At 35.3% G+C, this 144,179-nt stretch overlaps 3 protein-coding genes across 3 annotated transcripts; 1 reads left to right on the top strand and 2 right to left on the bottom strand.

The window, feature by feature from the left end:
• The first annotated feature begins 28,570 nt into the window (after positions 1-28,570).
• On the top strand, positions 28,571-133,952 carry LOC116166381. The gene is made up of 6 exons (XM_031481336.1): positions 28,571-28,652; positions 93,504-94,036; positions 102,527-102,706; positions 102,916-103,048; positions 132,977-133,121; positions 133,844-133,952. Exons 1-6 carry the CDS (start codon positions 28,601-28,603, stop codon positions 133,950-133,952), a joined length of 1,152 nt encoding a protein of 383 aa, XP_031337196.1. The 5' UTR covers positions 28,571-28,600.
• Positions 62,586-65,239, bottom strand: LOC116167109 (15-hydroxyprostaglandin dehydrogenase [NAD(+)]-like). The gene is made up of 5 exons (XM_031482350.1): positions 65,042-65,239; positions 64,870-64,996; positions 64,715-64,818; positions 62,865-63,199; positions 62,586-62,812 (listed from the first exon to the last, which is right to left on the bottom strand). The coding sequence occupies exons 1-5, from the start codon at positions 65,135-65,137 to the stop codon at positions 62,692-62,694; spliced, it is 783 nt and encodes a 260-aa protein (XP_031338210.1). The 5' UTR covers positions 65,138-65,239; the 3' UTR covers positions 62,586-62,691.
• Positions 70,509-72,139, bottom strand: LOC116167108 (15-hydroxyprostaglandin dehydrogenase [NAD(+)]-like). Its single transcript, XM_031482349.1, has 5 exons — positions 71,981-72,139; positions 71,808-71,934; positions 71,653-71,756; positions 70,859-71,193; positions 70,509-70,806 (listed from the first exon to the last, which is right to left on the bottom strand). The coding sequence occupies exons 1-5, from the start codon at positions 72,077-72,079 to the stop codon at positions 70,686-70,688; spliced, it is 786 nt and encodes a 261-aa protein (XP_031338209.1). The 5' UTR covers positions 72,080-72,139; the 3' UTR covers positions 70,509-70,685.
• Positions 133,953-144,179: the final 10,227 nt, after the last annotated feature.

Below are 144,179 nucleotides of genomic sequence, written 5' to 3'. Positions count from 1 at the left end.
ACAATGGTAACCATCTTTGTGCCAGGGTCATCAGTTAATATCTGTTTATATAAGTTGAGTATGCACTGCTTTTCTGAGATCGATAAATGCCCCAAATTAATACGCGTACGCTTTTTTTACAGGTGAAATGTTCGCTTTACTTGTACTTTGCGTGGAATCCATATTTCGAAGTATTTGCACCAACAAAATCAAGTACAGGTACCCGGTTTAGTTCTAATAAGAACTGATTTGTATAATTGAAATTTGAACAAGACTTAAAACACACGAAAAAGGCAAAATTAAATACAATACGTACAACACAATGCAAATGACACAGCGAATAAAGACGTCAACTGAAATTGTCAAGATCCTCAAATTGCGTCTGTGTAAAAACGCCGCCGTATAAGCCAATCACAATTCAGATTTTTCGCGGGCGCTATTTAAATCGCTCCTCTTAGTTTAAAAACGGACTATAGAAGAAATCCTCCCCGATGAATTCGAGCCCCTATTGAATTGGTTCATCACGACGTATATTGGAAGGCTGCGGAACAAGAGCAGCGCCACTGTTCCCCAACGCAGTTTGGAGCGTTTACCAGCGCACTCTCAACGGACAAGACCGCACCAACAATTACGCGGAGGCCTGCCATAAGAAGGTTCAACTAAAGCTCCCAGGCAGACAGTACGGGCAGAAATCAGCGGCTTAGGGAGGTCAGATCCAACGAAGGCAACATCATCACCATCCAGCTACGACCACGTCACTCATGCACGTTCGCATTAACGACGAGCATAGTAGTTTTGAAGAGCATCACGGCGGAGCTTCCGAGCAAACCCTTCCAATTCGACACCAGTGGATGGATCAACCAAGTGTTGGCTGATCCCACTCTCAACAAACCAGGTCCCATAGACGTTCTTCTGGGGGCAGAAGATTACGCCAACATCATATTGGATGGCGTAGCGAAATGTGACAAATACTTAGATCAGAATTCAGAATTGGGATGGATCCTATTAGGTCAAATACACACCCCAAAGGGATATAATGTGACACTCATGAGCATGGTGTCACGAGTAACCAAGGACACACAGTTAGAAACGTTCTGAGAGCTAGGTCCAGCAGAGCCGTCTAAGCGAGATACAAAGTGTGAGCAGCACTACCAGCAAACCACCGTAAGAAACGATGATGGATCTTATACAGTAAGAATTCCGTTCAAAGAAGACCATTCGATATTGGGAAACGCCAAGCCAGTAGCGGTTGCAAGATTAGTACAATTGGAAAGGAAGTTCATCACCAATACCAAGTTGGAGAAAGAGTACAAAGCGTTCATGCAAGAATACTTGAAGCGGGGGGCATAGCTTAATAGTAAGTAAGCTGTGGCTGGGGCACATGGAAGTAGCCCCCAATCCACAGGAGAACCGAATTCACAGTCCGTGAGCCCAAGACTACTAGTCAGATGGAGGAAACATCGTAGTTAAGGCTTCGGACAGACGGAGGGACAAAAAAGTGGCTGCAATAGCGCACCCAACTTCGTTAAAAATGCGCTAAAAATATGAAAATATGGTCCAAAAAGTCAAAACGCGGCTACAGTATATCCAATTCTTTTTAATTATTAATAGGACCTACTTTTGGTGAGATTCTTGTTATAACGACCCTGGATTTTCAGAAACGCGTTTTGAATTCAACCATATTTTCCCATTTTTGCATCTGAAACGGAAAGAAACGGGAATCACCATTTTAGAACAAGCAAAAACTTTTATGAGGAATGCAGTTTTCTCAAAAAGTAAATAACAAAAATTTTCGGCATTTTGTAAAATCGATCCGGGACATACGGTAGATTTTGGCTTGTCATAGGACGAGAATGCATTTTTGTTTTTTCAAATGTGGATTAGTTATCAAAGTTATCATGTATTTCTTATAGCAATCATTCCGGGAATGGCCGATGGTGTTTAAACCAAATTCATTCGTTTATTGTTTCGCATCGTCACCACCATATAATATAATTTTTAATTTAATCGCTAAACAAACTATATAAACTAACCACAACAGCACTTCCCTCATGGCGAAAACAGTACCTAGGTACGGTCTACAATCATAGACATTCTTATTCTCATATGTCAATGTCGACAATGGGGAATGAATATTGGAACAAGAAATTGTTACTCACTCTTTCGATTTATTTGAACAGAAAATTTGACAATCACATTGTTATTTGAACGACACATTAAACAGGGAAAAATATTTCGTTGGCGAGTTGTCACAGTGACGAGTCGTCCGTTGGCGAGTTAGTCGGTGGCGAGTCGCCCTTGGCGAGTTGACGCGTACCGTACCAAGAACCAATCCTGAAAATGCATAAACTAGATCCACATGAATGCATGCTGTATATAATTTTAAAAATAATGAGCGTTCATCTCTTTACTTTTTCAATATTTGATTTTTAATTTTCTTCCTGGGAAGATAGCTAATACATAAGCTATATTTACAAATATTTGATTACATTCGAAGGGATATACAGGTATATGAAGGGACTACCAATATACCTACATAATAGACAAGGCGATAATGCGGAAATCTTCTGAAAGTAACTAACATACCTGCCACCTATCTAAGTCTACTTTAATTGTTTATGAATAGTTTCTAGAGCCAAAAAAATTCTAAATAATTGGCGAGAGTTAAAAATTATAATCGCAGTAAAGAAAATGTTTTAACGGTTTAAGGGGTTGCTTTTTGCCATAATTAAAATAGTAGTTTTGTGCATATATAATAACATTCCAACTGTAGACATATCAAACAATAATAATCGTAAGTTTTGTAGTCCGCGGAACATGTAAGTTTGAAACTAATATTGTGCCTCTGGGGTAAAATGTAAACAAGATGAATATAAGACTTAAAACTTGAATCCGCCGTACGTCTCCCTTGGGTTTCAATTTGCCACGATGTCTTTCTGCTACACTATGCAGCTGAAACTGTCTTCCATCTGTAAAAACTTTACCGTTTCAGAACGATTGTAAACATGTAAGGAATTTTACTGCGCATACCTGGGGAATGTTTTCTGTATATTATTTATGTCGACAAGCTAGCCTGAAAAGCGGCTTTGATTCTCGCAAGAGATTTTGATCAATACCTTATTTCTATTTGCAAAGCGTTTTGTGTGCACTACCTTCTTCCTATGTCGCGATGGTTTACCGTGTCAAATTTTCATAGCGTTTTATCATTATTGCATACTGTCAGCTCCGAGCACAATTCTTTTACATAGACAGCCCCCTTGAGAGTCGAATAAAACTAGATAAATATGATCGTTTTGAGATTAAAAAGGAAGTGTTTTATTTACGGCACTCATTCAAGTTTCAACTTGGAATATTTCGATAAGACACGCTCTCGCGTTTCGTCTAATAACACTATCTTTAACAATAAAATTGCAAGTTTGCCATTGTGTTCACTATAAATAATTATGAGGCAGCTTTAAATGTGACAGCCATGCTACGCAGTTACACAAATAGCTTGATATGTAAACTAATAGAGATTGCCCTAGACTAGAATGTTTGTGTATCCAGATCCCCAGCTTGATTTATTAATGTAACGTCAATATATGCACGAGGAAAAGGAAACAGTAACCATATAACTTTGGCATGTCAGTTATTCACTTTTCAAAGGTATTTCTAGATGTAAATTTAACTATTTGGTCCTTTTAGATTAACGAATTTTTCTCTTCTTATTTTTTTTAGCTTTTGCAATTATTGAGCGGCAGAACATGGCGTTGAAAGCTTTATAGGGGAGTCGATGGTGTCCGTCTGTCTGTAAACACGATGAGTAGCAAACGCTTAACCCGATTCGGTTTAAACTTTGCCCATCTGAAGTATATACCACGTGTAACAACCCTTCAACATATTTATTCGCGATCTGCCAGAACCACCTAACCAATGAAACTGTGACAGACGATACTGCTTTACTTTATGAACACTCGGGGATCCTAACGGCCACCCAGCAGTTTCAAAACAGCATGAACGTAATGAGCACCTGTTTAACAAATGGTGTAGGTATTACACTTAACGCTACGAAATGTGATGGAAAATTTTCTCTATACGCCCGCCGATCACTGGACCCAATATTATTGTAGAAAATCATCATATATAATGGAACCAGCTGATAGCGCCATCAAATACCTAGGCGTCTACCACTGAACCATAAAGCCTAATATTTAACACCCTCTAGCTGGGCTTGTATGGTTCAGCAGGAAATATCCGGAGAAAGGAAAACCCCCTCTCTAAAGATCGTCCATAAAACCGCCGTATTAAAATCCCAAATGCAAATACCTCTTAAGATAATGAGAGGGCGTAGAAACCAATTCATACGAATAAAGATGGTAACAATTATTAAGTTACGTCTGCTCAACCGTCAGATATCGGATATCTAAAAGAAAATGCACCAAGGTCACAAAGCGTCAAACTCGAATTTCGAAATACCTATGAAAGGTGAATCGGCTTCTTATTTAAGAGTTCAATCCACGTTAAGGGAATTAACACTACATTACCTTTCGACCAACGTGCCGAATGAATAGGTTAACAGAAAAGAAGGAAAAATTCAAATGCGGCATTTTTACGCCAAAAAATTGCGTGGTTAAATTCCATCAATAGATGGGGCCATCATCAAATCGCTTCATATGCTATGGAGGTGGTATGTGACGAATCCCAACCTCCATAGAGATCTAAAGATACCGTTTATAACAGAAAAGATCTAACGATTCGCCGCAAAACACAAAGAATAATAAATACACGTCAATGTGTTGATACCGTCCGATGTTTCCCGGGAAAAATTCGTGTAAGTGCATAATTGAAATAATGTTTAACACATCTGCCGTCGCCAATGGAAGGGTACATACCCTTGTGATCTATTGAGAAGATAACCATATGTACTGAACTTTATTAAGAATTTGGAGATAATTATTAATGACTTAATGATTAACAGTTTTAATAATAATTGAAAAAAAAATGTATGACTGACAAGAGGGTGGAACATTTCTTCTAACAATTTCATTGCGAAATACGACGAAAGATTATGCCCTAACTCAAAATCAGCGACTTACTAATTAATATGTATCATCAGAACGACAGAAATCTGCAAAGATATCAAACTAGCACTAAAATTAGGAATATACTACAGCTTAATTAACTAAACAAGAGAGTTATTAATATTTCATCAAATTTACCTCGGAATGGTAGATTCCTGAAGGCACAACGATTGGGTAAGAAGTAGATTAGGATTCAATAACGTAACGAATATTCGGTGGAAAGAAAAGATTAGCCATAGTTCGCATCATTTGTGCCTGTTAGGCGGAAACCCGATTACAACTCCATATTTCTGTTCAGAACTCCGCTATGAAAGAGTTTCGTCATCGTGTCTATTACTACCTCTGTGTAAAGTCTAATTGCCGCTTAAATTCAGATGAAAAGAAAAAGAGTTTGAAATTGTATTAATATACATCGTCCTCTCATATTCCCGTCCGGAAATGGGGAAGGTACGTAATACTGCTGATCCCAACATTCATTTTCAGCGTTTCATACAATTAGTAGTAGTAAAACGAACAAATAAACTGCTATTAATATTGATATAAACGGTAATGTAAAATAGAAAAACAATATATATACATGGACCGAGGCTAGTAACGTTTACGAGTGCTATTCAGAAGGTTGTCGGTTCGAATCCCGCTGGAGTTTGTTTTCTCTGCAGTTTTCAAATGAGCAGTACTCTTCCTCTCAGCATCCTCAATTCCTTCTGATCCATTTCTAAACTTGACCCGTCCTTAAATTCCCTTTGTCTGGCTGAAGACATTCTGGTTTGTTTGTCAAGGGTGTCAGAGAAATGAAACATGTAGCAATAAATTTCGTTGAAGTAGGTACGGTACACCTCAATGATAACAACATAATACATTGTAAAATATTATCAATTATATATAAAAAGCAGCGTTTTAACAGGTTCTAGGGGCATTTCAGACAACATTTGGTCAAATAGGCGTTTTTTACTAATTTGGACCTGCTGAGAACACGAATATCGATGTTGGCATCTCGAAATCTGAACAGGAAGTTCAGAATTCAAGATGGCGGCCAATTTCCGAAAATGTTGATCTTTTCACTCATGCGACCGATTTTTTCGAGCTAAAAACGGATTATAATGTTATTCCTGACGGAGGTATGGCACGATAATAATAGTGAACAAATGTTTTAACAATGATTTCTGAAATGTCGCTCAGACTAGCATATCTATCCTTGATTTCCTGGGGAAAGAATTGGAAATGGCTACATTCCCATTCTCACAACGTGACATTAATTCCAAGGCTGCTCTAGATATCGTCTTTTGGCGTTGTAAATAGGATTGCTCGTCAAAACTTTGTTAATGTTGCAAGGTTCAATTGATTTGTACTAATTTTATTTTTTTTTGGGTTGGATCCATCGTTCCTCGAAATGGGGGTTGAAATATATTGTGTGATCAAAACTCTCTAAACCTTCCCCATATAGTTTTTATTCGTTGAAGTTTTTAAAAATAAAAGCGACTATAGCTTCGGCGTACTGCCATCATCAGGCGATGTGAAATTTAACAGGAAAACGGTAAGTTACAAACGTTGAAGACGAATAAGACGAACATGTTGTTTTTTAATTATTAACTGGCCGAAGCCAAGTGAAAAAACCTGAAGGGTGGTTAAACCGGAAAGGTTGTCCTAAGTTTCAAAACGAATTATTATCAAGCCTTGTTAAGACAACCAACCGGAGGGTTGAATTATTACATTAAAAGTTGAAAGTTGAATTTAACCTATAAATAGACAAAGTTTTAGATTTAAAAAATAAATTATCTAAAGGGTACTTACACATTTCAAAAGAACCGAGGGGAAAAAATAAACTTATAAAAGTTTTGAAACTATTGAGATGACTACATATTTAAATTATTTAAGTTAAGTTTAAATTCGAGATCATGCAGACGGCATGTCTAGAAATGATTGACAATCCGGTATAAGAGGAAACTGACATATCGATAAATTTATAAATTTTGAAAAGATATATAGGGTGAATTGAAATTATTGTAAAAACAGAAGATTGTTATTGAAGCCGAGAATTTCGTTAAGAGAGAGGTGCGGGTTCTTTTTAACTTGGTGGTGAATTTCTTTCAATTCCAGAAAGTTCAATCTTATACCTTTATTGCATATATGCAGAATTTCGAAATCGGTATTCGGATTGAAGGAGTGACCCGTTTCTAGGATGTGTGAAGCGAAAGAGGATTTTATTGAAGAGGAATTATTGTTTTTAATGCATTGAAAGTGTTCTTGAAACCTAGTAGAAAATTTCGTCCCTGTTTGGCCAATGTAGGAAGATTTACAGGTGGGGCAATTAAGTTTGTAAATGCCAGATTTGTCTATTAGAGGGATTTGGTCTTTTGTGTGTGAAAGAACTGACTTTAGATTGCTGTTGGCTGTAAAGATTATGCGGATGTTGTATTTTTGGAAGGTGTTTTGAAAACAATAAGAAAATTCTCCGATATAAGGCAATACTTGATATGTGGTTGGAGTATCTTCTTGTAAGAGGGATAAAACTGGTGGTATTGCGGATCTCGGATTTATGAAGGAGTTTGAATTGGAGATTTTGGATCAATTTTAACGGGTAATCATTTTGGGCGGCTAGTTGGTAAATAATCTGGAGTTCTGCGTTGTATTTGGTTTGGTTTAAGGGTAAATTGAAAAGTCTCTGGAAATAGAATCTGAACGCTGCAAGTTTATGTTGGAGAGGGTGAAAGGAGGTGAAGTGGATTATATTACTGGTGGTGGTGGGTTTTCTATAAATTCCAATATCGAGTTTTTGGCCTAGATGTTCAATTGAGAGATCTAAAAAATTGAGGGTTTTGTGGGACTCTAATTCGAGGGTAAATTTTAAGTTTTTATGTAAGGTATTTAAGATGTTAAAACAATTGTTTAAATCGGAGTCATTGCCTTCAAATATCACAAGGATGTCATCTACATAGCTATGCTTTCATACTTGAATAATAATAATATATCCTGAGTAACGGTAATTAATACCTAGCAAAATAAGAATCTTCCGAAACACCGCAGTTTAGTTGAACTCCTTCATTTTTTCAAACAAAAATTAACGCAAAATTCGAAAGATTGTAGTTATCAAAACTTTACAAGGAGAATTATGCAATATAAACGCATGTCGGGAATACTTATATGTGGATTACTAGAAACAATCGTTTTGCAAGTCCTCCTTTTGGCAAGGAGAGCTAGGAATTCCGCAATTCTTAATTTTACGTATCCTGCCGCTAAAAAAAACTATTACATTATTGTTAAAACAATAGTTAACTATTATTATCGTGACGTACGTCAGGAATAACATTATAATTAGTTTTTAGATCGAAAAAATCGGTCGCATGAGTGAAAAGATAAACATTTTCGGAAATTGGGCGCCATCTTGAATTCTGGACTTTCGGTTCAGATTTCGAGGTGCCAACATCGATATTCGTGTTCAGCAGGTGCCAATTAGTAAAAAAAGCCTTGTTGGCCAAATGTTGTCTGAAATGCTCCTAGGACAGAGAAACTTCGAAAAGTGAACCAGTCTAATAAAGGAACGAACTGTTTGCTATTAGGTATGAAAATTTGAATTATACGAGGTTGTATCCGACGTTGATGCCTAAGGGTTTTTAAGCATATGTGCTGTAAATAAAACAATTAACTACAAACGCTAACTGTATTTATTTATTATCGAAAGTTACATACCTAGGCGCACTCCACCCGCCGGAGTATAGCGGAGTCCCACCAACTGTTGATCTTCAGGAACAAAAATCTCGTTTATAATTGAACCCCACTCGTATCATCAACGTAACTTAAGCTTCAGGATAGTAGAAATGTTAATCCAATTGTATGCAACACATTATAATCATGATCTAGAGAAATAAATGGAAAGTTGAAGTCTCTTCCTTACAGAAATTGAGTGCGAGACATTTATAGCTAATGCCATTGCGAGATTAAACAGCAGGTCGGTGAAAGAGATGTAAATGTAATTAAATGCGAAGCAAATCTAGCACTCTTCTCTGTAATATAAACAGCAGGTTCAATACTTCATTTAAAATACACCCCGGGTGCTATTAAATTTTCTCAAACTAGTATAACCAGGTGTTCACGGTTTGCGGATTAACCCAACATTGCCAACCCTAATTTGCTGTATATCGTATTTTTCTACTTTTAAAATAATTACCTACCGGCGAAGTAAAGAATATTAACGGTAAATTAACTATTTTAATTACATAAAGTGCCCTTCTAAGCAGATTCCCTTGGAAAACGGATAAGTGATTTACTATACGCATTAGGGACGTGTACCTTTACGGTTGGAAAATTATTCGCGACGAAACCTTCCTACGTACATGTAGCCATAATTAGCTGGATAAGTATAAAGAATCTTTGAAGTGTGTATCAATCCACCTATTCACAGTTTTGCTTTGCTATCGCAGCAGTGTTCGTAGAAAGGGGTTTGTAAAGCGTTTTCAAGTCGCTTAGTGGAATGATTATGTGTGCTTACAGTTCCCCATGAATCATCCCTAACTCACGGCAGTCTAACAAGGTTTTGGCCATCGCCCAAGTTTTACTAAAAGTAATTCACAATGTTTGCCTTTACTTTGTGATACAGAAAATTTAGGGTAGGTAATATGCAATACAAGCTGAAAATATGGCAATAGTTCAGCGACATTTACACTCAATTTTCTTTCCACCCAGAGTTGATCGTCGTTAGGCCACTTCGCAAAGAAAATTTCAGCGTTGACGAAAGAAATAACTACTTGTGAGTAGAACTGCGTAAATCTCAAGAAGTAGCATTGCTTTTGCGTCAGACAGAACACCTTGCTGCAATATTCTCTGTATTTAGCAATTACATGTGAATTGTCTGGGAATGACAGTGGTATATATCGCGTTCGCATATGCGCAAGACCTCGAAAAGCATGAAATGACGGAGACGATAAATCAAAGCGTTTTGCGACATAATTAAAGTAAATCTAATTATTAAAACTGCCGAGAATTTCTGTTTAAATTAAATTATACAATCTCCCCGCCACATCTCGTGATAGTGGTTAAGAATATTTCGCTAGCAGAAGTGAGCAATTGTATTGACATGTTCTAATCCTTGAATAAACTCTGAAGAACTCCTCGAGAGTCTCCAATAGCGTTGAACTATGCCGGAATATCCAAATGCAATAGACTAGACTTAGGTGCCTTCTCCTGTGTGTGAAAATGGAGTTGCACGACCGATACCACAAGTGCATAAATTTGTATTATATGGGAAAAATAGCACGCAATTTGCACAAAATCGAAATATATAGAATATTTAAATTATACAGTATGAAGTTGGGAGTCTCATTTTAACATGTATTAATTGTGCACAAGATTAAAGTGCACTCATTATATGAAGATATATAATTATGTGATTAGATGAAATTTACCTAACCTAGAGGTTAAGTGGAAGAGCAGCATTCGCTGAACTTCGCCTCTACATATTTTTGTATCACAAAGAACTCTTTACTGCAATAAAGGCAATATTATTATTATTATTATTATTAAAAAAAGTAGAAACGTGGATGAAAAAATTCTGAAGTCGCCGACACCAAACTATACGCAAAGCGAAATAGCAACAAAATTTGCTGACACCTTCGATCAACAAATAGAAACTCTACTGCATAAATGTCAAAATCCGATCAAGATTCCTCACGACGATGAAGAACCCAGTGCAGCGCAAAACTTTTATGTTCCAATATGCGACGATAAAATAATAGAAGGCATCGTTCAAAAACTAAAAATAGAAAAATCTCCAGGGTTGGATAACATTCGAGTGATTGACATTAGAAACAATATTCACATATTTAAAGGAATACTTTCTAAACTTATAAATTACTCATTAAAGCAAGGAATTTTTCCTAATGCGCTAAAAAGTGCTATAATCCGACCAGCGTTTAAAAAAGGTGACCCCTCAGATTTCACGAACTATCGACCAATTAGTCTATTACGGGTTATAGACAAAATCCTTGAAACTTATGTAGTGAAACACTTAAGCAGTTATTTAAAACAAAATAATCTAATACAAGAAAGACAATTTGGTTTCCAAAAAAACAAAAGCACTGAACAAGCCTTAATTAAAGTGACTAATTATATAAATAACCAGATGAATAAAAATCACTACACCGTCGCGATATTTATAGATCTATCAAAGGCATTTGATACTGTAAATCAAACAATGTTGATCGAATGCTTGGAAAAAATCGGCATTATAAACAGGCAGTTAGATTGGTTTAAAAGTTATTTAAACAATCGAAAGTGTATAGTGAAAGTTGGCAACGTATTTAGTGAAGTACATACCGTCAAGTGGGGAGTACCACAAGGAAGCAACCTTGGGCCTATGTTATTTTTAATCTACGTCAATGGCATTTTTAAAAACGTTAAATTAACTGAACTATTTATGTATGCTGACGATGCCATATTAATGTACTCGTATCGCGACGTTAATACCTGCCAACGTGTGATACAGGAAGAATTAAATAAAGTCTGCAAATGGATGCATAATTATAAACTCTTCACCAATCCAGAAAAAACTAAAGCGATGTTATTCCACACTTCACATTTGCAAAAAGTAAGCAAACCAAGAATTATTATGCATACTTGTCATTGCAATTTCGGTCACAGCAAAGGTATGTTGTTGCAGTACCATAGAAATCGTGAACGATATTAAATATTTGGGACTAATAATCGACTCACCACTTACATACGATAAGCATATACAATATCTACACCCAAAGATAAAGAAAATATCAGGAAGCTTTTATTTATTGAGCAGATTTGCCAATAAAAAAACCATGGAAATAGTTTACAAAGCACTAATTGAATCACTTCTCAGATACGCAATATGCGTATGGGGATGTGCAGATCCATCCTACGTAAAAAAAACTCATCTCGCTCCAATTACGACTGCTTAAGATGATTCCTGGTAATAATCACATGCAAACACATGATTTGCTGCAATATACAAATACGTTAACATCAACCGGATTTTACATGTACCTTAATTTACTGAAGCACTTTGATGTCAACGAATTCAAAATACCCTTACCGCATTCGTAAGGAATCAGAAGAACCATGTACGCAGTGCCCTATTGCTACAACAAATATGGGAAAAGGACATTAGAATTTACCATACCAAGACTGTATAATTTCTTACCTAGAGATATCCTCAACGTTCAACAAATTGGAACCTTCAAAAAAGAAGTTAGAAAATGGCTCATACAAGGGACCTGAAATCAAATATAACCTATTCTTTGCTTTGATTACACTAAATGTTAAGTGTGAGAGTATTTATCTTGTGATCAACATTTTTGTGTAACATTCAATAATGCAAAAATGTATACTTACCTTTACTATAAGGAACCAACCGATAAGTTTATCCTAAACTTGGTTGACCTCTTAACATTTGAAATTGATAAATAAACATTTCAAACATTATTATTATTATTATTATATATACCACAGCTGATTCGTCCGCCATTTTGGAGCCCACTGACAATTATCGCTTCCAAACATTGCATGTCCTGCATGTATTGTCTTATCACTTGAAGAAAAACTATTGATTTTTTTAACGGTTATTAAAGCATAATAATTATTTAAGTATTAAGAGCGGTGGTTGCGTTTTACCGATGGAGGGCAAATGTGACCGAACCGAGGGCGCAACCCGACCTTCTCATTTTGTCTGAAATCGGACGCAACTAACACTCGTAGTGCGTATGACGTTTTTTGCACAAGGACATTAATTTGCATTGTTTTAAATAATAAAATTAGTGAAATAAAATAATTGCACTATAGTTTTTAAAAAGTTGCCTTTGATACATTCGTTGCTATGGATATACAATTTTGTTGTTAAACAAGTATCGCCATATTAAATTTTTGCTGGTTTTGTCTTTATTTGCTTCAAGAAAACTAATTATTCCTTCGCATAAATAATGAGTGAAAGTGAAAACAACGCAAACATTGAATTGGAAGCTGCGTGGAAGATTGGTTGCAGTGTGGTGATTCCAGAAAAGTCATGATTTTAATGAAAAAGTGTCACCAATCAAATAATATACGCGCTATCGCCAAACTCGCCGATAAGCAACACACAATACAAACTGGGGAAATCGGCGCGAATAACTTCTTCGTTTGCTAGTTTGAATCAATTTTTTTAAGGACCAGCCACTCCGTTCGTAGATGTTCAAGGTCGTGTTCCTGTGAACGACCGCTTCTCACGGACCATTGTCGCGAAATAAAACAAAAAAATTTATATCTAAACCGAAAAAGAGAAAACGCGTTTAACATTTTTCTAAGCAAATTTCCGCGGCGTTTACAAGCAAGTTGTGAAAATTTTATTGGGTGATTCAACAAGATTCATTCGACCAAGCTAATGAGACTGTATTTAAATAAGGAATAAATTCAGTTGAATTTTTGTATCGATTTATGCACAATTTCGTACAATTCCAAAACTTTATACTGGACTAGCGTCACGCATCGTTTGTTTCTATTATACGAGGACAACAGCAAAGGCGCAAACTTGCAGTATAACTACACAATCAAAACCAAACTGCACGTTGAATTCAATATGGTAGTTCGCAACGATCACATAATTACACGAAATGCAGCAATTATGGTGTAAGCTAGACCACGTAATTAACTCCGGTTGAAAATTTGTGCGACCTACATAAAAACGCAGCGAATTGAAATTGTGCGGATTTGTAATTATATCGCTGCTAACGATCCGTGTAATTCTTTGGAAATATAAATTTAGTTAACGTTTAATAATTTCATTCTAAAGTAATATATAATCCAACAAAAAACCCAAATTATGCGTATCCGTCATTTACATTCACGAAATATTAATTTGAAAATAGATAATGGTTTATTATGCGTGAAAAATTAGGCCGGGTTTAATGTAGGGCGCTTTTCTATAGAAATGTTCAAACTTTTTGATATAATAGTGGTTCACACAAAGTGATTGTTGTCTTTCGCAATTCACGTTATTACTATTTCACCAAGATACCACTGGGCGCATACTAGTTTTCAGATCAACGCATGGACGTAAAATAGAGGTACCTCAGCAGCTCCTTCGAATTTGAAATTGTCGTGGTCGATTCAACGTAACACAGAAGAAAAAAGGAATATTCACTTTGCATTTTTGACATATCAAACAGGATAAAGCAAATGTCTGTGCAAGATCTACATCTCGTTCAAAAACGGGTTCCCTCTGAATACTTTCTAAAGGGAAGATTTCATAACCTCACCCCTCTGCCACCTATAAAAGACATTGCATGTTGACGAAAGGATAAAAAGAAAGTTGGCGTTGTAAATGTTGCAGTTTAGAAGTTTTTTCCATAAACGGGGCACCTTTTAGTTGATCGCAGTGCCTCTGTAATGCATTTTTTTGCAAAGGACGTGGCCGCACGTCGTAATCACTGCGTGTTTGCCTATTGCTCTCCGGCACTTGGCGCATCTGAGCTTGTCTTTGGATTGCTGACAGGTGGCGGTGTGTGTGTGGGTGTGGTTTTAGTTTTCATATTTTATTAGATTTTCAACGGACAAGTTACTGAATTTATTTTGAGGATGAACGAATGTGTCTTATTTATCCATTTCATTCTCATTTACTAACTGCTCTTTCCCTTCCAAGGGGGCGGTTCAAAGAATAAGAACGGTTTTGTTAATAAATCACTTTCCTTATACTTTTGATTCCTTCAGATTCCGTTACTGTGTTGAATATACCCTCAGTAATGCGCTTTAAGTGTGTTAGAGGAGTGTAAGTTGGGAGAAATGGAGATTGGGGATATAATGTTTGCCGTTGCCGTTAAAATGAAAGGTACCTACTTTGCGAAAGATGTTGAAACCTGAAGTGGAAAATTCCAGAGGCATCAAGCTAAAATTATATATTATTTATCTAAACGTATTTACGTGATGGGGATTGTCGATATCTTTCCAAGGTAAAGTTATTTTCATAGGATTTCTTATTTGGTTAACAACGTTTCTTTTTAGATTATGACATCTGTTTTAATTATCATAATGGCAGTTTCTATTAGGAGAAAAAATCTTATATTATAAATACGAACGCCTCTCGCAATTACTCGAGTCTTCGTCTTCATGTCTTCAAATCCTTCAATAAAATCGACAGGTTTCGAACATCCAAGATTTTCCTTAATATCCACTTCATCAAAAGCTAAAACACACTGTTTATCGATAGCTTCCATACTTTTGACTTTTAGTTGAAGTTGCCGTGTAAATTTAGCGTCGATGCCAGGGAAAATTCCGTCTCGCCAAAATCCATTGTCTTGGTAGAAAAGCAGGAAAAATAAATCGATTTCGTAAAAACTAGCCAATGGAGACTATAATAAAATGCCAAAGAATTTTTTTCTCTGATTGAGTCGGACATTTTAGACTAAAAAAATTGCATCGTGAGCATCGCCTTCACAGCCAGATTTGTGCAAGATCAAGTTCAATATGCTATCCCTTTCTAACTGCCGCCTATATTTTAAATTGACTGGCTTTATGTTTTGAATTTTTAACTTGCGCTCAGTAGCGATGCTTTGTGCTTCAACTTTTGGGATAATTTATCAAACATTTCGGAGTGACAAAGGTTTCTGCATTTTCAGTAAACTTGGAATAATTATTTAAATAAAAGGAAAAGGACACATTACTGACGAGGAAATATTGAAGTACGAGACCCCTTTGGGATACGGATTTTCAAAAGGATTTGATGAATTTTACTTGTTTCTGTTAATTTTCGGGATGACATTTTTTATATTTTTTTCATACAAAACAATAGCATTTGAAAATAAATGATCCGTTCATTTTTTCCACAGAGCAATAGTTAGGAAATAATTGAAGCCAAATAGGAAAAAAACGATATTATCCCTTTTTTTTATAACAATAAGTTCCGGGAGTTTCCGACCAGGGAGACTATCATTTTCGGATTCAGCGGACTTTCACTGGTTGTATTTGACCAATGTCTTTGTTTTTTGATAAATAAATGCGCTTTATATACAGTCATTCGGGGTAACTTTGATCCACTTTTTGAATATTTTTTCGATTTATCTTTCCACTGGCCTCTTTAATTGCTCATTTTGAGTATATTATGATTGTATATAGTCCGAAAATACCTTAAAAGCTCAAAAATATGTCAAAATTGGGAGTATATTTCCGAAAAAAAATTATTTTGATACGGTTCAAAGTTAGACCCGCCCTTGGTGTAACTTTGAACCATGTCTACAATTATATGGAAAATCTTATATATTTGGTGTTTTAGCCTATAAGGACAACTTTATACCAGTGCACTAGATACATACAAACATAATTCACATGTACGAAAATTACACAGCCCAAACATTTTAATCCCAGGCCTGGTTACCATCATGCGTTATATGACCGTTCATGGGTTCATTCAACGAAAGCTTTAAAATATTTATTAGGAACCTAAATTTTTACACAACAATACAAAATAAAGATTTTCTGTTAATTTTTGAACATAAGGTTACATTTATCACGCGATAGATGAATCATATTTTCTTTAAACAAGTGACACAAGTAAAAATGTTAGAATTTGACTTGTGAAGTCTATTCTTTTCAATGCATCCCAGATGAAAGGCTCTTATGCAATTATTACATTTTATGCCTAATGAACGCTTAGACATATTAAAAGTGCAAAAATAACACAATCCCGAAAATATCTCTTGATTTTTAAAACTATTAGCTTCTTCCAAATCCATCTTGCTTTGAATTTGTCTCAGGGGGGATCCAGGGAAAGTTTTCTTCGGCTGGTTTTCTAATTTGGCCTCTTCTGCCTTCTGTTCCTTGTGTACCTCACTGCATTTTTGTTTGTTGTCCTTGTTCCTACTTATTGTATGGTATTCTTTGTCCCTGACCATTTGATTTTGTTCAGTCCTTCCTGTTAGTACAATATCTACTGGTAAGTTCTCAATGTCAAAATTGTTGCCAATTGGGTCCTCGAGTATCATTTCAATTGTATTATTTTCTAGCAAAATTTGTTGACCGTGCACATCTCCATAATCTGCCATTTGTTCTTGATGTAACTCTTCAACTCCTTCATTTTCTTGCAGGTTGTTCTCAACTGCAACATTCTCTTCTTTTTCTTTAAGAGTTCTGTTGGTCCTAATCAATTCTTGAGATCTACGACCCCCTCGTGTTTTCGGTCCACCTCGAGAATTCGGTCCACCTCGAGAATTCGGTCCACCTCGAGAATTCGGTCCACCTCGAGAATTCGATCCACCTCGAGATTTCGGTCCACCTCGAGATTTCGGTCCACCTCTGGTTACGCATATCCTAGTATTACCAGTAATTGTACTCCTGTTTTGATAATACTGGTTTACTTCTTCGACTGAAACACTTTTGCCAGCAGTTATTGGAAGACAGAATTTTTTTGCCTTTGTAACGGTCTGCAAATTTAAATTCTTTTCCAATGTCTTCATTTATTTCACTCATTGGTCGAGCATATAACTGAAGTTTTAACAATGCTTTATTTCTATCAGTGGGATAAATTCCTGAAGCCTCAAACCCCTTTTTGAGATTATGGGCTGCAGTATCTTTTCCGAGGTCTAGGGTTGCTTTGAGGAGTTTGCAAAATACCGATTTTGGCATAGCAACTGTCTTCTTTCCTCCCTTGGTATCCCTCCACTGGGTTAAAATTTGACGCCAATATGTTTTAAGACTTGCAAAATACCCCACATCCAGTGGTTGCAATAAGTGGGTAGAGTTGGGAGGAAAAAATATTAAAAGCACATTATTTTCTCTTGCAAGTGTTAATGTTTTTATTGAAATATGTGCTGACATGTTGTCGGCTATCAGAATCTTTTTACCTTCATTTTTGTTGGCCACTGGTAGAAAATGTGTCTCAAACCAATCATCAAACACAGCATTTTCAATCCAGCCTGATTTTGAAGTATTTAATTTCGTTCCATTAGGTGCACCAAAAACCCAATCCGACCACTTGAGGCTGCCTTTCATTATAACATATGGAGGTAGAAACTCCCCAGATGCATTTCCACAAAACAGGGTAGTAAAACAAGACTTCGTAGAATTCAATATCCTCTCTGGATTCCTGCACCCTCTCCTAAATAAGAGTTTTCTTTTAGTTGGAACGTCGTGAAAACCTGTTTCATCGTAATTGTATAGATTTTTTGGTGATATATCAGAAATTTCCTTCTCCAAGTTATCAAAAAAAAGATTTATTATTTCTTCATTTACTTGTGCCCTCCTCCTCGAAATATTTACTTGAAACCGTTGAACAAGTTCTGTTCGGTTTCTCTCCAAAAATAATTGGCTCCAATCCCAGCCCGGCAAATTTCCCTTAAACTGCGACACTTTTCTCCCTTGAGAATTTAGGTAACTTTGTGCGATGCATCTCACATCAAACAAAGACATTGGAATCCCATTATCACTTAATGAAATAACATGTTTAGCTATTGACTTCTCTTCTTCCGGAGATAAAACTGTAGGTCTTCCAACGTTTTTTGAATGCTTTTGTTTTAGTTTATTGCGTATTGTATTTCGCGGGATATCGTATAGTTTTGAGGCCTGCCTTTCACTCACCATTCCGCTTTTAACCTGCTCCAGTATTCTTTGTAGATGTTCTTCTGTATATCGGCTTTTCGTTCCATATCGCCGGACTCCAGGATGTACAGCGTGCATGTTTTTTTTGGGCATTTCAGACCACTCTGGGAATACAAAAGTTCAAAACTATGTATATGTACTCAATAAATTAAATTTTCCGCATTTTTAAAACGTCAGTGTAACTTTGAACCAGTGGTGCAAAGTTAGCCTTAAATCATATAAATTGCAAGTCGGGTCAGTTTTTATTGCAATTTCGGACTATGTTCATAAAAATTGAAATTTTATAGCACCGAAAGTGATCCGAAATCATTAATACAATGATTAAAATCTTTTGCATACTTACTTTTTGAATAGAATCGTTGTAATTAAGCACTTGAAATTATTGTTTACAACATTACACTTTACCGGCCACCGATAAATTGAAGTTTGACACGATTCAGGGTGTTAGACGCCATCAAACTAAATGGAAATGCCAACGAGAGAGACCTCTGTTGTAATTTATAAAAATCAAATGGTTTCTACAGTAAAGAATGATGCTTTTAAGGTAAGTAATACCAAAAAAAGTAAATGGTGCAAAGTTAGACCCTGTGGATCAATGATACCCCGAATGACTGTAGTCAAAACAACAATTTTACAGATTTTTTAAAAAATCTTACGATCTTTCATTTAAAATTTAAATTTAATAGTATTTAATAGGTCAAAATTGTTTCTTTTTCTATAGATCGTAAAGCTGTCGATCTAAATTTGCAAAAATTATACAACAATTTTACAACTAACCTTATTTCCTATGCTTCTTTTTCGATGCGCCGATGCGGAACTCTAGGATTCTGACAGCTACAATGGTTGACTGAACTAGGGGCTGCTCTTAAAATTTGGGTTAGTGTTTAGGAAACCTATTTAGTAAACTTTTCGTGCTTTGCAGACGCCTTAACGAAATCTATAAAAGTCTTATAGATGGCGTAACACGTTACGTACAAATTCGCGATAATATGTATTGTAACGTAGGTAAGAGGGAAAATCACGAAATTTGAAAACGGTATAGGATTTTGAGTTTAAATAGAAATTGGGGGATTACATGTAGATCAATTAACCATAATCTTTTAATGATACAAATATTTTTGGTGTACAATAAAAGTTACAATCGCCGCGATTGAATATTGCTATGTAATTAACGATAACGATAGAAAATATTCATACATATTTCCGTTCACGTTCGCTATGAAGCGGTACATGTGTAAATTTCTCTATACTGAACAAAATAGAAATTCGCAGGAATACCTTTTGATTTCTAAAGCGACTACCCGTTACAAGGCACGTTCCATGAAAAATAACGATCATAAAACTGCATATTATTAAACAGCCACGACTAATTCGGATCCTTGCGTCAGATGGAGTCAATTCGAACTTTATTCTCAGAGCATGTCCAAAACTTAAACTCGAGCATGCTTAACTTTCCCACAGATTTTTTAGATACATTGTAAGGAAATGCCCCTAACAAGATCCAATTGATCGCCCATAACCGAAGGTCAATAGATCCTTTTAATAAAACCACTTGGCCAAAATACAGGGTGTCCCTGAAAGATGTGCGAATTGTCAAATTCCGCACCAAAATTAGTGATAGTTTGCTTAATACGCTATGCCTTAAAAACGTCCCGTTACGAAAATACAGGGTGTTAAATAAGAAAAATGACTAATTAATCAAAGTTTTAGTGAATTATCATGAATCTTCCTCTTGAATATTCAATTATCATAGTTTTTCTTGGGGCGAGTTTCCGGGGGATCTTTTCGTGAACGAATTTTCTATTTCGGATATTACGGACTAAGGCTAAACCTTTTTATCAAACTTAGCGCTTTTACACATATTGGGTATCTAGACGATGAATTTCGACGTTTTTTTTGTCAACCTTACCTAGTTCATTTGCACATGTCATAGAATACTACGCTATAAGTACTTTCTCGAGTTGTTATGGTGAAAATCCTGGATAGACAGACCATGTTATATATCATAAACAAGTTTTCAGTTTAAAAACTTTCGCACAAAATTTTGACATTACGAAGGCATGAAAAAAATCGTCTTCATAAACAGTAAAGTTCTAAATCCTAATATGAACACTTAATCACCATTATTTTCGCACCCTGAATTTTTATTACCCCCTTTAACGCACCTAACGCCCTCAAACCGAACAAGTTTACAGCTGCTAACGTCGGACAATGAAAGTTATTAATGTGCGAGAGTATTAGATTAAAGATATCGGTAAGTAATCTTGATAAATTACTATGAAAAAAAATTATATTAATGGACTACAATCAAGATAAATTACCATAGGGACGAGGGAGTTTGCCGGTTGTATTCAAAACTATTAATTCAAAGCGAGAGAAAAAAACGCGCCCCGCTTTATACACGTCCGTCTAGTATACAATAATGAACTCGTAAAGTTTTACGATTGAAATTAACAGTGAAATTACATCGCTAACACCGAAATAATTACGGGCAAACGCTTCTGAAACAATTCGCACTTTATGTTTGCGATGCTTTGCGTGTAAATTAAGTTTTTGAATAGTTTATAAACAACGCATGGGTTTAACTTAAGGCACTTATTTTTAATGGGTGCATACACGAAATGAAATTCTCGCCCGTATGATTTCTGTTTTCGTGTAGTGTCGTTACAAAAGAAAAACCGAGATAATATGAAATATGGGGGATTCTCCGCAATGTAGGTACGTGTAAAGCAATTGTTGCTAATGACTAATAGAATAGACCTTTTTAGTGAGTGAGTGAATAAGAACACGTTAACGTTGGCGCCCGACTTACTTAATTATTATTTAGATAGAGTTCAATGTAAATAACTGTTTCCTTTATTTATGACAATTATGAAATAGGAAATGTAAATCAGTTGTTTGTTTATTGATGTGATGCGCGTTATTTTCCCGTATTTGGCTTTAATTAGATCTTTCCGCATCCTCAAAACGATTTGGGGGTAGTCGAATTGTACTTGCGCCTGTGATATTTTCGTAAATTTTGAAATAGAGCGTGGTCATATTTGTCTTAACTTTGACAGAAATGTGAGAGAGCATCTATTTTGCCTCACTCTCTACAGTTTTGATTTTGAGGCAAGGTCTTTTTTTGAAATTGAAATCGAAATCGAAAATCGAAAATGAAAAATGTGCTCTGCACTTTGTAACGGTAACTCTGCGATTGAGATTTGTCGAAATTTTTTAGATTTTAAGGATCAGTTTGGCATTCCATATCATGTGATATCTACAAGGTGTTAAAAATTAGAGGGCGAATTTTCCAATAAATTATATATTTGGTGGAATTTAAAAAGTCTGTAAGCGTTTGGTACTGAAATTGAAGATCGTAAATTGTGCATATTTTCAATTAGTTTCGGAAACCTCGGAAACTACTATCGAAGTAAAAGGTTTAAAAAAAATCTATTGGGCCGATTTTTTCCAAACAAATTTTGTTTGAATTGTCATTTATTTATGTGTGAGTAAAGATAGTTTCATAATTTTTGTTGAATTTAGCGGATTGGGATAGCGAAATACGTTCGAAAAAACACGATTTTTCACGTCCATTGGGGAAACGCCAATCTTTTCGAATTAATTATTCAAAAAAAACTATTAATTTATTGAAATGTAATAATTGCGATTGAGATTTGCCGAAACTTTTCAGATTTTAAGAGTTAGATCAGTTTAGCAATCCATATCATGTGATATCCACAGGGTGTTAAAAAATAGAGGGTGAATTTTCCAGTAAAGTGTAACAAAGTACATCTTTGGGAAGATGTGCATGCAGGATTGGTCCATTTTTTTTGCAATAGCAACACTGTAGTAATGAAAAAAACGCCAGACTTCCCATACTAATTCGTATATCATTCGATGAGATGAGTAGATACAATTCAATAGTGTCAAAAGTCTGCCGAGTATACATTTCAAATTTGCGTATGGATCGATTGTCAAGTGGTAAAATTTTGATCCAAATCCGCCTCTCCAATGTTGTAAAAAAGCCTCAAAAGTGAGGTGACTAAACTCTTTACTTCGATAGTTGATGTCTGCAATGGGGATCATATTTAATATCCTTAATTAGGGCTATCTAGTTACAAACGCGAACTCGACGTGCAAATTTGGTATATTTCAAAAATACGTTGGGGAGTGATTTATCACCCTACCTTATATTTGATTCGTCGAGGGGGTTAAGCAAGGAATTAACAATTAAAGATTCCCGACTTCGTTGTCAATTCACCATTTTGTAGGCGGTCATTAGTTCAGTAAGAAGTTAAGGGGGGGGGGGTTTCTGGGAGATTTTGGATTGATTCGCGTTGTAGCAACCAAGGCGACCACTGTGAGGTGCACAAAAAAATTGGCATGTGATTCATGTTTAAACTCTCGATGTAGTCAAAGTGTTTCCCAGCAGTAACAAATTTATTTGGGTTTTTACTACCAGCCTACTCAGCGTGTAGTCTGAAATTAAAGCTGTTTGGAAGGCAGTAAAGTCAACCGTACCTCGAAGTTTCTGTGAAAATTGAGCGCATTTGGGCGTCCATTGGCGACCAGTATTCGTGTTTGGAATAAAAAGTTATTGGGCGAGTTGCGGAAAAAAGTTTGATCAAAGAATAGGAGCCAACATTTCCAAGTGAATTAATTAAAGGTGTTTGTATTGAACACACATTAAAAAAATGTTTCAAAACCCACTCGTGGGTGTTGTCGCGTAACGCAACTTTAAATGTGGAGTAAAGGGCAAATATAGATTTTAGGATTTACATTTTTTGAGATTTTTTAAGTAAAAATAACTCGGGAACCAATGTGACTGAAGTAACTAATTAAATTCTGGAATTTCTGGAAGTAAAATATCAATAAACCACAATAATTTATAAAAATATCGAACGCGTTTAAACAGCAAGGCTGTCATCCTCTGCGAACAACATTATCGAGTTCTTTGTCATGAACCCAAATCCAAAGTTTAAAGTGTGTATCAGAGGTAGAGGGTTGCACTCCATATCCCATAGGCATAGGAAATTACCTTTTGGGAAGTACTGATCAATTCATGGCTAAAGCGAAAACCTTTTTCTCATCTTTAACTTTTTAACCAAAATAATTATACCTAGTAAAGAAATTAGTACACTTATTTAACACTTAAGGGCGCAAAAATAAACTATTATTGACTCTTGGAGCTTTTTAATGTCGCGTTAGAAATATTTCATTTGCTAATCATTGACGATATCCAATGATAGACTTTTCAATAATTTATCACAGGAGCTTAGCTATTGACTTTTTTTAGTTGGGGGTTGATGGGAGGGAGTTCTCTCTTACGTCATATTAATCCCCGGTTTTTACCATTTCTTGATATCACCTTTTGTTTGTGAGATATAGTCAATTGTAAATTTTTTTAACTGCCAATGTAGAAACTAAACCATTCGGCTAGAACACACAAAACAACTTTAAGGGTACCACATATCACAAGATCACAAATTCGGGTGGAGAAAGATTTATATCTTGCAATATATGAAAAATGTACCACAAATTCATTCATACTGAAATTAATTTACTAATATTCTGGGGGGAGGAGGGGCGACCTTTATAATCGTACGGTCCCACCATAAATTGTCTTTGCATCACTACCCCCTCCTTAGACTTGCGCCAATGAAATTATGATTTTTTGCTGTGCAATTGCGCTCCTCCGAAAAATCTTTTTCTGATGCCACTTCATAGATACGATTATCGTACTTTTATTACTTTAAACATTGAAAATTTGGAATATTATAACACAGAGTGTTCATCAAATTTACAAAAATTAGAAAATGACACAATCACAAAACACCGACAAGGGAATGTCAAAGAAGTTGGTACATGCATAATTCAGACTGTAACGATAGTTCTAATTTTGGATTTGAATATTATTGGAATTTGTTGGGTGTCGAAATTTAAATGGTTACTTTGTCAGGGAGTTGTCATTTGTGGTGGAATTTCAGTATCATGGAAATTAAGTCCGTCTGTTCTATTTCAATTTCAATAGCTCTTTGTTATTCTGGATGTTGAGCCGACGTGAGTTTATCTCAGATTCAGAGGTCTTTATGAGGGGTATTTCCTTTCATTTAATACGACAGCATGATGTCATTTGCTAGCCTTGGATAGCTTAATCAGCAACATTAGGGCAGCCTCTTTTTGGCAAGCTTTAACGATTCCAATTCATCATCGTTAGATTTCTGCTAAATCAACTGTTTACTTCTTCATATCCTGCATTTCCTTCCTTCTTCCTCTTTTCCTTTCTCCCTGAACAGCTCACTTGATTACTTCCTTCAACACACGGTATTTTCTTAGTACATGTCCAAACCAATTGGCACATTAGAAAACATGACCGACTAAGCTAGTACATGTGATGTCAAAAGAGGTTAAGAGGACTCTTGAGGATTCGCGTTTTGGCTTTTGAAGCGACCAGTTGGTCCAGATATAAAAAAAAGATTCGCGTTGTAACATTCAAAGAGATCAATCGTAGTCCAGACAACGATTAAGAGGTTCGCGCATTGACTTTTGAAGCGACCAGTACGGTCGATATAGAAAATTAACTTCGTGTGACTATCGAGGAGACTAATGGGCCCAAGTACATTAATCCGTAGTGCCAGAGTGCGGTATCTAATGCGATATTAATTTTAACCGTTTGTAAGGGTTTCTGGTGCAGTAACTTTTAAGAAATTTGATCTCATTGGTTTTGATGGTGCAGGGATAAAACTACCAACTACGTATTATGTGTGGAAGTACTTTTTTAAAAATACTTTTAGAAATCAAAATAACCGGTGCTAAAATTAACTATATTTTGACCAAATTCGAATTAAAACAGGTGTTAGAGTAGAGTATATAACAATGAGTTAAGCTGCTTTGGCTCAAAACAGCGTATAAACGACTAGCTCGCTCAGGATTATTACATGAAAGACCTTTCAAACAAGCTATTACTTTATACCACTTGACATTTAAATTTTATAGGGGAATAACCCTTGGGGGTAGAGGATGGAAGGGGGTGAAGTGCGTTTTGGTTAAAAAGTTTACAATTGACGTGTCTGGGCGTTTTTTCCTTTAATCAGTGGTGTTCGATAAATCCATGGTGGGAAGTTTTTATTGAACACCCTGTATAATGGTTGACAAATTATGACTATAAAAGTTTACGAAAGTTGCCGTTCTGCAAAAGGAAGCATCCAAACATTGTCAATCTTAGATCTTTTGAATTTTTCGCTACATACTAAAATTGCCCCTAGCTGTATATAGATGTGATAAACCACGGGTATCGGTAAAACTACGTTCAGATGGTTGTAAAGGAAATCAATTCGGGTACGGGAAACCAGTATTTGTACGAGAAATTAAAAGGTCTAAAAGACAATACCTATGTAACATAAAATAAAATAATAATAATAAAATAACACCACATCGTAAACCAATGAAGGTTCGAGTTCAGCAGTATTCCTAAAGGAATGCCTACATGTACCACGCGGAATACAAAATGGCGGTGCTCACGTAATCAATGAAATATCACATAAAGTAATAGTACAAAATGTGCCCAGAAACCAACTCAAAAAATCCCACCAAGAGATTGCGCCCGTAAATGCAACGACAGTTAGAATTTAAGTATGCCAGCGAATACCAAACAATAACGTACGGTGACCATAAAACAAACGTTACTATACTACACGCACGTAGTTTCTCTTTCGTTGCTCTATATTTCAAAGAGATAAAAGGGATAAGGGTGTTTTAATCTGTAGACACTGACCCCTGGGTTTCCAATTTTAACCATATACCGGTAAGAAACTGTGGCTTACAGTTCAGGATGTTGTTCTGATGGTTTGATTGAATGTGGCGATTATTTTGGATCTTGGAGTCTAAAGAGTGTTTTTGATTTCAGAACCTTTTATGGTTGCAAAAAATAGTGTCCACAAGGTGCTACTTCTGGAACATTTTCAGGGTTGTTATTTTTGTGTTTTGAATTGAATAAGGACATCGGGATTAAGAATTAATAAGACAGTTCAACCATCATTTTATCATTATCACTTATTATTGTAAATTTATTCAAATGTGGAATCTGCTTTAAATAAGGTTTCTTCATATGTAATTTGTCAAATACGGGCTAAAGAACATACATTTGCAACATTACTGCGGAATTATGCTAGATTAAGTATAATCTTATCCCGTGAATGCAAATGGACGGTAATATAAGCGCTGAGTTAAGGAAGCTCTTTAAATATGTGCATCATCATCGTCCAGACGAAAAAATTGCCACTAACTTACTTTTTGCGCTATTATCTTTCATATACATATACATTATATATCTGGTGCTACAAGAATTCAGAAGTTTACGCACATGTTAATATTTCACATTCCATAAGGGTCTTGTTTATGTATTAATTTGCATAAGATTAAGAAACCTCCCTCCTTAGTTTCGCAAACTACCACCCCGCACTAAAGTTGAACGAAATCCGCTCCGCGCATAGTCCACAAGCTTTTTAATTAAAGGAAACAACTTCCCCGGCGCATCATCTCAATACGAATTTTCTTAAGGTAAAAAAGTATCGTATTACAAACTCTGCTGCAAATAAATCTTATTTAAATACGAATTTGAAATCATTTCCTTACGGATATATTCGATTTGCGGTTTGGGGTCCGCATTTTAAATCCCCGGGAAATGATTATGAATTATTTATGAAGGCAAATACAATTTTCTACATGTTAGTTGGGAATGAATTAGAAATCCATATTGGAGCATGTTATAGAAGGGACGATCATCGTCTTTTTACTGGCAATTCAAGCAAGCTTAGCTACTCAGTCGGAATCGTTTATCCCTTTCGAATTGTTCTCTTTTAGTTTTCGAAATTTTTATTGAGGCATTCATCATCTCAACTTCTCAAATAAACCTTACGGAAAAGCTTTGATCATGCCATAAAGGCAGTTTGCCGTTGTATAATTCAAAATGAAAAAAACGTTTTTGGTTTCCTCACTCCTCCTTTTGACGTACAAAGCATCTTCACCCAGCTTAAATTACTCATTGATTTTGAAATTGAAGGTATCTATTGAAATTATATATATTCCAAAAGTACAATGAGAAGGTATATTTATGCTTTGGATAAAAAGAACAATTCTTCAAAATTGACTGACAACATATTATTTGTCAATGACTGATTTTTTTGCTAGTGTGTGTGGGGGTGGTGGTACTTGTAGTGTTTGTAGGTTTGGTGTAAATGTAATGTGTATGAAACCTGTGACAGATATGATGAAGGGATGTATTAAAACGCACTTTATGGATTTCATCTCATCAGTCTGGAAGATCATGATGAAAGATTTCAGAAAGACATGAAAAGATTCGGTCTTACACCATCTACTTATGATCCGTGTCTGTTTTATTTGGAACGAGAAGAAGAGATGCTTTCAACTGAATTTATGCTGGAAGATACCGTTAACTTAACGTCTCCTTTTGTGCAAGCAAATATTTAGGTCTCCTTTATCCTAGCTATTCTTACAGTAAATGTTTTACTGGAATGTACAATTGAACTTAAAACTCATTGTGCAGAAAAAGAATGTCCTCCCATCTTTCCTTCCATGAATGCATTGGCAGAATGGACTGAAGAATTGGCGAAAATTTTATTGAACGTAAACTATTACTGTGCCATGCCTTTGAGCAAAACTTTAGATCAAAAAAATAGTTTGAGAAACAGCGGACAAGGTTGCAACTGCTGTTTCCCATTTATTAAACCAAAATTTTATTTATTTAGACACAACTGTACGTAAAACGCCTGTAATAGATAAATATTTCCGAATTTGTGAATAAATTTGATGAGTATAGATAACGGGGTCGGCGCGAAACTGGCCTGTGGCAAAGTAGTTTGATAAGGTTACATTGTTCTCCTTACCTGTCGTCTATCTACGTCACAATTCCCAATTATATTCAGTATCGTACGAGAATTTTAATAGCGCGGTAGTGTCGTGTAAGTGTCTTCTTTCCAATGGTAAATCGTAATGGTTCTTCCCTTGGAGGAACTAAAGTAAGCTTAAAGGGTGAGTTTTTCTTCTTTGTTTAATTTGGGTGTAACGTATAACCAAAACCACAAACAACCTACAAATTCAAAAATGAGTGTTTGCGAACCCTTTATTTAGTGGATTTATGGGCGGTTTCACAAACGATGATTAAGGTTAATCACTGACTAAAAATACTCGAATTAGAATGGGAAAGATCTGAGTTTAAAATCAGAGGTGGCTAAACATTCTAACATTTTGAATCAGTGATTAATCTTAATCATTGTTGGTGAAACCGAGCATTTTTGAATCGCTGGTTTTGGTGCACAATCCCCAGAAAGCATATAGGTAATTCGTATTCCAACAAAAAGTAACTTTTGATCATTTAAGCAATTTAGGTACGCAACGTACATAAGTACATACTTTTTTCCTACTATTACAAGAACATTAAGTTACTTTATCTTTACCTGCAACACGTGTTCTAATATCGCGCACCGCGTCATCAACGCACCTGCAGGTGTCGTGAAGTATTATCAGGAAAACTGTTTCAAAACCATTGTAGATATTTTTTGATGTTAATGGAATTTTTGTGTGACGAATTTGAAATTTTTTAATTAATTATATTACCTCAATTAGATACGTATGCCTCAATTAGATACGTATGAAGCGGAAGCAGTAGTCAATTACCAAAAAGCAATCGGCTGCGTAAAATAAACTTCTGGTTTCCGTTTTTAAAGCGGCAAAATGGTTCGGAAACACACCAAATTGCTCTCTTCTAAACACATCTTGTGCCCAGTTTTTGTTTTAATTAATGAGACAATTTTTAAAATGGAAATTAGTATTAGGGAAACAGGTAACTTTGAAGTTTTCCTACATAGCAACATTCAATGTTGGGGGTTGAAATTTTTGTTGTACATCAAAAATTGTTGTTTCTTTAATAGATTACGCTTAATTGATCTACAAAGAAGCATTCAGTTGCTACCAAAAAAATAAAATCTCTTCCCGATTTGAAGTTTCGTAGTTTTGAAGGAAATTGATTTTTTCCTACATAACAATAAACAATGTTGGGGGTTGTAATTTTTGTTTTACATCGAAAATTGTTGTTTCTTTAATAGATTATGCATAATTGATCTACAAAGAAGCATTCCATTGCTACCAAAAAATAAAATATCTTCCCGATTTGAAGTTTCGTAGTTTTGAAGGATCCTACATAACAATATTCAATGTTGGGGGTTGTAATTTTTGTTGTACATCAAAAATTGTTGTTTCTTTAATAAATTATACTTAATTGATCTACAAAGAAGCATTCAATTGCTACCAAAAAATAAAATCTCTTCCCGCTTTGAAGTTTCGTAGCTTTGATGGAAGTTGACTTTTTCCTACATAACAATATTCAATGTTGGGGGTTGTAATTTTTGTTGTACATCAAAAATTGTTGTTTCTTTAATAGATTAAGCTTAATTGATCTACAAAGAAGCATTCCATTGCTACCAAAAAAATAAAATCTCTTCCCGATTTGAAGTTTCGTAGCTTTTAAGGAAGTTGACTTTTTCCTACATAACAATATTCAATGTTGGGGGTTGTAATTTTTGTTGTACATCAAAAATTGTTGTTTCTTAAATAGACTATGCTTAATTGATCTGCAAAGAAGCATTCAATTGCTACCAAAAAATAAAATCTCTTCCCGATTTGAAGTTTCGTAGTTTTGAAGGAAGTTGACTTTTTCCTACATAGCAAAATTCAATGTTGGGGGTTGTAACTTTTGTTGTACATCAAAAATTGTTGTTTTTTTAATAGATTATGCTTAATTGATCTACAAAGAAGCACTCAATTGCAACAAAAAAAATAAAAACTCTTCCCGCTTTGAAGTTTCGTAGCTGTTAAGGAAGTTGACTTTTGCCTACATAACATATTCAATGTTGGGGGTTGTAATTTTTGTTGTACATCAAAAATTGTTGTTTCTTTAATAGATTATGCTTAATTGAACTACAAAGAAGCATTCAATTGCTACCAAAAAATAAAATCACTTCCCGATTTGAAGTTTCGTAGTTTTGCAAATTGACTTATTCCTACATAACAATAAACAATGTTGGGGGTTGTAATTTTTGTTGTACATCAAAAATTGTTGTTTCTTTAGTAGATTATGCTTAATTGATCTACAAAGAAGCATTCAATTGCTACCAAAAAATAAAATCACTTCCAGATTTGAAGTTTCGTAGTTTTGAGGCAAATTGGCTTATTCCTACATAACAATAAACAATGTTGGGGGTTGTAATTTTTGTTGTACATCAAAAATTGTTGTTTCATTAATTGGTTATGCTTAATTGATCTCCAAAGAAGCATTCAATTGCTACCAAAAAATAAAATCTCTTCCCGGTTTGAAGCTTCGTAGTTTTAAAGGAAGTTGACTTTTTCCTACATAACAATAAACAATGTTGGGGGTTGTAATTTTTGTTGTACATCAAAAATTGTTGTTTCATTAATTGATTATGCTTAATTGATCTACAAAGAAGCATTCAATTGCTACCAAAAAATAAAATCTCTTCCAGATTTGAAGCTTCGTAGTTTTAAAGGAAGTTGACTTTTTCCTACATAACAATAAACAATGTTGGGGGTTGTAATTTTTGTTTTACATCGAAAATTGTTGTTTCTTTAATAGATTATGCATAATTGATCTACAAAGAAGCATTCCATTGCTACCAAAAAATAAAATCTCTTCCCGATTTGAAGTTTCGTAGTTTTGAAGGATCCTACATAACAATATTCAATGTTGGGGGTTGTAATTTTTGTTGTACATCAAAAATTGTTGTTTCATTAATTGATTATGCTTAATTGATCCACAAAGAAGCATTCAATTGCTACCAAAAAATAAAAACTCTTCCAGATTTGAAGTTTCGTAGTTTTGAAGGAAGTTGACTTTTTCCTACATAGCAAAATTCAATGTTGGGGGTTGTAACTTTTGTTGTACATCAAAAATTGTTGTTTCTTTAATAGATTATGCTTAATTGATCTACAAAGAAGCATTCAATTGCTACACCAAAAAATAAAATCTCTTCCCGCTTTGAAGTTTCGTAGTTTTGAAGGAAGTTGACTTTTTCCTACATAACAATATTCAATGTTGGGGGTTGTAACTTTTGTTGTACATCAAAAATTGTTGTTTCTTTAATAGACTATGCTTAATTGATCTACAAAGAAGCATTCAATTGCTACCAAAAAATAAAATCTCTTCCCGATTTGAAGTTTCGTAGTTTTGAAAGAAATTGATTTTTTCCTTCATAACAATAAACATTGTTGGGGGTTGTAATTTTTGTTGTACATCAAAAATTGTTGTTTCGTTAATTGATTATGCTTAATTGATCCACAAAGAAGCATTCAATTGCTACCAAAAAATAAAAACTCTTCCCGATTTGAAGTTTCGTAGTTTTGAAGGAAGTTGACTTTTTCCTACATAACAATATTCAATGTTGGGGGTTGTAACTTTTGTTGTACATCAAAAATTGTTGTTTCTTTAATAGACTATGCTTAATTGATATACAAAGAAGCATTCAATTGCTACCAAAAAATAAAATCTCTTCCCGATTTGAAGATTCGTAGTTTTGAAGGAAGTTGACTTTTTCCTACATAACAATATTCAAAGTTGGGGGTTGTAATTTTTGTTGTACATCAAAAATTGTGGTTTCTTTAATAGATTATGCTTAATTGATCTACAAAGAAGCATTCAAATGCTACCAAAAAATAAAATCTCTTCCCGGTTTGAAGTTGCGTAGTTTTGAAGGAAGTTGACTTTTTCCTACATAGCAATATTCAATGTTAGGGGTTGTAACTTTTGTTGTACATCAAAAATTGTTGTTTCTTTAATAGATTATGCTTAATTGATCTACAAAGAAGCATTCAATTGCTACCAAAAAATAAAAACTCTTCCCGATTTGAAATTTCGTAGTTTTGGAGGAAGTTGACTTTTTCCTACATAACAATATTCAAAGTTGGGGGTTGTAATTTTTGTTGTACATCAAAAATTGTGGTTTCTTTAATAGATTATGCTTAATTGATCTACAAAGAAGCATTCAAATGCTACCAAAAAATAAAATCTCTTCCCGGTTTGAAGTTGCGTAGTTTTGAAGGAAGTTGACTTTTTCATACATAACAATATTCAATGTTGGGGGTTGTAATTTTTGTTGTACTTCAAAAATTGTTGTTTCTTAAATAGATTATGATTAATTGATCTGCAAAGAAGCATTCAAATGCTACCAAAAAATAAAATCTCTTCCCGATTTGAAATTTCGTAGTTTTGGAGGAAGTTGACTTTTTCCTACATAACAATATTCAATGTTGGGGGTTGTAATTTTTGTTGTACATCAAAAATTGTGGTTTCTTTAATAGATTATGATTAATTGATCTGCAAAGAAGCATTCAATTGCTACCAAAAAATAAAATCTCTTCCCGATTTGAAGTTTCGTAGTTTTGAGGAAGTTGACTTTTTCCTACATAACAATATTCAATGTTGGGGGTTGTAATTTTTGTTGTACATCAAAAATTGTTGTTTCTTTAATAGATTAAGCTTAATTGATCTACAAAGAAGCATTCCATTGCTACCAAAAAAATAAAATCTCTTCCCGATTTGAAGTTTCGTAGTTTTGAAGGAAGTTGACTTTTTCCTACATAGCAATATTCAATGTTAGGGGTTGTAATTTTTGTTGTACATCAAAAATTGTGGTTTCTTTAATAGATTATGATTAATTGATATGCAAAGAAGCTTGCAATTGCTACCAAAAAATAAAATCTCTTCCCGATCTGAAATTTCGTAGTTTTGGAGGAAGTTGACTTTTTGCTACATAACAATATTCAATGTTGGGGGTTGTAATTTTTGTTTTACATCAAAAATTGTTGTTTCTTTAATAGATTATGCTTAATTGATCTACAAAGAAGCATTCAATTGGTACCAATAAATAAAATCTCTTCCCGATTTGAAATTTCGTAGTTTTGGAGGAAGTTGACTTTTTCCTACATAACAATATTCAAAGTTGGGGGTTGTAATTTTTGTTGTACATCAAAAATTGTGGTTTCTTTAATAGATTATGCTTAATTGATCTACAAAGAAGCATTCAAATGCTACCAAAAAATAAAATCTCTTCCCGGTTTGAAGTTGCGTAGTTTTGAAGGAAGTTGACTTTTTCCTACATAGCAATATTCAATGTTAGGGGTTGTAACTTTTGTTGTACATCAAAAATTGTTGTTTCTTTAATAGATTATGCTTAATTGATCTACAAAGAAGCATTCAATTGCTACCAAAAAATAAAATCTCTTCCCGATTTGAAATTTCGTAGTTTTGGAGGAAGTTGACTTTTTCCTACATAACAATATTCAATGTTGGGGGTTGTAATTTTTGTTGTACATCAAAAATTGTTGTTTCTTTAATAGATTATGCTTAATTGATCTACAAAGAAGCATTCAAATGCTACCAAAAAATAAAATCTCTTCCCGGTTTGAAGTTTCGTAGTTTTGAAGGAAGTTGACTTTTTCCTACATACAAATTCAATGTTGGGGGTTGTAATTTTTGTTGTACATCAAAAATTGTTGTTTCGTTAATTGATTATGCTTAATTGATCCACAAAGAAGCATTCAATTGCTACCAAAAAATAAAAACTCTTCCCGATTTGAAGTTTCGTAGTTTTGAAGGAAATTGATTTTTTCCTACATAACAATATTCAATGTTGGGGGTTGTAATTTTTGTTGTACATCAAAAATTGTTGTTTCATTAATAGATTATGCCTCGCGCACATATATACAGACGGAAAAAATTTTTGTTCTTTAAAAGTTGCTTAAAACTAAATCGTCGACATTTAATGAAATATGTCCAAAAAACGATGATCTCAATTGCCACCTCTAAAAAGCACTTTAAAGTGTTTAGGTATTATTTACTCGTTCCATGATTCTCCACCATTATAGCATCTCCGGAAAAGGCAATATTTTAAAGATATACTCGTATTGTATACCTATGCCATTCCTCTGCGTTCCCATGTAATGTTGAATGACGCATTCTTCCGCACATTTGTTTATTTTCTGTGATTTGTTTAATTTGTAATTTTTTGTGTTTAAATACAAACTGTATGGACCTTTTTGTTTCAGGTAAGCTGATATTCCAGCGAAGTGTGTAACTTAAAAAGGTACGTCAACTTAATTTATAAAACTATTTAAATTTTGCTTGCATAAAGCTTGGTCCTGACCAGCAAAATGCAAACATGCTAATTACTGGCAATAAATCAGTAACACTTAATAACATCTACACAAATAAATGAGTCTTGGCAAATAGCCGGAAGGAGGCAAATCAAATTTTTTTAGGTATACACGCAGTTTTTAGCACATAAGCCTTATGAAACTGCCACTGTACAATGAGATTATTTATAAGGGTTGGTAATTATCGAATGCGTGACGTTCAGGCGACAACCGCAAGGTGCCGCCGCCATTAAAACATTTCAGGAATCCTAAACATTTCACCGCGGAATCAAAGCAACACCGCACAACGGTCGCTATTATTAAAACAACCATTTTCACGATCATATTTTCAATAACAAACAAACATCCCATCAAATATGACATTAACTAGGAGCAGTAAAAGCGACAAGAGGCGCATGCCGCGCGCGGCATTAAAATTTTACTTTCGAAACTTTACCTTTAGCCGTTTAACGACCTACTAAATTTTAATAGTAATTTCCCTTTGATTTATTGTAAAACCCTCCCGGTAATTAGGCATTCAAAATAATTGATTTGTGGTCAGTAGTTGGACAACGAGTATCTTCATTATTATCGTAGGGTTTATTAGGTTAAAATGATTTGTTCCGCCTTTGGGAGCACTTTAAAACTAAATTTAAGATATTAATTTATTGGGCGCGTTTAGCGCGGATCAATAGGGTATTTGTTATCCGTTATTCCTCCAATTAGTATTTTGGCAAAGTTCTTAATTTATGCGACGGTATTGGGATCGGTTTTCAGTGGGAGGAATTGAGCCCTACAATAAACAAATATAAAGAACGGATAAATCTGCATATTAACAAAACCAATAAATCTTGCGGAAATTACACGTTGGAAACTGAGCTTGAGGCCGGTTGCGTAACCAACTTCGACAAATAACTTATTTGATTGCAATTTAATATAGAAACATGTATTATTTATAAGAATTCAAATTATATCTTTTGACGAAATGTAGAGTAGGTATCTTAATAAATTAGATTCAAGGTGATGCAGAAGTTGTCCAAGAAAATTATACGTCTCGCACATAATGCAATTTATTTTACAATCGTCTAGCAGTAAATAGAAAAGGATGAATACAAGGGCAGTATATTATTTTGGCGTCAAGTTTTTTCTCACCACACACTATTCTTTTTAGTTTGTAATGACGTGGGATTTGGATGCACCGTTGTTTTGCCCCACGTTAACTCACAAACACTCACCATTCCATATGATTACATTGAATAATAAATATTTCAGAACTACATAGGTCTGCACATACACAGGGTGGTGCCTATGATATCGTGGGGTATGTGAGTAAAGTTCGTATAACAAATTTGTTTTCTTGTCTGAAACTTTTCTATTCTGCTAACTTGTAACGGTTTTAAATTTTACTTCTCGCGTTTACATGGGGAAACTGACATATGCGCCACCCTGTATAACGTACCCCCCCATGCAATATCGCCTAATGCGTTTTGCACTTATTTATAGTTAAATTTATTATTAACATTATTTCTTAATTCTTCATACTACACATTATTCCTTATACACAGGATGGTTCAGACCACCCTTCCACCCTTTTTATAACTCAGGGACTTAAAAGTTCATAACAAATTGCCTAGGGATCGTACTAATATTCTTATTCTCTATCGAATGACCCAATCCCCCCTTCATGGGGGGCTAGGGGGATAACTTTGTCATTTTAAATGGAAATCCACATTCTTTATTCCATACGTCGATTGTACTAAAAAAAGTGTGAAGATTTATTCGAAACATTTTTTTGTCTTCGTGGTAGCAGGTGGCGCTGTAATTACAAAAACTAATTGCAGTAAATTTGTATCTATGTCAATTAATAGTATACTAATACCATTTTTATTATTTAGTGCCATTAGCTGAGTAGATTATAGCGATTGGTTATTTTTTTCTATGATAGTACATGGTTTTTTAAATTCAGTTACGTATATACAGTGTGTCCCAGGTAGAACGCACCATAGGGAAACGGTTATGTGTTTTTTCGCGAAGGATCCACGAAGCCTTTGAAATTAACGTTCAACGTACTAATAATGCAATCTCTTTCTAGCATCAAGCAAGCGCAATAACGTACGTTAAACGCTAACTTCAAACATATATCAAAGGCTTCGCCGATCCTTCGCGAAAAATACATTAATTCTGTTTGAAAATGGTGTGTTTAATATGGGACATACGGTATATATATCAAAGTTACTGTGATAACCTGATTACAGCTCTACATATTACTACGACAAAAAAAAATGTTTCGAATAAAATATTCACAGTTTTTTTAGTAGTAAAACATGTGGGTTCCTACTTGAAATCACAAAGTTGTCCCCCCAATTTTCGAGTCATACGAAAGAGAACAACAATATTAGATTCCTGGGTATGTTTTAAACATTTTCAAGCTCCTCAGTTATAAAATAGGTGGACGGGTGGCCTGAACACCCTGTATATGAACTGTATGCACTACTGCATCTCCCACGTCTTTTCTTTAAATTTTATTTTTTAAAATTTAAATTTTTCCAGCTCCGTTATATATGTGTTAAATGGTCTATTAAATTACAATTCTTATTAGAAGCCGACTGTATTGTATTGTGGCTAACTTCATTTATCTTATTGTCATACTTACTTCATATGCCTTCAGCTAATTTTCTACTGGAATAAGCTTTAATGGGCGTTTGCACCGAAAAATTTAAGTGGGGCTTAGTAAGTGTTGCTTAAAATCCATTCTCTCAATAATCGTTGCCATGGATTTAAACCTACGCTTAAGCTAAGCTCAGCTTAAATTCGTCGGTACAAACGGCCATAAGATTTGTAAAAATATCCTTTTTTAGTATTGAGTGAAACACAAACAAACATTTCCACGCGTCCATACAGATATCCGTACAGGGTGTCCTATTGATAATGGTCACAGGCCATATCATTGAATTATATCGTTCCATTTGAAATGGAGTCAATGAATAATTGATTTTTATAGTATGCGCACGAAAAAGTGTTTATAAATCGTCTCGTTTAAACGTAATATTTCGTTTGCGGATGAGTATCTTAATGTATTCGCACTTTCTCGAAACCAGGGCGTCTTTCTTGAAATTCAACATTTTACTTTCTACGCGTGACAAAAATTCAAATTCCAAAATGAACATTTTTCACCAAATGCTATACGCACCCTTTAGACCATGGTTAAACACCTTTAAAATAATTTATTTTGGTTTGCCATCCAAACCGACTCTACTTTACTCGGAAATTAAAGTACTCGGCCCCAATGGGACCTTTTACTTCAATATTTCCTCGCCCGTAATGTGTCATTTTCCTGACATTTATGTAAATAACTACTAACTCATTAGAGCCTACAAAATGGCGAATTGTGAACTCGAACGGACATCGTTAATTCGTTTACTGAATAAAGTAAGAGCAAAAGCAAAAAATCAAATACCATTTTTTGTCTAATATAACATTTGCAGTTTCTACGCTGCTGAAAGGACATAATTGCGAATTAGCAATTGTAACCAAATAGCTCTAATCAAGATGGCCGAATATGATCCAAATTCTTGACATCTAGTCGTCAGACGTCCAGAATACATTCAGAAAATAATGCTCTATAGAATCCGTAGAAAGTACAACTCAAATCCACCTCGGTTTACGAATTTACTCCTGTAATTCCACTAGTTCACTAATCTATTGGAAAATTGATCCTCTAAATTTCCACCCCCTGCAAATTTTATATCAAACGCAATGCTTAATTGTTCTACCCTTGGAAATTTTCTTCAAAACGAAATCTCGAAAAAAATTTGCCTTGGAGCTGCCGTTACACCCTCGAATTTTTTCCCTCATCAAGCTCATCAAGACTCTCTAGTTTTCCTTAAATTACTCTCACATTCATTTTCATTTTTTCCCTAGTTCCTCTCAAGCTCATCAAGACGTCCTAAGTTCATCCCAAGTTTGCCGGAACCTACTACAACCTTCAAGTCGTCTAAAGACAAAAAAAAGTCTTTATTTGTTTTAAGACGTTATTTTGGTTGCATAAAATTAGGCACCCTTCAGAAGAGATTTTGTCATTTAAAAGTAGACAGCACTATATGCTATATAGCGCACTTGACCTTCGTACGCAAACATCAAATTGTAGACCATTTAATTAAATTAAACCTCGTTAGGGGTTGCAACCTCGACACGGTATATGTACAACCCTAAAATTGTCGCATGCGCACCTCTGATGTTTGAAATATGTGATATACTTGCCTTTATTAGAAGATCCATTGGTTAAAAATTCAAAAAATATTCCCATAAATAAGAAAGTTGATATTTTTCAGTTTGCACATGCGCACATTTGATTGCGATATGCGTGTCGGAAGCATCTTTGGTTAAAGATTAAAAAAATATTTCCATAAAATATGAGATATGATATTACGCTGTCTGCGTATGCGCACATCTCGATTTTACAATATGCGATATGCTTGCTTTTGCTGGGAGCGTCTGAGGTTAAAATTTCAAAAAAATTCCTCAATCAAAAATAACAAAGATGGCAATAACGTTGGGCAGTCTACGCATGTGCAAATTTAATCGTCAACATTCTTCTTGGTTGAGGGGCCAGAGCGATCGAACGGTGTTGCGTTATCTATCGGTTTTTAGAACGTTTCCATATACCGGTTGAAAATTCCTCTATACTTTCTATAGCGTCCCCCAATGGATACTCACGGAAACCTTGTGAAAATGTTAGGACACCTCGACTATTAATTAATTTGATAACTCGCGTACTCCGCACGGGAACACTCCCTTGCTTTCCATAGCAGATTTAATTGATTCTAGAGTGGTATTGTCGAACGCTCCCTCTATATCTAAAAACGGCCGTAGAGCTACCTCCTCAGCTACATTAACTACTCTGCGGGTGGCAAATTCAAAGGATTTTTCTGGTTAATTTGGTGTTTACTGATTGGCTCGGGCTCCAGCACCTCAGTAAGTTTCTCCAAAAGTTTTCGGAGAAACGACGTTAGACTTGGTTTGGGCGCCCAAAGATGAAACGTAATATGTCTATTGCTTAAATAAAATTTAACAAATTTTTTGTATCAGAACTTCCACAGAGTGACTTTCGGGATAGGACGTGCCAATGTTGAAACGAAAAGTCAACGTTTCGCCCACTTTCTTAAGGAGCTTCATCATCGGTACAAAGATTATTTTGTTTCTTCTCTGTCCCGATGCAGATCCTTACGAAGGTGCGCGAAACGTTAACCTTTCGATCAACATTGACACGGACCCGGAAGTCGCTCGCCTCATTCAAAAGCAAAAGCTGATAATTTAAATACGGTACGGTTGCAAAAGTAATTTTTACGATTCAAAATTTCGGTACTTACACAACGTAGGTGCGAAGATCCTATTTCATGGTGTGCTTTCTATTTATTTAATCGTCAATTTCGGGTGGGGACAACTAGAATTCCCATCTCGTACTCTTATACCTTTCTCTGATTGGAAAAATATGGGACTGATGTCAAACATCACGTTTTTTTAAGAGCGCTTCTTTTGAGATAAAGCCCCGCTTAATCGGACGGGTTTCTGTAACTTATTTAAATATTAATCCTTAATTATACTTATCCAAATGGTCGGAATAGAATTAAAACCATCAAAGTAAATCATTCTAATAGAGATGCAAATCCATTGATATACTAATGAAAAGTTGTTGGTCTTTTAAATGAACGCTTTTTTACATTGTCTTTTTAGCAGATCAGAATTTGGTAACTGTATAGTGCTGGCTGCGCTTTGGAATATGATAAAAGGATAAATAAAAAATTGTGTTTTTTAAATACATAAAAGCTCGTTTTAGTTTCAGTTTAATAACTCATCAAAACGATGTTCGGATTTTTTCATAGAAGAAATGCAATAAAATTTAATGCACGTCGCTAAAGCTGCAAATTAAAGTTTACGGTTTATTAAATGGAAAACTACTGTATCTCCCCTTTTCATTCGTTGTTAATGTTGCGTCTGTTTTTCTCACTAATTACCTGCACCGGTCGTTTTTTTCTACATCGAATTATTCCCGCCGCTAAACTACGAGTTGGTGATATGCACGTTTCAGTTACAACACATAACTCTATTTTATGGAGCTGTAAAGCATTTTATTGCGGAAGTTTACGTATTTTTTAGTGAATGTTGTGGCGAATCTTGTTCCCTTTTCGACGTTTTACTCAACAAATACGAAGTTTCTGTTGTATAAAGTGGTTCAAATAAAAGAATTTCAAAATTGAAGTTGTAAGTTTGCGGTAAGCCGAACAAAATCTAAAACTAAAGCTAGAACTGTTCTGAAGTACAAAGTCCTTTACTATGGAGACACTTTATAGAAGTTTGTAACTGAATCTAGTTTATTTCCGCAATAAGAACTTTTCTATTTTTTAAGGTCCATACAATTCTTACTTTATTAATTTTGTTCTGAAATAGTCCATGATTAATTTCAGAAATTTGTATACGAGTTAAAAATTTTAAATCGAAATCAATTTACGTTAATTTCTAATCGGAAACTCAATTTACATTTTAACTTTGCCACACCTTGGGTAAATTAATTCCTTAAATTACGACCGTCATTACTGACACTCACGATAAGAATAACAATTGTTATGTTTCAGATTAACATCAATTTGTTTCCCTAATGACTTCCTACCAATTATGTAATTATGAATCTCGATGTCCTCCCATTCCTTTAGAACCTGTTAGGAACGTGGTTGCGAATGTCGACGAAAAGATCATGGTACCTATTCCAATTTATCGCCATAGCAAATGCGTCAATTTTGAATCCTACAATTTCACACTTGGAGGATTTCAGATTCTCACCTAATTGCAAAAATAGGCCTTCTCTCGATTAAAATTTCATTTCACAGTAACGGCACAATATGTTTTTCAAATCTCCCTTGCTTATACTCCACAATTGCTGTTATACGGCAATAAAATTCAAATAACGACTGACAGTTTATAGGGGCAAACTTAATTATTTTAGGGAAATTAGGAAATTATTTCCGCAAACCCTTCGCAAAGGGTAAACACAATTTCAAATACTTTACCAATGACTTATCAAAGGTTTAATAAACGAAATTAAGCCGTGAGGATTAATAATTTTTAATTAGTTTGGAATGTTTCGTTAAACACACTTACACACCTTGCGTAATTGTGTTTTAAAATTAAACGTCATATTTATAACGGGTAACAGGTGCGTAAACTTGAATTTTCCTTAATTTATCGAGGGAGCTTTTGTGGGCGTTAAAAAGAAAAACGCTTTTCCGACTTCATATAAATGAAGCAAACTCCATTGTTTGGGAGTGTCAGTAAACCACATACGATTTAATTCTGAAAGTTTCTCGAGCGGCTCGACATGTGTTTTCACAGCCAGACATATTTTACGTGTTGGATAAAAGGCGTTTTCTTGCCGAGGAAAAAGAATTAGTGTCAGTACTCACGTCATTTCATTCGCTACTTCTTTCTTATTAATCTCCCTTATTAGCAGAGATTGGCTCTTTAACCGCTTCTTTACTTTTTCGCAGCTGATTACGTTAAGTTTTTCTTTCACTTCCTTTCTGCAGGCATAGAAATTAATGAAAAATGGCAAGGAATCATATCCCAACCGTGGAAAATTATTGGAAACTTACCACTTACAATTAATGGGACAAATGATGAATGCAAGCGAAATTACTAGGGGGCGAATGTTCTAGGAAAAGTTTTATTTCGGTAGAATCCTCGGCAAGCGGGTTTTATTTTGGGCGAATGTTTGAGAGCATACTCTTGGACGAATCCGAAGTGGTTTTTTTTACTGAGCTGTTTAGGGAGCTCTTTTACTTATGAGTAGGTTCATTGCCTTCCTAGAAGTCGTGAATTTTACAATCGCTCGTACGCTATAAAAACATTTAAGCCCATGACTTTCAAGAATATGGATATGAATCTGCTCAGAATTATTTTGGAAAACTTCTTAGGGATTCGCTTGAAAACCTTCGTAATCCTGTGAAAAATTCATAGTGGACACTTTTTAAAATGACCCTTTTCTAATTCTTCTATATACAAAATTTAGTAGGAGTATCATAAATCCCTATTGAAGATACTCCCCAGAAAAGGAGGGAGGGATAACTATTTTTTTGTTAATAGGTACTAGAACTTTCATGATGATCGATTCCTCCCCCTCTTGAGGGGCATTCCATACTCTGTAGAATAGTGTTGTGTCGTTTTAAAAATTCTTCTTGAAAGCGCTATTTATTTCCATTTAGATTACAGCGTAATATTGAAACGTCAGTCGAACTTCCATGCTACCCTTCGGAAGAATTTTCATCTCGAGGTCTAGCTTCGTGGTCTTCGTGGAAAACAATGTGGGGATGAATTCACTTCCTAGGAAACAGTCTTGAAAAACATCTAGAAATCTTCTGGGTAATTTTCTTAAACGCTTCTCAGAAACGTTTTCAGAATACCCTTGGTACAGATACTCTTGGAAGGTCTTCTTGTATCAGTTACTAGAGACATTTCTGCAAATCTTGTAAGGAGTTATGTAGAATTGGCTCTGGCTAGTTCGTAATTAGGATTCCCTAGCTTTTTCAGAAAGGTCTTTAGTAACTGTGTAACGGAAGCCCTTTAATGGGGTTGATTTTTTTTCCGAATTTTTATGGTAGCTCAGTGTTTTAGGTCATAAGTCATAAGACATTCTATTACAATTTATATTTCTTTTAAGTAAATAATTTTGATTTTTTGAAATGAATTACGTCGGAAATTAAGTTAACCGGATTTTTTGGGAACTAGTTCAGAAGAGACTTTATAACATGTCATAAATAGACCCCGTAAATATAGCGGATTCGTATTAAGAACTGTCCGAGCTGAGCTGTTCATGCAGCGCTCTACCGAATTGTACAATAGGGAGACCAGCGATTCTAGAAATAACTGTAAAGGTAACGTAAAAGTTTTGAATTGTATAAAAATAACGATCGGTGCTCTTTCAGAAATGCCATTAAATTCTATTGAAAGTATTGATGGGGTTGAATGCTTTGTTTCCCTTCTGAACTTAAAATTTTTGAATTTCTTTGTGAACTCTGAATTATTATAATAAAATTGTGACTTGCCCTTTGGATAGCTATATGAAACTTAAAAAAAGTGCTATTGTTTGCGCTTTGTCCGTGCGTCTTTTCGTCTGTCCGGACCCACTTCTGCGATTTTGAACTACTATTATGGGAAGTGTCGTAGACGCCTCAATAGGTAGCCTATACGTTCGGCTTTCAAATTTTGTTGTCTAAAGAGGGGAGACATCCCCAATTAACAATTGTGTAATCCTGTTTCTGAAAGTGAACCGTGCATAACTTTTACATGGGACTAGTGGTGCCAAATTGAAAATGGGGGTGGGGGTAGGAGGTAACACGTTCTACCCTTCATGGTACTCTAATGAAAGGTCTTATAAAATAGCATTGGTATCTAAAAACTATAACTGTCTTCTGTGATGCCTTTTCCGGATGAGAGGTTGACAGGGAGGAGGGGAGTAGAAATTTTTCATGGTACTCTATAGATCTCAAAAAAGGAACTGTTTTTTACCAACTACCGCCCTCCATTCTTAGTTATCAAAATTAAAGGGGAGGAGGGAAACACTGGCTTTATGTTTCATAGTACTCTAATGAAAGGTTCCGATGAAAGGAATTAATTTCTACTAACCGTACTCTTCCTCATTGACCCCCTATTGTGACAGATTATAAGTCCTTATATTATCTCAAGAACGGAAGAAGGGCGATTGGGACGTTTGGAAGAAATGCATCAATTGATTTCCAAATTTTTAAAAAGCGAAAATCTCGAAAAAGGTTTGTCGGAGTAGAGTACTCAATATCTTAAAAACGAAGTGTTGGAAGAGGGCACTCGTACAGGGCGTTTTGAGATTTCAATTGGAAGAATTTACTGGGCGGAATTCCATACTCCCCAGATCCCCCCCCCCTCCCTAAACAAAAGCGTCCAGATTTCAAGACTACTGGTGGTTTTGGAAAACATCAATCGATTCTTCCCCTCTTGAGGGGCATTCCATACTCTGAAGGATAGCGTTATCTTGAAAGTGGTGTCACTAATAGTTTTTAGGGGGAAAAATAGTACGGGGGGGGGGGGTATTACTACCAGGAAAAGGAGGGGGCGATAACTCTTTCCTTGTTACTACTAGAACTTTCATTCTACCCTTCGCAAGTTGTAATGAAATCGTCCTACATTGGAAGAATTTTCTCGAGGTCTAGAAAAATGTTATAGATTTCTTCGTGGGAAACAATGTGGGAAATAATTCATTTCCTACGAAACCGTCTCGAAAAACATCTGAGAAATCTTGTATTTTTAAAAGGTTTTCAGAAATGTTTTCGAAAATAGGCTTGGTACAGATATTTCTCAAAGGTCTTCTTGTATCAGCTACTACAGATCTTTCTGCAAATCTTATAAGGAATTTCGTTAGAATATCAACTCTGGCCAGTTCGCTAGAATTCCCTAGCTTCTTTAAAATATTTCAGAAAGGTCTTTTGTAACTGTGTAACGGAAGCCCTTTAATTGGGTTGATTTTTTTCTAATTTTTGTGGGGCAGCTCAGTTGTTTAGGTCGTAAACATTAGGAGACAATGTATTAGGTAGTTGGTATTCCAAAATTTGATTATTTTAAATTTCTTTTAAATCAATAATTTCTAAACCAGTCATGCGTCATGGGATTTTTTTACTTGCGTATAACAGCTTACAGAGTCATTAAGTCGCTCGGGTAATAAGGTGTTCAGAACTTTCAGAGCAGATCTCTTCATAAAGCGCTCTACCGAATTGTAGAATCGGGAAACCAACGAATCTAGAAATCACCGTAAAGGTAACGTAAAGTTTTGAATTGAATAAGAATAACGACTGGTTCTCTCGTAGAGATTAAATTCTATTGAAGGTATAGACGGATTTTTCTTTTGAATTCAAAATTTTGAAATTTTTTGTGAATTCTTGGAAATCTTTTTAGCGCATTTTTTAAGAATTAAAAAAAATGTGCTATTGTTTGCGATTTGTACGCGCGCCTTTCCGTCCGCCCGGATCCACTTTTGCGGTTTTGAACTAGGCATTAGAACATCTATACGACGCCATTGTTGTTTTGTGTACAACCACCCCCATAATTAATAATAAACCACAATACCGACTGAACTACACGATAGAGAAACTCATAATTTATCCACCTTATACGCAAATACACCCTTTCGAACGAATCCTTACACAGGATCGTATTTATTGTGCTGTCTGTGATTGTGTATCGTATCACCGAATCGCTAATTATATCAAAAGAAGGCCCACGTAATGGTTGTTCTGATTTTTCACCATTTTAGTTACAGGGGTGAACGACAGATGTAATAAGAGGACCTTTTTCGTTACATACTGGAAAGGCAGATCTATATAATAAGAGAGCATGCTGTCCCTTCCAATTTTGTCGTTAAAGGCGTGAATTTACAAACAAGTTTTCAATAAAATACGGTATAAAATATTATGCTGTTACCTTACAAAGAACACAAATATTGTATATCCGCCTTACATGTTTTCGCACTCTTGCAAAATTAGACGTGTGAAACGTTTTCTCAAAAAATGTTTTTTCTAAAATGCACTGTCCATTAATATTAATCTTTTATGAAAAAACGTGCCTTTTCAGTTTTCCAAAAGTTCGCGACGCGACGTTACGAAAACGATGTCAAAATACAGATAATAAACATAAATGGCGGTACAAAAATATTTCGCTGACGTGATGAGGAAAGTAACCGTAATAATAAATTTTACAGTGTCGAATGTTTCTCTCCGTTTGCTTACCGAGTAGCAGCATTTTGGATTATTTGATCTAATATGGAAGGAGTGTATTTTATGTTTGAAATCCTCCCCAGAGGGACTAAAAGGCGTGTACATAAAATTTTATTATGTTTGTTGTGTGCATCAGAGAGAAACTGAAAACATAAGCAAGTAAAAAATGTTCTTAAATCTACACGATTTACGGAATTTGCATCACCACCAACCAACAGCTGAAAGTGCAAATTCTATGTGACCGCTTTGGTGTCGAGACGCGTACCTATTTTTTATTAAGGCACTGAGGGAGTTTCAGCGTTTCAGTCTTCTACAGTTACAGTTCTACAGTATTTGTAAAAAGATTTTTGGCAAAGTTTCTCAAAAGAGAACAAGTTAAATACATTCCAGATTTGTCATTTGGAGAATGAAGAATGAAGCACATCTTTATTCTCTCTCTATTTCCAAAAATTGAAAGTAGTTAAAATAATTGGTTTCTGTTAGACCTTATCGGAGTCGTCGCTTGACGGGTCTGCACTAGGGAATGCAATACCGGGATTGCGGGATCCCGAAATACCGGGCGGGATCCCGCAGCATTTTTGCGAGATTAATCCCGCACATAAATGGAGCGGGATCCAGCGAGATTTGCGGAACTGAGGAATTTGTCGACAAAGGGGACGACTCTGTTTACTTTGTTAATGAAACTGATAACGGCGAATTATTTTTTAAATAATTGTTAAACTTTTTTCGTTAAAAATGTACTATGATTTTTGAGGCACTTTAGAAGACTTTTTGTGCTTTACAGGTAAGGTTTTTTTGAGTTCTAAGTTAGGCCGAAGGTACTTTTTTGTTAAATATTGTGATAATTAGCGATTTATTTTAATACAGAAGTTAACCGCACAGAATTGCTTATTTGCCAATTTATTTAAAGTTTTGCGAGATCCCGCAAATTCCGGGATCCCGCGGGATTAACATCTAACAATCCCGCAAATACCGGGATTGAGATTTTGCTGCGGGATTGCATTCCCTACTAGAAACCAATTTCGAAAGAAAATTCAAAGGGCTGTAACTTTTGAACTAGTAGCCCAATCTTGGAACTGTTTGAAATTATGGATTCTACAGGTCACATTCCATAAGAAAAATTTTTTTTCCGGGTTGATCTGGGATAATTTTTTTTAGGGCCTCAAAAAAAGGCAGTGTATAACCTTCCTTTTTTACCAAAAATCGACTGCACCAAAATTTCTCGGGAAATTCTCCCGAAATACCGGGATCCCGCGGCATTTTTGCGAGATTAATCCCGCACATAAATGGAGCGGGATTTGCGGGCCTGAGGCATTTGTTGACCAAGGGGACGACTCGGTTTACTTTGTTAATGAAACTGATAACGGCGAATAGAATTATTTTTTAACCGCACAGAATTGCTTATTTGCCAATTTATTTAAAGTTTTGCGAGATCCCGCAAATACCGGGATCCCGCGGGATTAACATCTAACAATCCCGCAAATACCGGGATTGAGATTTTGCTGCGGGATTGCATTCCCTAGTCTACACTGATTTTAGTTAATTAAATAACCATGGTTTAAGAAATGAACCGCCACACGTCAGTTTTTAAAAACTCATTTGTTGCTAGTTCTAATTGCAGTTTCACCTAAAAAGCACGGTCATGAGACACTATGAAATTTAAACATTTGAAAATCTGTCTGTTCGTGAAAGGGAAATCTTAGTAGGTACTAAAGAGGCATATAAAGTAGGATTTTCCTTAGTTTCATTGTACGTACGTCATCAATTCTGTTTTAATTAAATTTATTAGCCGATAAAAATCCGTTAGTTTCATAACGAACATTGCGATTCTGCGCCAAAAGTTGCATAACCCAAAAATACCATCGGGTTTATCAAGAAAATGTAAGCAACTTATTTCAAATCTTATTCGGTATTTTAAACAAGAAAGAGATAACGGTGGTCCACTTTTACCAGTCGTAGCAGTAAGAGAGGTGAGTGATTACTTTTGTAATATATTCGTATACGTAACAGTGTTAATTTCACAGAGTTGCGGTTGTATTAAATATTAGCCTGCGAACAGTTATTTCTATTTCACAAATTGCTAAATCTTGCAAGCGTCTAGAAAGTCCAAGCAATATAAGAAACCCGTTAGCGATGTTGATGGTTTCGCACGAGCGGCGATTCGGAACTCCATCTACGACGTGGTCCAACACACGTTGAATGTAAAAAATATGCAATCTGGGACTGGACACCAATTTGTCTTATTGAATGAAACGTGGGTATTTGAAAATGGAACAATAGTGTAAGAAAAATTTAAACCCAAGGTACTCAGGTAATATTCTGCTATTATATTACGTTATAACTATTTAAGATACGTGGTTTTACATGCCGGAAACATGACTGGTTTTATTACTGGAGCTGCTACACAAACACATGATGCAGATTACCATAGGAAAATGAAGGACAGTTCTCTGGAGTGGTTCGGAGACCGTTTGCTACCACATTTATAAGAACCATCGTTAATTATTACTGAAAACTTGCCAAATTCTTCCTGGAAAGAACAACTATAAGTATGGCTGCAGCATAAAAATACTGGAGATTGTTGCGAGGTTTGTGTCTTTAAATTTCATGCAGAATGGTTTTCTCGTAGTAAATACTTTCAGTTTCGGGGCTAAAAATTTGTTGTGACAGATACAAACTTTCAAACCGGTGTGCTGCTGACGAGATGGCATTAAAAAATGGACATGCGGTACCTACTATGCACCTTTATAGCCCAACGCTCTACCATTGAACTACAAATTGGGTCAGTCGGTTATTCAGTTCGTGTATTTGTGCGGGCTACGCCAGGGGTTTTGTCCCGAAGCAGGTTTCCCTGGCGTCGCCTGGTAGTGTGTGTAATATATTTTATATTTTCCCGTCTTTTCTTACGCTCAAAATTTATGTAAACGTACTTAATGATGACGTCATAATACGTTCGCGCAAACTGAGGAAAGCCCTACTATAGAAAGTCTGCAAAGGTTTCATTTGATATGTGTACGTTCACGACTATTGCAGTTAGATGGAACTGAAAAACTCACTATCTTTATGCGAGGGCTGCATTGTCCATCATTGTAAGAGATAGCGTCTCGAGGGTTTATATACAGTGCGTTCGAGATAAGAAAGCCCCCTCAACATCTCTTTTATTTGGGGAGATACGAAAAATGTTATAATTATGTAACATTACGATCTATCTATCGCATTATTCAAACTTCCGGTATCACTTCCGGTTTAATAATAATAATTTATTGTCCAAACAGACTATCTAGTCTAAATACAGGACAAACTTAAATATTGTTCAATAAAAGCCGCACAGAAATATAGAAAAATTAACAAAAATGGAACAAAAATAATTATAATGATAGAATTATAACTAAAGCGAAAGAAAATTGTTAACAGTTATACAATAAACAAAATAAAGTCATAAATCAAAATACAATATTGGTAAATAAGAGAAATTGTATTAGTGCAATGGCAAAAGCAAAAAAGAAAAAGACAAAAATTATTGGATCATACTTATAAGGAATTTTAAATTAGTGTTAAAAATATCAACAGTATCGCATACCGAGTTATAATTATGACACATTCGATAAATTGGGGAATTTTGTAAGAGATTTGTTCTGCAATAGGGTAATTTAAAAGTTAGGAAATGCCTGGAGGAAGAATGAGGCACAGAGAAATTTAAATAATTGTGTAATGTGACACAATCAATTTCATTCCATAATAATTTGTACAAGAACGACACACTTACTCTTTTACGTCTGCTACTTAAGGGTAAAAGATTGAATCTTTCTAGCAGTAGATTTTGTGGGTAGCCTCTTGTAGGGTAGTATCCATCACAGCGAAATGCTAGGTATTTTAAAAGACGACGTTGTATACGTTCTAGGTATTCTTCGTGCTTTTTAAATGCTGGATTCCATACTAGTACACCATATTCAAGCTTGCTTCGTACAAATGTAGAAAAAAGTAGTATAATAGTTGACAAATTTGCAAAATCTGGACCAGTGCGTATAATAAAACCTAAGGTTTTAAAAGATTGCCTAACAATTGTATCAATGTGTAAGCTAAATGTTAACATGTTATCAGAACCTCTAAATCTTTTGTTTGAGTGTCTCTTTTTAAGGGTGTATTTTGAATTTGATAATTGTATCGGATTAATTCGCGCTTGCGTGAAAAAGTTACCACCTTGCATTTATCAATGTTCAGGTACAACCTGTTTGCGGTACACCAATTATAAACACTTTCCAAATCGCTTTGAAGGCTCTCGCAATCCTTGTGGCTTGTGACCCTAGTGAAAATTTTTAAGTCATCCGCAAACAATAATCTCTGAGATGAAATTACGGAGGGTAGATCGTTAATGAATATTAAAAAGAGAAAGGGACCAAGAGTTGACCCTTGCGGCACTCCAGATGTAGGAATAAATGATTGTGAGTCATGCCCGTTATAGGAAACAAATTGACGTCGGTTAGTTAGATATGACTTCATTTAATGAACAATAGGGCAACTGAAACCATATTCGACAAGCTTGTTTAATAGTATATTAAGTATGGAGAACGGTAAGGGATTTTTACCGTTCGAAGACAATTGTTTGGAGGAGGAGCGGAGCGACGACTCCAATTATTGTCTGAGAACGGTAACCCTTAACGTTCGACGTGCTTATAACATTTTTTGCGCGATCGAAATTAAAATTATGCAACCAATATAAATATGCACTAAGAAATTAACGAGCAGAATAAATCGAAATGATCGAAGTGGTATGGGTACATCACTAGGTAACCAGTTTAAATGTCAAAATTGAAATTAATAATTTCATAAAAATGTGCATGTGTCTGATGTAGTTTACTAGCTTTGCACTTCCTTTATGACTTTATGAGCGTCTTGCTATAGGAAACAACAGCACAAATTGTACGTTTAATGTACCTAACAATAATTAAAGATTAAATGTAATGTAAGACTGTTGATTTTTAAAAAGGCGTCGGTAAGTATTTTTGCTGTTCTGTTTTTAGATCGGTAAGTAATTTTGGCGTCGTCGTAATCATAGCAACTGGTAAATTCTACGTACTGTCATGGAAACACCCATGGTAAATAGTCAGAAATGACCGATCGCGCAAAAAATAATATTATGATCAATTTTATCGAAGACTTTGCTGAAATCTGTGTAAATAACATCAACTTGCTGTCTTATCTAGTGCTTCAGAACAATATTGCACAAAGCAAGTCAAATTTGTAACAGTTGATCTATTGGGAACGAAACCATGCTGGTAACTAGACAACTGCGTGTTAAATTGTTGATAAAGTTTTTTGTATAGTACTGTTTCAAAAACTTTGGAGAAGTTGCATAAAATAGATATGGGGTGATAATTTTCAACTTCAGATGCCAAACCTGTTTTTAATATGGGGCACACCTTAGCAACTTTCCAAACAGCTGGAAAAGTCCATTGTTTTAAATATAAGTTAAACAAAATTGTTAAAGGATATGTTAGAATACAAGAGCAATCTTTAATTAAAAAGGCAGGTATTTGATCGCTTCCGGCGGTCGGTTTGTTTTTTAAGCTTTTTATGGCTTCAATGACTTCCTGCTCAGAGACAGAATTAATATGAATATAAGGGCTGTTGATGTAAACATTATTAATTTTGGCACAGGGGCCTCCTTTTTCATACACACTTGCAAAATATGAACCGAAAATATCAACAATATTTTGAGGAGTATTATAAATTTGAGATTTACACTCAACTTCACTTGGCATACGTGTTACTCCTTTTTTGCTACGTACATAGGACCAAAACCTGTTCGGATTTGTCTTAAGCACCTGTTCAGTTCGACCAGTAAAATTTTTATACAAGATACGTGTTTCTTTTTTTATTAATGCTCGTAAGCGTTTGAATTCATTTTGATAACACAACATACCAGAGGTTTTATACTTTTTGTGCGCTTTTTGCTTCTTGTTTATAAGTTCAATTAAATTTTGTGAAAACCAGGGGGGGAATTTATGTTAATGATTTTTAGTATTATTCAGTGTAATAATAATAATAATAAATAATAAAATGCAATGCGTATGTTTTTTACAATATTTAATAAGAGCAATCAATTTTCTCTATAATATATACAAAAAAATGGAGGAATTTAATATTTAGACTATTTATGATATCTACGTAGCAAATTGGTTGCTCATTTCAAAAATCGTAAAAAAAATATAAGCATATTGCATTTGAAAAACAAAGTTGCTTCGATTTTCGTATTTCACCAAATAAAAGAGATATTGATGTGACCCTCTTATCTCGAACGCACTGTATATACTGTCCAGAAGCCTTGCTTATTTCTACATTTACGTTATAGTAAGGGGGTTGGTAAGAAGTGCGAATATTTCGAGAATTTTTAAAAACGGCTGATTGTATTACGAAATTAGTATACATGTGGTACGTCGTTGCGTGCATTAAAATTTGATTTTGTCCTTAAACAAATTCCACAGTGATAGAACTACGTAAAGCAGTTTATTGTAGAGCTAATGCAGAAAAATGAATGTTTCAAAAATTAAAATGGATCATTTTTATGTTCGTGATTTTTGAGGAACTTTTGTGAAACGGTTGTCGGTCTGTAGAACTGTTGTAAGTAGAAACAAAACTACAATAGAATTTTTCAATTTTCAATTATGGAAAAATCAATTTTTAAACGCTCTAACGAGCTTGTACTGTGTACAATTCAAAATGCGAAAATCACTTATGTTTGATTTATTTTTATTGCACGAAATATAGAATTTAACTACGAGTAGGTATTAAAAACGAAACGGAACGGATTTTTACGAAGATTTTCCACCTAATCTCATCCTCATTGGTCTGCAAAATAATCGCATGCTATTGGTTACATCATAATATATGAGTTGAATTGCCCCCAAAATATTAATTTTGTGTGAAATCTTACATAATTCCTTGCGGAAAAGGCCCATGTTGTAGCAGAACACAATTAATTGGCCGCAAATAATTTATAAAATGATGAAGTCAAAAACGCCGTATCATACGTCTATTGGATTCTATGTAGTCATCTCCATCACTGTTGGTAGAGCAAAGATGGGACCAAATGCCCTTTAATTTTTAATGAAGTGGTACATTTACTTCTACATTCACCTAATCCGACTTACTGTCAATAGTTAGCATTTGAAACCGAATCGCTTTAGCAAGAACTTGTTTTATCCATCAGTAACTAATCAATTACTTAAAACATTCAGCAGCTCACGTTACGTCTGTGGTCGTTGCAGTGTGTCTAACAATTTCAGTGTATGTTTTAATCTTAAATTCGGTATTTTACAACTCGCAGCCACAATTCATTAGGTAGAGACCTTAAGATAACCACAATAATTTTGCACAGTTGTAGCGTACAAAACGATATTTCAGCGAACAGGCTTCTGAAATGAATATTCATTTAACTATAAACCCGTGTTAGTCCCTTCATTGTTTTCAAGATGGGTCCAAGTGGGTGTTGTGCATTTTGCTATTTATAAATTATTGCATTCGTAGGGTCATTTGATATTAGTCACAAACTCGCGAACCTAAATTGCCATGTAAAAGTTATTCACTTGTAACTGAATTAGATATTGACTCGCTGTCTGTACCACAGCATTTTAGTGGTCAGTATTGATTTCATTTAAATAGGAAGCTTATTACACTACGGATACGATACATAAATACAATTTGACACATACTGCTTGTTCTCACAATTGTACATATGAGGAATTCGATTTATTTTTATTAAAAAATAGTCTGAAAAGACTGGTCACAAATTCAGGGGTTTCTTTAGATAAAAATACAAATAGACAATAATTTACAGAATTTTCAACAACTTTACCATCTCTCATTTACAGTTTGAATTATAACAGTAATAGGTCGAAATATTCTTTTCTAATGCATCGTAAGGCTGTCGATTTAAATTTACAGAAAGTATACAGATTTATAACGAACCTTTTGCTGGATTAAATTCTTTCGTTGATGTGGAAACTTGGAGTTCTTACAGCTACGATACTGGTTCAATACTCTGGGGTAGTTAACAGGTGATTTCTTTGATGCATTCTTAAAAACTCGACGGCACGAATGACTCCAATAACGGCTCTTGGAGTGGAACGTCTTTGATGATAATCGATGTAATTTTAGATTTCGATTGTTGATCCTTTCGGTCAGAATAAATTTTGGTAAAGAAACGAGCACTAGCATAAACTCAACTTTAAAGGTTTGTCCGTGAAATTTTTTGGTTGAATATTTTGGAAATCTCTTTAGTAAACTTTTCACTCTAATGACGCGATCTAACTTTGTCAATAGTTAAAAAAAAAATCAATCGAAAAAATGGGGTATTATGACAACATTTGTCAATAGTTCTCTTTATCGCAATTTCATTTTTATATGTCCTTATTTACTTAATTTACGTTTACGAATATTTTGAAATATTTTTAGTGAGATTATCTTTAAATTTGTGTGCTAATGACGGTTTACCAGGAAAACTTAACGAAACCAGTAAATATGAACATACTGCTGTGTGCAAAGGTATATATAATCTACATATAATCTTTCTGGCATCGGTCAATTCCGAGGTCAATTCCAAAGAATTTATTATGCAACCCTTAATCTTGGCACGATTAGAAAAAAAGTGTGAAATGAAAACTTTATCTGGATCACACTTTGGGTTCGAATAAACACACAATTAATTTATTGACAATCACATACATTTATTCCGAAACACAATGAGACAACATTAAAACAAAATCCCTGAAAGAATGAAAAGCATACAAGGACTTATTACCCCGCACGCAGGCGGACGCCAAATAAAATAAGAAATATTAAAATTACTTACAGTTTTTTCTCTTAATAATAGTCCAAATAATCTGGTAGTACAAGATTTACGATATAAGGCGCACTTAACTCACACAAACACAGACACCTTCTGTACTTCACTTTGCTTTATAACATAGAATTACATGAGCAAATTTTCGGTGGCTGTTCGGACGATAGAAAAGGTGTCGCAGCACTACAACTGCTTCCCATTTCAACTCGGATCAGTATTTTATTAGCAAAGTTCAAAACGACCAATCGAACTTTTAGCAAAAGCTTTCTTTATCAAATTCCAATGAAATTTAATCGATCTCTAACTCAAGATAGATTAGATTCTGCACATCTACATTATAGCAGAAAGCTTTTAGTGAAAATTTGAAGTCTCTAGCTACTGTAACTGCCCAGATCTCAGTTGGACAGCCCGCCAATCATATTTAATTAATAATATTTTTTTCCAAAAATGCGCTAAAAATTAGGAACTGCGTCCTCAACAAAACAAATAGGGCTGACTGTCCGTAATTTAACGTAAAACAATGTACCGGCGAGCATAATAAATTACAATTCGGCTGCGTTTAGCTAATTTACAAAAATCGACATCTCTAAGATTTTTTTTATTACTGTTTTCAATAAAATATTTTTAAGCGATTTATTAGAACGAGAACTGATCGTTATTTTTATACAAATCAAGAAAAAAATTACAGTGGGTACTTAAATATAACGCTCTCTGGAAACGGCGGCTTGCCTATAGTAACGGAAGCTCTTGGGGGGATGTTTTCAGAATTCTTTTTGAGATTGGGGTTCCTGGTGCAGTTTACCAGGCATTGAAGCGTCTACGTCTTCTGTTTGCCGTAACTTTCGCTTTCATAATACAATTTATTAACAAAAAATTCAAAATTTCATCTGCAACTGATTTAAATTGTTCTGGCCTCTGGGCCACTTTAACTTTCGAAAGGAAATTAAATCATATTGGAAATTAGTCTCCAATTTCTTCCCCATAAACACTTTTAATTTTTATGTGAACAAAATCGTAAATGGTTCTCATAGGACATCTACGGGCTCTGACTTAAAAACTCACGATTTCGATTTTAACTGGAATAGGGAATTTTGGAGACAAATTGAAAATTTAGACAAAATTAGCTAGGTGGCCTCTCTTTCTAATTTTATAGTCAAGCATGTTTGAATAAAACGAATAGGAAATATGAGAACCTAAAAATGTTTTAAATGCGACACGCGTTTTGAAGGTGAAGTAGTTAAAGATAAAGGCGAGAACGAAGAATTAGTGTCCTAATCGGAGGATTTGTTTAATTATTGAAAGGAACATGAAGGTTCGACGAACATAAAAAATAAGTCTAGTGCGTACTTATGCAAATGTCGGTACCTATATGGAGTTGAGTAGGCATTAAAGTGTCGTTATGTGATTCGTTTATGTTCAACGGTGTGCGGTCCGCATCTTCAATCATGAGTAGGTACGTTAAACGATACCTGCGTTTGAGGATTGTCTTTCTGTATTCATTATTTCAACCTTTCCTCGTCGCATGCGCAACGTTTTTTGATACTTCTGATAGATTTCGACCGTTGTTTTATTTATTCGGTTAAAAATGCGTACATTGGAATATGTTCGTCCCTCATCAACGCCAATAGTCGGGAAGTCATGTTTTACGGCTATAAAATTTTTAAATTATGTAGAGAAATCCATAAACCCTTCGTAAATAATATAACGGGGGTACGAAATTGTCAATAGATTACAGTAATATTTTTTTTTCTATTCCCATCTTTAAAATGTCACATTTTGTACTGACATATAGTGTGCCAAACGTCAGAAACGGATTTGTGCCGATTTAGCAATTAAAAAGATTCGAAGTTTAATTTAAAAACGGCTTGGTTGATATATTTAGACCTAAATAAATAGTTGGTCCTATTTTTCAAAAATGGACGCAGAAGAAGCAACGCTATAATAATTAGTCTAGACACTCGTTATTAAACACTACGCTCCGCTCGTGCCTAACAAAAAACTCGTGTCTAAAGTATCGTTATAAAACTTAATGCATAATATACCATTGTAGGTTCTTGTGTAAAAAAATGTTAAGGGCCGTATTGTATCACACTATACATTTTCTTATATCGTTTCTGATAGCACATTCTTTCCCCTCTCAAGATCTTTCCTCTATTCTTTCTAGTAACTGTACGTTTCCAATCCTGTCAGACCACTTTATTCCAAGCATTCACATTTTTACAGCTTTTTTTAGATTGTCCACGTTTCCTATCGGTACAGTATTAAACTCTATACAAAGCACTTCGCGTTTCTTTTCCTTTTCCTCACGTATGTGTCTTTTGCCATTCCAATGCGTGTCTTTCCAGATTCTCCAATCGTCTGGTACAATGGTTCCTAGATATTTACAGCTTTCTACATGTTCCAGCATTACATCTTTCACATACACTTGCATTTCTTCTACCTCTCAAATTCTCATTAACTTCTCTGATTTATAACTTATTCTTCTGCCACATTTTCTTCCATGATCCTCTAAAGCCTTATAGGCAACAATATTTTCGCTGCAAGTCTGATTGTTCAATGGTCACTACAGTTCTTTGTTCCTTTCTTAGCCACACTTCTTCAGGAAATCTTCAATCCCTTCCCTTTTCATATACAGAGTGCCCATTGTGTATGGAATATAGTATATATCTCGGTAAATATTGAATGTATACAACATTTTTGATATAAAAGCTATTTAACATTATTTTTATTTCCCATAATAAGGCAGCAGTCAGTTGTTTTTATTTCAGAAAACCTCTATCAAATGAGCTTAATCAAAGTGTGCTTTGCTATTTAACAAAATTCAATTGTTTTTCGTTATTCATTTGTTTTCTGAAAAAAAAACAATGGAATGCTGCCTTATTATGGGGAATAAAATGTTAAACAACTTCCATATAGAAAAATTTGGTATGCAGTCGATCTTTACCGATACTATTCCATACATAATGGGCACCCTGTATATCATTACATAGAGGTGTTAATTCCTCCACTCCTTCTTCCTGAAAACACCACTGGAATTCCATTTATCCCAGTAGCTTGACCTAATTTAATATTTTTCATTGCTCTTTCTCGGTTCTCGGTAAGCATAATTCTGGCTCGTATATTCAGTCAGAATAAACTGATTCTTCTATTTTGCCTTACTTTTTCACGTTTTTTATAGAGATCTACCATGTCCTCTTTCCATCGACTTACAATCTATCTCTTTTTTCAGTACTTTTCCATTCCTGTCTTCCAGCTCTGGATGATCTATAGCTGTTTCATTACATTGATTTTCACAGCACCTTTTTCTAGCTTCATCAGTTTCTTTTCTCCACTCCGTATTTAGCGTCCTGTTCTTGTATCTTCCTCGCCCTTCTAATCCTTTCCTGATTTATCCAAGGCTTCTTATTCCTTTCTTATACCCAACTTTCTCTTCAGCTGCTTTGATTATTTCCGGCTTAATTCTGTTCCACTTACACCCTACATCCTGCTCGACTTGTGGCGACTTTAGATTCATTATTTCTTCATTAATAAATTTCCCCACTTGCATTTTTTTTCTTTCCGCGCTCTTTTCACGATTTTAAGCCTAATTCTAATGTCTGCCATAAGTATAAATATGGTCACCATAAATATCGGTAGAATCGCAGTATGAAATCTATTTCCTTTTGGTAATAATGTCCAGGGGATTTTTGATGTACAGCCTTCTCTTATGGTTACTAAACAACGGTTGGTACGTATAATCACAATCCCAAAGTTTTTTCGCACCTCCATTGTGGTAGGAATTTGCAAAAAAAAATCGAAAAGCGCATACAAAACCTATTCAAAACCAGTCTTTGTAACTCTTATGGTTGCTGAGGTTAAAAATGAAAGAAGAAATGTAAATTTCACCACTTTTTTTACTGTGGCTCCCAAACGAAACACGTCAATTTTTTTACATACTTATAGGTATCACCCCGTGTAATGGTGATGGTTCAGCATTTCTGGTACCTCAGAAATTTTCCTCTATCTGTTTTTTAATGGATTGACTCAATTAGAAACGACTATAGTCTTTTAAAAGATTGACAAAAAAATATAATCGAAGACTTAGAGAAAAGAGGGATTTTCTGCCAACAGTGGTATTGTAAATCCTTTTAAATTAAAAGAAATTATACAGAGTGCATATTTTATATATTTTTTTAAAGAAACTTTTTATAGTAGGCAAAATTCTAAAAAGGTGTTGTCAGTGTATGTACTTTACATTTGTGGTCAATGGCGTATTTCTGCTTGACCAAGGGGGATATATTTTTTAGTTGCAACAATTAGTTTCCATTACATATTATTAAACAGCCAACTTTTTTGGATACAGCAGCATAAAAGGTGTGTACTTTAAGAATATGTAATAAAAAATAGTAGTTGCTATTTAAATAAAAATATACCGCTCTTAACCAGGCAGAAGTACGGCACTGACCTCAAGTTTAAATTACGTAGATTGGTAGCAAACTTTTTATAATTTTGGATACCATAAAAAACTTTTTTACAAAATGTTGTTTTGAAAATGCATTCAGTGTTCATTTGTTCAAGTCTGTCTAACATGAAATCTTTATCTGGGTGGCACTTTGGATTCGAATAAACTCACAATTAATCGATTGCCAACTAGAAAATTCTAAAACACATGAAAGAAGTAAAACCTGTTTAAACATATTACCCCGCACGCAGGCGGGCAACAATTAAAAAAATCTGATTGTTTTTTTGGTTTTCCAGTATTTAACTCACGGAACATTCAAAAAATGAAATGGAACAGATTTGGCTATATACCCTAAATTACACGCGTTTGTTTAAGCTTTAAACAAAAGATAGGTACCTACAAGCAACGAAATCTTTTACATTTACAGAAAGTGACCTAAAAAAGTTTTTTTCAGCCCCAGATAATTAAGTCATATGTGAAGTAACGATACTTAGCAATTACAAACATTTCTAAATGGAAATACACACAGTGAAATACAAATTCAAACAAAATGAACCAACCGTGTGCTTATTTTGTAAACAATCTCCCAAATTTAGAGAATAAATTGGAATATTCTCATATAGAGGATGTCCCGTTATTATTTTTGGTGCATACACCGAAATAACCTCTACTCCTGCGACGGGGTCATTTTACCATTAGGGGAGTTCGAGTAATTAGGAAAGGTTAGAAAGTGGTACCCGAATTTTTGGTTAGATGCAATTTTGAGACCTGGGGTAAACTTGAAAACAAATTGGTGAAGTGTATCTAAATTTTTCTTGGGTGTAGAGAAGAGTTCTCCTGATTTTCCGCTACTGTGTCCTGTGGGGACAATTATTTTTTATTCCTCAAAGCAGTTGTATTGAACTTGTTTCCTGAATGTACTGCAAGTTCAAAAACTTTTCGTTTGGAAGCTATGAATATTACGTTACTACTTACGTTTTCTACCCCAGAATTGTATCTCATTCAGGAAGGGAGCGACTCACATTCTGGTATTGCCAACATTTGTTTCATCCTTGTAGGGCCGGGAAAGAATATCCCTACCGCAGAGGACACTCGTAATTCGTAAGATGTGACCGTACAACTGCAAGTCAACCGCTATCCCGAGTGGTCTGATCCTCGAGAATGACAATTTGGTGCTTTAAAAAAGGCGTTAATGTACATGCTTTCATTCAATTTAAGTTCAAAAAATAATACTACACTTCTTTTCAAACCAAGTGACATATTATCACCTTTATAGTTGTATAGGTCAGAGGTAGGCGAGGATCTCGGCGAGAATAATATTTTCCTAATGTAAATGGTCAAATTCAGATAATGTTTCAGGTTTTTTAGTTTATGTGGAAGAAAATGTTTGTTTTAGTCTCTTCCATCACCAGATTTTTTTGATAATTTCGAAAATTGTGTTTTCAACTCTCGAGCGACCATCGACCGTATACTTCTGGGAGGTGAAGGGTTCAAAATTGTTTTGTCTGCCCAGCGACTGTCTATCTAATATGGGACTCTCACATTCTGTATAAATGCTCCTTTTCTTTTTGGAGTTTCAACCTTTTTATCATGTTTGTTCATTGTTGGCAGTCAGAGGTCTTTTTTAGCGCATTTTTTAAAAGTTAAAACAATGGTACTCTAATGAAAGGTCACAACGAAAGGAATTAATTTACATATACCAACCATAGTCGCCTCCTCGACTCTTTATCGTGATCGGATATAAATAATTCCTCAAGAACAGGTTGTCTTAGGATGGTGCTTACAAAAGGCGATTGGGACGTCTTGAAGACATATATCTATTGATGATGTCAAAACTTTACCAGCGAATATCTCAAAAACGTTTTGTTGGAGGCAAAATTAATTGTCTGGACGAGACAAAAGCCTCCCAATCATCTAACAAGAAATAAATAATCGATAAATATAGCATGCTACGATGCCATTCATACATTTAAGTAATAAATTTGATATTTCATATTGACAGCCTTTGCAAATCAAAATTTTTTGACTAATTTTTGAAAAATTACATAATATATGCTACCAAGCGAATAGACAACGAAAAACGTCTGTCAATGTGCTATCGCCCTATTATTTTTATTTCATACTATCTAGTAATCGCCGCTTTCCCAGACCCATTTGAGTAATGTGTCAAACTACTGTCAGATCATGAAATCAAGTGATCGACTTTTGCTTTCATTTGAATGCGTACAACATTCTAATCAAAAATTGTATGGCATTTTAATAAAAGAAAGAACAGTATGAAATAAAATGTTTTACATTATTTGTATGTTAAATCAGTTAACGTTACTCGTTTCGAAATTCCTGCCTCAGCTACGCTTCGGCAGTAAACATCTCACTCGCTAACGTAAACCTTGATTTACCATACTCATATGTAAACAACTATTTTCCTCCAATATTACTATAAAATTGATGGCAGATGTTTATTACTAAGCTTTTGTTCATGTTGTGTTGTCAAAATTCAAAAAATTACATAAAAAGAACTAACCGCTCAACAGACGTATGTTATACGTTTACACGCTTGTTCTAACCTATGTTTTTAAAGTGACAGACGTTTACTAATCATCGCATAAAATCACTCGTTATCTCTCAGTCTATAATGTGGAAATTAGATTGTAGACTTTTATCTTAAACTATTGACATCCAAACGGTTAAGCAATATTGAAATTTATTGACTTTACTATCAACATTTACACAGACAGGTACATATTGTGTCATGCATGATGGCAATTTGTTTGTTAGAAGGATTGCTCTGCACTATACTTTAACGACTTGCGTCTTAACCTCATAAGGGGGTTGGCTGTCGTGTATCATCCAAACGGATCCACTGCGCGCTTCTTTTATGACAGTGACAACAGCTTTTCCTACGACTGATGCGCTGAAAGATGAAATACAGTTTGAACACAATTTTCCAAACCTGAGTGCGTTACGGTTGGGGAGGTGGTAGAGCTTTTATAGCTTCGACGAAAGCTTCATAATAGGCAGGTCCTTGAAAATTATCCTGACCTAAATCTATAGCAGCCGTATCAGTATATCCTGGGCAAACCGCAATAACTTTGATTCCAGTTCGATTGTAATGATAATCGGATCCCAAACTGATTGTTAAAGCAATACTACCAGACTTGGCGGCTGCGTAAAGTGGAGAGAACGGTGAACCGTATAGTCCGGATGGAGAGGAGATGTTTATTATTACCCCCTTGTTATCGCTTGCGTACTTTGGTAGGTAGGTTTCGTATGCCAGCATGGTGCCTGTGATTGTTCCAGTCTGTAAATAGTAGGATCATTTCATCTGTACATCACATCACATTTCACGTAACCAGAGGAGAAGGTGGCTAATCTCGTGGCTAATCTAACCCATAAAGGATCGGTGAAAGAATTGGTCTGTGGTATTCTCTACCTATTGTAAAAGGCAACTCCTGAGGTAAGGAATCAACTCCCATCCAGTCTCAACGGCCTCATGGCGGAGGAGTGGTTGGGAGAAAGGCACTCTCTTGTTCTTGTAGAGAGAAATCTCCCCAAAAGGCGGATGAACAACTAAAGTCAATGGCATAGAATGCAGAAGGCAACGAGAAAGCACTGCATTCCAGATTATTCCAAGTTGATGGTGGCAAAAATGGATACTTCGCATATTAAAGTTAATATCGGAAGTAACTTACCTCCTCAATCAGATTACCTGGAGGGCAAATATACGAAGTGTGCATCCAAGAAGCAAGAGAGGAATAGAATTAGATTTGTGGAACGTTAGAATGCTTATTCAAGGCGAAAAGCTAGCAAAAGTACTAATTTGGGTAGTAGAAAATGGAGATCATTTCACCTTCTCTTATAGTGGAGATATAAAAGGAAGAAATGGAGTGGGATTTATAGTTAATGAGAAGGTACAGTAAAGCGTTACCAAAGTAATAAACGACTGTGATAAGATCGCAATGAAAAAAGATGCGATACCAAGAACAATACTGGTCATCTAGGTAGGTATACATGCTGGCAAGTGGTCACCACAATGAAGAAATAGAAAAACTGTACGAAAGAATTAGAGGAATAACAGGGACGCTTTAAGATTGTGATGGGGGTTGGAATACCAGTGTGGGACAGGAAGGGATTACGGGAGTGGTTAGAAATTACGGACTTGAAGAAAGGAATGAAAGATAAACTGATTGAGTTTTACAAAGAAAATAAGATGAAATAGAAATAGGTGGAACTATGACAGAAATAGAAAATAAGAATGGCACGTTTGTTACAGAAGAAAGCAAAGTATTGGGAAGATGGAAAGAATGTATGGAGGAACTATATCAAGCAAAAAACAAACCAACACAGCTGGCAGTGGCAAGCGTAGAATAAGTTGGGAATTGCAACATCGGAAAAGGCACTCTATCAACGGAAGTAATGGGAACCATAACAGAAATGAAGGATGTGAAGGCTGCAGGAGTCGATAATAACCCCACAGATTTATTGCAGGAAAAAGGAATCAAAGAAATTACATCTCTTTGCAATAAAATCTACGAAAGTGGACTGTGTCCAGAGTACTTTCTCTGTTTCTCTAATTACTGACTGGCTTGATACCGGAAAAGGAAAGAGGTTGTAAGGAAACCAAATCAAACCTATAAAAAAGGAGGCTAATTATAATTTGTTAGCAAGCTGGAAAAGGCAAGAAGCAATTTAAACTTTTTTTCACAGATTTGCCTTAAGAAAATCACAGATGCCTAAAATCCGTCTGGGAGATTTCCTAATAATGGACATTTATATAACTGACTCATTTACTACGAAAACAACGTATTCTACTTACCAAATTCGCTGCAATGTATCTATCCCAGTCCTTTGTGCGTGACAAAGCATTATTTACAACGATATCTATGTTATGGAATATCTCTACAGTTTTTTTAAATGCCTCTGAAATCTTGCTCTAAAAAGTGCGTATCTACACACGTGAAAAATACCTACCTTCAATCTCTTCCTTAATCAACACATCCGCTCTGATAAATATGACTCTGCCCTTGCCAAACTCGTTGGTTAGTTCCTCAACCCTTCGTGTTCCCTTACCTGCGCTCCTCCCTAGAATGGCAACTCCCTAAAAAAACTAGAATTCACACCAATACCCTCAAATGGATCATACCTTTAACTCGGCACGCAAAAGCTCCTTTGCGATTGCTGCCCCAATTCCTTCGGAACCGCCAGTTATGAGGGCCACTTTTCCAGAAATTGGGAACATCTTGATTTGCGTGGGTGTTGTGGGTTCACACGTTTCACTCCAAATGAGGCCAAGTTTACATTAATAATATTTCGTTCATTAACAGATAAGTTATCTTTAATTAATAGTTAATGCGACGAAAATTTACTCAACAAACATGGAGATGAACCATAACGTTATGCTTCATTAAAGATTAGAGGAGAAAGGTTTCATGTTTGGCAATCAGTCTGATACTTTTCGATGCAAAGAACCCATCTTCGAATTGGAACTTAAACGAGAAATGGTCACTAAGATGTGGGTTATCATGCAATTTTAAAAGGTTTAAGATACATTCGATTTATACAGGGTTTGCAAACTTACCACCCCCATGTCTTAGTAAATAAACGAGATATTTAAAAAAATCAAAATCCGTTTTGGTAATTCGGAGGGGGAATCACAATGACATAGTTGGCGACGCACCCCCTCCAACCCCCTGCGCCCCAGCCACCACAACATTTAAATCTTAAATAGTGATCCACCATGTGTGATACGTCGTTGTAAAGCTCTGAAAAAATGCTTTTCAACCATACCAAATAGCATTACATGTTGGTAATTATCGTGCAAATCAAAAAATAAACAAAAAAATTCAAAATAAATATCAAATATGGCGCAAGAATCAAAATGTTAAAAAAAACTCTTGCGTTAGTATAAAAACAATAGACCTATGGAAGTAGGTTGTATTCATCCACCTATAACACCGGTCTACAGCATGTTTGCGCATGGGACATATATACCTTATTTGTATTGCTTGTATACAAATAAGAATTAGAACAAAAAAAGGTTATGTATTTGTTTTTGTGCGAAAAAAATGCAAAAAACCAAAAAGTAGAAATACCTACCTATAAAATCTTACTTACATTGGCATGATTTATTATAAGGTAACGTTCCTACATTTATAATTTGTTTGCCTTAGAGTCTAAATGTTTAAAAATGGAACAGTTTTGCTGTTTTTGTCATGTTCAACTGAAGTTTTTCTCATCAACCCTCCAAATATGATCTTCCATCATGCTTCCAGGGTACTGGCCTTGGTAACGTGCCTAAATTCCATTATGTCTTGATGAAAGGGTTGTCCTTGTTATTCCGAATAGGCTCCCATGTTATCCTTAAATTAGTCTAAACCTGTGCATCTTTAGAGACATTTTATACCCGATGATGCAAAACCAAAACCTGTCAGCTCGTCATAATTTTCAGCTCTATGGTTTCCCAGGAAACACTGAACGGGAAACCATGGACTATTGCCTTAAAACTGTTCCAGGATTTTGTTCCCTCTTTGCTAAGTAACCGCGGGAAAATATCACCCTCCATTATTCTTTTTATTTGAGCGAAACAAAGATTCCAGCTTTAATTTTCACCCCTGAAAGCTTTCGATCAAATCGCTATAACTTTTGTAAAAGCAAATATTTTCGATGTCTAATTGCACTTTTTATTTATTTTTGCTTATTATAGTCAGAATATATTATGTAAATCCCATGCGCAAAAAAAAAATATTTTTGTTGTTGATCGGTGTAATAAATGAACTGCGCGTGTCAATGATAAGCGCGGATACTGCAGATGAGAGAGAAGGGACAACTAAGAGGACAAGCTGTCCTTTACGGTTACGCATCTGATTTAATTTGAATGCGATCGCGATTGCTCCTGTTGAAAGAACCAATCAGATGTGTAACGGTAAGAGACAGCTGGACCTCTTAATTCTTCCTTCTCTCTCACCTGCAGCATCCGTGCTTGACATTGGTACGCGCAGTCCATTTATTATAAGTCGATGGTTGTATTCGAAAAAGCTCCTGTCGAGGAACGAAAAATTAAACGCGCGACTTAGCTAGAATCGTGACGAAAATACACTCCTCGGTTACACCTTCCTAAATGTGGCGACAGATTAAGGGAATAATGGGGACACGTCCCCATTCCCGTGTCTAAATATTGAGGGAGACGTAGAAAATTCTTTCAAAGCGTAGGTATCCTGTGACACGCGGTACAAAAATGGAAAAAGAATCACAACCATTGACTTTGGATACAAAAATATACCGCCTGTTTCAGAGTAAACGCCTTATTTTTTTAGCCACACTATGGGTACTACTTTCAAAATATTTGGTAGTAATATATTTCAGGACATTTTCTTTGCGCGATGGTGATATCCGATTTTCAATTGAACGAATTATTTCAAAATGGCGACTTTCAACTTTTTTTTAATGGAATGCTATCATTTTTACCACCCGCACGTTAGTAAGGCATTGTGGTAAAAAATGACTCCCCCCTCCATTTTTGTACAGAAATACACGTTTTGAAGCACCAGGAATCCGAATCAAATAAAATCTCGATGATGTCCGTCTGTACTTTCATTTCGGGCTAACCGGCTGAACCGATTGGAACCAAATTTCGCACACATATTCTTAGACATAAAAGAAAAGGCTGCTAGCCACAGCAAATTTTTTATATTATTGAAATCTAAAAACATTCTTTTTACGATAGTATTTTGTTTTTCTCAAGTATTCAATTCTTTCCCTATCAAAAAGAAAACTAAATTTTAATCTAGTAGCGCATGAATGTTTAACAGACGATGTTTTTTTGTCCATATATCAAGTTTATTACAAAATAAAGCTTAATTGTTTTTTTACGTCTACGGCTACTTGATATTTGGACAAAAAAAACATCGAGTGTAAAACATCCATGTGCTACTAGATTACTAGATACCTGTTCACTACCTAATAGATATTCTGAAAGGGATATAAATATAACTGCTGAAACCGCACGAACATTCAATAATTTATTGCAGTTAAGAAAATAATAAATAATAATAATTTTGATTTCATCCTAGAAATAAAAGTAAAACACAAAAAATAAAATTAAGGCAGTACATAATTAAACTAAAAATATTGCAGTATAATAGTACACCGGTTTATGTTGATAAGGTTTAGGACTTTTCGATGTCGTCGTTTTCGTTAACGTTCTACATCTTGTGATTATGATTGTACAAAGTTCCAAAAACTAACTTAAATGGTAACTTTAGACCTTCTTTATTGCGTCTAAACCATTGATGCTACAAGTAGAACTCATAGAATAGCAGTTGTCGGCAATTTTTATCTTCAAATAAAGCGTAGAGCGGATTCTGTGGGCCTCGTAATTCCCTCAAAATCTCAGAAAAACCCTAGGAAAAACCTATACAGGGTAGTGACTTGCGTCACGCATTATAGGGATTTCAATGTAAAATTCATAACATGCCATTATTGGCTCCCCAAATTATTTTAGAGCAAAAATGTAAAAAGGTTTTTTGTAGAAAAAAATTTTTTACGTCCATCAACCGTATTAGTTTTCAATTTGTTGCATAATAAAGACGGAAAATTGGAAAAATAAAACCCGCATCTTTTTCAATAATCTGTGATGCCATGGAATTTTATAATACAAAAACTACGCCAATATCCGACATGCCATGGAATGTCTGCTATGAAAGAAATCATATTCTATCAAAAAGTATAATATTTAGAACAGCGAATTCAACATAAAGAACGACCAAATTACTAAAAACGGTTTCCTAATATAACAATTTGCAATAAATGTTCGAATAAGTCACCATTAACTGCAAGACAGTAACCAAGTCATTCATAAAATCCATTTCGAGTTAATTGATAACTGGATATCTTTTTGTTTTAGAAAATTCCATGGCATCGCAGATTATTGAAAAAGGTGCGGGTTTTATTTTTCCAATTTTCCCTCTTTATATAAAAAAAATTGAAAACTAATACGGTTGATTGGCGTAAAAAAAATTTTTGTACAAAAAACCTTTTTACATTTTTGCTCTAAAATAATTTGGGGAGCCAATAATCGCATGTTATGAATTTTACATTGAAATCCCTATGATGCGTTACGCAAGTCACCACCCTGTATAAAGTACGATCGCATTTTTCTGATTACAAAACCTTTCCTTCATCTTATTTGTTTTTTAGTGCGGTAATGAAAAAGAAGGTATGTAATCATTTAACGAACGGTGAAATGTATTTTAATATAAACGTAAGTAATCAAAATTACAGTAATCAATCAAATATAGGCACATACTCAAAATCGCTCTTTGGCGTTGGCTGCGGTGTTGACAAAAGTATGGAAGCGTACATCGTTGAGGGTGTCTGTCGTCTCATCTCCTCGATATAAGGCAACTAGACACTTGTACTCGGCTGCTGGGACTTGCTGGTCTAGGTGGAGGAAAACTGTTGCTTGGTTCACTAGTACTTGGTTCGGTCTGAAGTGGCTCCACATTTTCATCTCCCCCTGCCGGAAAGGGGCAGAGGTGATGTCGTACACAGTAAATGCACGGACCAACAGTTCAAATCCAGGTGGTACCACCACATCCCTTTGGTTGAGCGCACTGGTGGAGAACTGGATGCAACCCGCCTCACCTCTGGATCCTAGATCGTAGAGATCGTTTCTAACGATGATGACGTGGTCATTTTTGTAGAGCAGTCTTAATCCCCTTCAAAGTAAAACCAGAACAGAGCAGCTCAATGAAACGAACCTTGTTTTTGTCCTTCAAGAGCATCTTCTTGACGATGGACAATGCGTGAAATACAATTTCCGCTGATACTGCAGAATAGCGGTAGGTGTTGCCCAAGAGATGACTTTTTCGTTCCTTGAGAAAGTAGCAGTCCCCGACGTTTTCCCAGCGATTCGGTTCAGCCCTTACAGCCTTTCTTCTCGGCCCGTGTTTCTTGTTTAACATTCATTTCATGCAACAAAAAAGTGATCTGATACTTACTTTTCTGGAAAAATGCCTAAATTGTCACAGATTATTAGTCTTCAAAAACGTATATCGTGGCTTTCAACAAAAGGTGCATAGTGTAAGGGATATAGAGCAAAAACTGGAAAAAGCCCGAAAATCTGACTATGTTTCGTGTGCTTCGATTTTCTCACTACCAAAATGGGTCCAAACAACATACTAAAAAAACATGCTGTGTCTAGCACAATAACCACCTGCGCATGCGCGATCCTGCCCATTGATGTCTAAGAATATGTGTACCAAATTAGGTTCCACACCTTTCCGCCATTTAGCCGGAAATAAGAGTAGGTACAGACCGACTGACGGACAGACATCATCGAGATTTTGTTTGATTCGAATTCTTGGTGCTTCAAAACGTATATTTCCTTCAAAAAAAGTGGGGGGGGGGGGTAATTTTTTCCCCCAATACACCTCCCTTACCTCCCTTACAAACGTGGGGGTGGTAAAAATCAGAGAAGCATCAGGTTTTGCGAATTTACCGATTTTTTGTGTCGCTTTTGACTGGCCTATAAGGTCTTGGAGATGGAGGGTTAGATAATTTTGTGTGGCTGTCGAGCGAATAAATTCCCTAGAACCGATCTCTTTACCGCGTTCGTTGCAAGTCGGAGACCTTTATTTTATAATCTGGAAATTAGATTGTAGACTTTTATCTTAAACTATTGACATTGCAATGGATTATAATTAGTTCGAATCAATAGCCATCTTGGAGCATATATAAACATATAGTATAGGTCATACATATGTTGCCTTGCGTGTTTGGTGGGTGCGCTATACCTTCACCACTTCCATTTTAACCTCATAAGGGGATTGGCTATCGTGCACCATCCAAATGGATCCACTGCGCGCTTCTTTTATGATCGTGACAACTGCCTTTCCTACGGCTGATGCACTGTAAGATGAAACACAATTTGAACACGACCTCTCAGAGCTGAGTGCCTTACGGTTGGGGAGTTGGTTGATCTTTTATAAGTTCAAGGAAAGCTTCATAGTAGGCGCGTCCTTCAAAATTACCTTCACCTACCCCTACACCAGGCGTATCAGTATACCCTGGGCATACTGCAATAACTTTGATTCCCGTTCGATTGTAATGATATTCGGATCCCATACTGATTGTTAAAGCAATACCACCCGATTTACTGGCTGCATAAAGGGGGGCGGACGGTTCGCCGTATAGTCCGGATTGGGAGGACATGATTATTATTACACCCTTGTTATCGCTTGCGTACTTTGGTAGGTAGGTTTCGTATGCCAGCATGGTGCCTGCGATTGTTCCAGTCTGTAAATAGTAGGTTAGTTAAAATTTAAAAAACCCAAACCCGTGACTGATGTACAACGCTTAAACTGAATGTCATTATATTGGTAGGGTTGCAAAATGGATTGAGATTTTCTTAAAAACGAAACGACTTTGCATTTGGACATGTTTAGGCATTTTTTGGATACCATTCGCAGTGTTCAATTATTTGTAAAAATCTTTAAATCAGAAAAGAATGTGAAGAAGACAATGAACTGTATGCGACCGTGGTTAGATCTCTGCGGAACTCCTGCGGTAACCAAAGCAAAGTCAGATATGTAATTGTATTGAACAGCCATCCCTCCCCCTTTTCTGACGTCAGTGCTGCGTTGTGATTGGGTGCGGCATTTTGTGGCGGTAAGTTTGAACTTGCTATGAAAGAACAAACTACTGTCACTAGTTTAAAACGAGAACTGAAAGTATTATGCGCATTATTCTACTTACCAGATTCGCTGTAATATATCTATCCCAGTCCTTTGTGAGTGTTACAGCATTATTTACAACGATGTCTATATTATTGAATATTTCTACAGTTTTTTTAAATGCCTCTGAAATCTTGCTCTAAAAAGTGTGTACTTACACATGTGAAAAATACCTACCTTCAATCTCTTCTTTAGTCGACACATCAGCTCTGATAAATATGGCTTTTCCCTTTCCAAACTCTTTGGTTAGTTCCTCGACCATTCGCGTTCCCTTATCTGCGCTTCTCCCTAGAATGGTAACTCCCTAAAAAAAACTAGAATTCACACCAATACCCTGAAATGGATCATACCTTTAACCCAGCTCGCAACAGCTCCTTTGCGATTGCTGCCCCAATTCCTTCGGAACCGCCAGTTATGAGGGCCACTTTTCCAGAAATTGGAAACATCATGATTTGTGTGTGCGTGTTGTGGGTTAACGCGTTTCACTCCAAATGAGATTATCCGATCATTAGCAAATGTACACTAATAATATTCCATTAGAGATAAGTTATCTTTTATAAAAAATTAATTGGAAAAAAACAACGCGGTAATAAGATTACCCAAGAAGCATTGAGATAATCCATTACCCAAGTATATAAAATCTTCACGGGCATCATAATGTAAGAAATAGAAAGTAATAGAGAAGCTATTTTGATTATGGATCCGTTTTGGATTTAGGAAGGGGAGAGAAGCTATCCTGGCCTTTAGATTAATATTTAAAAACCGACTGCCAAAAGATCAGGATACTTCCATAGCCTTTGTAGATCTCGAGAAGACATTTGATAAGGTGAATTGGCAACAATTTTTTAAGATAGTGAAGAAAATTGGTATACAATTTAACGATCGACCGGGGATTGAGAGTCTGTACAGGGAAGAGATGGGGGAACATCAAATTAGGGCCGAGATCAAAGAAGGAGTAAGGCATGGATGCTCACTCTCACCCCCCCTTGTTCAGTGGAGGTTGTCCCTCGCCAGTAGATGAGAGGGCAGGTTGCCTAGAGCCCCCTGGTTCTCGCCTCATCTTTTTTAGCTTTCGGCGCGCTGTCACGGAGAGATTTTTTTAGGTTCCCCAGGTGCTCTGCGAGTAGGTTTTTTTTGGCTTTTTTGTTTTTATTTTTGGATATGTATCCCGCGAGTAGTGGTAGGAGGGAAAGAAACCAAACCCTTGGACACGACACGACAGCCGGGGTGTTAGCTGATCCGTGATACTGTTTTTGGTTGCTACCACTTGCTGTTTCCTAAGTCACGAGCATTCTTATCCTTAACATTAACCTATGCGTCACGTATCCCCATTCACTTAGGCCGTTCCCTTATCCGCGCCTGGTAGTGTGGCACCCCTCAGGATATTGCTGTGACCCTAACCCTGACAAAACACCTTAAACTTAACTAGTTTGAAATTCCTCTTAGTGTACATCCGCACCCCGGCACAACAAAAATAATTCAGTTCTTTAGACTTAGACCTGATTCCAAGCAATGGTCAAGATCAAACTCGTTAAACTCCAAAAATGTCATACCAAATCTTTGAAAGCACGTGAAATGAACATTGAACGCGGGACAACAAAATAAATCGTAATTAAGCATGGGACTTATCTCTGAATCGTTAAAGGGATCCAATAAACACGCGACTTGCATGATTTTACATAAACAAAAATTTATTCTGCGGCCACAATTAAATATAAAATCATATTTAACAAAATTGGACCACAGCGTCCGTATAAACAAACCACGCATATGCGTTCGATTAATTAAAATAATTAACAAATTAATAATTACGGTCATCGAGTTACAAAATTCTCATAAAATCCGGGCACACAAAAACACTAATTTCAAACGGAAACAACGTATTTAGCCGACACGCGACGCACAAAAATTTGGGCTTCTTAATTCAATTCCTCAAACAGGTTGTTTAGTCCAGTCAATAATAGAGAAAAGTTTAGTCAAAAATTTGGTGTCCAAGAGGTTATGACTGATTCTTATGTATTTTTTGGCGTAGATTCCGAATTTTTAATCTCCCACCAACCTTAGGGGGTGGGAACCCCCCCAAAAATGCAAAAAACCCCAAAATTTCGGCCCAAAATTCAGAATTTTGGAAAAATCTCGCTAAATTTAGATTTTTGGCCCAAAGTACCTTAGTTCAAAATTAAAGTACACAAAATTTGCAGGAAAAGTGATATATACACTTTTGGTCTAGGACCAACGGGGGCGGAGATAAGAGGGGGGTCAAAAAGGGTACTTTGTTGGAAAACGTGAAAAAAACGGAATTTCTCTGAATAACTCGCTAAATGTTGGTTTTAGAGAAAAAACTCAAAGGACCAAAATGAAAGTAGACGAAAAATTACTTCGGAAAGTGCACGTGTGCGGAGCCGATGAAGGGGAGGAGGAGGGGGAGGGGGCGAGCGCAAAACCTCTCTTCCTGGCGCCGCGCGACGGCACTGGCATAAGGCGCTATACGCGCAGTTTCGGGTATCTCTGGCGGCCTCGGTCCCGGTCATAACGGATGCTTCTTTGTCCTTATTTTAGAAAGGGGCCTCTGGCTTCCCCCTCCCTCTTGTTGGTCGTTTGTATGCTTTTTGTGTCCTCTGGAAACCAGTTCAAGATCCCTCTTCAGTGCGTCTGTGTTGTCGCGTCGTGTGCATCACGCTATATTGCTCCGTGCTTATTTATTTTATTATTTACTATTTTTCGGTTAAAAGTTTGTTGTTTTTACCGAAATTTTCTGTAATATCGTGCTCGCGCGCCTGTGCGTTTTGAGTTTGTTCGCTTGCATATACTCTCGAGGGGAGAGAGTGAAACTAGTTTTAACCTTCATGGTACTCTAATGAAAGGTCTCAACGCAAGGAATTAATTTCTACCAACCATAGCCCTCCTCCTCGACCTCTTATCGTGATCGGGTATATTACCTTATACCTCAAGAACGGATTGTCGGAAGAGGGTACTATCAAAGGGCGATTGAAACGTCTGCAAGAAATATATCCATTGGTGATGTCCATACAAAAGCTATTTCGGTTAAAAAAATGCGCTTTATCTGCACAGGAGTTGTGCACAATTTATACTTGTTTATTTAGTGCTCGAGTTACAATTTTTGGGGGAGATTGTAGTATTTGTCTGAAATTCTGATTTGCATGGCGGACAGCAAGAAACGTTACTTTCGCACTTTTTTAGGCCATCTTTAAATAAAAACTCAACCTCTACTGGCTCAGGCGAAAAATAGTAAATAAGCACGGAGCAATATAGCGTGATGCGCACGACGCGACAACACAGACGCACTGAAGAGGGATCTTGAACTGGTTTCCAGAGGACACAAAAAGCATACAAACGACCAACAAGAGGGAGGGGGAAGCCAGAGGCCCCTTTCTAAAATAAGGACAAAGAAGCATCCGTTATGACCGGGACCGAGGCCGCCAGAGATACCCGAAACTGCGCGTATAGCGCCTTATGCCAGTGCCGTCGCGCGGCGCCAGGAAGAGAGGTTTTGCGCTCGCCCCCTCCCCCTCCTCCCCCCCTTCATCGGCTCCGCACACGGGCACTTTCCGAAGTAATTTTTCGTCTACTTTCATTTTGGTCCTTTGAGTTTTTTCTCTAAAACCAACATTTAGCGAGTTATTCAGAGAAATTCCGTTTTTTTCACGTTTTCCAACAAAGTACCCTTTTTTGACCCCCCTCTTATCTCCGCCCCCGTTGGTCCTAGACCAAAAGTGTATATATCACTTTTCCTGCAAATTTTGTGTACTTTAATTTTGAACTAAGGTACTTTGGGCCAAAAATCTAAATTTAGCGAGATTTTTCCAAAATTCTGAATTTTGGGCCGAAATTTTGGGGTTTTTTGCATTTTTGGGGGGGTTCCCCCCCCCTAAGGTTGGTGGGAGATTAAAAATTCGGAATCTACGCCAAAAAATACATAAGAATCAGTCATAACCTCTTGGACACCAAATTTTTGACTAAACTCCCCTATTTAGGTCTCTATTGACTGGACTATGTAGAGACATTGATTGTGATATCTGACTGAACGCAAAAATACGCCACCAATTGTAGACACGCGTGTCGTGTCAACTTTCAACAGCAACTCGGCCTCGCAATTAATAAACTTCTAACTTGACGAAAAAGCGACTTCAGACGGACGGCACCGCGGCCTGGGACTTGGCAAAAAGCGTTGAACTCCAGTATTTAAACGGACATCCCTCACTCACACTCGAAAAAATTCTTATCCAATAAACAGCCCTTGGAAACTCGATAAACCAATCAACATTTGCGACCGGACGCGTCTTTTTGTCACGTACGCGAAATTTGATTCGAAATTATCTAAACTATAACATTTCTACGAAAACAAACATTTTTTTCTGATTAAAAAGCCACCTTATCTTCAGACAATTACATTAATCTTTTAAAAAATAAACGAAAAACCCAATAAATCAAGTTGGAACTGTCACAAATGCATTAGCAAAACAAAATTGATAACAGAAATTGAGAAAAAAATTTCTTAACCTTAATTCTAAGAAACACCCTTTCTTTTACAATGAAATAAATAAACAAAGCAGCTACGTTATCAGTTTATTCGTAAATAATCCTCCGAAATTGATTAACATGAGTTGTAATGAGCATTTGATTAGTAATTAGAACACCCGCATACCTGACCTAAACCTCAACGTCCCAAACCGACATTGTTTACACAGCAATTTAGTATTACATTTGTGAACTCGTCATGAGAGAAATCCGTACTGTAGAATTTGCTGAACGTGCATGTTTTACATTAACAGCCGTTTAGGGTTGATAGTAAAAAAGGCAGTAACCACTGAAAATTTTAGACATCGCCATTTTGAGTAATAATCCGCCATTGTGGGCGTTCAAAATTTAACTCGGTAATTAAAAGGGGGATTTGTTTTGGAGAACTTCTAAGCGATTCGCGTTTTGCCATTCAGAGTGATCAGTTTGGATCCCGATAAAAGAAATTTGCGTTTTTTTGACGTTGGGGTGAACAGATTACTCACGATGTATTCGAAGTGAGCGCTTTAAGGTCCCGTTTTCAACAAATGAAACAGTTTTGGTTTTGACCGGGACAGTTACGGAAGTTCAAATCTCATTGTTTCATTTAGTGGAAAGTATAACCTTCGAATATCGCAATTTCATTCTGGTGTTAAGAAATTATCGCGCGTGGAAACACTACTTTAAATCAAAGAAGGGGTTAGAAACCGTAATCATAAACAGTGAGGTTTAATCAAGGTACTCTTAAAAGAAAATGTAAAGCTACTCCTTTACCTGGATTGAGTTTGATTTTTTCAATATATTTTCGTGAATATCACGTTGGAAATATTATTATTTATTAACCAGGAAATTGCCCTGAAACCAAATTCAAAGAATCAAGTAAAAAGGGTAAGTTCTTTCAATATTTGATTTAATTTCATTTCATCCTATTCGTGGATTATTTTTAAAAAAATTATTGATAGAATTCAGATAAGAAAGTGAAAGTTAAGGGTTGAGAGTTTCATACCGCGAAAAAAGAAATTAAACATATTTCTTGTAGAACACTATTGCGTGAGTCTGTATAAAAAATCGTATAGGTATTCATTTTGGAGCGCGATAAAGATCGGGAAGCGATTATGCCCTCTGTCATCCGGGAAAGGAAATTTAAAGAGTATCAGCAAAGAGGAGAAATATAAACGCACGCATTTATGTGAGAATTTGAAGGCAAAAAATCCAAACGTTATAAGAAAGCTCCTTTCGAGATCGTTAGGGCATCCACCCTTTTCCCTTCTATGCAATGCTACAAATCGATGTTAGGTAATTATGCAACAATCGTCATGCAGACCCTCAAATTCTCAAAATGATTAATACAGTCATAACTCTAATTTCCGTTCGTATCAAATACACCAATTTCTTAGTGCGTATTCATAAATCATTCGGCTCGATTTTTCCCCCATTGAAATTGCCTTCTCCTTTGAAAATATATCGGCCCATGCATCCTGTGTACTTTTCCTTCTGGGAAATTTAAAACTGTCTTCCGTTCACTTTTTCTGGTCAGCGCGAGGCAAAATTAAATTTCAAACACCTACGTATCTGTACCTACACGTCTTGTCGAATGAATATTCAATAGCGGGTCCAATAAACGCGCGTCATAAAAAGTGTAAAACGTAAGACAAACGCAAAAGTCGCCATGTCTAAAATAATACTCCATCGCAGAGCAATATTTCCGCGGTCCTTATTTATTCTGCCGGCTGCTACCAATTCATTGTCACGGTTCCCGATTTTTTGATTACGCCCTCGCCCTCGCCGGGAGAAGCCTCTTTATTTAAAATTTATCAATCTTGTTACATAAAATGTGTTTCACGGGGAACTTGGGTAATTATTGATGCCATCTGCGCAAATCCGACTTCCGACGGAACGACCATAAGCCTTAGTCGTGGCGCTAAACTTGCAGGATTGCTTCCCGTAATTTCCTCTGGAGAAATTTAAGATTTGCATCAAAATTGGGTAGCTCATAAACAATTCAGTACTGGAACTGTTACTTTTGATGCCCGATTTAGATTGCGCGCAATACAAGATTTCTTATTTTCTTTCAAATCCCTAAAGGTACAATCGGACGATCGCAAATTAAAATGAAATATGCAGATTACATTATAGCATTGGCATTATGTTCCAAATGGTTTATAACCACAATTCGCGCCTCTGTGTATTCCTAAGTTAATTGCTTTCTTTTTGCATGCCATCACAATTTGGACTTGGATTTAAAGCTTCCAAAATCCCAAGAGATGATTTGTCTCTATACTGCCGGTTCATAAAGAATAGGTACTCAATTTGCGAGTTTAGAAGGAATAGAATTATCAAACCAAATATAAATGTCTAAACGTGCAATAAGAGCGCAGTTTCTACACTCGTACAAAAAATTACTTACACTTATCGATGCGTTAACATATTCTCCCACGAAAGGCTGGAAGGTTAGCAGCAATTTGGAAAATTGGATGGTAGAACGCCTTGTTGAAAGTGATACTTTACTGATTGGAAAGGTTACCAATCTTCCGCAGTATGCAAATGTCCAAAATTACCCTTATAACTGAGGATTTACAGCAAAAGAAAGCACAAATTAATTGTCTTTAAACTGTTTACCGGTTGCCGTTTTTTTTTATAATTTTAATAGCGCCTCGTATAAACAGATCACTTGCCCAACTTGATTATAAACGGGTTTTTTAACGTAAACTTACCATTTCAAAGAATTGCGCATCGAAATGTTTGCATCTTGGATTCGAACGCCTTCGTGGTAACAATTTATTGGACTACGAGGATCTTAATTCTTTTTGTTTGTTCTTTCTATCTCAACTTTACACTCATATAATGCTTATTTGGTTTCTTTGTAGCTTAGGTATATTAATTTCATTTTTCATTTTTGATTTATTTTTTCCCATAATTAAATTCGGTTGTCGGTCCTACTAAGTCCCATGACTTAACAGTAGGTGCCGTATACATTTACAAAATAATACAAAAAATATCGCGTAAATTATTGGCGCTCTATGGGAATTGTGCAATCATTGCGAAGATTTAATAATCATAATAATAATGGTCATTTATTGAAGTATAACACTGTACATACTAATAAACAGAATTCATTACTATTAAGTAGAAAATAAAAACAAACGTCAACACCTTCAATTGGACGAAGTTCAGATTTATGAAAAGAGAGTTTCATAATCTACTCTTCCACTTAACCCTAATACTTAACAATAATTTTTAATGAAATTCCCGAGTACAAAATTGAATTTATATTAGTTAATTTAATATGAATTAGTTGGTTGTTTAATTGATTAGTGGCATGCCATTTGCAATAAATGACAATAATAATTTATAGATGAAGAAGGGAGGAAGTTAATTAATAAAAAAGAGAAAAACATAAAGATAAATTAAAAAAAAACAAAAACAAAAAATTCAGGCCCACAATAATTTTTTCGCACACGCTGCCAAGAACATAATACTTTCCGAACTCACAGGTGTCCATAAAATGAGTTTTTTCTGGACTCGATCCCAAAATGAAATTTGTACGCGATTTCAAAAATGGCGTACATAACTCACAATATTCGCCTTGAAAGCTTGGCGTTTTTACGCGATTTTAAAAATGCAGCGCTCGAACTGCATAGGTCCTTTTCGAAAGTTTGAGTAAGAATCTCTTCCCTTTCTCACCAGATTTTTATTGAGGCACTTACCGATCCCAAATATGAAACGGGCCCACCGCAACCGAAGCGTTCACTCTGTTTTTATAACCGCATAGGCATATTAAAAAAAGCTCCTCTCGTACTCCGTCGCGACTTGATCCAAAGTTCGCTTTTGAAAATGTATGTGACAGAATTATTGAAAAACAGGAATGTGTTACGTTCACTTTGGGCCAATGTAACTCAATTACCTTGAGGTGAGCACATGCAAAGTAGAGGTGGATCGGGGAGAATATCAGGGTTCTTGTACACTAGCAAATATAAACAAAAAGGGAAAAGTAGTAATAGTAAACCGGATAGGCGCCACTTAGTCTTAAATAAATTTCAAAAGAGAGGAGAGAATACTTACCAAAAGGTAAGGGCGTAAACAATAATTGACGTTAAAATCGTAATTTAATTTAATCAATGATCTTAAAAGTATTACAAATAGGTCCCTGTAGATCTGCTATGTCAATGTTGGAATTTAAATTAATTTCTATTAAAAAGAAATTATTAATATCAAATTATGCTTCCGCAGGAAACAACGGAGGTATAATTGTTAAGGGAATTTCAAACAAATGTAATAATTACAAGTCGATTGTATGGAAAACCAGTATGTCATCAATAATGTTAAATGAAAGAGTCGGGGCGAAAATCACAAAATTTACCTTTGAATTCTGGTCGTAGCGGTCTGAATTCAGAAGGGCGCGTTCTGCAAATCTATAACAAATAACAATACAAACAAAGAAAAAAAAGGGGTAGTGAATCGCACTACACATAAAATATAGCGAAATAGCAATGCTAACGTCTGGCACGGAGGCATTCGGATATTAATACTGCAATTAATACTCAATACGAATCAATAATTCGAATGACTTTACACTGGCAAAAGCAAAATTATTAATTTCGAGTAGGTGCTAATGTTGGTAGAATGAAGTAGATTCACATGGTTAATGTCGGTAATGTAAAAACCCCATCTATCCCATGACGCGCCAATACCAATCCTTAATAAGATGGCTGGTCCAAATAAAAATTCAATATCATCCACGTACTGCGTGGGTAATGGGAATTAGTAATATCCAGGTAGGTAGATCAAAGTAAAAAGTAATCCAAAGGAAAGAACGATGATACGAGAAACAGTGTGGCATTATATTTTAATAATATTATCAATATAATTTAACAGAGAAAGTTAAGGGTTAGTTTATTTTAGTTGGACTAAATTTGCACGATCTTAGCGTGTCAGGGGCTACTTTAAACGTAAAGGAAATAATCCAGCTAATTGAGCAACTGAAAACGATTAACAACTGTTAGTTCATTAGAGTCTGGTTCTGTTAGTAGAAAGCAGAGATCTATTTAATGAGACTACAAAGCACATTTAAAAATCGATTCACAGAGATTATGTTAAGCAATTTTCCAATCTGACGTCTTCATTTTTATTTGGTGTCCTCTCGAAAACGACCCGATATCTTCCGCAATTATTCTCGTGTAAAAACTTTGGAATTATTCCACTACCAGACGGTTAATTTGCATTTAAAGTTAGACATTAACTCGAGCCGCGTTAACAACTTTATCAATCAATGAAAATCGCGTTAGTCTTTAATTCCGCACATCGTCCACTATTGGAGAAACGTTTCTGGGGAAATGAATACGACTGTGGCGCTTGCCATAATTAATGTTTGTCTAAACATACAACGAGGGTGAGTTTGGATTTATGAAACAGGAAGCCTTAGATAACGTGGGTTAATGCCAATCGTGGTTTGCGTCTTATAGGCTATAACTTGATACCTAAATGCCTCAAGTTTGAAAAGGTAATTAACAGGGTCGGTTTTTTTTACTAAATCGGAGGGAGATAAAAACATGTCTCAGCTGTTGGAGAAATTTCCAATCTGTTGGGTGCACGAGTTCCGATTGAATGTCACTTGAAGGGGTTTCATTAGCCAAGCATACTGAATTCCATTATAAGTATTATAACATTGTAATTGTTGTTTAATGTTGTTGTTTCTTTGGAAAATGTTTGCTCCAATCTACTACTACCCCATTTTTTTACATATCCACCGGTTCAGTTACTTTTCAAAGTATTTTGAATTTTTGTACAGTACACTGCTCGATTAAACTGTGGTTACATGCATTTACGCTTCATTCTCAGCAACCATAACATATCAGGATGGCGCTAACAGCACCAGTTCCCCAAGATTAAACCTTTGAAGATCTGTTAAAGTTCTGAAAAACTCATAAAACTTATCAAGGGTTGCATTCATAAATACTAATAAGAGAAGTAACACAATCTAGAAGGCTATGGATCCTAAAAGGCTCTTGGAGACCTGTTCAACTACCAACTCTTAAAACAGTGAAATCCTCGTAAAGAACCTTAAGCAATTTAGAAGGGTCTGGAGTCTTTAAACACTTTTCGAGGTGGCTTTCCAAACACGAATCTTATGACACACGCGATACTATTGCTTTTACAGCAAATAAAGCGACTTTTTGTTCTCGCAATAAAGAACCAAATTCAATTCCAAATTGGATAATATTGTGTTAACGTTCGGGTTGCGTGTAGCGGGCTTCAACGCGAATCAATATTTTCGATAATGTCTTCCACCCAATCTCACTTAATGGCACCCACAAAATGGCGAATTTCTGTTTACTGTTTACCGATGATTTCTTGGCAAACGATGAAAATAAAAACGCATCCCTATCGATGTTAGTGACACGTATGGTGGATGCTTCCATTGAGGTGAAGCTGGCATATGAGAACACTGACGTGATGATCGTCAATATCGTCATATTACTTTTACTAGTGTAAAGTAATTCGAATTATTGGTTCTTCTCGAGTATTAATTAAGGTTTTAGTATCTGATTTATTTGATCAGTGTCATACGTTAGAATTGCTTACGCAATATTTTATCTGCGGCGCGTTTCACTATCCCTTTTATTTGTTTGTTGTGTTTCTGTCTGTTATAGATTGGGGAGAAAGCGCCCTATTGAGCTCACAGGGTTGCGACTCGACGTTCAAACGTAAATTTGTATTTTTCGTCGACTCCTTGATGTAACGTTTGATTACACACTGGGTTTCGATACAATCGAATTGTAATAATTACATTTGGTTGATACTTATGGCTCTATTGTTTTCTGTGGAAGCATGTTTTGATATTAATACTTTCTCCTCTTTTTTTACAAAAAAATAATTTAAATTTACATATTGACATTGAAGATCTATATATTAGTGTCCTATTTGTAATATTTTTGAGATCAATAATGCCTTGTTGCCCTTTATTGGGCCTCTCTCTTTTGAAATTTATTAAAGACTAAGGGGCGGCTATCCGGTTTACTATTATTACATTTTTATTTTTCTTTATTTTTGATAGTGTACCAGAACCCCATATTCACCCCGACCCACCTCTAGTTTTCTTGAGCTTAACGTCTGCTTATTTCAAGGTAATTTTGTTACTGGCTGGCGTTGCTTTTACTTAAATCCGTGGATAAAACTTTCGTAGCGTCTTCGTATGGTTGAGCGCTACCCAGTTTAATAAAAAACGTAACTTTCCTCGTGTAAAACTGGAAAGATGCAAGGAAGTAACAATGAAATCAAAATAGAAAACACTGATATATTGTTTTTCAACGGCGATCAAAATTACTTAAATAAATTTAATCTAAAATCAAATATAAACCCCAATAAATCCCCTAATTCAATTATGATCGAGTCATTGTGCTGAATTTCACAACAGTTCCCAAAAAATAAAATGATATCTCGAGCACTACACATATCTTGATAAAAGACAGGTGACCAAGAGTAAATAAAATAGCTCGTAAAGCAATGACAACAAAATGGTCAATCTCCAGAAACAAATAGTCAATCATTAATGCAATTATTAATTATCGTTCCGAACTAAGACGTGCTCGTAACTAGAATGCCGTAGGGGAAGTTGAAAAGCAAAGAATGCTCCTTGAGGTTTTCGTCACGGAATCCACCAACAGGGGTCGCCGTAACCTAGTGACAGTTACAATTTAAGTATGCCAGCGAATCTCAATAATTAATTACGGCGACCGTCAACCAAAAATAATTAATAAGGATGTGAGAAAATAAAACTGTTTCAATACGCAGAATAAAGACGATGGTTTACGGATACAACCACACTAGTTAAATAATTTCTTGCAATCATCGACTCTCCAAATTTGGACAACCTGTAAATTTCCTATGATATGTAATGTCCATAGTTACTACTCTACCTTTAAAATCTCAAATCGAAAAAATTTAAATGCAAATTTACACAGCATTGTCGTTTCGCGTGGAAATAAGCAATTTTATAGCTAAATGGATCTTCTTCATTGAGTTTTTGGGGTTGATTACATCACGTCATTCACATTGGCAGTCAATAACTGCCAGATCTTGCGAAAAACGTCATGAACGCTATTTAGAACTAACGTTTAGGATTTAACGTGGAGAATGATTTCATTTGAAACTAACTAATCTCTGAATACTTACCAAAATGTGGTTCAATGAAATTATTGATCGGTAGTCTAATAATTAGCAGAATTATCGATGTTTGACGTATTAAAAGCCGCTCGGTTGATTCTTCTTTGGCAGTACTTGTAGAATATTTTATAAGACAATAAGAAATATGAGTTCGCAGAGTATGTCCATTAAAATCCCTTATTTATAAAGATGAAGGCATTCCAACATTGACTATTCTTTGTACACAGACAAAACATCTGATCTATTTGATATTTGTTGTATGGGTACACCTTATTTGCTCTGTCTGAAAACAATGTAGCTCTGAAAATTCCTTTCCGTTAAATTCAAAATCATTATGCATGAATAACTACATACTCGTACATATCGCAGGTATGAACACAACTTTATTTATACAAATAAAATAACAATTCGTTTTGTAGAACGTACTTGGAGATTGTTCTTTGTATTTGAGCAAAGATTTCCTGCCACGCAGTCTGACTTCAAAATTATAAGCGCCCTTCTCCAACCTTTGATGCTGTATTATCAACAAATCCTTTGTGCTCGGAAACAATTACAGAAGAGACGCATCCAAGTATTACTTTATACGTTTTAATCGTGCAAGCAGAATTGCTACCCATATTCTAACTTGATATTTCCATTTCATAATTTTTGTTACATCGGACAATGACGAATTTGCTTTTAATCCGCTCTACATGTTACTAAACCGCGTTGGCTTAACGCGAGATTAACTTTAAATCAGCTTATGTGTATGTCAGTTAAGTTTTCCAAAGAGGTAGTGTGTGTTAGATGAATTGTAATTATGCTAATTAAAATGTTCTGCTTTTTTAATACACTCGTGTAGGTACCTTAATTCTTGACGTTTAGTTTTAGTTTGTTACTCATTACTCATGTAGTTGGTGCACCGATTTTGCTGTTGTGGATCTGAGAGATTCTTGATAAAATTTTGGATGTCTAAAAATCTATCCTGTATCCAGGGAATTTTCTGAAGAACTCTTAAGAATCTCTGACACGTTTCTGGCAATCAATATCTGTTTCACCCGGGGCCGTAGGGGATACATGATGTAACGTAACTTGGGCCATTTTGAAAAAATGAATAGATTTTGACAAGTGATACTGATCCAATTCGTGAATTGCAATAAAATTTCCGAGATGCTTAAACGACGAGGTTCATTAGAGGGAGCATTGCTTCCTGATGATAGCCTCTTCACCGGTGTTTGTTGTTTCTTCTTTCCTTATTGTTGTCCCCTCCTTGCACCCCTTTCTGTCTCCTCTTCCTCCTCCTGTTGGCTGATTGTGCTTATGTCTGATTCTTCCTCCACCTCCAGTATTCTTCCGCTTTCTTTCTTCATTTGATGTTTGTCTCTGCTCCACTCTTACCATCTTCCCATGGCAATCCCCGAGGCCTCTACCGTTTGGTCTATGGTGGTGTTCAATGTAAATCAGGGCTGGCCTACTTTCCATTCCGTCGTACTTAGATTCTTGCCCACTTGCAGGATTTAGTCTTTGTTCCTCCTGTTTATATACCGCCAATTTTTTTTTTATTGCCTTTATTTTATAGTGGGCGGAGTGTTAGTAATTTGCTACTCTTCCCACTCAACCCACTATACTATCACAAACAGCCATGCCTTACCTGGGATTCGAACCCAGGACCCTTGTACCCAAAGTTAGAGCTCCTAACGTAAGCTCATCTGAGCTACGCAGGTCGGTTCTCAGCTGCCTCATCTTCAGTCTCCTGGTGATCGTCTTTCCTTCTAGTAATTCTCTTACCTGCTTTCTTGTGAGGTTGCCGTTTTTCATCAGTATCCTTAGCGCCTTCCGTTCCGCCCTCCTCAATGTTAGTCTGTTGCTCTTTGTTAGTGCTGCTCGGTATTCTCTTCGCTCGTATGAAGTTCCGGATTCCGTGTGTGGCCGAATGCGTTGATTATTCTGTCTTTCACTCTATTATGTCATTTTGTTATTCCTTGATCTCATGTTCCAAGGCTCTGTTTTTCTCCTGTCTGCCCTCCCTTGGCTCTTTCTTCGCTTCATGCTTGTTTGGGTTGGCCTCCTTCCTGTTCGGTGAAATGGGCGGTTAATGTCTAGTGTCTTCCCTGCTGCTTCCTGGAGCATTTCGGCGATCCTGTTCCAAGATGGTCTCCCTTCTCCCTTTTTGTTCCTGATTTGGTCCTGCTTCTGTCTATACTCCTCCCTTTTCTTGTCCCCTGTCAGATGTTTCACATCCCACCATTTAGTTCTCCCGCTTTGCTCCCTGCCCTTTCCTCGTCGAACGAATTTGGGAGAATTCAGACGAACCCATTCGGCCGAATTCGTATGCTCCGGCATATTATACATGCACCGAAATATTCCTCTTCACAAATTAGGCCACTGAAGTCTCGCGCTCCGGAAAACCTTCCTCGAAGAATTCACGTACAAAAAATGTTACTAGCCCAGGTTATACAATATTTTTTGACAAAAAATGGTATATTGAAAGACAAGTGTCACAATGCGACCTATTGTAATACGACGATCTTGTGGCACGAGTGGCGTAGCGAAGCGGAGCCACGAGTGTCCGCAAGATAGGAGTATTACAATAAAGCATTGTAACACGTGTTTTTCATACTACTTTTTCTATTTCGGGGCTTTAATTTAATTAAACAATAATTATGAAAAACTACAGGAAACTTTAGAATTAATATGTCTTAAGTTGGCAACACCATTTACGTTGACAAATCTTAAGTTGGCAGCGTAGATAAACACAACACTAAATTCCGTGAATGTGTAATTTTATATTCGTAGATAAATTTGTTTATGGTGGATGTGTAAACTGCTGATTTGGAATGTATTAAGTTCTTCGTGTACCAAAAATCAAGGAAAACATACATAAATTTTACGTAAATTGATTTCACATCTGATGATTTGACGTTGACGTCTTGGCGAACTGCCAACTTAGAGATGAAAAGTTACCAAAGACGATGTTACAATGGAACTCATTGAAACACTGTTTTTGCCGAAAACAGTTGCACAAAATTCTCATTATAACACCGAAATAGAAAAAGTTAGTTACCGGTTCAAACCGGGTTTTTTAAGCAGGTGAAATGATTAGAAATTAGAGAAAAATAATTAAAACAGCTTTTTTTTCCGTGGGTGAAATCCCGGGGGTTGAAAGGGGTGGAAAGTGGTATTTCGCAATTTGTGGCAAAACTATTAGCTTTAGGCGAAAGTGTTTAATATAGAAGTTATAGGGAATAAAAAAATGAACGACTTTTTTATCTGCACTATTTTCACATAACCTCCAATTTCCCTAGAAATACCGGAACTGTTTTTTTTTCGTTTTTTATTTTTGCGAAAAAAGTCGGAGGGGTTTGAAATTTGGAGGAAACATAGCTTGTTTTATATTTTTTGGGCCCGTAAAGTTGAACCGTTTCAGAGATCTCACGATTTCTGAAAAAACCACCTCTTTTTCAAGGGGATGGAAAATCTATTTTTTTTATCGTACAGAGTTGCGCGGGGTAGCAAAATTTTTGGGAAGACGTATTTTAATAAACAAAAATAAAAAATATTATTCCTATAGAAAAATTTGAGAAAATCGACAGATTTTTTCGAAATTTGTCTTCTTGCTTCTCTTTAATGTTGCTAAAATATTCTCTTTTATTTCCTTATGCTAACTGTTTTAGTTAAAACGTGTTTATTATTTTTTTTCTGCATTTTTTCTACAATAAAAGCAAATTCGAAGTAAAATCGAATTATTTTGCTTCCTGGACAATTTGTTTTTGTTCACTGACTCTTCTTCCTGCCCTATTGCCTTAAAACTGTTCTAGGATTTTTTCTCCTCTTTGCTAAAAATATCACTCTCCATATTTCGTTTTATTTTAGGTAAAACAAAGATTCCAGCTTTAATGTTCGCCCCTGAAAGCTTTAAATCAAATCCCTATAACTTTTGTAAAAGCAAATATTTTCGATGTCCAATCGCACTTTTTATTTATTTTTGCAATATATTATGAAAATCCCATGCGCAAAATTTATTTTTTTGTTGACCGGTGATAATAAATCACTCTCATTAATACCCGAGCTACAATTTATGCCCTTAAATATGAACTTTATATGAGCTTTAACAATTAAAGGACATCAGTGCTTAGGAAAAAAATTTTAGATAGATACAAATTAAGACATTACAGGATTAAGTAAATAAGTGCTTAAGGGGAAAATCGATTGCAAATTGAATTCCTTAACTTTAAGGATCATAATGGTACTGTTAGTAAGTAACCTCATTCCGAATAGGGCAAACACAAACGCCACCTACAACGTGTAAGATTTGTATATTTTGTACCAAGTTAATTGAAGGTAGGTAGGTAGTGGTAGTTCTTGTTGAAAATGCAATTACTACACTAAAAATGGGCAAAATTCCTTTTAAAAGTTCGTAAAGTAAACAATTAACATATTTCGAATTCCGAAACGAATAACATATAAGAGAAAATGAAGCTGCTTCCGGTTCGAAATTCGAATAATTTAAACTCGTAAGTGAAAATATTTACATTAAATTTCCAGAGATTATTTGTATGTCGAACGATACGTTAAACAGTAAATTATTATAAGAGAGAATAAAGTTGAAAGTCATTTCTAAACCATATTGTTTATTGAAAAAATACAAAACCGAAAGGTGATCCTCCCCATTCTTTTGGTACAAATGAAAATGAAGAATGGTAGTACATTTTCGGCGTGTAAATAATAAATCAGTTTCGATATACTCACATTATCAATTTCAGGAGCAAACCACTTTACTCATTTTACTCGAGAGGACCTATATACAAAAAGTAGGGATTGTGCTGGTCACAGCAGGATTTAAAACTTTCACATAATTTTGTAGGTCCTTAATCGAAAAAAGGAAATGTTTGATTCCCATTTGAAATTTTAACATGAAAAAAGTCGGTCAATGATTTCCTTTTTTCGATAAGGGACCTGAAAAAATTATCTGAAAGTGGAAGAAAATTCTAAGAGACAGTGAAATTTGGAGGCAAAAAAGGTTATAACAGCGAAATCGTCCGTTCAGGGTTATGTTACATAAGTTTGCTCCTTTGGGAACTACTCCCCCAAGAAAATTGCAATCCTGCGCTATTCTCTTTTGTGAGCCATAAAAGAATAGAACCAACGATTTTATCTAGATATTCTGATATGCCCTTTCCGATTCTATGGATGTACCTCTGTAAAACTCTTACTCCAAGACTGGGACATTTTTAAACATGTTTTCTGGAGAAACGTTGCATTTAAAATTTGTTATTTCCAATTCCATATTTTATCTTCAAAACCAGATACCAAATTTGATCAAATTCATCCAAAATTCTATTCAGGGATGGTGTACTTTGGAGTAGAAGTTTTGGAAAATTGTTTAAAATTTGAATCTAGCACCGGTTACTAAGGAAATAGAAAATTTGCAACTTGAAAGATCTACCCACAAATATAGAATGGTACTTTTAAAACGTTTGAAGGGCAAATTATCTTAGAAGGTGCATATACTGTGGATAATGTTACAATACAATAGAAATACAATAATTAAGCTCTTTGAAATGTACAGTCATTGACAAAAGTAATGATCGCCGAATAGGTAACCAACATTTGAATATACTTGTATTGTGCGACTTGAAAATTCGAGCCAACAAATTTAGATATCTCCTCCTTGAAGCAACCGACGGAGCCCGATGTGATAGGCATGTTGGTTGCTTATTCTGCAAAGCTTACTTATTAGGCGATCATTACTTTTGTCAATGAAAGCCATTTTCTAAGGCGAGAAAGTAGGTGTTACCGGGAGGGCAAATTTTGCTCGGGGTGAATATTGTGTGGGTGAATTTACTAGGAATAAATCTTCCAGGACGAATTTGCTTGGAGGCGAGTTTTGTTGTCGCAGCTGTTTGAAAATGGTTAGAATTCTGCGCTAGTTTGAATTTTTTACGAAGAGGGAGGTCAAGTGATTATGCATATTAATAATATAATTAATAATATTGTACAGGGTGAACATTTTGTCGAAAGGAGAATATTTTTTTTAATAGCTACTACTAGTTTTCATTGTATTTTTAAAGAGTCACTATTTTTTGATACAGAACCGTAAAAAAACTTATTATATCATACATATACATCGGTAATTACACTTGATTTAATAGCATAAATTCATGGAGTGCATTTTAATAATTTGTATGCACTTATCCCAGCAATACACTTACGTTTAAAAAACGTGTTTAAAGCAATTTGAAAAGATAAATTAGGTAGTGGTAGCATGATATACGTTTTTTCGTAGACCAATTTTATACTTTACGTTTAAAATATGATTTTTATTCATATACTATAGAGTTCATGTTCTACGTTGATAATGTGTATATAAATAACCGTTATTTTACCAATAATTTTATAAGCTTAAGTATATAACACCACTTTGATTTATCATACCCCATATTGGTTTAGTATTACTTCCTCGAAAATACGAATAAAATTAGGTATATTCTGTGTGTTAAAATTACGTATTGTTTATGTCATATTCTAACAAAACTGTTATAAGAAACGTTTAAAATAAGTAGATAAATAAACGTTTTTCGGTATTAACCTGAAAAAACGTATATAATACGTTTTTAATTTTCCCGTATATTGGAATATTGATTTGCTTACGTTCTCTACAAATACGAATATAAATGACACGGACTTACTTAAAATTACTACTGAAATTTGTACAAGGAATACGTTCTTTATACGTATATTTTATGTCTATATTTAATTTATACCTATAGACATTCTAAAACTGTTTATTTTGCATACTGTTTTACACTCACGTATATGCATTTGCATATGAGTTGTGTGATAGTTCATCCAAAAACGTTGCGGTATTTGGTAAGTTGACAATAATAATAGTATTATATTGTCTGATATTCATCGTTATTAGGACGTGGTAAAATATTATTCTGGACCGGAACCTGCATCGACAGCACAAAGTTGGCTACATCTACTTTAAACCGATCGCAGTTTAAATTGTCTTTTTTTGATCCTGCAGAGGAACGCTTCTTCGACAATCTCAAGGTAACTTTAATAATACTTTCAACAGATCGAAGTTTAAACTTGTATTTTTTTGCTTCGCAGAGAGACGCTTCTTCGACGCCAACCAGCACCTTATACCTATGTATGCCAAGACGGCAAGAATTAGAAATGACGCATCTTGGTAGTTAAAACGTCTAAAAACTTACAGCGCGTCTGGACGCCTAGCGATGCCACTTACCGATGCGAAGGCAGCAAGAATATCCAAGTTTGCAAATAGGCAATGAAACAATTGACTCTGAATGTTCGCGATGGACTTTGTAATTATTATGCGCTTTATAATTCAGACCTTTTGGTTTGATTAAATATACAATAATCTACCAATCCCATATATTGCATTTATTAAAAACGTTTATTAGCTGTATATTATCGACGAATTTAATACGAATAATGCGTAAGGATATTACTACATAATATACCATATGCAAAATTTAAACGTATCCAGTAAACGCATATTTAATCCGAAGGTCCATGGGAATAATAAACTACAAGAATATATCGCAATATCCGCCGGTCATTTATGTGTACTATATACTTGTATATATGTATAATTACGTTTTTAGTCTACTATAAACGCATTTTATACGTAAAGAATGGGATCGTATAAAGTACGTATCCCTTAGACCAATTGCAGTAGTAATTTTAACAAGTAGAATTCGTGTCCTTTATATTCGTATTTGTAGATTAAGTAAGCAAACCAATATTTCAGTATATAGTAAATTAAAAACGTATTATATACGTTTGTCAGATTAATACTAAAAAACGTATATTTACCTACTTATTTTCAACGCTTCTTATAACAGTTATATGAGTGAACGTATATTTACTTTTATAATATTAACGTAGAACATGAACTCTGTGGTTTACATATATGAATAAAAATTGTATTTTAAACGTAGGGTATAAAATTGGTCTACAATTATACTACCAATACCGAATTTTACTTTCAAAGCGCTTTAAAACCGTTTTTAAACGTAAAGTGTCTTTTCTGGGTACCCTTATTGGTATGGAGCTTATTTGTAAGCTTTTAAATACTGATTTGGGGCTCTTTGAAATTTTATATAATTTATTTATGTTGTCGTGCTAAAAACTTCTTAGTTCTGTGGTGTTTGGCGCTCGTTCCGTCGCGTGACTAACCCTCGTAGGAGTTTGCGGTGTTAGATTATGGGGGCGCAGCAACCCCAAAAATTTTTCCCTCAATAAAAATTTGACACCGTCGTAAGTGGTGAATATTTGCCCTAGGTACACTCACTTAAATTCCAAATTCCGCTTTGCGAGAAAACGCGCGAGGAAAATTGCGAAAACTCAACGTGAAAAATTCGCATTTCTAGAAATCTCATTCACTTTCAGTTACGAGGTTCATCAAGAAGAGAGACCAAACCAATTTTTGCAATTTGTTTCTGAAATACTGTGAATCTTCATGATACATTGTATTTTGTGCAAGTTTAGAAGACTGCCACAGTGGAGGGGGTACGTAGGCTATCGACGGTTTGAAATTTATCGCGATTTTTACACATTCATGACAAATTTTATTAAAACACCGGGAATTATTTGTATAAGTATTATTGAAATAGGTCACGTAGCGCCGCATGGCACAGATTAATTTTGAAAGCTCCCCAAACTTTTTCATATTTAGTAATTAATCTGTAGACGTCAAAGTGACAGTAAGGGAACGAAATCAATTGTTGTTCCCGGAAATAATTTAAATGTTTGATTTAAGAATCAAACTTAATTTAACTCTGAGCGGAAGTTCGAATATTACGAAATCAAAAAGCAAGCGGTGTACGCGAATACATTTATGTGAAATAGTAGCAGGGAAAAATCAAAATTCTCTTTGAAGTCTTTGTAAAAAATTTAAACTGTCGCGCACAGTAATTGTTAAGTAGAAATTCTTGTCAATATGCAACCATTGCCATCAACAAACTTTGCGCGCAAGAAACTTTTATTTCTCCTCATGCCTGAAATTTATTTCAAGTTTTGTATTCATTCTTCGATATTGACTCTTTTACAACTTTGACAATTTAAAAGCAGTTCGCCTACTTAATATTCACCCTGTATTTTAGCAGAGATACGATAATGATGCTCCCCTTATTTCCTCTGCTTGTTAGACGAATTTTAACTTTGCCCTTTTTTTTGTTTCAGAATACGATCTATTAGGGGCACTCAAGATAACGTTTCAGGAATCGAAAACCCAGTACATCGCGACGAGCGAAGACGGTTTTCCGGCGTTCGGTTTAAAAGCCGGCTCCGATGTCAAATCTCCATATCGTCTCTTCCTTCCCGAAAAACTTTTTCCCGAATTTTCAATTCTTGCACGAGTCCAACCTACTACTCGTAGAGGCGGTTATTTATTCGCAGTAGTTAACCCTCTTGATACCGTTGTTCAATTGGGCATTAAGCTCTCACCCGCCGGTCCTGGGACTAACATATCGTTAATTTACACACATCCTAGTCAATTTCCAACTCAAGTTTTGGCCGAATTTATTACCGAGAAATTCGTTCACAATTGGTTTAAATTCGCCTTTCAAGTTTTTAGCGATAACGTCACCCTGTACCTTAATTGTAAAAAATTCGGCAGCGTTAACATAAAACGCGAACGTCCGCAGCTGGTTTTCGATTCCGCTTCGACACTTTACATCGGACAAGCTGGGCCCATCATTAAAGATCCGTTCGAGGTAAGTCCATTTATATTTCACTTTCGTCGAGCGTTCAGATTTAAGCACTGATTACAGTTTACTCACTTAATAACAAAAAATTCACAGATCTCGCAGAATCTGTTACATAATATAATGAACAAGATGACGTTAAACCAGAAGTAAATCAGTATATGCTTTATTAAAGCGCATTTTTGGTATGACAGATGAGTATTTTATTAGTTCAAAACTGCAATGCAAACCTCAAATAAAATTTGTCATTTTATCGATCACGAGTAATCTAACTCAAAATAGACCAGCCTATAGCACAAAGCTTTTAGTGATAATTAGCTATTTCTGAGATGTCAGCCGCACAGCCAGCCAGCCATAACAAATATAATAGCGTATTTTTTTCTAAAAATGCGTTAAAAGTGTTCTTTTAAAAGTATTTAATTATTGACTTAAGTGTTAACGATATCTGTTTCTGTACAGATAAGTTATCTGGGAAAGGAACTAAAATGGTAAAATCAAACATATGCTGATACGATTAACTTTGCTTCACGTAGTAACCGCAATAGAGAATAGATGATATCACTTCGAATTTGCCAGGAACATGTGATATAAACTAACCTGTAAATAATGAAAAATATTGTAACAAGAGTAATATGGAAAATATCGTTACCTAGATTAAGGTTAGTAAAACTCATTCACGTAAATACATTTAGATAATTCTCAGTAACTCAGTAAAAACCTAAAACAAGTTCTAAAAGTTCTACAAGTTGATAGTAGTGTACACCAAAATTCTGCAATGTATTTCCCCTCCGTCAATAAAACACCTCCTTGCGCGTGTTTTTTGTACAATTGAAGAAAATCTATTAAGGTAATGAAGTACGTAAATATCTTTCTGTGATCCTATTACACGTTTTAAAAAAGATATTTCTATGAAGAGTAAAGAACGCGAGGAGGTCATTGTCAATCAATTATTTCAAAAACACACTTCTTCATCTTTCTGTAAACCTTATGCAACAGCTGTTACAAAGACAGAAGTTTCTATTAAGGAAGAAACAACGTGAGATGTCATCTAAGTCACACGTGCTTCTTTGTCTACGTTGCTGAAACATCTATTAGAAGAAAAAAGAGCGTGAAGAGGTTTTCAAGAAATTATAACCTAAAACGCATAGTCTTTCTGTAATCCTGATACAAGTTTTGAACATTTTTTTGTTTTATTAGGTAAGTAAGGTCTTAGCGGGTCTTCGACAATAAGTTCGTTAGTAAATAAACCTCCATGTCTTTCTTCGAGATCTGATTGAACAAGAAATTTATATTAGGAGAGTAAAAAACACCAGAAGCTTTTTGTCACTGAATTATTTATTCTAGTACACCTCATTGCCTCTCCGTGATCCTGGTACGAGTTTTAAAAATAAAAGATGAAGAAGAATAAAGAACATGAGGAAGTTTTCGCCAATAAATTATTTCTTAAAAATCACCACCATCCTGATACAATTGCTGAGCTAGAAATTTCGGTTACAGAAATAGAGAACGTGAAGAAGTTTTCATTTTATAAATAACGCCGTATTGTCTTTCTGTGATCCTGTTAAAAGAAAGACTCCAAACCGTGAGGAGATTTTCATCAATAAATTAGTTCATCAATATCACCTCCTTTACTTTCTGTAATCCTGAAGTTTTAAAACAGAAATGTCTAATAGGGGAAAAGAGAACGAAGGAGATTGCTTTAATTAATTATTTGCTAAATAACACCTCGTTGTCATACCTCCTGCTCTTACTGTAATTTTGCTCCAATAATCGTTATCGTTGAGAAAATAAAAAACAGGAAGAGGTTTTCGATAAATTTATTCCTATAAACACCTTAAATGTTTCAGTAATCAGTAAATTTGAATTAGACATTTCTATTAGGGGAGTAAAGTATTTTAGCTGAGCAGGTTATCGTTTGCGAAACACCCCCCCCCCTGCCTTTTCGTAGTCTTCATACCTACCACTTTTAAAACAGACAGAAGTAAAGAGCAGTATCCTGAAAAACATCATCTTGTCTTTCTGAAATCCTGATTTCAAAGTTTGAAAAAGATACTACTTTCTGGGTCTTGATACCAATAAAACCACATTCTATTAGGGAACTAAGGAATTTGAGGAGGTCTCCAGCAACAAAGTATTTCTTACACATCTCCTTGACTTTCTGTAACACTGCCACAAGAATATTCCTATTAGGAGAGTTAAAGAACGTGAGGAGGGGGCCTCATAAATTATTTCCTTAATAATGTCTCCTTGTCTTTTTGTGATCCTGTTACAAGCTTGAAATTGATACCAGGAGAGAAAAGCGGCTGGGAAGTAGTAAAATAAAAAGTGAGGAGGTTTTCGTTTAATTTATAAAGAACACCTTATTGTCTTGGTGCGATCTTGATACAAATTATGAAAACGAAATCTCCATGAATGGAGTAAACATGTGAGCACGTCTTTGTCAATAAATTACTCGATAAACTATTTAAAATTAACACTTTATTGTCTTTCTGTGATTCAGACACCACCATTTTTGAAAGAAAAATTTTTACTCTTGAAATCTATTAGAAGAATAAATAACGCGAAGTCTGTAATCCTTATACAAGCTAGTTATAAACATTTTTTATTAGGAGAGTAAATAATGTGAGGTCTTCGTCGACAAATTTGTTAGTAAATAACACCTCCTTGTCTTTCTAAGATCCGAATACAATTATTGAACAAGACATTTTTATCGGGAGAGTAAAGAACATGGGAAGCTAGCTGTCAATAAATTATTTCTTAAAAAACACCTCGTTGTCTTTCTGTGATCCTGATATAAAAAGGATTGAACCAGAAATTGTTGTTACAAAAATAAAGAACCCAAAGAGCCATCCTTACCTGTCTGTAATCCTGTCAAAAAAACATTTTTATTAGTAGAATACAACATGTGAGGAGATCCACCTCAGTAAACTATTTCATAAATAACACCTCTGTAATCCTGACAAGTTTTAAAGCAGAAATTTGTCTTAAGGGATAGAGGAGATCTCCTTTGTGAATTATTTTCTAAATGGCACAGTGTTGTCGTTTCATGAGCCTTATACAAGTTTTAAAAAAATTCTCCATTAAGGTCCTAAAGAATATAAGTCAATACCGTGAGATGGATTTCGTTTTTCTAAAAAAGAAAAATCCATTAAGGGAGCAAAGAACATGAGGATGTGTTTGCCAATAAACTATTTTTTGAAATATCTCCTTGTTTTTCTCTAATGCTGATTCAAATAAATTATTAAGGGAGTAATGAACCTAACGAGGTCTTCGTCAGTAAATTATTCCCTATAAAGCAGCTCCATATTTTTCTGAAAGTCTGATACAAGAAGTTTTAAAAAAGAGTTTGCATTATCGTAATAAAGATTGTAAGAAGGCCAACGTTAATAAATTACATCGTATAAAACACCTGTTTTTGCGATCTTGATAAGATCGTTAAAAAAATCAGAAAAGCCCGGTGTTTCTGAACCTGAGAGGTTCTTGGAAGACACCTACTTGCGTTTCTGTTATCGTGATGTCAATTAAAAAAAATATGGGGGTAATGAACCTGAGGAGGTCTTTGTTAATAAATTGTTTCCTCAAAAAACACTTCATTGTCTTTCTGTACTCCTGATTCAAAAATCTATTAAGGGAGTAATGAACCTCATGACGTTTCCGCGAGGGGTAAACCACTTCAAAATTTGTGTACACTAAAATTCTAAAAGAAATTCTCACAAATTGTAAAAATTCTAAGAATTGTATAAAATAATAGTTATGTGTGCATGTGCGTTCCGAAAAAAAATCTAAACAAATTCTAGAAAATTCTACAAAATAGTATTTCGTGTACACCAAAATTCTACAGTGATTTTCCCCTCGCGGAAAACCACTTCAACAAACAAATTTTTAAAAATTCTAAAATTGTTTTAAAAATCTAGAAAGTTCAAAAAACTGGCAGTGGTGTACACCAAAATTGTACAGTGATTTTCCTCTCGCTTTCATAGTATGAAAATCTCTTGTACTTATTACAAAACCTAACATTTTGTTTGCAGTCTGGCACATGATTTCAGGACAAGACACATCAGTATAAATTTCGGTACAATTTGCAACAAATTAATAATTAATCGACCTATATTTTTATTCCTATTGTGTCCGCAAATATTATTTTCCGAACGCTCATTAATGTTAAATACGTGCATGCGGCGAGTTTAAATCAAATTAACAATTTAGAACGTAATGGCTCTGACCACAATATAAACCTTTTGCTTATTATAACATAATAATAAATAAGTGCTATGGATAGAGTAAATAAACTCTTTGAAGTGGTTTTGTTCCGTTTGACTTTGATCTCAAAAACTCGACTGAAAGACCCTTCCCTTTTTGCATACAATTTCTTCTCTGAGGTTTTCGTTCCTTACAACATTCGTTTAACTCTCAGTTTTATATAGTAATATTATGTTATTCAAATTTCATTGTTTTCCTGCGAAATTATAGTAAATTAGCATTTCGTGAATAATAGGTGCGCTTACTTTAACGTTTCACTAACATTTATTACCATAATTGACATAAACATTAAATACGCGATCTTAATGTTGAAGATTATACGAAATTTACATAGGAATAACATTCCTATTTTTGTTATCCGCATTTAAAACGCCCCTTTTATCTAAGAGACGAGACTCTGATACGTTTAAATGTTAAACGGGAACTTGTTTATTTTGAGTGTATTAGGGGAAAAATTGACCAGGATTCAGTTCTTTTTATCCCGGAATAACATTCGGTGTATTTAGTTTAGCAAAGGTGGGCGTTTAATAAATTAAAATACTTTGCATTTGGTTATAATGTTGATACAATTTCTAAAAGTAGGAAGTAAAAACTGGGCACGAATTAATTCAAAGGGAAGTAATTCGTGAATTAGATCCTTTTTGATTAAGCTTTTTTTAGAAAATTTCGTAAAAGGCTTATGCTTTAAGCTTTATGTAATTAATTACAATTGAAAATATAATTGAAAAGTTTTATTAACATTTCACATGAACAAAAACACAGAATATAAGTAGATACAAATGGTTAAACCAAATAAAAAGGTAGAAATTCTTTAAAAAAATTCTTTAAAAGTTAAAAAAACAGCTCACAAAGCCCCAAAGATGCGTTAAAGTCGTGAAGTTGGTGTGCAAAATGCGTCAAGGAAGCGAAAGAGGAACGTGGTACAGAGGAAAAAGTTGTAAATGTTTGCTGAGTTCGTATCAAAATGCAGTTTTCGGCATAGTGTTCAGAAACATACGGAGAACAATGTTGAATTGTGCAAATAGTCGAAATTCTCTGGGGATGAGCAAGGGTGGCGATACAAGGAAGGAGACTTTTGAGTAAATTGTAATAATCCACACAAAAACCCACAAGTAAACGATTTCCGACTAATTTCTTGACATGGTTAATTTTTCACTCCACTGCACTCCAGCTCCTGAGCGTCCCTGGACAACTTAAAGGGCAGATATGTGTAGACCAAGAAAAGTAAAGAGCCGTGTACGGATCCTTGCGGTACTCCGCACGTCTGTAAACCTATTGGAGAATTCTCGATTAAATTCACATCTGCTTCTTAAACACGATGCAAAAGTACTCATTGAACCGTTTAAAGAAGCCAAATTACATTACAGTATCTCGCGTGACACGAAATCGGACGCATTTGGTAGATCAATAGACGTTGTCACAAAGTGCTCAACAACTGAATTAATTACACTGTTAAGCAAGTCCTTTTGTATCGGTTTATAATTGTGGCGAAGAAAACGCACGTCCGGCACGAATTTCGTACGTATTTACTAAAATATTTGCAGGGGAGTCGTTCCAAGATCCCCTTTCGAATCTAAGTTCGTTCATAATGCATTTTCGTTTCCGGTTTAAAAGCGGATTTAGGTGCGAGAAAAATTCTCGAATGACCATAGGCCCAACAAATTTGTAGACCCGCCCGGAGTATCTATATCTATATAATTGCCTTGTAGGAATTAATCGAACGTGGAATTTTTCATGTGGAACTAATCGGGTGGAAAAAGAAATGGAAGTGTCCCTTTGAGTTGAGCGGAGTTGACCTCGGACGCAGGGCGGAAGTTCAGATGAATGTCGGGTAACAGATGTAAAATGCGCATATGATTTCGCAAAAAAAAGAGGGAGTGCGGTAGTTCTTTCAGCTTCGGAATTGCGAAACGGGCCTTTTTACAGGCATGAAATTGAATGTAGGTATTCGTAAACGGTGGGTTATATTACAGCTTTTAAGGCTTTATTTTTCAAATAAAATTAACACTTTATTTTGAGAGAAAAACGGCAGAATACGCGAGAAGAAAATGCACGCTTGTCTTATACGTCGAATAGTATAATGCAAGCAGCCACTTTTATGGATCGTCTTAATGCAAGATGGCACTTTTGTAGTCGAGTAGTCTTATAATTGTCTCTTTGAGACACTAAAAATTGTCATATGCCATGACAACAGCTAAGATAGAACCTAAACAAAGCAAATTTGCACTTAGTACTGTTTTAATATAAAATGTACAATTTGAATTTCTGGTAATTGTCCAGAACTTGGGGTCTTGGCAGTCGATTCACTTGTAGAAATACTGCAGGTTCCAACCGATGACCCAAGTGCTAGGGCATTTTTTTTCTTATTTTCTAGTGAATCTGCCACATATCCCTCTGCTTTCCAATCGCCGTGTCTTAATATCGGCACCACAGTCTGCCATAATTGTTGCAGAGGTCCTCCGGAATTAATACCCCGTATAGTCCGGGCGAGAATTTCTAACGGCAAATCTTGAGACATTTTGGTGACAAGTGTTTTTAGGGTAATTGGACCCTGCTGAATCCGATTTTGTCTGTCACCACCTATAATTCCGGCTGCTAAGGCCTCAAATCAAGATGGCGCCGAAAATGGCGACTAAAACTCACTTTGAAATTTTCTAGTACATTATTTAATACTATCTTATTAAAGAATATGTAGCCAAAAACAAATTAAGATGGTGGTCAAAATGACGGTAGAAACTTGTGTTAACTAATTTCTTTAGTTGCAAAGAAAAAATTTGCATTTTGTTATAGGAGGATGGTACAAATGGGTTAAAATGAATTTTTCTACCCATCATTGTTAATAATAACAATTTGCGAAAAAAATAAATCAAAATGGTTCCCAAAATGCGGGTATTTTTATGACTTTTGATGATATTTTAATAGCAATTATTGAAATCTTTTTGAGCGCGTTAGGGAGATATTAATAATTATACAGAGTGGCCCAACGAGAAGTATACAGAGGGCTTTTAGGGTATTAAATTTAGAAATTTCGAAAAATCCTCGAACACGTCAATTTTGTATTCGAGAGGGACAACTTTTGGAATACAAATCACGAACCCAAGTCTTCACCCCTCTGCGTAGGGAGCTCAACCCCTAAAATTTTAAATGGAATCCTATGACAAATGGCACATTATTTGAAAGCCAATTTAATCGTGATTACTAATCTGCTTTGCTTTTTAAATTCTATTGATTCGTTTCGGAGATATTCACATTTGAAATGGTTTTTTTCCCCTGATTTAAGTCCTTTAGATTACTTCTTGTGGGGACATTTAAAGAATAAAGTTTATGCTACTCCGCCCGGAACATTACAAGGGTTGCGAGCACGTATAACCATAGTGTAAGAATAGAATACACTACGGTATAACTCAACAATTTCGAGCGATTACCCCTGAAATCTTGCAACATGTACGGCAGCGTTTTGAAGCAAATCTATTATTGCATGGAAGCAGGCGGAAGGCAATTCGAGCATTTATTGAAATAAATGTTGTGTGTTTAAAGTTATTTGTTATTTTTTGCACAATTTAAAAATTTTAATACAAGGTGACTTAGATCGCATTTGTTTTGGTTTATTAGAAAAAAACATTTCAAATGCGAATATCTCCGAAACGAATCGATAGAATTTAAAAATCAAAGCAGATTAATAATCACGATTAAATTGGCTTTCAAATAATGCGCCATTTGCCATAGGATTCCATTTAAAATTTTAGGGGTTGAGCTCCCTACGTAGAGGGGTGAAGACTTGGGTTCGTGATTTGTATTCCAAAAGTTGTCCCCCTCGAATACAAAATTGACGTGTTCGAGGATTTTTCGAAATTTCTAAATTTAATACCCATAAAAGCCCTCTGTATACTTCTCGTTGGGCCACTCTGTATTATAAAATCCTTATAAAGTTTTTTAGTTTTACAAATAGAATTGTTTAGCGTTTAAAACGCACTCGTAATTTAGGACCTTTCATCCAGAAATTGATTTAGACGCACTTCATGCCGACCATGAAGAAGCAGATACCCGAAGTGTCCTGCACGCTGTAAAAGCTGACTTCCAGACAATTGTAGTTGCAGCAAGAGATACCGATGTTTTCATTCTACTTCTGTACCATTTTTCATCGATGAGTTGCACTCAGTGCTATATGAGATCCGGTACAAGTCAAGACCGCAAGTATATTCCATTCCAATTCATAAAGTTTACGAAGCTCTTCCAAAGACAGTGGTCAAAGGTATTCTTGTATTTCATGCTATAACTGGTTTCGACACTACTTCCTACTTTGCTGGCATTGGAAAACAAAGAGCTTTCGGAGTATTCAAAAAGTACGCCGCCTTGCTCATTGGACTAGGTGTTCATCCTCTTTCAGAAGATACTTTAAAACGATGTGAGGAATTTATGGTAAGACTTTACGGCGTCGGAACTGTACTATTCTTGATGAGACAAGGCATGAATTATTTGGCGTAACCACCAACTTCAGCCACAGGAAAACCCCATATACTGCGCGCCCACTATCAGGTAAAGAAAACAAATCTGACCTACGTATTAGGTATATTATTTTTTGGCAAGTTTTGTTTTTCATTTATATTCTAATACAGCTCTTTTCTCAGTCTCTAACTTGGTACACTGCTGATAGAGCTTCCCAAACTCTTCCTCCTGTAAAGGAGTATGGTTGGAATAATGATGGTGATCGCTTGCAACCAATTCTCCAAACCTTGGAAGCCGTGCCAAAAGCATGCCAAAGTTAGGTACATTGTGGGTTGCAAGAAAGGGTGCAAAACTTACATGTGCAAGTGCCGGAGAACTGTAAATTCGAAAGGCAAACGCATGCTGTGCACCAGAAGTTACCAATGTAAAAGCGTTTGCACCAACAACGAAAGCGAAGAAACTCAACTTGTGCAATCTTCGGATTCAAGTGACGAATCCGAACAAAACCTAATGTTTTTGCTCATTTCTATTTTTTTAAGTTTTGTTTTCGATTTATTTTTTTATACAGTTTGTATACGGTAATAAATAATATGAAATTAAACGAAAAATAATGATTTTACTACTATACCTGGTATATCGCATACCAAGAGTCAAACTAAGCGCCATCTTGTCCGCCATTTTTGAAAAAGTGTAAGTAAAGTTTTTGTATTTCTTTTTTACTTAAGCAGGCACTTTGTAAACAAATTATAATTCTTTTGAATAAATCAAGAATACTACAAAACGCGGCATTTGGAGCTCTATTTCAGCCGCCATCTTTTTTGACTTCAAAATGTTTCATAAACTAGTACTAAGTGGCAAAACGTATGTGCTACATAAAAATCGTCATAATATTTTTGTTTTCAACAAGAAAAAAATGTTAAAGTGAGTTTTAGTCGCCATTTTGGCCGCCATCTTGATTTGAGGCCTTAGGAGCTAGAGAGGCAAAATCGGATTTAGCAGTGTCCAATTACCCTAAAAACACATTAAAATTCTTTGTCGCACGATTTGCCGTTAGAACCTTTACAATGCGCTTTATTGAATTTCTCGCCCGGACTAATATACCGTTCAACATTCGGTAACTCCAAATACTTTGCAATATTCTATAGGAATCTGTCTAAAATGTGTTGATCCCTACGGGGTTGCAGGTGCATTTGCCGTTGTTATAAAACAAAACAAATCTTTGGAATTTTACAGTGCGTTGGCCGAGAATTACTATACTTTTTGATCAATTTGGTATAATAAATTCCTCCACTTCAAAATAGTAAATATTCTTGGCCGACGTGTTTTGGTATCCCATGAACAATTAAAACAGGGCCGTCCCCTTTAACATAGTTTGTGTATAAGTTATTGAATTCCACTCTTCTGTAAGCCCCAAATAGTTCAAAAATGGCAATCGCCTTCAGTCGTACTAGTGCAATAACCCAGTAAAATACTACTATTTGAATACGCTTTTATTTATTTATTATGTCACAAACACATCTAGCCCATAGACAACAGATAATACTTCGCCGGCGTTTAATCTTACTCGTTCCGATCCGCATCCACTGCGGGTCTCCACATTCCTCCCTTTCTTCCAATCTGAGTGGATTCACTACCTTCAGGTTCTCAGATGGCTCGATGGCTCAGGGAACCTTCCGTGTTAGTTGAACCGTCCTCCAAATCCTGTAAATGATCCGATTTGTTGGATATCTCCGGTCCCCAGGTAGGTGATACGCCGCGCCGTTAGGCTGCTGAAAAGCTGTATCTCGGATTTTCTTGGCGTGGCTGATGTCCTCTCCTTCCAGAACTAATTTCCGGACCATTATTGAACTTTATAAGTGTCATTGCCAAAATTCGGAAAGAGTTTATGGGACATTTTACGTCCCCAACACGTATCTCAATTTCTGTCCTGTCTTCCCTGCCCTTCCCCTTTATTAGGTCTCATCATAGGCTTCTTCGTCCGGCTGCTCACTGCATAAATCATAGATAGCTGGGATTTTGTCTCTATTATTTCTGCCGTAGAGACGCTCGGACCGCCATTTATCTGTGGTACTATGCGGTGTGGTACCTATGGTTGATCGGTTTAGATCTTCCACTTCCCCCCAAAACAAGTGAAACTCCTTACTTGCAGGTCCGTTGTGTGTTCGACTTGGCTTGGACACTAGGAGACAATCCAAACAAGGTTCCACCATTTCTTCAGCTCCCCTGTCAATTTGTGGTCACCACACTTTCCCATAGGTAGGTAATCGTCGTTTCATAGCTATTTCTCTCGGGTGGCCCTCGTGAGCCAACTAGATCCTGCACATGTACACTATAGCAGAAAGATTTTAGTGAAAATTTGAAGTCTCTAGCTATTGTAATTGCCAGCCAGCCAGCCAGCAAAAATGCACTAAAAATATCTCTCTAAATAAAAAAGGTAGCAAGCGCAGTCTGCCTTTACTGGAAGCATCTGTAGTTGGCATTGCAAAAAATAGCTAAAATTATATGGTGAAGGTTTAAAGTTTAATTGCCACAATTACTCGTATTATTCAAACCGTGTACACCAAATTAAATTACTCCAGCGGTTTGCCTCTCGTTGGTACTCGTAGATCAAGGCAATTGATAAATAAGAAACTGTCCGATAGTACAATTTCCTGTTCTTTTCATTTCCGAATTTTAAATTAGGGGGCCCCATTCTGAAGTTGACCGCGAAAGTCGAGGTTAAGGTCATCCTCGAGATCACGACCGATTAGCCCCCTTAAAATCTCACCACCTTTGTTTGAAACTTTTTTCCAAAAAAAGATAATTCCATTGAGTTATTAAATCGTCTCAAGATAAATAATATAATATGTTATAATATATAGATATGGAAAGAAACTATTTTCCGAAGCTACTTTAGAAACAACTACTATCGTCTCTAAAAAAGATTAAGAAAATGTGATTTTCCTCTCCTTTCCCTAAAAAGAGTGAATAACGTGATATTTTTCTCTTTAGTGAGGAAAGTAAAAAACAATTGCTGAGTTAATCTTAATAATGGCAATTAAAATTGAAACATACCCGAATCTAGATTGCTATGTGTCAAACTTCATTATTGCATACGATAATTTTTCAATTTTGATTGCAGTTTCAGAAAAATTATGTGTAAAACTTGAGAAGAAAGTGTTTTTCAACCCTCGTTCAATTGACACATTTGAAAAACTCCATTTTCTTCTCTATTTGTACAAATAACTATTTTCTACTTTATTTCTTACCCCTTTACGCGCTTAACTGACGTATTTCCCCCCTCTGCCGTGCAGCTGACTATTTTTTTATCGGGGGTAAATACACGGTGGCTTGATTTTTAATGGGATAATTTTATTTTTACACGAAAGTTTTGTTGCAACGGAAATAGTATTTTACATTATTAGCCAGGTAAGTGAGTTTTTACTGGCGATAGGAGAAGTTGACTGGCGAGCCGTCAGGCGAGCCTGTCATCTCCTAAAGCCAGTAAAAACTATTACCTGGCGTATAATGTACAATATTTTATTTGTTACTCATTTGTAAACGTAAATAATTAGTTCTTAAATTGATCTCAAAGAAATGTCTAAAATATCATGTTATCCATGTAACATAGACTTCGCATTAATTCTGGCCAATGAAATTACTAGATTACTAACCTGTAAAATTTTTACACGTCAGCTGTCAGTTTTACAAGTCAGTAACGTTTAAAGATGACGTTTATCCGTTTGCGTTTTGTCTTGTTAATCAACGTTTACAACTGAGTAACAAATAAAAAATTAAACATCAAAAGTGTGATAGCTGAAGCGATTTGATCATATGCTTTTGACAAAGCTTTTCATCGAGTTTTTTCCAGGAAGCCGCAAAATTTGAGTGAATTAAAAATAGAATTATCCTGATTGAAAACCAAAATCGAGTGTATTTTAGGAAGATTAATAAAAGACAGTAAACTTTACTACCGCTATATATTTTACGCATTCTTACGCGCATTTTTATCGCTGATAAAAAGCTACCTAGCGTTTAATCAGATAAAAAATCATCTGATTGGTTAGAATTTGAAACAATCACCAAGCTGATTGGTCGTATATTAATGGAGTGTTTTAATCCTAATAAATGCTAAAATAAAACTCGAAAAAAACTTCATTCAGCAAAAATTGATTTTGTTTAGAGAGAGGCTTTGTACACCTTCGAGTAATAAAAGAAAAGAGAATAAATATGACCAAAATTAAAAGGCTTCATTAATACCTGGTCCAAAAAGTAAGCAAGTAGAACGTGTTCTGTCACAGTTTATCTTGTCTTAACTAAAAAGTAAATTTATCAAATTCTGTATTGTAAGTGATTTCAGATGTTCTGGGAACCAAACTAAGCTCTGCTTCTTTCGCTTCTTCACTAATTTCGTCTTTTGATGATTATGCCTCCATTGTTTAGTTTTTCGGGAAAAAGTTGAATTGTTTAGTAACTACCCAGCAAACACTTCCGTTTAAAAAACGTTTATAAAGCGCTTGGATAGGATAAATTCGGTATTGGTACCTAGATGGTAGGTATACGTTTTTGTGTAGACGAATTTTATTCCTACGTTTAAAATACGACTTTTATTCGTTTATATAAATCATAGAGTCAACATTCTACGTTGATAATACGTATATAAACAGCGTTTTTCAACAGTCGCAGTAGTACACTGCCATTTTGTGTTTTTCATCATAATAGCACATTATAAACTAATATTTGAATATACTAATAGATGTTTAGTGCTATAAGAATATATTAATAACATTAAGAATAAGTAGCCGTATGATTTGCGAAAATAAATAATAAAAGACGCCCGTCATTTCGTTAATCATATGTTAAAATTTATAATTTTATCACGCAGGCTGACATTTGAATCATTTGATTTTGAATTCGTTTTTAGTTCACTTTGTTAAAAGAAAAAGTATGGGCGTGGATCAGTATTCTTTATCAAAGTTAAATTGGCTTTTTTATTTTAATTTCCCTTAAACTTAAAAGGCAACCTTATATTGTTACGTTCTGGAACAAGTATAGACGCAGATTTCTGTACGGAATTAGGGCAAATCGAGTATGATGACATATAACCGGCAAGATTTTTACGAGAAACTTTAAAGAAGCGACTACGAAAATTGTGCTGTTTTGTGGTATAACGAAAAAGATGAGTTTCTTGTCAGATCTTCGTGTCTGAGTAAGTTGCAGAAACATTCTGTTTGTATAAGGGATTTCGAATTTGTCGTTTAAAAATCTACGTGTTCCATGTTAAGCCGCCGCATTTACATTTTAAAATAATTTCTCAACAAACTCTGCTTTATAAGTTTAGACACAGCACAGATATCCCTAAGGACAGGATTATTTCTGTATTGCACTAGCAAACTTTTGTGCGTTAATTGCTGATACGTTGTATACAGTCTGCATCTAACTTTACGTGGCGGTTGGTGGTTTTTATGGGTAAAAAATGAAATAATGAAGTACGCCACCGTTTCTGACAGGTTACTCTATTCTGTATTATTGCAAAAGCTGAATTACTAATTTGCAGCAGGGTTTATAAAATGTTTTATTATCCTTCACTGGAAGACTACTTGAAATTCTGCACGTCGTAAATTCAGTAGCAAAGTAAAGAATTTGGCGTGGTTAGTGCAATTGCAAATAACGTGAAAAAATATCTGAATATGGTTTTGTACTCAAAAGCTTCATAATGAATTATTATTTACTTAAAAAATTACACTAATATTGATCAGAATCGTTTTCCTTTAGCAAAATTCGCTACATATAGTGTCACCATGTCACGCATTTTGTACCCAATCCCATTTACTACTAATTTAGACAATGCAGTTGGATTTGTTTGCACAAAACATAACGGAAATTTAAAAATCGGCGGAGTATGATCTAAATCGATTTTCAGATGCAAATTACAGCTGCTAAAGATTAAGCGTATTAGAATCTTACTCTAATCTTAAATTAAAATCTAGGTCAATTTGAGATTATCGAAACGACAGAAATTAAAGTAAACACGCGGCGTCTTAATACCAAGCTGAATCGTTCGAGCAGAAAATTAATGAAAATTTACTGTTCTGTGCTTGATCATCAATTATTGCATGATTTTACAAGCACATGTTTTGTGTGGTTTGATGTTTCACCCCGTGTAGGGGCGGGTGAAAGAATACACCTACCGCAGGGTGACTGCGTGTCGTAAGAGGCGACTAATCAAAGAAGTAAAAATTCCAGTCTCGTATGCATCAAGTTATTTACGTAGATCTAGAGTTTGTCGACTACAATCCCTCCCTCACACTCGCCGAAGACTTGTGGGCGAAGGATTTTCCCCGAACAATGATAATTTAGCACAATGACGTTTTTACAAGAGATTATAACGAGAATTTCTTCATCAGAATCGGAGCATACTTTAATTTAGAATCAGTTTAATGAGTGTAAAGCTCATTAAAATGTGTAATCTAATCTTTTTGGTATTGAGCGAGTTAAAAAAATTAAACTTCTCGGAAAAAGTTCCGTAGGTTTCAAAAAAGAGTTGTTACAATTAGCGAGTGGGATTTTAAACTGAAACAAAGGAGAAATATCAAAAGAACAAATTTTATAAATGAACATTTCGTAAATGAGTAAATAAGTATACATTTGACAACCCTTTGTGCTTTATTTATAAATACTTAAATTTCGACGATGAGACATTGTATCGGAGAGTCTCGAGCCTTGAATAAACATTCTGAGAGAAAGCAGCTCATTACTTCCACAATAATTAAGAAACTTATTGTTAGTAGATTTATTTATTAACGTAATCGAGGCGCCGTCAAGTTAAGGTAGCGTGAAAGCATTTTATTAATAATGCAACTAATAAAATACCTTGCCTTTTTCCGTCAATTATAAGCTTCTGTTTTTCCCTTTTCAGTTTCTCATGAGACGTACTCCGCCGCCGAGTCAATTTTCCGATAGAGGATTTTATGAAACTGAAATGTAATTTCATAAACTTACTTGCTCTTTAAGCGAAAATTATTACGGCTACTGAATATAGTTCGTGGAATTTTAAACTTACGGACAAACCTCCACTTTTCTTCTTTTCTATTATCTACTATCTATTCAATAATTGCATTTTGGCGATTCCAAACTCGAGACGTCCAGCATGCTTCCTCATTATACTGGAATTATATCACATGAAAGCTTTCGTAACGTAATTATTTTACCCAACGTGACGGCTTACCTATACTTTTTGCATTCTCGTTTCTCGTGAAACTTCAGATGTTATATTAGCGTCAATTTTACTTGGAAAGGTCAAAAAATAATGGTTAGACAAGGAGACGTCGATTGAATGTAGGACCAAACTTACTCTTGTAATGGTAGGTAATTAAAAACGAAAATTGAATCAAAGTATGCAATTAAGATGTACGTTGTAAAAGTAACTAATAATCTTAATCCAATTATGAGCTTTTTCAAGGAAGATTCTATTTTCTAACATCCATTATAATAAGAACAAAAAAATTCTTGCGCTAGAAAATTTTATTTCTTCTACACGCACATTACGATCGTAAGTTATTCCATATGAGTGTGGGTGTATACCATGAATAGACAATTTTATTATTCTTTATTGTTCTAAAATTAAAACCGATTTTTAACCAATCCATTAAATCGTGCTATCTTGCTAACAATTTTGTGACTAACACTTTATTTAACACTGAAAAAAAATTATAAGCCATTTATTTTTTTATACTATAGTATAGTTCCACTACGTTTTTTTTAAAGTTTCCTTTAAAGTCTCACTTACTTTTACTAATGCATTTTGGATACAATTTTTAATCTCTTCATAAAGACCTTTAAAATAGGGTCCACTTTATTATTCACTTTGGATTTCTTGTAATTTTCTGAACGCTGCTTGGATTGAGTTTTTCTATTTTTTTTTTTGTGAAGGAAATATAATTGTCTTATAACCTCCCTTTTATACTATTCAATATTTCTGGATAATTTTCTCAGGTGGGTTTTTTCATCCTCCAAAACCTATTTCGCTAAATGCTCTTATACCTTCCTCGGGATTTCCTTTAATTTTGTCAGATGTTTGTCAGGTATTAAATTTCTTTAATTGTACCATTTCCCTAAAAATGGCTTTTTATTATTTTTTAAACTTGGCGCTAGAGTAAGAGTTTCTTAAAGTTGCGTAATATCCAAAAATATCCTTTTGTGTTCCTCAATTCTTTTTTTACCGCAATAGGCAGTTTTTTATTTTAGTGCAAAATAAAAAATGTGCCAAATTCTTCACATAAAATCTTTCTATCCAAACCGAAAATGGCGCTTTTAGGAACGTTTTCAAAATATAGTAAGTGTAGAGAAAAAAGTTTTATAACTCGGTGTGTAGGGGGGGGGGGCTCTACAATCCCCCAGACTAAGTACTAATGACTCTAAACGTTTTGGGAAAGAATCGGGGTGTTTGATTCAATGTGAGATTCAATCTTCATTTACCTATACAACGACATAAAACCTTCATTCACTGGGGGGGTATTCTATACCCCACGAACGTACATTTGTACTGTAGAACCGGGGGAAAAGAAAAAGTCAATCTACCAGACAAGACAAATTATTTTCCGATTAATAGGAACATTCAATAAAAAGTGGTTTCTATTTGAAAAAATGTAAAAAAGGTTTTCGCCTTATAGCGAGCATTTTCCGCATTTTCCATGAATTGATCAGTACTTCCCGAAAGGTCATGTAACGGTCTATTTATGTGTACAAAGGAAAATAAGTTTAATCTGTAGGAGTAGTTAAGGCCTCGAACGAACGGATAAAGTAGCCGCAATAGCGGCTTCCAACCTGAGTTGGACAATGTGCTAAAAATTAAGTTTCTCTACACTTGACATTTCATATAAATCATTTTCCTCGCTAGTTTCCGCAATAATCGACTGTCTCAAGATTAAATGGCACACCCGGTATATAAATTAATAAATTAAGCGACATTCAAATATAAGATTACGAATCTGGTAATCGCAAAGTTTATTGCAACTCACAAAAGAAATGAAACTCATATAAATCATCCCTTGAAACTGACATTTTTTCTATGCAAAAGTGCTGGCTTCAAAAGTATCGTATGGGGGTGCTAACTTGAAATCAAGCTAGCACCCCCACTTTCTCCGATTGAAATTTTATTAGTTGCTTCAAAAACTATGAATTAAAGTCTAATTTATACCCGAATTAGATTTTCATTGTTTAAACAATTTATACATTTTTTTAACAATTTTTAACTGAAAAAGGGCAATTCTCCGTATTAAAAAAAATGTAACGTATAAATTAAGGCCTAATTTGTTTTGTACCCACAAAATAAACAAATTATATTATTAAGAAGTTGTCAGAGTCAGGGCGCATGTTGGGAGAGAATGTCGAAATTGAAAGAATGGACTAAATTATTAACAATCCTTTAGATCGTTTCTGTATGTCCGCCTACCTACTGGTCCGATTTAGGTTAGGTTAGATTTACATTGTTTAAACAATTTATATGTATATGTTTATATATAAAATTTTGTACCTTTGTACCTGTGTTTGTGACTGAATCCTAAACGGTTGAGCGGATTTGGATGAAATTTTTCCAAAACTGCAAAATGATTCAATTAGATTCCAAAGAATTCCCTTGAATTCCAAAGAATTCCATTCAATTCCAAAGTATTACAAAGAATTCCATAGCATTCCAAATAATTCTACAGAATTCCATTATTAAATTCCATACAATTCCATTGAATTTAGAATAAATGTATTATAACGTCGTTATTTTTAATATCAGCGTTATAATACAACGTACCCTTGTCGAGTTTAACCTTAGACACTGTTGCTATTTTATTGTTTGTAGGTACCAGTAGTTGTTAATTACCTTGATAATGTTTTGGTAAAAACTGGAGATCAATCATACGGTACAACAACTACAACGATGCCGTACGAGGCCCTCCGAGCTTTGAGGGCTCGAGGCATCTTGCCCCTATTGCCTCCCTATGCATTGGTTTTAGGGTGATCATTTGTGCTGGCTGAGATTCAGTCGCGGTGTCAGACTGCTGCACACTGGGCTCATCGCTTGATGTTCTTCTCTTGAAGTAGAGACCCCGAAATTTGTACGCTCCGAAGATCCCGACTTCGATGATAATGGTAATGCCTCTCGCCTCTCGAATGGTCCGAATCCGGCTCGAAGGACCACGAATAAAATTAGTGAACGTTTCTTTAATCTTTAATCTTCTTTAATCTTCTTTAATCTTTAAATGTTCCAGCTATCATAGTATATAAACTATATCAGTGTCGTCAACTTACTATAAACTAGTGCATCTGCTAACAGAGCAATTTATACATATAAATAACATAAAAAAAAAAGTCAAGTTAAGATACTGTAAAACACTTAAGTAAAATAGACAAAAAATCACAGACTATTAGAACACCAATCAGGGGAGAACCCCACCACCCCACCCCACCAGAACGCAGCCTCACGTTCTGCGTAGATGTAGGCCAGACTTATGGCAATCGGATAGAAGGATAAAGGGGATGAACTACCACCGGGAAGCAGTCTCACAACCCGTAACGAAGAAGGTAGCTCGGATAAAAGGGTACTTGTCGAAAAATCTCCTTTTATACATTTATATACCAATTTGTGTTTGAGAAGTTTACAGCGCTTCTAAAAAAGTTAATTATCCAAACATAGCAGTTTATAAGAATATCTAAAATTAATTGTTTACGGTCACTGTGATAATTGTAAGTTGCTTACTTAAAGTATTACTACTGACACACATTTGCGTGTGCAGTTTAGCAAATGGAATTTGCTTGGTTTAGGCATAGGTTCCATGTCAGACTCTGGCTTCTGTTTATTGTACTTTATATCTTGTCGGAATAGTTCTTAATTCAAACGTTGAGATTCAGTATAAATCGGAAGCTTTATTTTTTGAGAAAACACCCCATAACACACAACTCAAAAAAGGTGCTTGGAATGGGGGAAACTTTTTAATTGTATTATTATTTATTTTTTTAATAAATTCAAATTCCACATCAATTCTTTACATTTGTTTACATTCATTCTCCTTAATTCTAATTGATTCACGTAAATTCAAATTAATTCAAAATCATAATTTTACAAAAGTGTGGCAAACGTAGCGTTCTGGACAGCTCCCGTGGTTATCTTTACCAAGGGCTAAAAGTTCGATTTCGTTTATAAAACAACCGTTATTTTCGTGTAGACATTATTTATGCATAATTGAATTACCAATGAGACGTGGGCTTTTAGTAAATATTTACCCGGAAAGTAACTTTTTACGTAACGATCTGTTGAGGCAATTTTTTATAAAAGTTTTTCGCCGGCGGCTCGTACGGAAACCACCTTACGAAAATTACTAATTCATTAAAAATGTTACGTAAATTAGAGTGCGCCTTACGAATTCTTAGGAAACATCTATTCATTTTGCACCGATTATTATAAACGATTCATTTTTGTAGGGGCATAGAAAGCGTTTTGATTAATACGCCGTTATTAATCTCGTCGTGATTAATGTTTAAACGGGGGTGGCGAAAATTGCTAAAAGAAACGCGGGGGTTTAAATTGTACAATCCCATTTATATTATATTAGGTTAATCGAACGTAGAGTCCTTGTCAAACGATCTAAACGGGCAGGAAGTGATCTGTGGCATTTCACACCGATTTTCCAAGATTTGATTAGAGATAACCGTAACCGATAACTCTCGAAGCTATCCCTAGGGAAATGAGATTTTATAAACCCTTAAGATAAAAGGTCCGCGTTGAAGTTTTAAACGAAATTTTTCGCGCAACAAAAAAAAGTTCAAATGTCGTAATCCGCCAAGTAGACGTTTACGAAATAATTATTTTAGAAAAATACCCGGATGTAATTAGCGAATTTTTGGGGTTGCGAGAAAGTATAAACCCTCGCGCACCCTACGTTCCGCAGGATAGATAGTGTGATCAGTACTAATCCAGAGAGCGTCGCGACGCTTCTTCAAGCACAGTATCGTGGCGACTTTGATAACGCTGGTACATCTCTCGTACGCTAGGAGCGCTGATGATTTCCTCAATCTTTCAAATGTCGCGTGTTTTATTTTAAATTGTATTTCATATGAATATTCACAATGGCGATGGTATTATCCAGCCAGAGCAGGTTGCTGGTGGGTCTTTGCTTCTGTCTCCTGGTGCTGGCTGGTGTTTTAGCCGTTGGATCACTTTCGGGATGGTTTCGACCTTTAAGAGAACAAGATTTAATTCCAGCGCGGCTCCGTCAGGTAGGCAATCTAATTAAATGAAAAATTATGCCGCACGTCAATCAATTTAAAATGGATTTGGCGATAAAGATGAAAAGTAATTTTCCGATCACGCGAATTAATCGTTTCAAAATTTTCTCTGTATGTAACCTGTTGGAAAAGCCGTTGATAATTTCCACGCGAATTTTTATACGCGCAAGATTTGCATGAATTTCCCATCCCAATTTTTTATATCGCCGTATACAACAACTGGAAAAATTCGCTCGTAGATACACATTTAATGGGAACATAAAAGCGGTTGAATACCTACACTATTTTCATAAAAAAATTACAACTTCCCCCGAAATTGCGTCCCAAACCGAAGATCACAATTAAAAGTGTGAAAAACTGAAAATTACGGGCACGGGACGTATACGTCGAAATGACCGACGTGGGATGCATAAAGCGCTTGCCGGAAATTATTATAAAGGGAAACATTACTGCTACTGTAAAAATTAAGCTGTTGCGGTGCACTTCTACAGAAATAAGAAAGGGAACGGCGTCGTATAAGTGATAATAATGAAGGTAATAAACAAAACGAAACGGGGTAATGAAGATTAATAATGGGAATTCTACTAGACCCAATTTTTTACGCGCCGGTTGTAAAACAAGGATAATTAAAACGAAATCCCGAATTTATTTTTTACGTTTCCATTGCTGTACGGGAAATTGGTAGGTAATATCTTCTCCGCTCGTTTAATTATTAACATTACTAGACGAACTTTGGAGATTATTGGAAGACGAGCCGGAAATATTACCGAATGGTTAAAGTTTATTTCGACGTGTGTGACGATTTAGTTGGAAAGGGAAACACTTCGTTAATTAGCCATATTGAATGTTTGCTATAAATTTGTGCTTTCAATTTTACATGCTCTTAATAGTGCCGATCTAACTATAAGATTTGTGTTTCTTGTGTTAGAATTATAGAAACTTATCACTTGTAATAAGAAGAGAAGCTTAACAAAAGGCCTCGTTGTACTATCACTGCTTGCGTTCTGAAAACAATGGGAGGAGAGGGAGGGGGGGGAGGGGAGGGGGGGGGGTCCATACATCCAAACCCAACCGGTGATACGTTACCATCCAAACGTTCTGCCCAAAAGCCTCTTTCCAAAAGTTATTGTGTATTTGCCAGGGTATTTGCTAAGGGCCCCTAAACGTTTTGAAAGGAATGTACAACCGGGGGGTCTGGGACCCACATAGGAATTGATTTGGATTCTACGCACCAAAATTAATATGAAAAAGTGTTTTCCCGAGAAATTTTGGTGTAGTCAATTTTTGGTAAAAAAGGAAGGTTGTACACTGCCTTTTTTGAGGCCCGAAAAAAAAATTGTCTCTGAACGACCCGGAAAAAAATTGTCTTATAGAATTTGGCCTGTAGAATCCATAATTTCAAACAGTTCCATGATTGGGCTACTAGTTCAAAAGTTACAGCCCTTTGAATTTTCTTTCGAAATTGACTAAATATTTGTGAAAGTATTTGAGTTACAAATACAAATACTGCTTCCATAAAAGTATTTAATTACAAAGTATTTGAATAGGTACTTTAAAAGATTTGAATACTAAAAAGTATTTACAAAATCGAATACTGCCCAGCTCTGGTATGGACGCTAGTAAACTTCCCGAATGTTAGAGGAATCTCTATAGAACATCCATTCTGAATGTATACAACATACATAGAATATCCTATTGAACATCTTTTGCATATTACAGGAATATTCATGATATATCCACTTGTCAGTATACCAATATACATAGCATGTCTGATGCATATACATGCATATACATAAGACATCCAAAACGTATATACTATTTATTATGTGAAGTCTGCCAAACTGATATTCCGTGCACATACATCGGACATTTGCGACATACTTTTCCACATTCTATGGATATACAATATTCCACGTGGAATGTATGTACATGGTATATGCAATGTATATAGGTCTGCTATGTGGGGAGGTATGGAATATCCCCCAGGAACAAAGGAAGAAAGCAATGTTCATTTCTCCACAATGATCATAAAGATCTTAGGTTACTGGGGGATTTCCATATCCTTCAAACACCCTAGGGTATGAAAACCCTCCAGACCCCCCGGTAATATGTTCACCATCAAAGCGTTCAGCCCAAAAGTCTCTTTCTAAAAATTATTGTGTAATTGCTAAGGGCCCTAAACGTTTTGAAAAGAATGTACACTTGGGGGTCTGGGGGGTATGGAATATCCAGCAACGTTTTGAAAAGAATGTACAACCGGGGGCAGTGGGGTGTTTCTATACTCCCCAGACCCTCCAGTAATACGTTCACAATCAAATTATTTTGTAATTGCTAAGGGCCCTAAACGTTTTGAAAATAATGTACAACCGGGGGGTCTGGGGGGTATAGAATATCCCCCAGGAACAAAGGAAAAAAGCAATGTTGATTTCTCTACAATGATCATAAACATCTTCGGTTACTGGGGGTGTTCCATACCCTTCAAACCCCCTACTGGAGGGTTTTCAATACCCATCAGACCCCCCGATAATACGTTCACCATCAAAGCGTTCAGCCCAAAAGCCCCTTTCTAAAAATTATTGTGTAATTGCTAAGGACCCTAAGCGTTTTGAAAAGATTGTGCAACGGGGGGGTCTAGGGGGAACCAAGAAAAGAAGCAATCTTCCTCTACAACGATCATAAAGATCTTCATTTACTGGGGGAAACTACTTTTCAACAATTTCTCCCAGTCGATCGCTGGTATCAGACCCCCATAAAATAGTATGGGCGTTAAACTCTCCACATAAAATGAAGAGTACTGGAAGTTGGTTTATAATTTACTCGAGATCCTCTTCCCGAAGTGGTTTTCTGTCTTGGAAATACATACTGCATATAGTCACCGTCTGGGTTGATTGTATTCTTAGGTCTGCGGATTCTAAGGGCGTATTGAGATTGATTTCTTCTATGATCCATTTATCCTTGAGATTACTGCTACTCCTCCTCTAGCTCTGAGTGCAATCCGCCGGTTTTTGGCACACTATTCTTCGTTAAAATTTTTTCTCCTGTGGACAGATGCAATCGCAGTTTTATTTCCTAATAAAAATGATCAAAGTCCTCGTGTGAGATCGAAGGGACTTCAGCGCATTTTTGTGTGGCAGATCAGTGTTTTATTAGCCAATATTGACTCCACCATCAATAAGATCTTGCCGAAAGCTACCACGTTCACTTTGTCGGTACCATTTTCTCACTTACCGTGCACTCGCAATTCGCGTTTGAAGTTTCGACTCCACCATCAGTAAGATCTCGTCGGGAGTTACCACATTCCCTTTGTCGATACACAGTTCCGACGTCCCGTTCATTCGTAATTCACATTTTGGTAGATTTCGCTAAAATGCCGGCATAAAATCGTATTAAACTTTTGGGTACTTCACATAGCTCGACCTTCTATTAGTGACACGAGAAAGAGAGACCGCGATTCGCGCTGTAAGAAACTTTTGGGCGCCCAAAGTCGACTACCCCTCGAAGCGCGCCGCGCAAAAGGTGGTTTATTTCGCCCCTAGGAAAAAAAAACTAAATTTCGCCACGCAGGAGTTGTGCGCGTTGACAAGATCTTCCCGACGACACCAATTTGAAAACAATCGGAGAAAAACTGTAGAAGAAGATAGATAAAAACTGAAAAATCTCCAGGTTAGTATAATACACTCGGGGATGGCGTCCAGATGTCGTCGACTACAAATCTGGTAGCCCCATCCCTAACGTTCTTAATTACACGGCCCCGATAGTTACATGTACACTCCTTGTCTTTTTACAAGCGTTTTTCTACGGGCGCGCATTTACTGCCAGCCAGCCAGCCAGCCAGCCAGCCAAAGTGAGATTAAAAGCTACTTTTTACAAAAAAAATTTTTGCAAAAATGCGCTAAAAAGTAGCGCGACGCTTTTTTGGTATAAGACGGTTGCTTTTGTCTTCGGGTCTCCAGGTGACTGTGTAGCTTTCTGAGCATCATTACTGTATCGGCTGCATCTAGTTTGTGTTTTGCTAGGGCTTGATCAATTTCTTTCATTGTAGGGGCATTCGCTAGGAATTATTCAAGGTGCTGTAACAAGCATGGGAATTTTGTGGTAGGTGTCTGTGTCTACTTGTTTGATGATTTCGGGACAAGCCTTCACAAAATGCCCCTCTTTTTTGCAGTTAAAGCACAACATCGAATCGAATGTCTGATACTTTCTGCTCCTACTTTACTTCCAACAGTGAGAGCGTACCCGTCGATTTGCACGCCGTCGATGGCGTCCATGATAATTGCCTAATCTTTGTTTGGGATGTTTTCGGTTTTCAGGGCGTTGGTGTAGCTTCCGGGTAGTGTGATTTTAGCAGCACGGAATCTCTTGGGACAGAATTCACTGCGGGACCCGGTATCTATATTTTCTAAGTGGTAAATAATCAGGCCAACGAAATTAACGCTACCAATGTGGTATTGGTACAGTGACTACAAAAAATGCATGATTTCCAGAAGAACCAAAAAATTATTTCATAGAATTTGCGCTACTCGAAAGCGGTGTTCTTTCGATTCTGAATAAATACACGGATCATGAGAACAACAGTTACAGTTACTTCCGTACCTAAATTTGCAAGCCGTCCATACATTTTTATTTTTCCGTTACAATGATTATAGTGCATTTGCAAGATCGTAGTTGTGAAACTCAATAAGCAAAAATATCTCGAACGCAGCGAGGTATTAATTCTCAGCAATACAGCGAAGAAATAATAATTTCAGTTGCATTGAACCGTGAAAATAATTGGTAAAGGTCTCAATCACATACAATAACTAAAACTGTCGCTGACTCGCGCACAAATAATCTTTATGGCACAGAAAACCTCGAATTCTGCTCCATATGAATTTCGAAATTCAATTGAAAAGTGTTGTTGATCGAGCAAACGATGCTACAGAGAGCACTTTACGGTCAAGTACATTCTCGCAGCAGAAAATGTTTATTTAGATAAAACGCACATAATGCAAACCGGATCGTTGAATAACAAGAATGGAAAAATTGCGAAAAAATATGGTGATTGGACGATTACTAATTAATGTATACATCGATTGCCCGAAAAATGAATTTACCTCGTATTTAAATAGATGTGCACCATCCCCGGTGGCACATTCGTAAATAGCAGACGCGATATTCCTTCCGAAAACTCCGCAGTACTTTTGTACAACTTTGCTTTTCAACAAAGATAATCTCCGCAGAATTAGGATATGCATTTTTGTGAAAAAAATTTTAAAAAACTTTTTATTCTAAGAATCGAACGCGATCCTCCCGGTTGCAAAGTGAGTATCCATTATGGCATACATTCAATCTTGACTAAACAAGTAGTAATATTTCTTCGTGAAAAAACGATATTCAAACGAAATTCCGATGTTCCTTTTTGGTACAAGGTCTACTTTTAGATGGCCTAAACAAAAATTCAGATTACACTATGGACTAATTGACCAGAAACTATTTATTAAAATTTTCATGTCAAATCCCTGAAAAATGTAAATGTGTACAAGCTAAAATAATTAGTTTTCGGTGTACTATAACATTAATATCAAAGTTCGAACATTCTAAAATTGTATCACTTTTGCGACACTCTTGCAAACAATTTGGGAAGTCCATTGTTCCACGCAGGAAATAGATACATAATGCAGTGAAAAACTAAGGGTGTTTCAACATTAGGTCTCCTACAAGCCCTAAAGTTAGTTGCGCCCGGGGTACCTAGAAATTTACTACCAAAGTTTTATAGGTCGTGGGCTGTTATTACATTTGATCAAACGTTTTATATCAAAGGCCACAATCGCAAACCAAACTTACTCGTACTTTGCGGAACCAGTGGGTGTCAATATTATTTTCATTTGCGCTGTCAAGCGACCAAGATGATATCGGTTACCCCTTGAACGGAAAAATAAAATGCGATTTAATTTTCTTCCTCTCTTAGATTGTACCATTTTCAATTTTCCCTTTGTCATTTTAGTTGGCGATTTCATTAAAAATTGTGCCTGGGCGGAATACAAACTGCGATTTACTTGATCCGCAATAACGTATGCAATGCGCGACGTGTGGGATCAATTAAAATAAAGCTCAATCCCGAAAAGTTGCTTATTTACCTTGCTGCAATAAACTAAAGTTCGCCTCAAGCATCAAAAACATACCTACGTTAGGTACGTATTAATTTTCGAGAATTCCCAGAGTTATTCTGTTCTGTGGTAGAATATATGTATGTTTGTGGAGTTTTATTTGCGTTGGTTGACGAAAGTAAATAGATACCGATAGAATATTAAAATATGTTTTTGTCGTTTAGTCTACGTGTACTTACACAATGTTATATACTACAAGGGTTTAAGTTTTTTTTAAATATTATTAGTGTACAGTGGACAATGCAGTTATGCAGAGCTTTCGTTTCAGAACGAACCACTTTATATAATTAATTATTTAGTTGGAGGAGATGTACGTTGCTAGATATTCCCCCCGTATTCATAACTACCCCTACTTAAATGACAATTTACAAACCTACCATAGGCTGTAATCTCACAAACAAAATATGATATCAAGAAAAATAAAAGAACCAGTAGGTTGGATGAAATTCAATGAAATTTATTTTTGTGTTATACGATCGATTTCGGCCTAAATGGCCATCATCAGGCGTAGCTAAAATGATGGCGTTAGGCCGAAATTGATCGCATAAAAAAAATTTCATTAAATTTCATCCAACCCACTGGTTCTTTTATTTTAAAAAAGTGAAATTCAAAATACAAGAGTTCATCGACAAAAATGATATCAAGAAATTGTTAACAGGAAGGGGCAATTAAACTAATTAAAATGACGAGTGATTGAGTACATGTCAATAAATTTAGCACCTTTTTACTTGCGATCTCTCCTCGATTGCTGAGAGACTTCATCTGTTAATTTTTCCAACTGCGAAGGACCCCTCTTTAATTACTGAGTAAATTTTATACGCCCAAACGCCGTAAACGTCTCCCCAAGGTCTGCCGAAGTCGGAGATTAAGGATCAGATAAACGTACACTGAAAATAAAACTCATCGCAAACGATCCGATGTAACCTTTTTTAAACAACCCGGGCGTACAAGAGCGAAAAAATTTAGTATTACGCATCTACATATAATTCTAAAAGGAAAAACAGCACTGAAGTACAAATTCAAATGAAAAGAACTAACTTTGTTTAACTTAATATATTTATATTATATGAGAATATACAGGATGTCCCGTCATGATTTTTGGTGTTTAGACCGAAAATAACGTCCACATGATCTTGTTTACACAACAAAATTTTAATAGCGACTTTTAAGCGCAGTCATACGGATATGCTTAAAGTAGATAATTTCTAACGGGGCACCGGCATCTGGATCAATATCTCTAGCCAAATACACTAGAGAAAAATGATTAATAACGGGATTATTAGTAGGTATCAGGTTGAATTTTAGAGGAGTTCTCTAGGTACGCACCGGATTACTCCTTCTTTATGAATTTTCACATAAACCGCCAATCACAATTCAACTTCAATAACGCCAGCTTAGACAGAACGCGTCCCTTTTTACGCCACGATACCCGCACATCTTCGTAAAACACATGCATCTTATCAAATTCGCATGCGCACTAATTAAGTGTCACCTAACAGTAAAACCTTTTATCGCAAACGGCCACATTAAACCTTTTATAAATCAAGCGAAATTCTACCAGATGTGTCCTACTTTTAGTACCATAGCTAGATTGAACAATTGAGAAAAGCGATAAAATTACGCATTTTCTACAAATTTCTAAAAGGAAAAACAAATACTCAAATACAAATTCAAATGAAACAATCACACGTGTTGATTCGTAAAAACCCATTTACTTAAAAAAAATTGAAACTCACATACATGGTAGCGCAGCCTTACTGAAGTTGCTGAAACCAAAATAACGTCTACGTGACGTAGTTTATACAACAATATTTCTTAAAAGTCGCACAAAAAGTTGCTATGATTTGTGATTTGTAACATTTTTTCAAAGGTTTCATGGTCTTTTAAATGATTCCTAAGAATATTTCTTGAAAATTACTAGAAAGATTAAGTTTTAAACGTAATAAGCTTTCTGTGACCCAAATAATGTTTTTAAAACGATGTGTTTTAGGATTTCCTGTGTCGAAGAAATTTTCAAGAATTTTAGGAAAGTAAACTTCCGGCAATTTGCTAGAAAGACTTCCAAAAAGATTTTTTGAAAGTACTTCTGTGAGAATTTCAAAAATTTTGAAAAATCCTTATAAATCTTTTAAGAAATTAATTGTAATTAGGTAATTATAAGGAAGAATGATCGAGACTCAAAAAATTGTTTATTTGTTTATTACAAATAAACAATTTTTGAGTCTCGATTCTTCTTTTTAATTAACACTCAAAACACAATGGAGCTCTTCGTCTACATAATTGAAATTTCAATAAGATATTCGTACTTTGCTCCATCCCTGTGTGGAAACGGGCGAAGAATATTTCCACTGCAGAAGCGCACTGCATGCGGTAAGAGTCCGCTAATCAAACGCATTCCCGCAAATCCCGTAAATATTCAACCCCCTGGTTAAGAATCATAAAATTCAATCTCCTGGAAGCTTTTAAATTTAGATTTTTTTGTGTACCCGATTAATTATTTAATGGATCAACAAATTTCAAATTTTTCTTACTAATTCCAAGTAGGGTTAAGGGAATTGCTGTCAACAATTCATCTGAACTTCGCCTTAGGATTCAACCATGTTTAGTACGATAGCAGTCACTTTAGTTTTTTATTGTTATTTATTATTTACGTTATTTGGTTGAATAAAGACAATTTATGTTTATTACTCCTATTACTATTATTTACACTAATTACAAGTGAAACTGAAAATTTACGAGCTGTGATTGGCCTAAAGGACCTCCTTCATCATTATTGATGAGGAAGCGTTTGTTTAAATGTGGTGAATCTTTAAAAACAATCAAAATATCGGATAATAGTAACAATCCCAAAGACAATGTGCTAATAATTTACAAATCGACTTTACCATACCTACTGGTTGGGAAGTAAAGAATAGGGCTTGGTACAGCGACATTTAAATCTCGGGTAAAAAGGACATTTGTCAACGTTTAGAAACAATAACTCTTATCTAAGGCAGTTTGTCGAAATCACTTTTACGCAAAAACCTTAAACCATACAGATAAGAATTGCCAAAGTCTCCCTTTGTACTTTGATGCCGTTTTTACGTAGAACTTATTTTTATAACTCTATAAAGCAGATTATTTCGAAGTACCTACCCGCCATTCTGCCAAATCGTGCACGAAGAGGTATATTATTCCAAGGCGAAATAATTATAATAAGTGGCGGATTTTTCTCGAGGTACTTGCTTGTATATGCTAAAACATCGAAATCGACTCTAGGAGTCGTTAAGGATGTTTCCAGATTCCACTTTTATGGCGTCTTCGGCACACTTTTCAATCTCCGCAATTGATTTCTTTTTATTTTTCGATAATGTCGTTGGAGGCGGCACAGATGGGAGAGCTTAAATTAAACGATACATCTTAAAATGATAATGACTCTTCGTGACACCCTATTCGAGATAGTGTACACAAAAGGTACAAACGAATTACCCGATTCGAATTAAAACGCTTTTACAAGAACGGAATAGTTGAAACTTCAAAATTAAATTCTTGTAAACCGACTCAGTCGAGCCATTATCAATTAAAGAAACTTTACTTCATTTTACGGCAACACCTCCCTCATTTTTTATGGACGATGTTTAAATACTTAATAAAGTTCTCTCGACTACGCAATTTGCATTTTACGGAAAAGATTAATTACGTCCTTTCAATTAATTGTCAATCATCGGAGACCGTTACTTAAACTGATTGACATTAATAAACATCAATTGTCAATTTAAAGTGATACGTTGCAGGCGTGCTTCACTGGATAAGAAACTTCGGTAAACGTAGCGTTTAATTAATTAACGGGAAAGTTGGAAAAGTGTTTTATAAACGTCTATTAAATGAGTTCATTAACTAATGTTTTTTGATCTTGCGCTTTTTTACCAAAATGGGAGTAAACGAGATTAAATACGGCGTTTCCAGGGTAGCAGTTCGGCGGTTTGGAATTTTTTCACTTACTTTTAATTAAAGGGACCGCGACGGATGCGCCATTTAAGCCCCTGGTGAAATCTCGATGAACTAAAAAGCGACGGTGGCGCCGTTTAAGCCCTTGGTGAAATCTCGATGAACTAAAAAGCGACGGTGGCGCCATTTAAGACCCTGGGGAAATCTCGATGTACTAAAAAGCGACAGTGGCGCCATTTAAGACCCTGGGGAAATCCCGATAAACTAAAAAGCGACGGTGGCGCCATTTAAGCCCCTGGTGAAATCTCGATGAACTGAAAATCAACGGTGGCGCCATTTAAGACCCTGGTGAAATCTCGATGAACTAAAAAGCGACAGTGGCGCCATTTAAGACCCTGATTGACTAGAGTGCAGACAGCGTTTTAACTTTCACGAGGTGGTTTGTTTTCCTTTATCATCCTGTATAATACAAAACTTTATAACAAACATCATATAAATCATTATAAAACTTCCTAAAATTTTGAATTTAAGACGTCAAAAATAGCAAGCTTTGTTTCTTCTGTCGTTTCCCTGGAAACAGTATGTTCTGAACTTAATTTTATTCAGTACTCCGCGTCCAATTTTTAATAAGAATTGCAGATGTCGTTTCAATGCACAATCATTTGTTTCACTCTATCTAACCTTGCGGTTAAAGACATCACTTTAACCACTCTTACTGCTAAAGAGAGACTTCGCTTACTCATTCAAATCCATTAAACTTCTGCTATAAAATAAGAATCAAATGAACCATCTCTCGGGATATTAATTACGAAAACGTAATTTTCAGAGTTAGCTTTCTTACCATCTCTTACTTTTTGGCAACAGCTATGGGTATAGGTTGCTTACAATTGTTTTCTGCACGAGAAGGGGGGGGGGATCAGGGGGAGATTATACCTCTACAAGTTTGGACTCGTACTGGGCATCTTTTTAAATTGATAATGAACACCATTTCCATACTCATAAAAATACAGACTTTTAGAACAGACTTTGTTGTGTAGTTTAATTATCATGAATCTACTACTACCATAAGAAATAAAAGAACAAATTCTCTAGTTAATTAGCGTCATTTATTTAAAATGAAGGAAAACATCATTGTTGTTTCCAAAATGTTGTTCAAACACAAAACTAAATGAAGTGTGTTACATTTTTATTAAAATAAAATCGATGAACAATGCGAAATGGCCATAAATGGTATTGATTTTTCATTTATGGATAAAACAAATTTAGTTCACTCATTATACGATCTGATGCATATGTGTGGACGATATATTAACAGTGATTGACATGACATAATCTTTTCATTAATAGCGATATAAATCAGCACTTTCAAGAGCATTTGTGGAAATTACGCCATGAAAGCTGCATTAAACCCAGCCATACTAATGATCTTCATGAGAGTTAGGCATCCAAGAGAAAATAGTCGAAACCCAGTACAAAAATTCGTATAGAATAAATTACTCCGTGGTGATATTAAAGTAAAACCGTCACGAATTTTCCTACAACATCATCAATGTTTTTTTTTTAAATCCTCAGAAAGTCCCGTTGCGTTTCACGCACTGTTTTTGGAAAAGACAGTGTGCACTAACGAAATTCTCATTTTCACAATCGAACAAAATTGGAGTGGTAAGCAAAATAAACCTGACTTATTTTATTCAAAATGAATTTGAAGCACCTTTTCAATATGCTAGTCTTCGCATTTCAATTTTCTCTCCACGTTACGTATCACTAATTGTCGGTCAGACAGACTGTTTTATATTCATGCATAAAAGGTCCACATTTTCATTAAGTCCTTATAAAATTGTACAGATTAAAAGGGCTGAACAAAACTTGTGCTAATGTATCAGGTGCGTGTTATAATTCTATAGAACGCACTTTCAGTTAACCCGATCGTATTCCTAAGAGCCCAAAAACCCACTCCAAAAAAACGCATTAATGTTCCGGCGTAACTTTAAAGGACCTACTTTCAACTTTTTGTTATTGTGCGTAAATAGCGGAACGTTAATTTCGACGAAAATCTTATTTAACTTTGCGCGCACTTCCGATCCCTGATTTAAAAGATTTTTAATTTAGGAAATGGAAGAAAGTTTCGACTAATGCAAAATATTACCTACTCATTTCAATCCGTACGAAGAAATCCGATTGGCGGAGGTATTTCGGAACTGCAAGTGACACAAAATTATTGAAACGTTTCCAATCTACCTTGCTTCCTAATTAAAATTAAAATCTGTTTCGTTTGAAGTGTTTTCAAATTAGCTAAAACGTACCCTGCCACCTTTTCCATGTTAAATGAATCGATGGAAGTTTAGGAACTTCCCTTTAGAGTTTAAAAGAATTTTATTATCTTGTTGCAAAGTGTTGGTACTAGTTTTCAACTGCTTACATCGGAGATAAAACAGAAAGTTAAAAGCACCGTGAGTGTAATCCATCTGACAACTTTTCTTGTTGAAATTTCCTTGCTAGTTTCTCATTGGACACACATTAATCCTTAGCTCTGGAAGATATAATCAAAATTGCTGAAAAACTGAGGGGCTGTCATTTAGAGAAAATTTTTAGTTAAGGAGTGTTTTTGGATTGTTGCATCTAATAGTATATTAAAACATTAGTTTATAATGTAAGCAATTATAAGAGTGTCGTCTCATTGCTAGGCAACAGATTTTCATTATCTAAACAACTCAAATTTATTTGTACAATTATAAGTGATTAAATGCACACTATGCAAGACAACGAAATATCGAAAGGTCCACCTAAATCATGCCCTTACCTTAGTAGAATTCCCAAAAAATTTGGCAATGGAACTCGGATTTTCCAGCCGGCGTACTCGGGTGATGACGTCCAAAAATTAAAACCTCTAATTTCTCGGTTTCTGGTCAACATAAAAAAACTGGGACCAATCTTAAAATTCATGTTAATTAAGACTACCAAATACATCGATACATCTGAACGGCTACCGCTATTTATGCTCACTCAAATGGCCGGGCTGAAATTTTCAGTAATGCCCATTTTTTACGTGAAATTTCGGGTCAATGAGAGGAATTGAAATCATACAATAATAATTTTCTCTCGTCTTTCAAAGGACTAGAGCTTTGGGAGGATGCAAGAATTATTAAAATACCTTAGGAGACTGTATAACTATGTTCGGCAGCTGGTTTTCCTTATCAGCGGTTAAATCGCCTGTACAAATTGAAACAAAACTTTTACCTTCTATTTTTCACTCCAAGAAAAGGTATACATGGGTTTGGTACTTCACTTTCTCGTAACTGTTATATATGTCGGTTGTTTTGGTTGCTTCTGTGTTACTTAGTTACGTATTTATTATTTTTCAATTAGATTGTCATTAGAGATTCTGCTCTGTTCGAAATAAATAAATTGAATCAATTTATGTACAATTGAGGTACCACGAACCCAAAACATACAATACAAAGATTAACAGTAACATAGCGAAATTGTAAAATGGGATGAGGTATAAATTGGATCTATTTAATATCAATTTTTAGTCAATATATTCCCATATTCACAATAGATTTGTGTGTAACTTTGCAAGTAAGGAAATTCTCAGAAAAAGGTCGATTTTGAAGTCGGTTTCCAGAAAATAAAGAGAGTGCAATTTATCAGTTGGTACGACACTGTCAAATTTATGTTTCAAAGCTAGCCGGGAATCAATTATTTATTTAATTAGAAACAAACTCGCTGCTTAGATTAATACAATTCTAGTTCAAACGTACTTTTACCACCGAAAAGGTACACGCGGGGGGCTAAAGTGGAGATATTCGTCGAGACTTCAGTAACTTTTTACACGTTTATCGAAAATGCGTGTTCTTTGAAATTCTCGTTCAAATCAAGAGAATTTGAAGAAAAACGAATAACAAATTTCCAATACTTTCAATATGCAAATAATGATGCTAAATTCTTGTTTTTGTAAAATTGAAAAATAGAATTTAGCCCACTTAATTAAAATCGGCGAAAAGGAAACCTGTTAAAGTTTTACGAATGCCATTTTTAACATTATTACCTATAGCGACTCATAATTATTGGACGCGTACAGCAAGTTAAATGAGAAATTTGACCTCGGGGTTATCTTTACACTACAATATACTATTCCAAAATCAGTCGTTACGCGAGTGTAGGTGTGTGAGTGTCTTCCGATGTACTTCTAAGAGATTTTAAAAACAAAATCATCTCATTCAGGTACCTAATATATCTTCATACTCTGTATATGCTTTTTAATCATGCTCAAAACTTACAGGATGAGTTTTCCATAAAAAACCTTTTTTTATGAAAAATCGCCTTTTTTCAACAATTCCACTACGTGTCTGAATAGCATTTTTTAAATTTCGGTTAAAAACATCAATTAATTGGAATGGAATCTCTAGATGGATGTGTTTCAAATTTTAGACCAATTTATATAATTATGTCGTAGTCTTTTAGTGAAAGAAAGAAGGGGAAGGGAAACTACCCCACACGTAAAATTGTGAGCGTTTCACTAAATGACTAGGCTTTTCGTGAAATGACGGATTTCACTAAAAGACTACACAAGAACTTAATCGTCAAAACTTTTTTACAGCTGAAATTCGAATTTTCCTTCATTTTGCTATATGCAAAATGGACCCTTATTCGAGAGGTGCTACGAATTGAGAACTAATACGTACCTACCCCATGAGTTTTTTAAGCACTTTTTCTGTTGAAATTTCATTTGTTATGTAAATTGCGATTTGCAGGCTTTATTCGGGGGTAACATTTTGACGTTTCCTAATTAATCGTTAAAATATGGACAGTAACCATAGCAATTTTAATACTTTTACTGCATGGAGGAAATAATCAAATAAAAAACAATTCCAACCTCCCCAAAACGCGAAAAACAGGTATTATAACTGAAGAACAAATTTGTCCCACAAGCGTTTGCTCATTCCATTTTTTAAGTGAATCGCTTTTTGTTTGGCCAGGTGTCTAAAACGTCATCTTCAGACTTTCCATTAATACCCCATTTACCACTTCTTTTAAGGGTGTTCAAATTTGAATTTTTAAGTAAATTGCAACATGTCATTTTAGGATTATCTACTGAGCCATTGGAAATTTTCAAAAGCTTTTGAAACTTCTTGATTCTTGAAGGCTTAATCCATAAAGATTCTTAAATACTAAACGCCCAGTAAAAATTTTAAAACGGTTACAAGGCTCTGAAGGCTTCCAAAGACTGTTTTGAACTGCATGCGAATTTCTAGAGTTCTGAATAACTTTTGAACGCTCTTAGATACCCTTAAGGCCCCTTAATGGTCTATTAAAGGGTCTAAAAACCCTAAAAGCTTTTTTGAAGGCTCCCTAAAAGTTCATTTAGGACTCTTGACAATCTTTAAGATACTGTTTAAGACTCTTAAAAGCTCAAAGCTTTGCCTCTAAGAGAAGGAACGGTTTCCACGGTTTACGACTATTAAAGACCTTCAAAGATCCATAAAAGCGCATACACGGATTTTTTTGTAAACATTCAATAGGGGCATCCCGCTTTCATTTTTCATTTCTGATCTACAAAGTGCATTAAAAATAAAAAGACCGTGTATACTCAATTTTTATTTACGAGTAAAATAAACCCAAAATGAATTATTGAAAAGCTGTGTTTTCAGTCTAAATACGTCACAAACCTACAACCAATCACGTAAAGATGAGCCGCAAACCTTGTGCGAAGCCCAAAACACCCACGCAAAAGTAAATAATAAGTGCCTGCGACACTCTCCTCCAATATTGGTAAGTCGTGATGTCATCTGAATGGTTCTAGCAGCTGATTGGTCGGGCTTATTTCGGCACAGAACCCGCCACAATCATCTCGTTTTGAATAAACCCCTGCTGCAGCACATGTTCATTATTTTTTTTCTAACAGTCACTATTTTTAAATAAACCTGGCTGAGGTAAGAATTTTCCATCTTTGGCAAAGATGGGGAATTTCCTTAGATCAGTTTCGAGCATTCTGCCGGCTACTCCGAATTAGGTTTTCCTGCAGTGTTCCTAATTCGTTAGATAAATACTGGAGTAGTATAGAGCAACTTAAGACCTTTTGCAGGGGCACTCTAAAAAGAATTATTAAATAAATAAATGTGATCATAAACTACCGGTGCGGCGTTTAAATAAACACAGAATTGTGGGAAAAGTGCGTAAGTTTTTGGAATTTGTTGAACGTTCTTAGAGTCAGCTGCGTATTTCAAACATAAGATGCTTTTACAGCAAGCCACAGATTTCTAAAAATTAAGTCATAAAACTATAATGCTTTCGTTACATAATTACTGAGAAATCCAAAAAGCTTTTCCAGGAAAGTTTCTTAAATACTCTCAAATTGTATTAGGGATTGTTAGTGGCTCTTAAGGACTTTCAAAGATTCTTAAAGATTCTATATAAATGGTCAATTGAAGGTTCTCACAATCTTTAGATAACCTTGTTTCTTGAAAACCCTTTTGGAGATTCATAGATCCTTAATTACTCTTAAAAATCTTTATAGACGTCACAAAATAACTGTGGATAATATTGAAGGCTTATCAAAAGAAATCATTTGGTTCTTAAATACCACTGAACACCAATAGAACATTTTTAAATGCTCTTATAACTATTAAGATAACTAAGTGTTTTATATGTACTTTAAAGGACGATGCTCATTTTAAATCCGAGCGACCGAAGGGAGCGGGGTTATAATAGGCAGAGTGTAGTTAAAGTAGGCTCTGTCAGAGTCCTTTAAACTATAAAACGCCGTGTTATCTTCAAGATTTGTTTATAACACTGTAGCATCTTTTATCCAACTTCGTCTTTTTTTAATATTTTATCATGAGAGAATAATGTTTTTGTTATACGTACGTCAAATGTGAAATTTCGCTGATTATATTCAAACAGCGAAGTATCGTTTCGTTGCTGAGGGCAGAGAAGCGGAAAACAGGCAGAGAAATTTTACTTCTCTGCCTCTTTTGATTTCTATACCTGTTTTGACTAGCCGTTTATATACAAGAACTTGCAGCATACTAATAAAGAAATTTAATGTTTACCACGGATGAGTGAGATCCGCAACGAAAACTCACTTCTCGTCCTTGGTAAACAATATACTATTCTCAAGGCTGGCGTTGGTAGTAACCATAGTAATAGAATCAACAAAATTAGCTACGAAAAATTAAGCAACGTACTTTAAGTTGTATATAAAGGACGTTATCATTGACGACCTACTTTATAAGAAATAATGAATATTGCTGACTTAGAAAACGAGTTTAAATGAATTTTAGAAACTATTTAAATTTATTAATATTAAGGTAAAGTAAGATTTTTCGCGCACGTCATCAATTTCTTTTTGGGAAATATTGTAATGCCAACTTATTACCAAAATAAAAAAAAACATTTTAAACTACAAACAAACGTCGGAATTACGTGTTTATGTTAAACTGATCAATGTATTTCATAAAATACAGGCAGAGGCAGAGTACGTTATTTAAGAAATAAAACCAAAAACCTTTAGTGAAAAGGTTTTTGTTTTGTTTTCAAATTACCTGTCAATCGAAATTGTGGTAATTTACGTTTACATAGCGGCTTGTCAAATTTGACAACTGTTTGTTACGGTTTTTTTTATTATTTTATCGCATTTGGCTACATTAGCCGATAAAAAATCCGTTCGTTTCAAAACGTACAATTATAGAAACATAACTTATGTAAGTCCCACCGCGATATTCTGTGCCAAAAGTTGTATAACCCAAAAATACCATCGGGTTTATCAAGAAAAAGTAAGCAACTTATCTTATTCTTTACTTTGAACCAGAAAGAAATAATGATGGTCCACTTTTACCAGTCGCAGCAGTAAGAGAGGTGAGTGGTTACTTTAGTAATATAAGAATTCGTATACGTAACACGTTTCATTTCACAGACAGTTGCGGAGGCATTATTAGTATGCGAACATCGAATTATTTCACAAATTTAAAATCGGGCAAACTTCTAGAAAGTCCCGAAAAACAAAGGCAATGTAAGAAACCCGTTAGCAATGTTGATGGTTTCATACAAGCAGCGATTCGGTAAGTTAAAACACACTTTGGATGGTTGAATGTAGATAAGCGTTTATGTCAAATATGCGTAGATTATAATATTACGAGTATATTAAATTAATATTTGTGTAGATATTATAAGCAGTTTACGTTTGTATGTTCTAAAAGAGACATACGTATTTCATGGGTCCAAAGTTGTCCCTACCAAAAGATAATGCCAGAAAAAGGTTAATGGAGTTAATTTTTTAGATGCGTATGTAGAAAATACCCAATCGGAGACTGGACGTCAATGTGTCGTTTTGGATAAACTGAACAATGGGTATTTGAAAATGGAACAATACGTAAGTCATGGCAAGACGAATTAAACCCGAGGGACGCAGGTAACATACTGGTAAAAATGAGAACAATATCATCTTATAACTATTTAATATAAATGTAGTTTTACGTACCGAAACATGGATGGTTTTATTACTGGAGCATTTTTATTTTTTGCTTCAAAAACGAATGATCAAGATTACCACGGGGAAATGAACGAGAGCTTTTTTTAGTGTTTCGAACGCCATTTGCTACCAAATTTAGAAGAACCATCCCTAATTATTATGGGTAATGCTAGTTATTACAGTAGCTTACTGGAAAACTTGTCAAATCCTTCTTAGACTAAAGCGTAGCCACAGCACAAAAATGTTGAGTTTCCAATTGATGCATTAAAAGTGTAATAATTTTAGTTTCGTGATTAAAATTTGTTTTTTCAGAAAGAAACCTCTAAAACGATATGCTTCTGATGAGATGGCGTTAGAAAATGAGGAATTCAAACAAACCATTGATGCAGTTACACCTTATATGTGGAAACGCACTGGATAGCATACTCGTACCAACAAAATTATTTCAGATTGCTGACGCAGAGAAGTGAAGCTTGAGCGAGAAGATGTAGCCCCACTAATAATCAACATGGAAGATTTTTGTAGTGATTATTCAGATTTATGTTTTCCCGTTTAATCTCAAGACTTGAAGTCAACAAAATGGATTTTAAACGGCGCCTACGGTGTTTTAAAATTCATGGAGAGATCCAAAAGGAACGCGTCTACGGTAAAAAAGGCTGTGGTTCGCTGTTTACCAGAATGAAAGCAAGAAGCTCGGCGAACAACTCAGGTGAAGTTTGTGTAGATTTTCTTTTGCTTTGGTTGTCCTTGTTAATTTAGTTCGTGTGGGATATGCCAGGGTTTTTGTCCCGAATAAGGTTTCCCTGACATCACCTAGTTGTGTGCGTAATATATTTTCTTGCGCACAAAAGTTTTATTCAATTTCCTTTCCCATTTGCGTATAAAAGAACCGCCAGTTTAACACAGACTCCTACCCAGATTCGAAACTGCCGCGAAACTCCGTCGTTTTAACGGTGGCTCTGCTCTTGAATCAAGATTGCTGTCGCTTCTCGACTTCTACTGCTAAGTACTTGCACTTGCAGACACAAAGAACGACAAATTGTAACTAACACCTCCGAAAACCGGCTGCTCATGTTAATATATCTTCTTCTGAACAAACGGGTTACTTGAAATTTTCAAAATTGCTCAAACGACAATTAAAAAAACCATTACGCGCACCCCGCTGGTAACGCAGGGTGAAAATTACTTATGGGCTAATGAAATGCTCTCAAAGAAGTCTCTTGAGGTTTGTTGAAGGGTTTGAGTCTTTAAAATCTCTACCTGTTTTGAAAGATGTTCTAAAATGCATTTGAAAATAAAGTACAGTCTTTTCTGATGGTGTTGAGCCATAACTCGTTGTCTTCTGAATGTAAAATCTTAAATTTTAATCATAGGCGCTCCTCTTTAATGCCTAGTACCACAGACAACTAGTATCTGTGCTAGTACCTAAGATTTTCATTATTCATATGCCGTATTATAATCGATTAAAGCTTCTAAACCTTCTTGCCAAAGCTCTACAAGAAGATCATAGTGAAAATTGTGGTAAGAATTGCTTTCGTCGAACGCTAACTGATTGAGCTTCATTTCTAACTTCGAAGACAAACGCCTTTATAAGCATGTATACGATAAGCAGTTTAGGTTTCTATTGATGGAAGACTAAAGGAACTCGCCAAAGTAACTTCCTGCCGTTTAAATTGGGATACATCAGAAACATTTCAGAGGCTTTAGTGTGTGTTTGTAGTTTGTGAAAACTTGTATTAGCAGTACATTGTTGCGGTATTAACACTAGGGTTGCGTAATACCCTTCGCACCGATTTTCTTTTTCTCCATAGTATCGTTAATGCCCCCGTGACGACCATCAACGTTAGATCGTTTCATGTTCTCCGTGCTCGACGTTGAGCCCGAACGCGATTCAAAAACTAAATAATTCGTTTCCCTCTTCCACCTTTACATTATAAAGGGGAAACCTACAAAAGAATGGTAGACGGCGGCGTGAACATGGGGGAGTCTCATTTTTACGCTACACGCTCTGCTTAGCGCCGTACGTCCTTAGAAAAAATGATTTTGTGTTTTTTTAATAAGCCATTTCGCGCGTATATAGAATTTTTCCTATTATACAACGATCGGATCGATTATTTCTAGTGAAACGCGATGGATGTAACACACAAACAAAACTATTACGCGTGAAATGGGTGGCTTAAAATATGGTGTCATCAATCAACAGGACTGTGATAAATGGACAGAATTCCGCTAATTGTGAATATAATCACGCATTACAAAAACACGATAATTTTAACGTTTTCCTACCGATTACATGGCCGAATGTATATATTTTGGCAGAGGAAAAAGTACGTTATGAATTACCGGCATTTTGGCATTAAGTACATGGCCATTTTCTTGTGTCCACATGAAAAAAGATGCGTTCTGATTTAATTAATATTTCGTCCAATGTTTATAATACTTAATAAATGTATACCATTCAAAAGCACCGTGATTTATATTGCTTTTGTACCTCAATTTCAATGTGTCATTTTCTGGCACTTACACAAATTACTATTTACGAGCCGTTCCGAATAATATAAAATGTCAGTGCAAATGGGCTAGTCAACAACTGAAACTGTTAATAATAAACGATAACTTTAAATGTAATTACTGACAAGACTCATAATATTTTATATGCTATGAAGATTAGCAATAAAACATTTAATTTAAATATATTCCTGCTCTATCTTCAGTACAGACAGCACGAACGATTTTTTTATACCCCTAATCCTTATGCTGACGGCACGGATCAACTGAACTGAATCCGGACCTTTACCCAACACAAGACTGAATAGTATGGTCTTTCCCATTTCTCTGTCATTGTAGAGGCTAGTATTTTTCAACGTACATGGCCCTTCAAATAAGAGGAGTGAATAAGGCTCTGATATCCTCCAACCAACTTGATAGATCTAATTGCTCCTTCCCATATCGGACAGCTGTGGCATCTCTAAATTCATTAGGGGATAAATCATCTCCGCTTTTGATAGCCTCCATCAGAATCAAAGACAATTCTCTGTATATGATAGAATTATCAGATGCCAACCTCCTAGTTGTATAGGCAAAGTAAAAGTTCATGTTCTATTTCGGAAACTTCTCGTCCAATTATAATTGGGACAAAGTATGTCGAGTTAAAGGCAGATACTCTTCTTCGCATCCATAAAAGTGACTGTCTGTAGATCTGTAGCCCAATCGTTCTGGAGGGATTTCACAAAAGCAATATATGAAGCTTGTGGGCAATTCTTAGCTAATTTTCTCACACATTCAATTTATTTTTCTACTTTATTCCTCACATATTCTTTCTTATTTTCTTCATTTTCAATCTCAGTTCTCCAATTTCAATTGGAAGTATTCCCGGGCATACCCCGACGTGCAAAAATAGCCCTTATATTATCCCATTCCATAATCTCATTAGCTAAACGACCGACGGGTTAGAGAAGCGTCGACCAGTGGTAATCAACATCAATTAAAATATGTAAATTTCTCTCCCACCATCTGGGTCTGCAATAACTTGACTCGGGTGTTTGTCTTCAAGACGTTATGGACAGTATTAAATTGAACAATAAATCAATCTGGTAGGCCATGTAATTGTTTTGTCATATTGTTATGGTAACATTGTTTCAGAGCTTGGCAGTATTCGATTTTGTAAATACTTTTTAATATTCAAATCCTTTAAAGTATTCAAATACTTCTTAATTAAATACTTTTATGGAAGCAGTATTGTATTTGTAACTCAAATACTTTCACAAATATTTAGTATTTGAATACTTCGCAAGGTATTTGAATACTTTGAGAAGTATTCGAATACTTCGCATAGTATTTGAATACTTAACCTTCCTTTTTTACAAAAAATTGACTACTCCAAAATTTCTCGGGAAAACAATTTTTCTTATTAATTTTGGTGCGTATAATCCAAAACGATTCCAAAACAATTCGTACTTTTTCGATTAGACTTCTCAATCAAAGTTATGGACTAGAAACCAATTTCGAAAGAAAATTCAAAGGGCTGTAACTTTTGAACTAGTAGCCCAATCTTGGAACTGTTTGAAATTATGGAGTCTACAGGCCCCGTTCTATAAGAAAATTTTTTTTCTGGGTCGATCAGGGATAATTTTTTTTCGGGCCTCAAAAAAAAGCAGTGTGTAACCTTCCTTTTTTACCAAAAATCGACTGCCTCAAAATTTCTCGGGAAAACACTGTTTCTTATTAATTTTGGTGCGTAGAATCCAAAACAATTGGTACTTTTTCGATCAGACTTCTCAATCAAAAGTTATAGACTAGAAACCAATTTCGAAAGAAAATTCAAAGGGCTGTAACTTTTGAACTAGTAGCCCCAATCTTGGAACTGTTTGAAATTATGGATTCTACAGGCCACATTCTATAAGAAAATGTTTTTTCCCGGTCGATCTGAGACAATTTTTTCTTCGGGCCTCAAAAAAAGGTAGTGTGTAACCTTCCTTTTTTAAATTGAAAATTGAACTATGTCAATCGAGTCTCGGGACACCCTGTATAACGATAACTTTTAATTGGGCCTACATGTTACTTTTACTTTATTATACACAGGATGTTCATACTTCCCACCATTCGTTTTCGAGAAAATTAGAAACATCTTTCCACTCTTTCGGCTAGTGTGTAAACCAGTTTGGAAGTAAAATCTGAATCAATAAATTAATTTTCACTATCCCAAGATTGTCACAAAGGTAGCTGACCGCAAATTAAATGGTTTCTTTCCCATAGCAAGAAATAAGTGATATTTTTGTTTGTTTTTGTTTTCCATCTTATTAAATAAGGATTTTTCTAATTTTCTCGAAAACGAATCGACCGATTGTAAAATATCAAACGTCCAAATAAAGGACTACGAAAAACCTTTCAAACGAGCTATTACTCGATCCCACTTGTCATTTAAAATTTTTAAAGGGGGTGTAGTAGTTTTTGGTTAAAAAGTTGTCTCTCTTGACATATCTTTTCACGAGCCTCGGCGTTTTTTCCTTTAATTAGTGGTTTTCGATAAATCCGTTGTGTGAACACCTTGTATATCAATCGTATCTACCTAATTTCCCCAGGTCTTCGATTTCCCTATTTTCCTTTTTAAACCATGTCGTTTTTGCCTAGCCCGTTTCTTTCCTTAGTCCAGTGTTGAGTTTTCTGTACAATCGTTTTCCTTCGCCCGTCCTTAAATGTTTATCTTTCCTCCATTTTATTTATCATTTTTGTTGTTATCCAAGGTTTGTTTATTCTTGGCCTCTTGTTGAAACCAATGTTTATTACACCTTCCTTTATCTTCTCCCAATGTTTCTTTACACTCTCTTTCGTCCTTGGCCTTCCGTCCCACGCTTTTATTTCTCTACTATCAGCGGTTTTTCTCACTCTTTTCGGTCTTATCTTTAAATCTGCAGCTAAGAGAATGTCGCCGCTGAATCGATCAACTCTTTCTCCGAATCCGTATTTTCCAACCACTCCCGTAACTTCCTCCCAAATTTTCCCAAATTGGGATTCCAATTTCCCATTACAGTCTAATCCTATTCCTTTCTTTCTTCTTGGAATCACACTTCGTATATTTCCCCTCCCGCTCCTGGAAATCCGATTGAGGAGGTATTTTACTTCAGGTATTAATTTTAATATGCGAAGTATCTATTTTTTTTTTATTTCTCACAGTCAACTTGTGATATCAGATGTCAGGAAAATGTTTCATAAAAGTTTGCACTCTCTTAGCGCTTAAATAAGGGGGTGGCGCAATCTGAACTGAACTAAAGGGAAACAACTTTAAATTTTTGGTCTACAGTGAATTAATTTGAATTAACGAGAATTAATTTGAATTACCGCGAATTAATGTGAATTAATTTGTATTAACGTGAATTAATCTGAATTAACGTGAATTAATTTGAATTAGCGTGAAATTAACAAACATTCATGGAATTATTTTGAATTAACGCGAATAATATTAATTTGAATTTTTGGTGTACACCAAAAGGGAAACAAGTACAATTTTTGGTGTACAATTAACGTGAATTAATTTGAATTAGGGTGAAATGAACAAAAATTCAGGAAATTATTTTGAATTAACGTGAATAATATTAATTTGAATTTTTGGTGTACACCAAAAGGGAAATAAGTACAATTTTTGGTGTACAATTAACGTGAATTAATTTGAATTAGGGTGAAATTAACAAAAATTCAGGAAATTATTTTGAATGAACGTGAATAATATTAATTTGAATTTTTGGTGTACACCAAAAGGGAAATAAGTACAATTTTTGGTGTACAATTAAAGTGAATTAATTTGAATTAGCGTGAAATTAACAAAAATTCACGGAATTATTTTGAATTAACGTGAATAATATTAATTTGAATTTTTGATGTACACCAAAAGGGAAACAAGTACAATTTTTGGTGTATACCAATAATGGTACTTGTTTCCCTATAGGAACTCAATATTAAAAGTGTCGCACTCGCACAAAAAATGTTTAAAATTCTAATGTTTTTTTGAACTTAACGTAAAAAAAAAGGTTATGGTTGCTATCTCGGTTGCTAGCGAGTGACACAAAAGAAAATGGCATTCACTTTGCTGTTTAGCTGGAAATGACAGTACAGACAGACAAAGCGGTCGACATCATCGAAATTTTGTTTGGATTGGATTCCTGGTACTTAGTGGGAGGGTCATTTTTACCCCAATGCAATACCTCCCTTACAAACATGCGGAACTTACGACAAGAAAAAATGGCAAACGATGAACTTACTACTCGGTTAAACGTCAAAAGCAAAAAAAATTAAATACAGTGTGTCACAATTCATTTCACACAAACCAAATTGAACGGTACGGATGAAAAGTAAACTTACGGAAAAGCTAGATAGCTTAACGTACTTGCGACAAGCAAAATGGCAATAGATAAATTTTCTATTCGGTTACTTCCAAACATCCTCTCTAAACAACGGCTCAACCTTGTATAGTATTTTTCTTTAAATTAATTAGGTACGTCCTTTCCAGACGTCTTAAAAAACGGGATCGGTGTCAAAATTCAAGTTGATTAAGAGCGCTTCTTTTGAGCTGAATCGGACCAGGGCTGCAACTCATTTAAACGTCAATCAGTAATTATGCTTACTTAATTGGGCGCTTTTACTTAATATGTGTAATGCGAGTATCTTTTTCCTCGAATTTCATAAACAGTGACATTTTGTTACCTGTCAACAAAGATAAAATGCCCCGTCACAGAAAAAACTAAATGATTGTAATATTAAGTACTGTAGTTATCCTCTTACAATTAACTCAAAGTATCGAATTTAGTGGATGTAGGCGGAGAGTTATCAAACTCTTGTTCTATACTTTCAAAATCACATAAGCCAATCACAATTTCAATTCCTACCACATTATAGAATGGCGCTTATCTATATAATGGTACAGAATGAAAATGCGCCTCCCGGATGGGGAATAGGCTCGGTTTCGGCAGCTGCGCCGCCTCGCCTCATCCCAATGCACCGCTTTTCAAAACTAGTTGTATAAATGTTGAGCACTTTCAAAGAGATTTTTAAGTAGTTTCCCGAAAATCGCTTAACCTTTCATTGGTATGGATTTGCCATGAATAAATCAGAACAACTAATCATTCCCTGTATTTACCTGTAAAACTTGGCCGGTATTGTCAAACATTTCAACATATGTAATTGTGACAATTGGGCATCATGATATTTGATTGTATTGCGGATTAATAATTAATGTTGATAAATGATGATAATTTGAAACAATTGATTTATTTTTTCCAATCGTTTATCGTTAATTTTCTAATGAAATGTAATAATTTGTTCATTATCTGTTAATTAATTCATCTATTAATATGAACTGCTATATTTAATTTTGCGCTTCATAACATTCATTTAGTAATGCGGATTTTAAATGGTCTTCTAACATCTAGATGTCAATGACAACTGGCAATAACGTTAATTGCATAAAAATTAATTTCATTGTAAGGTGCAATATAGAAGACTGACCTCTTCTCCTTTTAGGATGTTGTAATCAATCGATCTAAAATGGCATTTGTATCGATTTCTGATCAGGCTGGGGATTCATGAATCTGGCTCGATATGACCAAAATTATGTTTCAATGATTTCTTTGAGCTTTAAGTATCAAAAATGAATTGAACGTTATTACAGTTTATAGTAATAAATTATTAAATCTATGACCTGTGAAACTACAGTGGGCTTAGTTTGTAATACAAAGCCATGCCCTGGTTTTAGCTTGAAATTTTTATCTCCGGCTAGCATTATCTGAATCTTGCTTTGTAAACGGATTTTTTTCGCTTTTTTTTGAGATGAAAATCGCGTTATTACGTGCTTTTAGTAGAAGATTACGGCGAAGCTTATTTCGTCGTAATCCAGTCTTGCTTTTTGCATTAAAAAAAAGGGTTGAAATGAAACGTCCGCCGTAATTATTGTATATACAAATCGCTCGTGCGCCAGATTTAAACGCCGATTCGAGAAGTATTTACAACGTAAAAAAATCGCGAGTTCTACTATCGCATCCGTCCTTCTTATTAGTTTTTTCACGTCCAAAATGTTTTGTCGTGTATATGATACGTATGCAAATCTCACCGCTTGCATTCATATTTACAACGTATCCCCCGTTTAATATATCACATACAGTAGAGGTTCGAGGAAGGAATGCAAAAAAAAATGTAAAAGTGCGGTCTTTAAGCATTTAGGGTAGTCGTTTCATGACTGGAAATGATAATGAAGATATTGCGTTAAGAAATAATCTTATGGGAGGGAAAGACAATTAGATTAAGAACCGAAATACGTGATTGTAATACAACAATACAGATCTCATTGCCAGCTTTTTCTTCATGTTTCAAATTAGCTTGCAACCCCTTTCGGACACAACAACACGTAAATATTTACATTTTTACTAACGGGCGTTTTTGTAGGGTTGCAAGTGCACAAACTGGAAACGTTTCTTCTGTTCAATTAATTTTCGCAAGGAAATTATGCTGGTTAGAACTAATTATATATCTTCGCCGGTGTAATGTATTTTCGCCACTTGCCCTTTTGACCTTACAGACGAACTAAATAATGTTGTTCGGTTACCCAAGCATTGTTTGACTATGCCCTAATTGGTAGTTCTCATTCGCTTGTCAATTTTGTGGCAGTATCGCTCATTATTCCCGATATCGTTGAAATTGTCGAATTTCTGTTCGTTCATTAATTAAGAGCGGAATTTGGTTGAACATTAATTTTGCTAAACCTCTCTCAATTTAGTATAAAAGTGTTTTAGTACAGTAGCGCAAGCTGTTTTCCGTGCATGGCTCAATAAAATAGCTCGGATACATTTTCTTGTAAATATTTATCCGTGTGTATGGGGAACATGAAATTTTCCTACTATTTGAGTATTATTTCGGTCTGTAAATAAAGTTTGAGGTTAAGTGTGGGTAAATATTGAATTTTAATTACTGTAGGGAATACAAAAATGATCGGCCACAGTTGTTTACAAAGATACTGTCAATTAGCGCCAGCTTATTTATCCACCAATCAGTAATAATTAGTCGATTTAGGTCTATATCGGCAAACATAGCTAAAAAACTAAACTCGTCTGATGTATATACTGTTTTGAGTTAAAAACTATTATAAAAACGAAAAGATTAAGATCGTAAGAAAAAGAGCGTTGCATTGAACAATCTTTTAAAAATTTTTAGGTTGATCTTATTATTTAAGATTTATAACAAGATTCAAAATGTCTAAGAAAAGTTCAAATTCTGTCAAATCCCTACAAAGCTTTCAGGAAGATTTTCATGAAATTCTTAAGGAATGTAAAACCCAAACAATGATTCTAATTACATTCTTAAGAAATTTTTCAGTTTTTAGGAAGGGCCCTCTAGCGGAGTTTTTAAGGTTTATGGGACGATCTATATGATTCCGAGAAAGATTTCGAGAAACTTTACTTTTGTGTTGTTTATATGTATCTAATAGTCCTATATACACCATCATTTGTTATTTATTTATATGTCGAGCTATACGTTTGAGCTAGTCGATGACAAAGACCAATTCATTTTTATTTTGTACAGTTTTAGTTCAAAATTTCAAAGCTTTGTTAAAGGAATGGAAATTTTAACCCTTTTTTATGTAATAGTGTTCATCAGAAATCAACAGAGTTTGATAATTATTTGAGTTGAAATTGACAACATATCCACTTTATAAGCCAAAATCGCATATTTTATGAGAAACATAAGAAAATAATTTAAATGTACCACAGAAAGAGAGTTAACGTTAACGTTGAAAAAACAAATTTAGTTACATTATGAATTGGTATTTAAAGTATAATTACCTTTTTACCTCTTGTTGTGATAAAAATGTTGCCAAACGGTTATTTAAACACACTCTAAAATAACACGAAAAAATGTATATGTATATTAGTTAATATGCAAAGTCAACACAAAATAATATATATGAATGATGAAATTTGCAAGTTGTAGGTGTAGCCAGCTAATTAAATCATTAAATCTAATATACAGGGTGTCCCACGACGAATGTGGAGAATCTTTTTAGTGCTTGATTGTTTGATTGTGTACGTTTTGCTAAATTTTTTGTTCAATTTTCTAGTTACACAGTCGCAGAATTTGTCGAAGTGGAGGCGCAAATTTTCTTGCT

Source organism: Photinus pyralis, unplaced genomic scaffold (genome assembly GCF_008802855.1).
Source record: "Photinus pyralis isolate 1611_PpyrPB1 unplaced genomic scaffold, Ppyr1.3 Ppyr1.4_LG3b, whole genome shotgun sequence".
Taxonomy (NCBI): Eukaryota; Metazoa; Arthropoda; class Insecta; order Coleoptera; family Lampyridae; genus Photinus; species Photinus pyralis.
The sequence above is the reverse complement of the archived record's forward strand: the minus strand, read 5'-3'. Positions and strand labels throughout refer to the sequence as shown.

Bases quoted from the DNA above. Each gene is read 5' to 3' on its own strand.
- LOC116167108 (XM_031482349.1), bottom strand. From the start codon at position 72,079: ATGATGTTTCCAATTTCTGGAAAAGTGGCCCTCATAACTGGCGGTTCC. The intron at 71,935-71,980 runs GTATGATCCATT...AGTTTTTTTTAG, and splicing joins TGTTGCGAGCTGGGTTAAAG to GGAGTTACCATTCTAGGGAG. The intron at 71,757-71,807 runs GTAGGTATTTTT...GCAAGATTTCAG, and splicing joins GACTAAAGAAGAGATTGAAG to AGGCATTTAAAAAAACTGTA.
- LOC116166381 (XM_031481336.1), top strand. From the start codon at position 28,601: ATGGTAAATCGTAATGGTTCTTCCCTTGGAGGAACTAAAGTAAGCTTA. The intron at 94,037-102,526 runs GTAAGTCCATTT...GCTCTTCCAAAG, and splicing joins TCATTAAAGATCCGTTCGAG to ACAGTGGTCAAAGGTATTCT. The intron at 133,122-133,843 runs GTAAGTTAAAAC...TTGTTTTTTCAG, and splicing joins TTCATACAAGCAGCGATTCG to AAAGAAACCTCTAAAACGAT.
- LOC116167109 (XM_031482350.1), bottom strand. From the start codon at position 65,137: ATGTTCCCAATTTCTGGAAAAGTGGCCCTCATAACTGGCGGTTCCGAA. The intron at 64,819-64,869 runs GTAGGTATTTTT...GCAAGATTTCAG, and splicing joins GATTAAGGAAGAGATTGAAG to AGGCATTTAAAAAAACTGTA. The intron at 63,200-64,714 runs GTAAGTAGAATA...TACTATTTACAG, and splicing joins GATACATTGCAGCGAATTTG to ACTGGAACAATCACAGGCAC.